This window comes from Cololabis saira, chromosome 18 (assembly GCF_033807715.1).
Source record: "Cololabis saira isolate AMF1-May2022 chromosome 18, fColSai1.1, whole genome shotgun sequence".
Lineage (NCBI taxonomy): Eukaryota > Metazoa > Chordata > Actinopteri > Beloniformes > Belonidae > Cololabis > Cololabis saira.
The window spans coordinates 27,103,773-27,247,951 of record NC_084604.1 but is presented as its reverse complement, the minus strand read 5'-3'; the positions used below and the strand labels follow the sequence as shown (position 1 = coordinate 27,247,951).

The following is a 144,179-nucleotide window of genomic DNA, read 5'->3' as shown; positions in this document are numbered from 1 at the left end:
TTTTTTCTTTTTTTCCTCTCTCTCTCACCGTCTGTCTGCTTCAAACACACGGTAATGTTGCCTCTTTGCTGTAACTGAAAGTTTAATTTTTTATGAAGAATTATATATCCTCTTTTTGGTTGTGCTGTACATTATCACTGCATGCTGACGTGGTTTCAAACTCTAGATACACGTGTATATTAGGCTATGTTCGCTCATTTTATTTTATTAAGCCGATTGTAGGCGGTAGTTTGTTTATTTTGTGACGCATTAGTTCTTATCTGCTCCTCTTATTAGTGGATCAGTTGAGCACCTAGTTCGCTCTTAATGTTACGAGGGGAAGCGCGCTGTCTCGTTCGGGGTGACAGTGATGGGATTAATTTAAGGGTCATAAATGTAAATTTTATTTTGTGTGGGACAGCGACATACGATCTAACTGCTTTAAGAATGGGGTTGCAATTTACAAACGTGTGTTTACTTTCAAGATGTCTATGGCATGGTTGATATATTTCATATTTGAATATAGTAGATATGGCTTCTAATGCAAATTTAAAGTTTACATCCTGGAATGTTAGAGGCATGGTTAAAATGGTAAAAATGAAGCAAGTAATCAACAGGCTTAAACAATTAAAATCATCAATTGTATATCTCCAAGAAACGCATCTATTGTCAGATGAAGTAATAAAGGTAAAAAGGAGATGGTCAGGGCAGGTGATATCAGCCTCTCACTTATCACACACCCGTGGAGTGATGATCCTGATTCACAGATCTGTACCTTTTGAAGTGAACAATGTAATTCGTGATACAGGGGGTAGATATCTTATTGTCCAGGGTACATTAATAAATGAAAAGATAAATATGATAAACATTTATGCCCCAAACGATGACAACCCTAAATTCTTTGAAAATTTGTTTTTGTTGATAGCCTCTCTCCCAGGAAAAGCTCTTATAGCAGGCGATTTCAACTGTACTTTGGATCCTAAATTAGACCGTTCATCTGGGGTGGACTCTTCTCACATTCAGAGTAGAAAGAAACTGTTACAATATGTAAATGATTTGGGCCTATGTGACCCCTGGAGGAGACTTAACCCTGGTAAATTAGAATTTTCCTGTTACTCGGCACGTTTTAACTCATACTCTCGTATAGACTATTTCCTCATTCCCAATTCTATGTTTTCCTCTGTGGTAGACTGTAATTATGATTGTATACTATTATCAGACCACTCTCCTACGTCACTTGTATGTAAAACACCGGGCCTAGTTAAAGCCACTCATAGATGGAAATTTCATCCCAGATGGTTGTCCGATTCAAATTTCCTGCTTTTCCTAGAGGCGCAAATTGAGTCGTTTTTTATCACAAATACAGATGAGACCTCTGCCACCATCAGATGGGAGGCCTTTAAGGCGTATATCAGAGGCATGATTATATCATATACTAGCTCAAAAACAAACAAACTCAAGCTGAAAATGAAGGAGTTAGAACACAAAATTAGACAACTGGAGAGAGAAGCAGTTTTGGATGACTCCACAAAAAATAAACAAGAATTAATGTCTCTTAAAGCCCAATATGAAGAATTGTCCACATCAAAAGTTGAAAATAGTATAATTCGGCTAAAACAGAGTTATTATGATCAGGGTGAAAAATCAGGGAGATTGTTAGCCTGGCGAATTAAAAAACTGAATGCAGACAGGGCAATTACTGCAATTCAAACAGGAAGCGGAACAACAACAACGGACCCTCAGGAAATTAACAACATTTTTACCTCTTATTACAAAACATTGTATACATCTGAGTCCGCGGGGAGATTGGGAACACAGACTGAGTTCCTAGACAGTATCCGTATTCCTTCCATAGATGATGATATGAAAGCACATATGGATGAGAAACTAGTTGCCTCAGAAATTAATGATGCTATTACCAATATGAGGGGAGGTAAAACTGCAGGTCCCGATGGACTGCCAGTTGATATCTATAAGATATTTAAAGACAAATTAATCAAACCTCTCTTAGCAATGTATGAAGAGGCGTTTCAACAAGGCTGTCTCCCAGACTCCCTGAGAAATGCACTAATAACACTTATACTGAAACCTAATAAGTCACCTACCAACTGCACATCATATAGACCCATTTCGTTACTCAACACCGATGCCAAGATTATTGCTAAGGTGATAGCTAGAAGATTAGAACCAGTGCTCCCATCAGTGATCAGTCTAGATCAGAATGGTTTTGTTAAAAACCGTCAGGCTTTCCATAATACCAGAAGGGTGTTGAATGTAATACATGCAAGTGAGGGGGCCCTTGACACTGCTATCCTGTCTTTGGATGCTGAAAAAGCATTTGACAGAGTGGAGTGGAGCTATTTATTTGATGTGCTGTTGCGCTTTGGTTTTGGTGATTACTTCCGAAAATGGATCAAGATACTTTATACTGACCCGTTGGCAGAGGTTTCCACCAACCATTTAATATCATCCCCTTTCAGACTTTCAAGAGGTACCCGTCAGGGATGCCCTCTCTCGCCAATGTTATTTGTTTTAGCAATGGAACCGTTTGCAATAGCGGTAAGATCACACCCCTCAATTTCAGGCATCAAAGTGTCAGAAACAGAGCATCGTATCATAATGTATGCTGATGACACTCTTTTGCTGTTAACTGACCTAAAAAATTCAATTTTTAATCTGTGCAACTTAATTGACACATTTGGAACATTTTCAGGCTTTAAAATAAATGAAACAAAATCCTCTATCATGTTTCTGAATAAGCAGGAACGATTAAATCCAGTGATAAATCACCCCTTCAACAATGCAGTGAACGGATTCAAATATCTTGGTATCACCATTACCCCAGACATCAAAGACTTAGTACCCTGTAATTATGAACCCATGATCTCTACAGTAACCGAATCCATAAACAATTGGTCATCTATGCCAATCTCCCTTATAGGACGTATAAATGTAATCAAGATGAGTATACTGCCAAAGTTTTTATATTTATTTCAAACTATCCCTTTACCTCCACCGCCACAGTTCTTTTCGAAAGTGAAGCAAATATTTACAACATTTATTTGGAATAACAGAAGGTCAAGGTTGCGACTTTCACTTCTTTATTTGCCATATGAGAGAGGAGGATTACAATTACCCAATTTACAGTGGTACTTTTGGGCTGCTCAACTTAGGGCTGCAATGTACTGGTTCTCAGCTGAGCCTTACTTACCATGGGTACAAATTGAAAGTTTCTGTACCAAAGGCCTGCGACTTGACACTTACTTATATTCTGCACCTGTCAAAAAACTAAAAAGACTCACCGATAACCCCTTTGTGAGAAACACAATTAATGTCTGGCATAGTGTACAATCATTTTTGGGTGAATCTTCTTCACTTTCTGGTTTTTCACCAATATGGGGGAATGATAGCTTCTCCCCTGGTAAAAAAGACCAAGGCTTTAAAATATGGACAACAAAGGGAATTTATAAAATCCTGGACCTATACAAGGAGAACAAATTAATGTCATTTGAGGAACTTGTAAATGAATATGGTATCTCCCGGACCCACTTCTTTAAATATTTACAGTTAAGGAGCTTCATTTATGCTAAAACACATTCTGTTACACAACCTCCTCTATCCATATTAGAAAATGTAGCTGTGAATAACTGCAATGGCAAAGGTCAAATATCCCTTTTCTATACTATACTAGCAGAAAACCATAAAGATTCTACTGAGCATAAGAGAACTCAATGGGTGAATGACATGCAGAAAGATATCTCAGATGAGGCCTGGAAAAAGATTTGCTCAGGAGTTCATCGTCTTACAATAAATACTCACCTGAATCTGATTCAGTACAATTGGATTATGAGGACCTATATCACTCCGGAGAGACTGAATAGGATGAATCCTAATATTCTTGATGTCTGTGTCAAATGCAATGTGGAAAAAGGTACTTTATTTCACTGCTTTTGGGGTTGCCCTGAGATACATAAGTTCTGGAATGAAGTTGTAAAATGCATTTCTCAAATGACCTTAAATCCAGTCCCTGATTGCCCTGAACTATGCATTCTCAATTTGTATCCGGAAGACTGTCTGCTGAACAACAAAGAGAGGAAAATGACTGACTTATGTCTTGTACAAGCTAGACGCTTGATCTCTCTATGTTGGAAGGATGTTAAGAGCCCTACGATTGGTCGCTGGCTGAAGGAGTTATCAACATGCCTTGTCCTTGAAAAACTGACGTACACGATGAAAAAGAAATCAGCCAAATTCCATGAGATCTGGAATCCCTTTCTTTCGTTCTTGGAGAACTGTGATCTTGGAGAATTTTTAGAAACTTGAAGGAGATATATTCATTTGGAAATATTGATGTAACCTCTGCATCATCTATCTGATATTTCAAACAAGTAATGTCGTTCCCTGTTTGTTTGTTTGTTTTTTTTTTCTGATTTGCCTTTGGGAGGGGGGAGGGTGGGGTTTTCGCTTAATTTTATGTGCAACTGTCTATGTGCAATACTGTTTTGTTTTGATTTAAAAGAAAATCAATAAACACATGTGTATAAAAAAAAAAAAACACCATTAAAACACTTTTAAAACAGCGTTAAAAACACGCTTTTACAAACTGACAGTAACAAACAGTAGCTTGCGTGTCAAAAACTCATAACTTAGCCCCTATAATAGAGAATAATATATACATAATAATAATAATAATAATAATATAATAATAATCTGTGTATATATCACGACAACAGAGCCCATTGACTTCGCATAGGTACAATATCCGTGGTGCTCACACGGAATTATACCATTTCCGTGTTGGTGCCACGGAAAATAGTGGTGAGAGGTCGTGGGCATTTCACGGATTTTTGTGAGATCAGGTTGGGGAAGATGCACAAGAGGTTGCTTTGCTTTTATGGAGACAGAATTATTAGTATAACTTATTTATTTTATGACAACTGACTTGATTATAAATGACTTTCAGTTGGAAGTTTCTTTCGTGTGTGCATCAAGATATGAAGTTTTTTTTATGGTGTCAGTTCAAGAACAGACACTGCCTTCTTCCTCTCTTCTTCAACCCTAAGTGGACTTTACCTCATCTTAAAAGTAAAACACGTCCTGCTGGTAATGTTGTCATGTTCTTGTACTCAAAAAAAAAAGAAGAGAACTGTATCAAGGATTGTAAATCAATAGATTGTGCTTCAGTTCCATGAATCATCAATGACTGTGAATTCATTAAGTCAAAAAGATGGTGGATAATTACCAGAGGTTGACTGACGCTGCGACATTCTGTTGCATATTCATCGTGCATCCCTTTTATTTGTGACATTTTATTAGATTATGACTCCTTGATATTGTCTATGTAGAGTGATGTAGAATGATTTCATGGGCTGTACTCTTTTTTCTTCTCTCCACTTTCTGTTTTTGAACCTTCTGAACCACTCCAGTTTGGCAAGAAGTACAGCAGGTAAGTTGCTCTGTTTGTCCAAAAAAGTAAAAGTAACATTATCTATGAGAATGCTGCATAGAGTGCATGAAATGAAATGGACAAACTCTCTGTGATGTTGGCTAGTTTTTCTGAAAGGGGTTTGAATTTTTTAGAGCTGCGGTTTCCATCGTTTTGGTACGAGCTGACTTCATCCAACTCTGGTTACTCATGGCAGCTGGTTAAAGTATTCCAACCTACCTCAGTACAGACAAATAAGCTATTTTTAACTTGGTTTAGCTCATGTTAATCAATAAGGATAACTGACATTAGGTTGAATTCATTGTGATTAAATCCATTACCACTTATTTCAGGTGTTTCTCCTGAAACATTTCAAACAAAGATTTTCAGATCTGAAGCCAGTCGTGACAGAGCTCTGACTGAACCCTGCCAGAGCTTGCAGTCCTTTGGTTGTCTAGCCATCCCAGGCTCATCTAACTCAGTACATTTACATGCACTAACAGAAAGTTGAATTGTTGCCTTAATCCGACTGATATTGAATCTTTGAAAGCCATGTATACACCTTAGTCGGGCTGTAGTCGAACCGAACTGAAGGTCTTGAGATCGAGCTATCAGTGTCAAAAATGGGTCCTAATTCGAGTTATTCCAGCATGTATACGCAACCCATGCGTAGCCGAGCTAGTGACTGCCCCCGGACAAGCCGCAGGAGCGGGAATAATAACAGTCACGGCATCACAACAACACGGTTGCAGAAGAAGAAGAGGGAGGCTTTGTGTGCATCCTACCTGCAACATATTCAGGATTAGTATGTACGAAATTTACAGAGCTGCTGCATTATTAGCGTCCATTTTTTCGCATGTTGTTGTCCTCCTTCGTGCTTGTTTACTAATTGTATCGGTAGAATTCCAACGCGAAAATGCATGTGGCGATACCGACCGTCACGGAGTCGAACGCATTCACTCAATAATCGATTGTCTTCTTGCGCATTTATACTTGGATTTCTCGGAAACAATTTAATCCATAGCTAGATTGTTGCCAATAGCTTGATCTATCTAGATGTGCATGTAACCGCACTGACTGTTGGTTAGTAGTCTGGTACAATACAATACAATACAACTTTATTTATAAAGCACTTTAAAAACACCAACATGGTCCAAAGTGCTGGACAGGCAAATAAAAGACAACACACCATATGACACAGGGCACATAAATAAAACAATAATGATAAGTTAAGTCAATAAAAAGGATAAAATAGAAGATAAAAGAATAAAATACTAAAAAGGATAAAATAAGCACAACTGTCTTGCTAGGTGTTAAAAGCCAAGGAGAAAAGGTGGGTTTTAAGAAGAGATTTAAAAACAGACAGAGAGGAGGCCTGTTTTATTTGCTGAGGCAGGTTGTTCCAAAGTTTTGGTAAGTCAACCTGGGAGGGTCCTGGAGTTGTCTGGGGGCAAAGGTTCCTTGACTGGATGACCAGGCTATTCTTGCTGCTGCATGAGGGAGCAACTGTTGAGTTTGAGGCTGTTAGTCAAAGTTGGACACTTTAACAAGACGGCCCATTAACTTGCCTTTGATGGTTTGATGGTATATTATTGTTATTTTATTAATTTGTATCAATTGGACTAATTTGGAATGGCTTAAACAGTATTGTTGAAGTGGCTTGAGATGACATTTGTCAGGATTTGGCGCTATTGAACTGAACTGAATTGGTGGCATTCAAGAGAGCCCAAACTCAAGTTTTCAACTCCCATGTTGATGCAATATTAGCAAGCCGGACATCCACCTATTGAAATCCACAGAAGTTAACAAGTAGACATGGGCATTTATGCACATTATGTTTGTCGTGTTTGCTGACATGTAGACAGATTTTATTTTCACCAAACTGATGATATATGTTAAGCTAACATATCCGCATCATTTTCAGAAATATCTGGTTCAGCTATTGGGTTTGAGAACAGGTATTAGTGGAAAAATGGCATTCTGGTCTGGATTGTGTATGAGTTGATGGACATGAACATTTAGCCACAGTTCCTGCCAAACACGTAAATATCATACATTTTCTTTGCATACGTTCCACACATACACCATCAGTCACACCACTTTATGAAACCCAGTACATTTACCACAGATGCATACACTTGTACAGATAAGTGTGCATGTGTGCTCACATTCCAGAGATCATTGCAGTCCAGCTCCCTCACACTGCAAGGACAAGACTTCGAAGGTCATTAACCTACACTGTGACAGAATATCTGTCTTATTCTAGAGAATCTCTTTCGCTTTCCCCGGATGTTCCTGTCACCGAATATCAAAGGACTGCAGTCGTTTTGAAACATAATGTGATATTTCCATTCCTGTCAACATGTTAATTATTCTCTCTTATTGCTCAGTTTGTCCGCCACATCCTTTAACTCTGGCTTTTTCCACTCCCCGTTGCGCCTCTGCACTCTCTGCAACCTCTCTTTTGGTTATTTTGCTTTGATTTTTCTATCTTTTTTTAGGGTACTTGAACTGAGGTGAAAAGCAATTTGTGCGTATGTGCGTGAGTGCATGTTGGGGGAGTATAACTGTGATAAAGGACAGGGAACTGGAGTGTTTAGACATAGATGGATGATGTTTTTCTCAGTCTAAGCCTCTCTTCAGAGTTTCAGTTCGCTTCTGGCTTTCATGGCTACCAACCAATTAATTTCTGTCCTTGAATTTTAACTTTTGTTTTTCATTTCTTTCTCAGTGACCAAAAATACATGTGGAATGTTTTTCTAGTAAATAAGCTATATTTTGTTTCATACCACGGTGTCTTTTTCTCGCATTAATCAGTTGTTCCACTCTAAAATGAATTGTCCCCTAGTGTGTTTGCATTTTAACCAAAATAAAAGAGCATGTTTTACAAAAACGATTTAGTTACTCTCCCCTTTCAAAAACAATCGCACACGGATCAAAATGAATCACTGGAGACAACTCTTGACTCGCCAGTGGCAGAGACAGTAGTTTCAAGTAGGGTTCCTTTAGTGCAGACAGTCCCAGTAAGATAAGAGGCCCAGTCCCAGTAAGACTGCTATCGCTGGACTCGGGACTGCTCTTAGATTTGCTTCTTTAGGACTCAAAGTTTGATGTCAATAGTCTTTAAGGCTGAAAAAACTGAACTGTGTATCTGAATTTCTGCAGATACTGTCTGCTACAGCCCACTTGTGATAAAGAAAAAAAAAAGCATAAAAGAGACCCCAATGTTTGTAGATGTATGATGTAACTAAAATCCTGAAACCAACAAACCAGCATGAGAGGTGCATTAAATTACAGGAAGTTATTTTTATAAGCTCCCCGTGATATGTGCCTAATTTAAGAAGCTGCACACCTATCTGTAGTTGTTTATATGGTAGTTCGGTCATTATGCCCTCACCTGTCATTGGTGCATTTTACGTTGTGCTCCTCCAGCATTGGCTATCTTTCTTGTACACTTGTTTATTTATATTTCAATTCAATTCAAAATATTTTATCAATCCCCAAAGGGAAGTGCTCCTATTAAACAGATTCATATAACTCAGCAGTTATAGAGCAGCACTGTTGCCGGGTTACAGTGAACCGCAGAGTTTGATGAGTCAGCGTCGGCTAGCCAACGCATAATTTACAGCTCAGCTTCCAAAACCTGTTTGTTTGTCCTTGGTTTATTCTGAGTTGAAATGATTGGGCCCTGGATGGTTTTGCCTTGAAGTAATCGTGAACATCGGACAATTGCACAATCACAAAGGCAGACATGGTTAGCAGCAGACACATAAGCCGCTAGCCACCGACCATTCACCCGGTTGACGAAAGTTGCAACAGGTATTCGGGGTAAATACAGCCCCCAAAATATATGCATCTGTTTTTAACATTATTGCAACTCATTTTTACATTGAAATGAGATGAGAAAAAGTAAATCAGTGTGGTTACATGCAAATCTAAATCACGTCATTGACAACAATCTAGCTAAGGATCAAACTGGAGTTTCCGAATTTATTGATTATTGAGTAGGCTAAGGATGTCGCCATTTTTTCCGGTTAGCTCTTTGTTGTTTGTCTTCTTCTTCTCCTACTGTGTTGTTATTCTGGCTTTCACGTTGTCGTCACTTCCGGAAGGGGGAGTCCAGGGGCAGTCGGAATAACTCGAATTAGGACCTCATTATCTGGCACTAACAGATCAATCTCAAGAGCTTCAGTTTGGTTCAACTACAGCCCGACCAAGGTGTATACATGGCTTTTAAAAATTCAATATCAGTCGGATTAAGGCAACATTTCGACGTTAGTGCATGTAAACGTACTGACTCTACATCTGTCTGCCGTGGTGAAGAAGAAGCTGAGCCTGTTAGTGCATGTAGACATACTGAAAAAGAGAACATTTTTAGAGTTGTTTTGGAAGTGTTTTTTCTCTGTTTTTTCTCACTTGCACTTGGATGTAGCAATCCACCTTCAGCAACTATGCTAAACTGGGCGATGGGGGCTGTCAGACTGGGTTACTGGAAGCACAATAACCCAGAGAGAAGAAAACAGCATTTACCCTTTTATCAAACTAACAGAATTTGCCTTCAAAAGTAGGATGGTGATGCAGCTTTTCAAATCAAAGATCCAGACACTTTTCATTGGTGGTCTTTTGAAATTCAAACTATTTGAGTCAGATTATGATAAAGATAATTTTTGCAGAAGCATTAGCTTCAGAAAATTACATAATCAGTCAAAGAAAGTAACTAAAGATACAAAAGAACAAAATTGTTTCCCACTTTTTCAACAGGGTAGCGATATTCATGGTGCAAGCCCATTATTTAAAAACATAACATGCTTGCTGGAGCATCTAAAATGGATTTACTGTTCTTAGAATTTGTATGATCACTTTTCTCTGCATTTGAACAGTCTGAACGGAATTTCAAACGACAGAAAGCAGTTCTTTGTCATTTTTCTTAATGTCATCTTTCTGTAAGCATATAACTGAGGTGCATCTGCGTATGAATGTAAATATGTCCGTGAGAGGGAGAAATAATAACGCCTGGGGGCATCAGGCATCCCCCTTTGTGCCCCCGTGAACGACATCTGGAACCCTTCCCTTCATGGTGACATCACACAACCAGCCTAACCTTTGGCCCCAAACCGGCTAATTAGCAGCATGTCCCTCCATGACTGCCGGGGTCCCCTCTTTTTTTCTCACTCCCCCCCGTCTTCACCTGTTGCCTTGTGTCACTCTAAGTGTGACCGAGGATTTGGGAGGGAAAAACGCTCACTTTATCATTCACATGAAAGGAAGTCGTGGAAAATACCCTCTCAAAAGAGTTATAAGTGTTCAGACTTGTATCTCTTTTATTAGGTTCCACTGCTGACTTTTCTTTATCTTTACCACATGAAAATAAAGCCATTCTGTGTACAAAACACTATTAAGGTTGTATTACATCATGTTTTATTGGAGCACAGGGGAAATGAAAAAGAGCTGCTCGAGTCTTTTTCATGAGCTATTTTGGTTCATCTCCCTCTCCCTGCTTCTCTCTGGTGGATCCCTGTATCTCAAAGGTGATCATCAATCTAACAGACTCTATTATTACTTTTCCACTAAGTGCTTTGATATTCAGCCCACCCAGAAAATAAAGTTGTCTCCTTGCCCTCTTTTCTTTCCCACTGTCCCTCTTCTATGCTTTGTCTAGAATTGGCTTACCGTACTCATTTTGTTGTCCACGTGAATTTCTTTACAAAATGTGTTGACTTCACTGAGTTGAAGTCTTTTCTGTCCTTTTAAAGACGTATCCACTTAAAAACATGCAGCTCAAAGAAAAAAAACGAGTAATTCATTGTGTGTTCCTAAGAGATAAATTAGATAAAGCCTGTTTGGATGTGCCGCAACACCGGAAGGAAAGGGGCAAAAGGTCAAATCCCTGGAGACACCTCTTATCCTCGCAGTCCTCAGCTGTGGAGGCCAAGGGGGCCAGGTTCACACTTAAATATCCTCAGACACCATCCAAACACAATCCTGCATCCCAGTGAGAAAGATCTTCGGTGCCACATTTGACCCATGATTAGTAAAAAAAAAAAACAATGGAACAGTGAATCCAAAGCTATGTGCCATAAATTGTATTCTCTTAATCGTTCCTTTTGTCTTTTTTCTTTTTTTTTGATAAGGCCTTGAGTTGGCCGGTGCATAGAGCATCAGTGTGGAATGATGTGGAAGGCCAAACAGAGGATTGTGGGTCCTGGGTATCCATTTCATCAGAGGGGGCCAAGGCGCCAGTTTGCCATTTGAGAAGTGACACCCCCTTGTCCTTGCACTTTACTCTGGTGAGATGTGCTCAAAAGTCATGTGGACAACTTTGGATTCTACAGAACCCGGCAAGGGCCAGTGGGTTAAAAACAAATAACGCTGATAAAAATCTGAGTGCACATTTGACTAAATTGCACTCTCAATTTTGCAATCTGTGCGTGCAGACTGCTCATGGACATCACTTGAGATGCCTGGCCCACACCTGCCAGGTAAGTGCAGTGGATCCGCTGTCATATGTTAACTTAATGCAGTGTCATCTTTCAATCAGCACACTTCACAGCTGTATAGATATGTTACACTGAGATCAGACATGTACATTTTCATGGCAAAAGCAGGTAACGTTAATTTAACCTTTTCTCAGTCTAACATGTCTATACAGTCGTCCTGCTGCCAAGTGTGCTGATTAAAGGAGGACTCCATTAAGTTTACATATGATAATGAATCCACTGCGATGACCTCGCAGGTGTGGGCCAGGCGAGGTAAGTGCAGTGGGGGAAAATACTCTAAAAGTGGTGAAGTTGGATGGAAAATAACTTTATAGTGCAAATCACTGGATAAATATAACATTTTACATTTTTTCTTTCCCTGATGACGGTCAAGGCACGGCCTCACCTGCCTCCCCTGACTGCACGTCACTGCACGTGCGTTTCAAGTGATGTCCATGAGAAATCTGCGAACACGGATTGCAAAAACTGAGAGCACAATTTAATAAACCGTGTACATGGATTTTTATCAGCTTTACTTTTTTTTTTTTTTTACCCAATGGCCCTTGATGGATTCACAACAACAGTCTCACTCCGGTTTCCTCCCACAGTCCATAAACATGCATGCATATACAGTATGTATGGTCTCTCTCTCTACATATGTGTATGTATATATATATATATATATATATATATATATATATATATATATATATATATATATATATATATATATATATATATATATATATATATATATATATATATATATATATATATATATATATATATATATATGTGTGTGTGTGTATACACATATATAACACGTGTTCAAGCCTTCAGACCTCAATTGGGTCTTTTTTCTGGTACTGTATAGTATATGTAATATAAGGAGTTTTTATCGCATAAATAAATTCAAAAATTGCTCTTTTGTTAGATTAAATCATATATCCAGTATCTTGTGAGAGTAACTCACAAAACGGGGTGACTTTATAGAAGCAAGTCGGATCATCAGCACCTCTGTCTCCTCCCAGCATGGGGTAACGCCCTCCTTGCTCATGAAGATAAAAAACTCTTCCTTTCCACTCTTTCACGCTCGGTTAGTCGTTCATGAACATCCAGGCGTGCTTTCTGCCCACCCCGGTCCACTTCTGTCCATCCTAAAAAAAAATTCAATGTTTTGAAGCCGCCAGGCCGCAGACGCACACGGGTCACCATGTCCACCGGGTCTCTGAGCGACGTCGACGACGAGCTTCTGGACGGCATCCTCAAGTTCGGTAAAGACTCCAACGACAGCACGGAGGAGGAGGAGAGCTCCAACTGCGAGGACGCCGGTGCCGGCGAGGACCGGAGAGACGCGCCGGGGAAGAAGCGCAAGAGCGCGTCCCGCGGCGGCGCGTCCCGCGGCGGCGCGCCGCAGGAGGGCAAGCAGGTGCAGAGAAACGCCGCCAACGCACGGGAGAGAGCCAGGATGCGCGTCCTGTCCAAAGCCTTCTCCCGGCTGAAGACGTCCCTGCCCTGGGTACCGTCGGACACCAAGCTCTCCAAGCTGGACACGCTGCGCCTGGCGTCCAGCTACATCGCGCATCTCCGGCAGATTCTGGCCAATGACAAATACGAGAACGGATTTATCCACCCCGTCAACCTGGTGAGAGGCGGCTGGAAGGCTGTTTTTGAAGGAGTGCTTGGCTGCAGATGTTTCATATTGTTAATGTTGCAGGTATTTGTGGAAATAGGTGCAATGTCTTTTGGAATTTAATTTCTTTAATATCACCAGCTACAATTATTACTATTTTAATCTGGCCTGCAAAAGGCCTCTGATGCTGCTGCGAGTGATAATCTTGTCAGACACGTGGTGGGAAGGATGGGGGGAAAAAAACGAAAAAACAAACTCCTTTACAGAAACTGGTCAAAAGTTGCAAAAGTTGAAAGTTTAGAAATAATGTCGATAGCCCTCATATTAATTGGTTATTTGCATCAAATTTTCTGCAACGGTAATATTTTAAGGCCATGAATAAATATCATGAGAATAAAATAATGTTTCAGTGAGGCCATCATCTCGTAATTTTTTTAAGTAGCCTATTTTTCACACTGAAACAAACAAAAATATTTGAAAATTGGACCAAAAAAAATGAAATACTAAAATAATCAATACCTTATATAATATCTCATTGTAAGGTACTGAATGTGTTGCAGTTAGGTCGACCCAACATGTTATAAATGTTAATAAGATTATTGTATAATTACAGGTAAAATAAGCTACAGGCTTAACAACATTTGCGTATGGTGTTTTTTTATGAAGAACAATTTTGTTAGACTTGGATTTACTTGATTGTACGATAATATCTTAATCGATCTTATTTTGCTCTGCAGACGTGGCCTTTCATGGTTGCAGGGAAACCGGAGAACGAATTGAAGGAGATGCTGAACACGACCCGGTTGTGCGGAACAACAGCGTCCTGATGCAAAGGAGTGGACACTTTTGTATATATATATATACATTTTCAAGGATTTTCCGAATAAGAAAAATGCTTTTGACTGACATGCAGGTCTCATCTCTGCAGACTTTGAGTGGGAATAATGGAGCGAGTTCATCCTCTCTCCTTCGTTCCTGTAATGGGAAAAAAAAATAATTTTATTTAAATACATTTTTCTCACATGCTGTCTTTGCTGGTTCAAAGATAATCTTTGTTCTTTAAACTGCTTTTTGTAGCATGCAGTTGCAATTTTTGCATTTTACCCCTGCAGGCCTGTTTGCGACTGCTTCTCGATGGATGGATATGCACATGAACATTACAACTGTCCAATCTCTCAACTTGCTGTACAGGTTGCATGTATATAAAATATATTTGTATGACTTTTATACCCTGTGTACTGAATGCTTTTTTTAAATTGAACTTTTTATAACACTTATTTTCCTGTGCGGGCCATGCTTTGACCCGGTAACCTCTGTTATCAGCCCTCTCCTTCAGGACACCAGAACCTGAGCACCAACAAAGCGTGAGTGCAGATAAGTCACTCTGTGTTGTTTGTGAAAGATAACAGCAAACTAGTTCCAGTTATATAAACAAACGTTTGGCTGCGAAGATTCTTCGGGGCCACAAATATATTTGGGGTTCGTGTAATTTAAACAAGTCAAATATAGTTGAATAATTTCAATGACAGCTAAATTCCAAATGAGTAACTTAAATATTGTCCTTTTTGTTCCTTTGAGACATTGCAACATTTGTAAAACTGACATTTTCATAAGATATTTGCTACTACAGCTGAGCTGTGTTATTAGCTACAGGATTTTCATTAGCTGTGGCTTGCCAAACGTCGCAGCGCACTCACATCCATGTCTTGATTGGACGGACTGCTTTGGTCCAGCCAATCAGAAGTGAGGGGCGGAGCAGAGGTCAGAGCAGAAGTACCATGGTAGGGAAGCAGTGCAGTGAGCGGCAGACCCACACAGACCCGTTGTTTCCATTTGCCCGGGTTATGACCGTTGTGTTTACATCATGCCGACAGTTATTTATGCGGTCTGACACACGGCCTCTCTCTCTCGCTTTTTCTCAAAGAAGGATGCTGTAAAAGAAGTGACCGCATACATCAACTTAGTTTTTTTTTTTTTTTTAAATACGTAATCCCTTAACTTTCTTCCCCCTTTGTCTGTTTTTATCGGTTTCTCACAGGGAGTCTCTCTTTCTCCAACAGCCTTAACCATTTTAAGAAAGACTTATTAAAATAGGTATAAATACTATTTTATGTTGCATTTAAATATCATTTTTCCACACTGTTTACCATCTACAATCGGATATATGTGTAGGTGATGTATGCTAGTATGAACAGGCCTGCATTCCCAATAATAATTAATTTCCAGTAAAACATTTAGGACTTTTCCTTGAATTGGTTATTTAGACTGAGATTACTTTATCCTTAAAGAACATCTGAAAAGGATCTCCCGTGGGTAAAAGAAAAAGGTCAAAAGATATTTTAGTGATTTTTCCTGTTTGATTTGGATCGCTTTTAATTTTCTGTGACATTTCAGCTGAACATGAGTTTTTTTTTCCAGCTCTAAGCACAATAAGCACCCACATATTTTCTCACTCGCTGTAACGATCTTTGTTATCACTGATACTTTATTATTTCTTCATTTGTCATTTAGACTCTGTCTGCCTGCCTGCAGAGATATGCCTCTCTGACTTTAATTATGCACTTGTTAACCCTCTTTGTGCACGCAGAAAGGACAGCGCCAATTAGCCAGCAACAGCAACAACAAGACAGAGTGTTTTTGCAATAAAAGAGTCCCAGCGACGGCTCATAAAGGATCCTCACCTAATACATCAGCGGCAGTGTGGCAGGGCCCTCACCGCCACCCCAAAGGGACCACCGTGGAGAAAATAAACTTGGCCGCCTCTCTCCCGGGGCCAGCTGCATGAGAGCCGGGAGAGGAGGAGAGATAGAGAAGGGAGGGAGGGGTTTGTTTGAGAGCAGGGCTGGGATTCCCATACTTGCTAATTGTTTTGTTGGACGGCTGCCCAAAACTGTGATGTGAACAAAGTGCTGTCACTGAGGGGAGGATAGAAATCTCATTTCTTTCCAGCTGATCCCTTCATGTTCCACATCCGTATGATCCCTGTTCTTCCTTCAAAGCACTGACTTTATATTAGTGTTTTGATCCACGCGTCTGCTGCAGTCCAACGGGTTTTAGGCTGTAATCAACAGATTACATTCCAACATTCCTTCATCTGTCCACATAACTGTCATTTGAAAAAGAAAGAACAACCTCTTTCGAATCTAGACATTTACATTTCAAGGGCTAATGTCTTAACATCAGACAAGTGCAACCTCAGATGAATCATATAACTCTACCAATGTGTACAAAATTAACAGGATCCAGTAAGTTAGAGAGCCACCATCAGCAGCAACAACTTGGCGTTATCATTTTCTGCATGACGTTATCTGCCTTTTCTTTCACATCACTGAGGAGGAATTTTAACCTCCCCTTTTTACAGCCTTGTTTAAGTTCATTGAGGTCTGCTGGCATCCATTCACAAACACATCTCCGAAGGGCTCACCACATCTTTTCAGTCAGGTCGAGGTGTGAACTTTGACAGGGTCATTTCAACGCCTTCGTCCTGTGTTTTATCAGTTGTTCTGCTGCAGATTTGCTTGTGTGCTCCGGATCGTTTTTTTCTGTTGCAATACATATTTTCATCCAGGCTTCAGCTGTCGAACAGATGGCCCCACACCTGAAGCTACAGTGCTTTTGTTTTACAGAAGAGTTCATCAGCAAATTAATGAGTGCAAGGTGCCAGGTCCTGTGGCCACAAACCGAGCCTCTGTTTTTATTTGCCAGACATCTCCACTAAAGCCTTGGACTCTTTTCAGTCACGCTGACTTATCAGGACTGCAACAGTAGGATCCATATGCAGGAGAAAAATCCACAACACTAATGGGTGGGAGGGATGGAGAAGAAGCAAATCAGCAAAAGAATGAAGAAATACGGGCACAAGGAAACACGATGACGGAGCAGCAGGGAAGGAAAGAAGGAAAGGACAGAATATACATGACAGTCGCGGAAGACAATGAGACACAAGAGACAATAATCTAGAAAGACACTAGGAGGAGGAGGCAGACAGGGAGAGATGGATTTGAACACAGAGCAGTAGCCAAAGAATAAGAAACCCTCCAAAAAACTTTCAAATACAAAATCAAAGAAGCATGAATCCTGAAACCACAACAATAAAACAACAGAACTTATAAAACGGAGAGAGCAGGTGAAGACCCACAGAAAGTCTGCATCTGCAACTCTGTGCTGTCATTAACTTTAAAATTTCCCATACTAAGTAAACTGTTAAAGTGTTCCTTTTTTTTCCTCACCAAGTACTCTGAGCATTGCACAACATGACCTTGAAGTGAACTTGCTTGGCCGTAAACTCTTGAGAAAATTGGCAACTTTCTTGAAAGTTATCCACTTGTGAATAATATTTTGCACTTTGGATTGATGGACTAAAATGATTTTTTTTTTTTTTTGATAACCCTTTCCATATCAATTTGCAGCAACAGTTGCTTATGTCTTTCCCCTTTGGCATTGTGCTAACACAAATCTGATTGCTCCTGACGAACAAAATGTCAAAAATGTGTTTACAGAGATCTACACACCTGCTGTTGATCAGTTCATCACAGAATCACCTGGTTGCAACTACTGTATGCCTCATAGATCCTGTGGAAGCTTGAACGGGGTACTTAGTATTGCCTGAATTATTTTTTCCTTTCTGCCTTTTGAAAAAGAATAAGTACGGTTATTTTACTGTGAAAAAGCTATATGTTGTTCTTCTTGAGGCTTCACACACACACACACACACACACACACACACACACACACACACACACACACACACACACACACACACACACACACACACACACACACACACACAAAGGGAAAAAAATCTGATTAATAGAAGAGATAGACATTTTTTGCACATGACTGTAGCTCTTGGGATTTTTGCAGTTTCTCCTGGCATTGTATGGTCTGCACATAGTTCTTCTCACTGGAGAATAAGGGGGCTGGAACAGTTTGGAAATGTCTTTATAATCCTTCTGAGATTGAAGAGCAGCAACAACTCTTTTTCTAAGATGATTGTTGGTGTCTTTCCTCATTGGCATTTCATTATAAATGCTGTAGTGTAGGTTTTTCTGATTATCATTTAATCAACCACATTTGATTAGCAATATGTGGCTGCAACTTATTCTCTTAATTCATATGGAAACAGAGAGGGTGTACTTAGTTTTTACTCTCTGCTTCTGCGTTTAGGCTTAGCTTTTGTTTACTGTAATAAATAATATAACCGTGTAGTATATCATGTACTGTTGTTCTTTTATGATTGTATTTGCATAAGTTCAAGAACTGGTGAGGACAAGATTCATTTTATATTGCCCTGATATATAAAATCAAATAACTGAAAGTGTTTCCTTTTCACATTATTCCATTTTTATCTTATATAATGACCAGCTGTAAGACATAAACACCCGCTTATTTCGTCTTTAAAACTTAATTTAAGCTGAATATGAGATCCTGAAGACACAGAGCCTTGCGAAAGTATTTGGCCCCCTTTAACTTTGTGACCTTTTGCCACATTTCAGGCTTCAAACATAAAGATGTAAAACTGTAATTTTTTGTGAAGAATCAACAACAAGTGGGACACAATCATGAAGTGGAACAAAATTTATTGGATATTTCAAACTTTTTTAACAAATAAAAAACTGAAAAATTGGGCGTGCAAAATTATTCAGCCCCCTTAAGTTAATACTTTTGCTGCGATTACAGCTGTAAGTCGCTTGGGGTTTGTCTCTATCAGTTTTGCACATCGAGAGACTGAATTTTTTGCCCATTCCTCCTTGCAAAACAGCTCGAGCTCAGTGAGGTTGGATGGAGAGTGTTTGTGAACAGCAGTTTTCAGTTCTTTCCACAAATTCTCGATTGGATTCAGGTCTGGACTTTGACTTGGCCATTCTAACACCTGGATATGTTTTTTTGTGAACCATTCCATTGTAGATTTTGCTTTATGTTTTGGATCATTGTCTTCTTGGAAGACAAATCTCCGTCCCAGTCTCAGGTCTTTTGCAGACTCCATCAGGTTTTCTTCCAGAAGGGTCCTGTATTTGGCTCCATCCATCTTCCCATCAATTTGAACCATCTTCCCTGTCCCTGCTGAAGAAAAGCAGGCCCAAACCACGATGCTGCCACCACCATGTTTGACAGTGGGGATGGTGTGTTGAGGGTGATGAGCTGTGTTGCTTTTACGCCAAACATTATGTCTTGTTGCCAAAAAGTTTGATTTTGACCAGAGCACCTTCTTCCACATGTTTGGTGTGTCTCCCAGGTGGCTTGTGGCAAACTTTAAACGACACTTCATATGGATATCTTTAAGAAATGGCTTTCTTCTTGCCACTCTTCCATAAAGGCCAGAATTGTGCAGTATACGACTGATTGTTGTCGTATGGACAGAGTCTCCCACCTCAGCTGCAGGTGACCTCTGACCTCTGACCTCTGCAGTTCATCCAGAGTGATCATGGGCCTCTTGGCTGCATCTCTGATCAGTCTTCTCCTTGTATGAGCTGAAAGTGTAGAGGGACGGCCAGGTCTTGGTAGATTTGCAGTGGTCTGATACTCCTTCCATTTCAATATTATCGTTTGCACAGTGCTCCTTGGGATGTTTGCTTCTGGAAAAAAGTGAATATAACAGTGTGACATGGATGTGTGGATCTATACTGCAAACATTTGCTTGTCAGAACTTCTTTTTTTGTTGTAGGATAAAGTCTCTGGATTTGATTATTCCTTATACAATAAAAAGCTTGGAGCTAAATGAACAGAATTTCAATTAAAATGTCAATTAACTGTTTTTTGTTTTATATCATTTATCAGTTTTATATTTAGATATTGACATTCACAGCAAATATGGCTCCATCAGCTGTTAATTATAGAGACAGATAAAGGTGGGTAGAATATTTCTCCCACTGTTTGATTATCCATCCATTCCAGCTTATAAAGTTGAACCCATTACAAACTAAAGTTAAATTCCAAATAAATAAAAAATTCGAAAAAAAAAAAGTCTCTAAACTTGAAAGATTTCTGGAAAACTTGCTGTTAATTGAAACGTTTATTTTTCAGTCTCTAAAGAAACATGAAATAAAAGCTATTTGAGAGGTTAACGTTTCTGCTTTTATTCAGAATTATAGACATTGTCCTGATGTTATTGTCAATTTTATTTAAAACATTTTTACACACATGTATTACACAATGAACAATGGGTTGATTATTCGTTAGTGTTGAACAAAAACCCACAACGATAATGATGAAGTCAGCTGAGCTGTGCTCGGAGGGAGGGAGACAAACACGTTCCTGGTTATTATTTAAGCAAAAAGAAAACTCTCGTTCTTTCTTTTTTAATTTGAGGATGGTAGCCAAAAGGTATGAGTGAATTACAACGTTTTAAGGTACCAGGATAAACCAAAAGAAAAAAAAAACAAAGAAAAAAAAAGGATAAGGTGTATCAGGTGAATTGTCGTCATCTTTGACCAGCCTCTCCCCAACCTCAGTCATTTACACTGTTAATTAATTTCCTGCTCACGGGAGCATGTCATTGCTGACCATTAGATGGCAGCAGTGGAGACCTTTTCATGAAACGTTTGGCTCACCAGAGCACTGCGAAGGCAAAAAGTAAAGTGAAAGGTGAAAAATGGACACAAAGAACTTAACTGATCATTTAAACATCTTTTGGTGTAGACTTGGGGTAGTGCAACAACGACAGTCCTAGGGGTCGGGACAGGCTGGAAAACGCAGACAAAAAACAAATGCCATGACGGCTGTGATTCGCTTGTACTTTTATTTCTTTGCAGACAATCTAAACTTGAAACACTTGGAACACTAAACCTCGTAGCATTTTGTAAAATTGTCAGTCCTTTTCACATCATTGAACATTCACTCTGACAATCAGTATGCCAAGCAATGAAGCGTTTCAGTGGCTTAGTTACTGCATTTTGAATGTTTTATTTCATTCTTATTTTTTATTACTCTACATCCTTGGGTGAGGTCCGACCAGTCCCTGTTCTCTGTTCTTCATTAGCCATGAATTTACAATGTGTGAGGAATGTAGTTTATTTTATTTCTTTGTTGAAAACCTAATAAATGACCCAGGAAAGAAGATGTCGTCATAAAGGAAGCCTATGTTGCTCTAAAACCCCAACATTTCTTTAAATTAGTTCTGCCATCAGGCGTGTAATTATCCTTTGCTAAGGGCACTGGTGCAACCCACATCTGCACAGCGCCTGCTACTGGACTTGTTGCTAGGAATATTCTAGGTGATCCATTTCATCTTTGTTGTGGAGCACATAGTGGGTGATGGTTAAAAAACAAACCTGAACTGTTTTACCCTGTGCATACTTCCACGGTGTGATGATCAATCCCAGACGTCTCAGAGCCCAGAGACGTCAGCCCTGCGTCTGGACCAGGTTAATGTAAGGCTTCTTTTTTGTAGTTTCAGGAGCAAATGTGGATGTAGCTCTCTGTTGTAGCGCTTCATTCATTTTTCAGCTTCATTCAAGTGAAACTTCTTGATTCTGTAACCTCTGAAGGATCTAAAGTGTCCATCTTGGATATCTGTAAAACTGTAAAATGAGAAATCTCCTCCAATCTTTCTAGTATTTAGAGTATTTCAATGTTTGGTCGAATTTTTCCTCACATTTGTTGACAGTGAGAAGATCCTCTGCCCGTCTTTGTTCCCCAATAAAACTCAGGCTTTCTTACACTTTTTAAAGTGTATTTAAGATCTTCTGTGTTCATTTTGTTTATTCACACATAACCCCAACGTTTTCAGATTTAGGGCTGAAAATAGAGTTCAGGAAACCAGGCAAGCTGAAGTTGTGCTTACCAATTTAATAAGCTTAATTTATTGTGGACATTTTTCTGAGATGAAGAGGTTGTCATAAGATCAAGATACCGTTAAAAACATTAATCAACCTCAAAAACATTATTGTATCATCAGTTGGTCAGTTTACAAGAATAAACAAATACTAAACAAGTACTAAATAAATCAGCTGTTATATCAAACGAAGTACAGATGGCAGTTATTTGCCTGAAAGAATGGCCGAAAATATTATATTTTGGATTATTGTGTCTGCATCCCAGACACAGCTCTGTGTACAGCTGGAGTTCGCTACTGTTAGTTTACTGTTAGTTATTTGAAACATGTCTGAATATTTGTCAAATTCTGAGGTTGTGGACGACGACTTTGAGTATGATGGACGTCCTTACCGTTTTGAGCCAGAGTATACGTTAGCAAAGTCTAGCAGTACCCGGGATGCGCGCACAGAGATGACGTTATGCAGGTCAGAGGTCTTGTTTACAAACTGATTTCTTTGTTACACACACAGCCCCGGATGTAGACAACAGGTCCGGGAAGATGCCCAGAAGCAGATCTAGTGATTCATAAAAGAAATGAACGAGTTTCGCGGCAGTAATGTGTTATTTAGACGCTGCATCATCTGTGTCCCGCTGTGCCCCGTTCACTACCATTATATGGAGAAGCGGCTCGCACAAAACTCCTAATATCTTCCGAAGGACTCCAAATGACACCAAACTTTTCTGGGTGAGTATACAACCATAAAAAATGCCAGAAATAAGGTCCAGGTTGTAAAAAACTGAACTTTCCCTTTAACTTCAGCTTTCAAGCACTCACAGATGCAATAAGGTGAAAGCAGGGCTCCATGTTTGAGCTGACAGACACATAATGTTGACCGTTAGGAAGAAACACCCCCTGTGGCTTTTTGCAGTGCAACGTTTTGTCCGAAGCTCCAGCTGAAGGTGCAGATGTGACCTCAGCGAGGGCAGGTTATGAGAGGTCGTCCCAGACGTTGAGTAATAAGTGAGGCCGTAGATGCCGATGTCCACTAGGTGCCAGTGACGGCCAGTGTTTCCACTCAGCTCACAGTCTCACAGTGAATGTGAAAGTTGTTAATGAATCCAACTGACCTGTCAGAATACCTCCAAAATATAGTCAGCACACAAAGCACACATTTATCAAAACTACTTTTTGTTATTTATCCTTGAGGTTGATAAAAACAGCGTCTACATTGTATTTATAACCATTTACTACCAGAGGTTTCTTCATTTTTGTATCTCACTAAAAACATTTCTTTACCTATCACAAATCATTTTGCTATTGGAGTGAATCAGTGCTGGATACTAATACTACAGTACTGTTGTGTGGTGCTGTACTAATACTACAGTATTGTTGTGTGGTGCTGTACTAATACTACAGTATTGTTGGGTGGTGCTGTACTAATACTACAGTATTGTTGTGTGGTGCTGTACTAATACTACAGTATTGTTGTGTGGTGCTGTACTAATACTACAGTATTGTTGGGGCGTGCTGTACTAATACTACAGTATTGTTGTGTGGTGCTGTACTAATACTACAGTATTGTTGGGTGGTGCTGTACTAATACTACAGTATTGTTGGGTGGTGCTGTACTAATACTACAGTATTGTTGGGTGGTGCTGTACTAATACTACAGTATTGTTGGGTGGTGCTGTACTAATACTACAGTATTGTTGGGTGGTGCTGTACTAATACTACAGTATTGTTGGGTGGTGCTGTACTAATACTACAGTACTGTTGGGTGGTGCTGTACTAATACTACAGTACTGTTGGGTGGTGCTGTACTAATACTACAGTACTGTTGGGTGGTGCTGTACTAATACAACGGTGAAGAAACACACTCCTCTCCGTCAAATAGAATAACTTTAAAAACGAGAATGAAGAGGCCCTACAACAAGAGGGGCAAAATAACGTAAGCTAATAATCTTGACAAAAACACACACAATAAGCTATCATATATAAATATAACTAATGAGTACACTTACAGCTAAGAAGTACAACAGCTATTTAAACTACCTTACATAACATCTGACCAGGAACGGTCTGACAGCTTCTCCCCATTCAGTTAAAGGAGCATGAGGCAGGATTGAGGCAGGATTTATGAAAAAAAATCGTGTACGTTTTAAGTTTTCTAGTAATAATGTCAGATGAAGCGTTCCAAACCCAAAAGAATGAGCCCTCTAGTGTATCTCTCCGTTGCCTTGAACAGGCTGTGTGCTGCAAAATGTGCTGCAATTCGGTCCCGAATTTCCCGCGCTGGGCTGCAGATGTGACGTCACATGACGCTGCATGCACGTTCTCCCCGTTCTCCCGTGCCGGCTTCGCTGTTGGCTGCAGTACCCCCAACGGCCGTCGTGGTGAAGGGTGGCGCTAGAGAGTCTCATTTCTTAAAAGGAGCCTCATGCTCCTTTAAGTAGAAATTTTGGTTATCTATACTTCACTGGAGTAATTATTTTTCAGATGACTTTTTACTTTTACTCCTTACATTTTCACGCAATTATCTGTACGTTTTACTCCTTACATTTTAAAAACAGCCTCGTTACTCTATTTCATTTCGGCCTTTAAAAAAAACTATCCAGTTAAATTGCTCCATCCTGATAGAGTGAATTTGGTTGTGGTTGTTTCAGATGTTCTTGTCCAGTTTTGTTCTTACATCCGTTCCCTCAGATTCCTGCAACTAAACTTGGACGTACATTCCAATAAAGGTTAGGATAAATGATAACATGCCTCTGAAGTTTGACTTTTTGCACCATTACAATACTTATAGGCAACTAGTCATCATATCTTCTGCTCTCTGAAACACTTAATGCTCAATAGTACACATAGATGGTTCTTTAATATATTTGCATTATACTAAGATGCATTCATTTTCAATGGCTTTTGTCCTTAATGGCTTTTTTCCCCTTTACATTACTTTTACTTTTATACTTTAAGTAGTTTTGAAACCAGTACTTTTATACTTTTACTTGAGTAAAAAACTTGAGTTAATACTTCAACTTCTACAGGAGTATTTTTAAACACTAGTATCTATACTTCTACCTGTGTAATGAATGTGAATACTTTTGACACCTCTGTGTGGTGCTGTACTAAACCAACAGTACTGTTGGGAGGTGTACTAATACTACAGTAGTGGTTGTATTACCATTATAAAGAAATGAAATAAGTCATTTCACCACTACTTTGGGGATTTTTGTATGAAGTCTGCAAAACAAGTTGTGACGTGCTGCTGAACAAACAGCTGAACTGAGCAGCTAGCACATTAGCTTGGAAGAGGACAGAAGCGCTTGCATTCAGAAGTTGGAAATATGCCAACTTCTTTAATGTTGTTGTGAAGAAACATGACGGGAAAGTTATTGTCTCATATTGTGCCATCGTTACTGATTAAGCTTTTTTTCTGTGTAGTGTTTGTCAAATTGAAGCTCGTCTACTTCTTGCATACTGCAGATCGTGCAACAGTTCAACTAGTGTATACTGTGTGCTATATTTGGGAAACGTATGCACTTGCAGAGATGTCTGTCAGTTTTATGGACAGTGGACATTCCTGCTTGGTGCATTAGTGCCACAGCCTACGAAAAAGTAATACAGCAAATTTATTTTGGTTTGAAGCAATAAATGAAAATATTATCTTACTTTTGTGAAGACTATTTTACGGTTTCTCTTTAACGTTGTTGACCAAAAATGCTTACTTTGGCACAAACATGTTAGATGATATATAAAGAAAATCATTGTGAGAAAGCCATCAACTGACATCCATACGTAACTACATGCAGCCCCCCCCCCCCTTTTTTTGTTGTTATTAAAGAAAAAATAAACTTTATGAAAGTTGGCTGATACTTTTAATTTAATGCATGACCCTTTAACTGCTTTAACTTTGTCAACAAGGCCACACAGGATTATATTCATATGCTCATCATATTTTGTGATTAATTACATTTTTCAGTGAGGAAATACAGCTGTGTTCCTGCACAAAAGCAGTGTTGTATCAGTTTGATTTTCTGGCAGATTCCGAATAGAGCTGGACCTCATCCATTAGATGTCCATTTAGCCCACAGAGAGGATTTGTTATGGGGTTCCAGATGTGGGGGGCTTTTTTTGTGTAAATGTTTTGGCTTAGGAACATTTGCTGCTGCGAATGCTTTGCTTCTCAGGGTTAGATGCGTTCTTGATGTCTACGCTGCGTTAAATTATGGGAAAGCTCCGTGCTGATCTTGCAATTAAAAGCCGGTCAGATGCACTAACATGTCCAAAGCCGCGCGACAGCTGGAAATGGTGTCAGATCATATCACGTGGCATCACTGCCCAGGCAGACTGGCACTGCAGCCACCACCACGGAGAGGAGATGCCAAAGATAGCTGGGGCCTGCCCAGTTCACCAACTGGTGTTTACTGGCATGCTCAGGGCCCACACATGTGTGTGTTTGTGTGTTATTGCTGGCATCATATTGGGATTATTTAAAGAAGCACAGCAGGTGTCTGCTGTCAGACTTGTGGCCTTTACGTCAATGCTCATCATGTATGAGTCATCTTTATATGTCTTTATTCCCTCCTCCCCCACCGCCACTCTTCATGCCTTGCCTGACATCTTCGCATGGAGTGTAAAAATTCACATAAACACATACTCCTGGTTTTGTATTTATTTATTTATTTTGCTTTGAATACGCCATGCCCTCCAGGAAGTTTGCTTTTACACATTACGCTTTCGTTTAAGCCGCTGTGTTACACCAACGTCGATTTCAGGAAGCCTTAATGGGCTCATGGAGATGAGAACCCATCACAAAAAAGAAAACATAAAGACTGCATTAAAATACTCAGGTGAAGTAAGCATTAGGGGTGTCAAATTAGCACGTTAATTGCGATTCATTAATTACAGTTATATTTAGCACGTTATGTTTTTTAATCGCTTAATCTATTTTTTAATCTCTAACTTTAATTTTTCTGTTTGCGAGTTGCCTTTATAGTGAAATCTGTGTTTGTGTGGTGGGCTTCTTGTGGTTGGGTTGTGGGTGGAAAACAACGGTCAGTCACACCTTGAGGTGGACATTGATTGGCTGTTACTGTGTGTGGGCGTGGTCAGCTACGCTGGTAGACTCCCATGGTGGCTGGACAGGACTGGACTGGTGAGTAGCGGAGAAGAGAAGTGAAAATGGAGGAGCATGTGAAAGTTGTCGATCCAGTAAATGGGGAATTTACATTTCTAAAATGCCCCGACGGCACCATTGATAAAGGTAGAGTAAAAAAGGAAAGGACTTTGCTCACTACCGAAGCAGCTCAAGTTAACCACATAAATGCAAAGCACCCGGTCGCGAGCGGAGCCACAGCTAACGTTAGCAGCAACGATGTTGCCAGAGCAACGATGTTGCCACAGCAACGCTCTTCCCCAAACTAGACTGGAGGAGAGCACATCGCATGCGCACGTCTGCGACCGAGAGGCTGGAGAATGTTCTTGCCAAGTGAATGTAAATGGCTAGGACTGCATCTGTTCTGTTAAAAAACTAAATAAAGCCACCTTTTTTGTTGTTATATATCAATGTTTTGATCTGCCACAATAATGTAATGAATTAAAAGGAAAATAGTTCAAGTTGAGGGCTTTTCTTAGCAATTTTTAGGTATGATTAAAAAAGCGATTAATTACATTAATTAATTACAGATCTTAATGAATCGCTACATTTTTTTAATCGCTTGACAGCACTAGTAAATATATTCATAAACTTTCCGTCTTTTTTAAAGACTGATCTTGATCAGGGAACAAATGGTTAAAGCAAATCGTTCACAGCTGGTTCCCTTTAAAAACATTTTCTAAAGCAATAGTCCAAAAAAAATATGAAAGAATGACACAATGCACAATGACAACAAAAACAATTTTTTTTCCAGAATCAAAGATAATACACAGAAACCGTTTTCTTCAGGGGGAAACATTATAACAGTGCATTGCCATACAGTTGAGATCATTACATTTGGTTGTATGTCCTTTTAAAAGATTAGAGCCATCCATCCATCCATCAATCCATCCATCCATCTAGACAATGATCTATAGTCACTTCTTCTTCGGGGTCATGGCTGTCTTCTGGAGTTTCTCCCACCTCCCAGCTGTTTTTGGCAAAAGTTGGGCCCCCCTTGACACGTCTCCGGTCCGTTGCAGGGCCAAACAACCACACACACCCACACTCAGTCCCATGACATTCACGTGTTTGGACTGTGGGAGGAAGGCAGAGCACCTGGAGTAAACCCACAACAGGCACAGAGGGATCAGGGAAAGTCCACTCAGTAAGACTCCAGGTGGGGCTTTTTTTAAATAATATAATAATAACATGAAATTATATTTTGAAAAGTAAAAAAAAAAATAAAAATACAGAAATACAATGAACAGGGTGCTATTTTTACACACACAAAAACAGCACATTAGAATATGTTATACACTATGACTAAACTTTATAAGGCCAATATTAACACAAAATACGATAAATGAAATACAGCTCATAAAAAGGATTAACTGTCTACCTGAAAAATAAATCTCCGTATTAAATGAATGTTACAGCTCAACATTGGTCCTTGGGGTTGGGCTATAGACTGTGAGTGATCCAACAGGAGACACACTGTATGGACCTACCTGAATGTGGCTTACCTGCACCCCAAACCGGAGCCAGGTCTGGGGAAGGAGCTTGTTGGCAAACACCTGCTGGCGGGACCTTCAGCCAAGGCTTGGGTTGGCCTGGAGAAGCAATGTAGATTTGATGTATTGTGGGCTTACCACATACAGGAGCTGTCCCATGGGACAAGTGGATAAAAACTGAAGGCTCAAGCATCAGTGCTCCAACCCTCCGTTGCTGAAACTAGCTCTTGGGATGAAACAGAAAGGGATGTCACTTGTCTTGGTTAAGTTTGCTTCTGGATGGGTGTTTCATTCATGTCCGACTGAGATGAGGCCTTGAGCAAGACCCAGGACATGGTGGAGAGATTATTATGTATCGCTGTTTTAGGATTTTTTTCTTTCTTTGCTCTCTCTCTCCATCTGTTTTTATCTGGACGTCTTCACCTCAGCAGCTATTTAGAGACAGGACCTGGCACACAGCGTCAGTTCATCTGCTAACTTCTGGCAGTACTCTCTCCAAGTCCAAGTCACGTCTAAGGATCTGCGTATTGCTAACCTACCTGCTGGCTGTCTTAACCTCCATGTCTCCTGTGTCCCAGAGCACGTACAAGGGCTACCCCCATCTTGGAACCTCAGAGACCAACCAGAAAAAGTCCCACCCTCACATTACAATTAACTGTTTACCGTCACCGCTGTTTCCATCTTGCAATTGGGCCCAGCTCTCCATAACCCCAACACTCTGGGTTGGCCCTGGAAACCACCTCAGCTTCCTCTTGGAGGCGCTAGAGGAGGGGGTCCGGGAGAGGGAAGTCTGGGCCTCTCGGGTAGGTTGCTGCCTGTACAACATTGCAAATCAGCCCCTCTAGAAATAAGATCAATATTCCATAAAGCTAGTCAATTTTCTTATTTTAGGCAAAAAAATCTTTGCCAATGGGGATTGACTACAATTCTTCAAGTAAGCAAAATAGTCTAAAAAAGTGTTCTGGAAGGGGGTTCACTCTGTAATCCAGGAGGTCATTGGTAAACAGCTCTTGCTGACTCCTTCTTTCTTTTTACTTAACCATGTTGCTCCAGACAATTTTTTGGACACGGACACCAAATCTCTGCTGATAATTCTTTTGTTCCTGGCTAAAAAATGTATCTTGCTGCGGTGGTCCACTCCCCAGGTCCCTACAGTCGACAAGTGGATGTCACAGATTTCTGCTCTTATTCCTCTCGAGAAGTTGACTCATGACCTTAATCGCAAATCGGATAAGTTTTGGAGCTGGGAACCATTGCACTCCTTCTTACAGAAGCCTTAACTCAGTTTCTGCCCCTGAAGGATGAGGACTGCCTCTTCTTTCTTTCACTTATCCCATGTACAGTATGTGCTCTTCATTTACCTGTCTCTTAATTTTCCTATTTTACTTATTCATTTTATGCATATGTGCTGTGCAGCGCTTTCTGTTGATATGGGTTGGGTTGTTTTTTTTCTTTTAATTTTATTTTTATGTTTTGTTGTATTTCATTTTGTTCTGTTCTAATGTTTGTACCTATACATTTGAAAAACCAATAAAAAGAGTATTAAAAAAAAAAAAGTGTTCTATTTTGCTTGAAAACATTTTTTTTTTTTACTTACTCAGAAATTAGTTTTTGCAGTGAAACCAAACCCAAATAAATAAAATAAAATAAATAAATGCTTCCCTTAGTACTCCCACAATGGGGAAATTCTTTCTCTGCATTTAACCCATTTTCTAGTTGAACTAGTAGCAGTGGTCTGCCATGCAATAGCACGGCGCCCGGGGAGCAGTAAGGGTTAAGGGCCTTGCTCAGGGGCCCAAGGTGGTTGACTTTTGGTTGCAATCCAGGGGCTTGAACCTTGGTCGTCCTGTAACCACTAGGCTGCCACTCCCAGTGCCATAGTTGATGGATGGATGGATGGATGGATGGATGGATGGATGGATGGATGGATGGATGGATGGATGGATGGATGGATGGATGGATGGATGGATGGATGGATGGATGGATGGATGGATGGATGGATGGATGGATGGATGGATGGATGGATGGATGGATTGATGGATGGATGGATGGATGGATGGATGGATGGATGGATGGATGGATGGATGGATGGATGGATTGATGGATGGATGACACACAAAAAATAATGGTACATTGCAATGTTATACCACTTGACTTGGCATGTTAATACTTTATTTCACAACACCACAATACAGTGTAAGAAGTTTGCAAAGCATCAGTAGATTTGTATTTCATCCCACACATTTTTCCATTGACTTTAACATGGGTGAGCTCAAGCTCACACTACTTCATGCCCTCATGTGAAAACACAGCTTAATTATGTCAATATCCATCCTTTCATGCGTTAGCACATCCTCTTCCTTTTGAACCCATAAAGAATTATAGATGTAAAATTATAAATCTCCCAATGAAAATAGCTTCTTGTGTCCCCTGTCTTGAAGTACATGTTTGCACACACAGATTTGTTGCCTTAAATAAGTCCCATTCAGTCGACTGTGAAGGAATTTGACCTAAACGTGGCAGCTGCCAGCTTGTACTTTGGTGATAATGTTACAATAACTGAAACGACTCCCATCGTGTCTCCTTGGTGGGAGAAAAGAAAACAATTACTTATTGTTCACTATTTAATTAGCATCCTTGCTTCCTTCCCTGCTTGTTGAGATCGAGTTAACCTGATTACTACACAGCCAGAGGACACACGATCAACTCAACCACAGCGAGCCTGGTTGTTCGCTGTGAAACCTTGAACTGCTGCTTTTTGAATGACTGCATTGTAATTGGATGGTTTAAGGCTTATGGAGTTTTGATAGTCAAATGTATGTTGGGATCAAAGAGCATGAAATGGATGGAAGGGGTCATGGATAGACACTCACACGTGCCCACGTACCCACACACACATCCACGGTGTAAGAGCAGTGTTAGTAGACGGAAGAGGCGCCTGACTAAATTATGTTTTCCCAGGTGGGCACAATTACCTGCATGTGTGTAACTCTGTGTGTGCGTGCACACAAGCCTCACTGTGCATAAAAATTATCCAAATGTTATTTTTAGAGGATTCAGGTCCATCACTATTAAGAAGACATGAATCAAAGCCCGACTTCGGCGGTTGTCTGCGACCACAGGCAGCGATCTGCCAGTAAAGCTATGCAGCGAACGCGATCTGTGCAGTGTCTCGACGCTTTTCTCATTCTTATTTCCACCAAGAATAGTGCCGAGCACCGAAACTTTCCTGCTCAAGGACCGTCCTGGCTTTATTTAACAAGTGGCCATTCATTTCTGATTAAAGCAGAGCCCTCACAAAAGCCAGAGGGAGCAGCATCGTGGGTCACTGCAGCCTGAAGGTGAACAAACGCTCTCACTGTTGAGTCATGAAGTTTATGAGAAGCTGAAGCTAATCCCCGCTGCCTGTTAGTGTGAGTCTGAGTATGTGGAAGTGTTTCTAGTGGTCGCATGCTGCTATGGAGGCATATTGTTGCAAAACCTCAAGGAAAAACCTAATTTAGTGTTTATCCGATGGAAGCATGGACATGTGAGGGAGCACGCAGTCTTGTGTGAGAATCTGAACACGTAAACGTGTGCCCAATTATGATCTGAAAACACTCTGATTGTGTTTATTTGGCCTCATCCAAGTTTCCTCCTCAACACACATGTAACGCTGTTACATCGAGAAAGGTTTATGGTACCTGAAAACCGTGAAGAGGAAGAAAAAGGAAGAAAAACATTGTTTATCAACGAGTGATCAGCTCGATGGCTTTAACCACGATCCATTTTTGTCCACACAGGAACACCGAGCACACATGGGTTCAATTATTATCCCGTGGAATTCTGCAAAAAAGTGAAGTCGGCAATAAGGAAAATATTCCTCTAATCTGAGGTCTTCCTCATGCTGGGTGTGAAGGAAATTTGGTGGGTCTCTGTTTAATTGGGTCCAGACTCGACCACCCCACTGAAACACAGCCAGGACAGTTATTTTGTTGAAAAGTCTGGAGGGGGGTGGAGGGGGGGGGGGGCACTATTTTGGTTGTACGTGAATAAATGTCTGATTTTGCAGAAGGCGTTGCTGCAAACCAGATTGGACAGCCCCAGTGTTATAAGAAGCAGATGGAAAGGGCCGAGGAAAGAAAACAGTCGGTCCCAGAGGAGAGACAGACGAGGTTCACGGTGAAATAAAGAAAGAGTTTGCGTGATAGACGACAGCCAGAAATATGAAAATGAGAAACGAAAATTCAGCCATACTGATCAAAAAACGTACAAATGCAACAATTAAACCGCGGTCCTTTGACATCCGCTCACCTGCTTTCTTAATGGATTTAGCACACCGGGCAACGACTCAGACCCCACGAGAGGACATAATTCTTCCTACTCTTACTCTCAAGAGCCGACACACTTTGACAGATTTATCTAGTGAGCAGAGTGACACAACTCCCAACATGATCTGCTCTGACAGCTCCGACAGGCCACAGAGGCAAGAAAAACTATCGTACACTTAAGACAAGAAGGCAGCTGTTTGAGAGACTGACAGACATGAGCCGGGAGGACATGACATTCATTCAAAATGCATGATGCAACAATAACAGATGAAAAGTGTAATTTTACATGAGTGCAGTTCAATTTAGTTCAATTTTGAGTTTCCTACTGACACGTTTGACTGCAAAATATAATCTTAAACAATGAGAAGTGCTGCTTTTAGACAGTTCTTCTTTAATAAATCAGTAAATGCAGAGGTTTAACTTCATTTTCACTCATTAATATCATGGATAAAAAAGCCAAACCAACACAACATGATTGAGAAGGTGAAGAGAATTAGACTGGGTTAGAAAATAGGAGCACAGCATGTTTATTCTGATAATAATGGCAGCTTCCACTTGTATTGAATTTGAGAGCCAGCTTTTTCATGTTTTCAACATCCCAGATAAAACATAAACTAAACAAATAAAGTGTACTTTCTATGAACTACAATAAAAAGCTAAAAAAAACTGTGACACTAAATAACAGTGAAGGAGGAGTCTTTAGAGCTCTGCTAAACTGATTTTATTGATTAAAAAAAAAACGGCAAACTTGCAGACATCCATCTTCCATCCATATTGTCACATGCCGTGTTCCCATCCATTTTTGTTTGATGCTTTGAATTTTCAGACTGTGATGGATTGAAGTTTAATCTGTGACATGCAGGATGGAAATATTTAGGTTTGAGCATCGTGTTTTATGAAATATGCATATATGCTTTGAGTTTTCTATTCAGTGTATATCTATAGCACCATTATAAAACATAAGTAATTTCAGGCATTTCACAGAAAAAGTAAGGATGTTCAATATAAGTTTAAGGAATTTCAGTATATACCAGTTCAGTTCAAATCAATCCAATTCAGTAGAATTTTATGCATAATAAGATAGTTAAAAAAAAGAAACCTAACCAATGAAACCCAAGGATCCACTAATTTCTTCAGATCAATTTCATCAGTAGATATGACAGATTAATTCATCTATTGGTTTTGAATATTTTCACATGTGCCTATTATGGATAGTAAAGAAAAGAAAGAATTGCTTTCAGTAGAACCCAAAGAGTGAACCTTATATCAGCATGTCAGGATTGAGCTGGTTGGGGGGAAAAAACACATCACCCACCCACCCATCCTTGCACTTCACTCTCTTTCTCCAGTCTTTCCTTTCTCTGTAGATGCCATTTGTCCACCGTGGTACTCCGATGCCCTTCCAGAGAGAGCCGACTATCGGTTTCCTTCCCCAGTGGCCCACAGCTCCCTCCTCCATGCATTTTTAATGGACACACTCGTGCAACGGACAAATGATTTTTATTTTTGACAGGGGAGGGCGGGCTCCGGTTACATAGGGATGGGGAGTCAGTGAGCAACTTCGCACTCGAGTGAGCGCGCACATGCAACGAGAAAGAAAATCAATTGAGAAAGAAATTCAAGATTGATTCTTTTATAGACTTGGTGCATTAAAAAAGAAAGAAATAAAGAAAGAAAATATTTGCAAAAACTAATGTAGAGACTTTTAACAGATGACACACACAGACGCACAAAAACAATTTTACTTGTATTGTACTAGTACTTGGACTGTTGTGGGATGATGAGAGAGGCAAACTGTCCGCTTAACCAACCTTCATTAAATCAGGATTAGAGTTGACTAAATGCATTAACTTTGGCTTAAACCCACTTTAATTTCAATTAAATCAGAATAAGAATTTACACTGTGAGACTAAGTGCATATTAAACATTATGACACCAGCTTGTTGTGTGTTTTATTGTTTAGCCTTCTGAGTGTGCTTGCTTTTGCCCTGAAATGTTATTCATTAAGGACAGACAACACATATTTTTGATAAATAAACTTGTATAAGTTAGAGGATAAGGAAAGAGCCAATGACAATAATGTTCTATATTATTTGCCCCCTACTGGCCATCAAACAGAATGCAGGAATGTCAGTATTGGCTTTATTTTTCAGTCTGGGAGAAACGTTTTTCAATTAATGTATATGGATAACACTAGGACTGCCACACTTCCAGATTATATGCAAATACAAAAACATTAATAGGCATATAATTTTTTCAAGTGTATGGTGCATTTACTGAGTGAACTGAGGAGGTATGGGATACGGCACCAATGGTGGAGGGTGCTGTCCCTGAGGGAAGGGGACTATGGTATGGTAGAATATTAAACAGATGATAATACAATTTGATTTCATTTTTACCTTTTCTTTTTTTTTCATGATTTGTCCTTTTCCATTACAAATTAATAAACCTCAAAATACTGGTGTGGAATTGTCTAAAGTATTAACTCTCACACCAAGAATCATTATGAAAATTATTTTTAAAAAAGTTAATAAACACTGTTTGAATTAAAGCCCCGTTGGAGCAGTTTGGGTGTATGACAAGTTTAATGACACCAATAGTGGCGATCTGTCATCGGGATCACTTTCAGAAAGATTTCGTAGGCGATAATAGTGGAGACAGCCAGTCAGAATATGCTGAAAATAAAATGCCATGGTGACTTTTGGTGTGGATGGGCTCTTTGGAGTTTGCTGTTATCATTGATCTCTCCTTTGACAATCGCCAGAACATCCCCGACCTTTCTCTGCACAACATGCAGCTTCAGCAGCACGACAAGTGCAGGGTGCTGTTAAATACTTAGCAAACAAAAAATTAGAACAGCTACGTATACTATGTTTAATATTGTGAATGCTTTTATTGTTATCCTCATACAGTATTTAAAGTTATTAGTCATAGTTGTTACGGTGTAGCAGTGTTTAAAAAAATCATAAACAGAATTAAACTTTATGGGGGATAAAAAGGAAAACAAGAGATCCACTAAGACAAAAAACTTTTTAGGAAAAACATTTGTGACACAATTTATTTATAATTGAGTATGCTAATAATTTAGAGAGGCTTCTGTGCTGTTCATGATCTTTTTCATTTTATTGCTTCAAACAGCATCAAAATATCTGAATGTCTGGCTTCTTTTCACTTTATTCATTCATTATAAATACAGCCATGGTCATATCGTTCTCTTTTTTTCAGATGGAAAACCATTGGATCAGCAGCGAGGGGGATTTTTCATGCACTGCCTGTTCATTTTAATCCTGCTCTTGTTCAATAAATCATGACAGTATGATATATAAAGTTGTTGCTCATCTGAGCTTATTTTCATCTAATTTAAAGACCAATTTAACTCGTCGATAGGTGACTTTATTGTCTTCTTTCATGATTTGCTTTCCAGTTGGGTTTGAAAAGGATTTGTTTTAATCCCATCAGAACATCTTATGAATATATTTTCAATTTATAAATTCCCCTCCAAGAAAACGTTGTAATTTCAAATGATATATCTCACTTTTATGCTGATTCGTACAACTTGGCCCTTCTTTAAAGTAGAAAAACAACATAAGTAAAGCAAATGTAATTTGTCACTTTCCCCTCAAAGAAAGAGAAAATGATGGGGAGGAAGAAAATGTTGGCCAGGTTAGTTGAAAGAGCATTCCCAGGTGTGACCACAGCATTCCCTCCATACACTTAAAAAGACCACTTTATGTGTGTGTTAGTGCGTGTGTGTGTGTCAGTCTGAGGTTTGCGGAGAGTCGCCAAACTGGAGCTGAACTTCAGCACCGCAGCCAGTACCAACAACTTTAAGCTGAAGTGCACACATATGCATAGAGACGTGAATTTACTTAAACGCATTTGCAATTTTTGAAGTGACTACAGAGGGAAAAAAATGAGTTTCATTTTCTTCTATATTTGATGAAAAAGCCACTTACACCTGGGATTAAAAAAAAAAAAAAAAAAAAAAGAAAAAAAATGACTGCGTCCTTGATTTTCCCTGGATTTCAGTATACATTTACCAGAGAGCGAACGTGCGCTTTGGTTCGTGTTAGTCGATGCGTAGCTGTGAATGTGAGCGAGGCCTCAAAGTTCAGGACATGTCAGGACATTAGCTCAGTTTCACTCCATGAAAGGACAAAAGCAGACCTCCGTTTCCTTCGCTAGACGCTTCTACTTAAAGGTGGCACTGAAAGAGGTCTGACATGATATCTGCGAGTGTATTTGCATTTGTGTTTCTGTCATAAGGAGGAAGAATATGGAGCGTATGCTTGTTTAGCTATTTGATTTTGTGTGTTTAATCATCTGAAGTAGTGCAAGTGTGTGTGTGTGTGTGTGGGTGTGTGTGTGTGTGTGTATGCGTGCGCGTATGTAACGTTAGCCTCTATGTGACACAGCACTTGGCAGATAGAGGAGACTGAGTTACCCAAGCTCCCTTGGGGCATCCACCTCGTGGAAGGCAGGCTATGGCACCGCAGTGCAACACATTAGTGTGTGTGGTTGTGTGAGGAAAGCTGGATTCCCAGTCTGAGGTAGAAAAAGACACTAAATAAAACCGAGGCCATGAAAGAGTAAATAAGTGATATGAAAGGAGGCAAAACCATTCAAAAAGAACAGGAAAGAGATGCAAGCACATAGAGAAACCCAAAACAAAACTCAAATCTAGAGGAGAAAAAGCGGAATAACACGTCTTGGTCTTTCTTTTCACGAGACAGGTTGTTTTTCTCCTGAGATGAGAACAATAGTTCCGCATAGGTTGTAATTTAAAGATTTAGTCCTCACACTGGTGGATCTTGATTGGCCAGTCCACCACTTTCACAAAAGCTTCTGAGGACTTCAATCAAAATAAGGAGAGGCCATTCACATTATTCACAGTGCAGGGAAAGTTTTATCCCTTTTTTATGACCTCTGTGTTTTCATATTCTTGTGTATTTATTCATTTAGTGAAATTATGCAAACCAAAGAGTAAGTCCAGTTCCAGTAAGATGAGTGAAACTCGTTATTAAAAGCATGCGATCGTGGTTAAGTGCCTGGAAAATTGATGCTGCAAACAACTTTATAGCAGTGTAATTACAGTGTTTATATTAACAATAAGATCAAATAACTTTGTAATGTGGAACTTGTTGCACATAGTGATGAACACGGAGAGAGTCATTAGCCGTCTGCGGTTTCCTCCAGCTGCATGTAGCGTTCAGCTGATTTGGTTTTATTGCCCACAACATTACTGTTGATCCACTGTCATTATACCCATCAAGCCCATTTCCCCCATTCTGGTTTCAAATAAACCTGTGAAACAGTTGGGAAATGTAATCTTTTTTTTTTTGTACGTGTGTGTGTTCCATTAAAGTATCCTTTAAACACTCAGCTTGACTTTTAAATGAACGTGTTTTGAACGGAAACATTTCTCATGCTGCGTTTGTTTCTACCCGGCCAGTATGGTAAGATGTGTGCGTTCGGTCTTACTCCACAGTTGGTGAAGAAATAGATTGAACAATTGCTAACTAAAAGATATAAATTAAATTCAGTACAACTGACGCTTCCTGACAATTTTTTTAAATTATTTATTTTGTAAATTATTATTTATTATTTATTTGTAATTATTTATTTTTATTTTATTTATACAATAAAATTATTCTGGAAATACAGGGAATTATGACACTGCCATTGCTCAGTAATTTGAGTGGTCTTCGTCCAGTAAGTAGTTTAATCCAGTTTCTTGCCATATGGCTATGGCATCATTATATTATTACACGTCATAATATTTTAAATAAACATTTTAGCATGAAATAAGTCCTTTGTGCTGCTTTAAGTCCATACTAGGCCCCTTTAAGGCACCAAAATTAACAAAATTGGTATTTTTTTCACCATCGAAATAACCATAACAAAAAGTACTTTATTTTTGTTAATGAAAAAAACAAACTAAAAAAACATGTCAATTCCAAAATTATTAACCATCTGCCAATTAATAACTAATAATGTTGCCTCTGTATCTTCCAACTGATAACAATCTATTATGGAAATTCCTGGGGGGTTTCCATCCATGGACATTAATCTTGAACTTTGTCCACACGGTTCTGAGAGGACCGCTCTAGCTCCAGATTTTGATGTCTTTCTTAAAGTTTTGGATGAATCAGATACATGTTTAAGGTTGTTTTCTTACTGGACGACCCTAAACTAAATGCAGACTGGCAGCAGATACGTTATTCACGAGAATATCAACCATTTTTTCATGGTGCCATGTAGCCAAATATGGTTCCTTTTGCCTGAAGCAGAAAAACAAACCCACATTATTATTCTCCCACCACCATGCTTCACTGTAGGAAATTTCTTTTTTGGCTTTAAGGCCTCTCCTTTCTTTCACCAAACAAAAGCAGCATCCAAGTGCATCATTAGACCAAAAGACAGACTTCCAAAACTCAAGGCCGTATTTCAGATGTTTACAGGAGTCTGGCTTTGATATTCCACTGTGTAAGCTGTGGAGCTTTTCTCGATTGGTGACCTCAAAGGCCACCACAATGGGGAACTTCCTATCTAGCTATCATTGTTCTATCCCATATGATTGTTTCTTTACTTTTTGGAATTTAAAATTGTTTTCAGTCAAGTTTTGACGAGCCCTACTTATGGAGTAAAATAAAAATCACTCACGGTTGTTTAAATTAATTGCTATTTTAATCTAAGTACAATCAATATCTCATTATTTCTAAATGAAGGCAAAGAGAGTGCAATGCGGCTTTTATGCAACACTAAAGCTGGGAACGGTAGCAGCTGCTGGACGCGACCAAGCAGATGGTACAGGTACAGTCTCATTGCGCTAACTCACGCTATCCTTTCACCTATTACACACGGCCACCTTATCTCCAGCATAAGGTATGATATGTAATGGCTACATACACATCATCTTTCCTCTCTTCCGTTCTTACTTTATCAGTGTCTCCCCTCTCATCGCCAGCCCCATTCAGCCTGAGCTTGTTATTTGAATGAGGAGTGGACCACCCTGGGGAGGAACAGGGGGAGATCACGTTACGCCTAAAAATGTAGAGGCCCTACAAAAGAGCCATGAGACATCGGAGGGAGGCAGAATGGGCAGCGGAGAGGAAGGGAAATAGGAGAGCACATGAAAGTGTGCATTAGAGTGGGGGAAGGAGAGATTGATTGGGATGGCGAGGTGAGGGAAGAGGTGGAAGTAAGAGAGAGGAAAGGTAGGATAGGGTAACTTTTTTTTTTTTTTTACATTAATGCTCTTAAGTATTCTTGTATTCAGCATTATTGTATTTCTAACAATTACACCTGAGCAAAATGACCGAATTTATGTTCAAGACTTATATATAGTAAATATCCATTGCAGTTTAGACTCAGCTTTTAATCTTTGTAAGCATTTACAAGAATGCAAGCAAAATATATCAAATAATTTTCAAAATAACATTAGTAGTGGAAATTTCAAAATTGTTTCAAATGGGAAGTTTATACTGGAATGCCATCTGAAGCTGGAATTCCAACTTCAATACTCAATGTGGCTATTGTTCTTATGAATTAAGTAAACGCCCAGTTGCTTTGCTATTTATTTATTTATTTATTTTTTTAAAGATTTTTTTGGGCTCTAGTGGCCCTTTATTGAAGATGCAGATAGAAAAGGGGTAGAGAGAGAGAATGGGGATGACATGCAGCAAAGGTGCGCAGGCCGGGATTCGAACCTGTGACCGCTGCAGGAGGAGGACTGTAGCCTCAGTATATGAGCCGCTGCTTAACCCACTGCGCCACCGGTTGGCCCAAAAAGAACTCTGGGCATAACTGTGGTTTTTATGCGCGAATGTGATCTCACTCCAGTAGGCTAGCATCGAAATCAGCTGGTTCAGCAGGTACAGCTGTCAGCAGATTAGACTGAAATTAACAGTAAACATGCTGGTACTTGTAAGTGCTGGCGCATACATATTTAGTATTGCTAACCAAATCTGACCCAAGATGGCCACGTTCCAACTTGAATGAATCATAAGCTAGCTATTTTAGCTTGGCTTTGTCAATACGTTTTTATTTACAGCTCAAATATCCGTACCTGAAAATGCTAAATGCTAAGGTGCTAAAGCAAGGACAGCTAGCCAAAGGTATCCTATGGACTGCAACATGGCTGTCACTTAAATAAATTTAAAAAAAACATACAAAAAACCCCACATGAAATGTTTTATTTGATAAAATTTACTAGGCAGCAAATGTTTATCTGCTTTAAATGTGGACATTTCAACATAGGGCTAAATGGAGGGGAACCTGGTTTAGGAATCTCTCATTAGTGGTAATTCAATGACCTTCATTTCTGTATTGGGACCAAATGTGAAAACCAGAGCTTGAACTTTGGTTTAACTTGAAGGAAAAAAAACCACCCCACATTATTTTACAATAGTTTTAACTGCAATGAGTGGAGCGAATTACTGAACCAAAATCGCCTGTGTCAACACTTATTCATGTCACCAATTTTTTTTTCTAACAGGGGCTGAAGTTATCAATCAGTACGTTTACATGCACTAACAGAAAGTCGAATTGTCGCCTTAATCCGACCAATATTGAATTTAAAAGCCATGTTTACACCTTAGCTGGGCTGTAGTCGAACCAAACTGAAGCTCTTCAGATCAAGCTTTTAGTGCCAGATAATGAGGTCTTAATTCGAGTTATTCTGGCATGTATAGGCAACTCACGCTAGTGAGCTAGTGACTGCCCTGGGACTCCCCCTTCCGGAAGTGACGACAACGTGAAAGCCAGAATATCAACACATAGGAGAAGAAGAAGATGAACAACAAAGAACTAACCGGAACAACCCCAATGCAAAAGTGGGTGTGGCGCCACATAGACTCGCGGAGTCGAATACACCTCACTCAGTAATCGATTGTCTTTTCGCGCATGTATACATGGATTTCTCGGAATCTCCAGTCTAATCCTAAACTAGATTGTTGCCAATAACTTAATTTAGATGTGCAAGTAACCGCACTGAATGAAGACTCTTGCTTTCCATTTACCTTCAATGACATTTAATGAAAATCATAACTGGGTCCCATCAGGGACAGTTGAAAGCACACACACGCTCAGTAACCACACACACACTGCCTGGTTAACAACATGAAGACATTAGCAGTAACTTGATGCTGAGTGAGTATTGATCTACTCTCGGGGGGGTGAAAGAGTGAGAGAACACCAGACAGCACTTTATCACAGCACTTGACCATGGAGGGCAACCAGAGCAAATGACAAAACATACACTTTGTAGAACTGACAGAAAAGTCTTGAGCTTTGAAATCCTTCTCAAGCTTAAACATTATCACTGAATTTCATGAATGATCAATAACCCTGGCCTTTTCCCTCTATTTTATAATTTCCCTGCGTCGGTCCTTAACCGTCTCTCCAAACATGCTCCTGTGAGGTCCTGACTGGCACATTCAATCTGCATCAATAACATTATACAGACCAGACTGAGTAGCAATCAGGCGTCTGTGTGCGTCCGTGTGCGCCTGTGTCCGATCAGTTGGAATTTCATGATTGTGATTACCGAGGACATGTGCTGCTCCAAAGCTTCAATGATTGTGTCTGAGCGAGACACAAATGCCAAACAAAACAATAAACTGTTCAAGAGGGAGAGGAATGACAGCATCATGCACTTGGACTGCCGTTTCTTGAAGATATCCAGACCACAATAACAAGAATAAAAAGTGACCAAAAGGGACCCGAAAACAAGGAGCAGATGGGAAATCAACCACATAAAAGTCCACATGTGTGTTTCCATGCATACGCTCATTTATCTCTATATTACATGATACAGTATGTTGAGCTCATATTTGATGACATTCTCAGAGCATTTCATGCTTGTTTTCTGTATATTTGAGTGCACGGTGATTCTTGATCCAGATGAAGATTAGTGAATTATTTCTGTTTTGTACAGTTTTAGACCTTAGATTATAAAAGAAAGGACACCATGCATGAGTTTAAGCAGTCCAAAGGCTTTTGATCACGACAGATACAGTCGCCCACTCCAGATCTACAGTATCTGCCTTCTCCATAGTCATCTTTAAAGCTTTATAAGTAGTCTTGATGATCATCATTTTGTTATGCTAATTCACATCTTCTCTCCTGATTCAGAACTCAGGATAATCCAATTCTGGAAATAAGCACTCAGGACACCAGAAGCCAACATTAAACAATCGTCTCTCATGAAACGGTGTGACATGTAAATCAACACTTCCACATTTCACACACAGTTTTCTTTAGATGGACTCAAAAGAGCGATCAAGCAGTCTTGGCTTACTTGTAAACGTATGTTTCTCACTCATTTCTCTCGCTCATACTCATCATGGGAAGCTAGTGTGCAAAGAAGAAATGCACTGATGGATTCAGGGAGACATTTCACATGATAAACAACCTCTTAATGACCCTTGATAAGCCTCCAATGACTTTAAAACAAGCTCAGCAACCAGAAGCCCTTCTAAACAGCAGCCTTGCAAAATGAAAAAAAGCAATATTTAATTCATACAAAGCAGCAGAAGTCAGTAAAAAGTTAGCACAGTGTTTCAAATTGTTATTCTCTCTATTTATTCTCTCTATAAAGGTATTTTCAGTTAGTTTTCAGTTATTTTCAGTTTATTTTCTGTTTTCACTTGTCTAGTATGACAGGTAAGCATGGATGACCACGTGATACGCATTTGCTGTGCAGCCACACCTGCACAAATATTATCTAAATTAAAGCGTCATCCGCATCATCACACAATTCACTCTATGAAGTCTGCAACTAACTTAAACTCGGTGCATTTTAGAAATAAGTTCAGTGGACCGGACAAGATACTTTTTTTCGTAGGAATGAAAATCCAGCAGAATTTCATGACCTGATATCGCCCCAACTATTATGCTTTGGCTGGAATTGCACCAAGTGTCTCGGGGAAGCTTTAGATGAAACAGTACTTCCAGTGAAATAGTACAAAATACTGGAACCACAATTAATTTCAATACATTTGCGTGATCTAGCATGGACTAGATCAGAGGTTTGTGTTTTTTGCCGTAGCCCATTTAGTGCTCACCCTAAAGATCATCCGATTCTGTAGATAAACCTTAACCGCACAGAGGACCCAAATATCTCTGAGCGCAAGCTTTTTATAAAAAGAATGGGACAAATGTCCTGAACATGTTGAAGACTGATAGTGGCCTTCAAAAAGCATTGACAAAAAGATTTTGAAACTGCAAAAAATGGGAATGAACAGATAATTTTTCTTTAAATATTGAAGAAATATCTGATCTTTAACTTCATGCCCTCACGCAAATCAAGTCATCACTTGGTTACTTAAATAATATCATAAATGTGTTCATGTTGTCTCAAACCTTTGCATGCTCTTGAAAAGTGTGCACTGCTCTCAAAAATCAATGTAATGACAAGTTTTACCTTTATAGAAAGTGAAAAAACAAAAACCCTAAATAACTGATGTTGCATGTAACCACCCTTTACCTTAGAAAGCATGCTTGTACAGTCCGTAGAGGTACTTTCCAGGTGCTATAGATGTGTGTGGAATGTGGAACTTCCACATTTCTCCAGTGGATTCAGACTATCTTAATCTTTTTAATCCCAGACTGACTCGATGACGTTGAGGTCAGAGCTCCTTGGCGGTCATGTCAGCTGTTGCAGGACTCCTTGTTCTTGTCAAAGGAAATGTTTACGACTCTGGCAACATGTCTGGAGAAGTCAAATGCTTCAGAGTATTTCTGGATGGGCAGAATCAGAACATTTAAAGCGCTTGAAACTTCTGCAGAGGACTGGAGATTTGCAATGTTTCCCCTGCCATCACATCTGCATGCACGGGCTGACATGCTGTCCTCGCCTCAGAAGCCTGGCCAAATGAGATCCAGACAGGCCGAGCTGCATTATGTCTTCTGTCTCAAACCTTGAGGCAAATTTATACAGCATTCTCCCCCCATTACTCGTGTGTTAGATTTTCTCTATTTGTCTCTTAACTTGATATCTGCTCACTGTTTTGGCTCGAGTTCAGAGGCAAGCTGTCAATCTGAACGCAAAGCTTTGATCTTTTTATCCGGATTCATTCACTTCTGCTTCTTCAACTCTCACCTGTGTAGTATGATTTACGACTGCGGCACTCACAGGAAGTACCTACATGTTTGACTTCCATGTACAGTACAGTCACTCTGATTAGGTTCCTCTGGCTTTTAGCTTATGAAAATAAATTCACCGATGTTAAATGTGATTGATTCTCCATGTGGTATTTTTGGGGCTAAACTAATTTCCACTGTTACAAAAACAATGCCCAGTGCTTTGAAATTCCCCAGATTAATGCGTTTCTTTCATCTGCTCGGAAGAGAAATTGCACATTCAGTAAAATAACATCTGACGTATTTTACTCAGCGGATCACTGGAGCGCTCTAGTTAAAGACAAATGATTGATCTTTTAAAGGAGAGTTTATGAAAAAAAGATGTCGGAAAATCCTCTGAATTTTTTCCCCTTTTTGCAGGGGTTGCCACAGCAGATTATCATGTTCCACATATTCATTTGGCATAAATGTAATGTCGGATGCTCTTCCTGATCCAAGCCTCTCAATTTAACCAAGCCTGGTAATCTGAGTGGCTGGGGCAATCGGGGGGTGGGGGGGGTTAGTATCCTGCACATGACTGGGGATCAATCTAGTGACCATCCAGATGGAGGGTAAATGACTAAACCCACTATGCCACGACATTGTATCTGTTTTAAAATGTATCAAAGGCAGTCGAACATCCTCACACTGAATTGTACGTAAAAACTAATAGAAATGTAGACTGCTTTCTCCCTCCATTTCATTTTTTGTCAGTATTTCCTCCTCACAGCCCCTTTCTCTCTTAATTTGGCCCGTCTGTTTGTTTTTCTTCATTCTTTCATTAGTTGAAAAAACACAGTGGACATTCCAGCTGTAATACCAGTGATATTCAGTATCAGTGTAACGACTCATGAATGTCAATTTCAGAATTGCCTCATAAATGATTCATCCCTGTGCTATGTGTGCAAGCAGGCAGACGGCGCAGCTACACTACAGAGACCTCGGATATTCTCTCTATCTAATATACTGTATAATATCAAGTTTTAAAAGACTCAACAATCTGAAATGTATTAATGTCTATTTAACTAATTTATTAGATGTGTCTTTGATATACCTGCTATTCCTTATTACCTCCCTCACTTCTAAATGTTCACTTCTTTAAGGTCCCAGCCAAAGTAATCATTTGCTTGTCGGATTTTTAACTGAATGAAGATAAAAAAAATACTCCTACCAATACTTTGTCCCATGTAACAAAAAATAATGTTCAGCAGTGGGATTTCAGTAATGTGTGAAACCACTGAACCAAAGCTGTGGTGAAACATGCCAAGGTGAGGGTTAATGGAGAAGACCTCAATGCATAGACAGTGATGGGTAGGGGTGGGTATTGGGAAGGACCTCACGATACGTTACGTATCACGATACTTGAGCCACGATACGATACAAATTGCGATATCCCGATTATGCGATATATCCCGATATATCGCGATATTCTACATAGTTCACCGAAAAATTTAAAAATGCATTACACATCTTAAAATCCAAGTTGTATATATGTACATCAGATGATAGTAATAATGCATTGGACAGACTGAGTCAAAACAATGTAATTCAAACTTTCCATTTTAATTATGCAACATATTTGCATGAAAAAACACACTGAAAGACAATGAAAAGTGCAGTGTTTGCATTATTCTTAGATACAAAATACTCAAAATAAAATGCAGTGTCTCACCCACACTGAAATTGAAATCACAAAAATACAGTACAGCTACTTGCCCCTGACTTAAAATGACAAAAATAAAATGCAGTGTCTCACCCACACTGAAATCACAAAATAAAGTGCAGCTAGGGGTGGGCAAAAATATTGATACGGCAATATATTGCGATACATACATTGAATATCGATATCGTATCGGGAGACTATGTATCGCAATATATTGCTGTATCAATATTTTTGCCCACCCCTAGTGATGGGTATTCCAGGTTTTATCAACATGTTTTATCAACTGGCTGATTAAAAAAAGTCAGAGTAAGCAGTAAACCTGTCTTTTTGGTTCCAAAAGCTAACCCTGTGTCAATCAACATGGAAACATACCATCTAAAGTTAATCTGATAAGTAGGTTCTGTTCAGGTGGTGTACAGTATTTAGGTCCATGGCTGGAGATTGGTCATCGTTACACAATGACATTCCCTTTTGAGGATAGACAAATTGATCAAGATGGGGAACTAATCTGTGCTTTTTGCTGTGAAAGAGGGATAAAATCACTAATGTGATATCTTACCCCAATGATTTTCTAGTAGAGGGCTTTTATTTCAAATATTTCATACAGCACTGTAGTTTACCTTGTACACATGCAACATTGAAGGAATGGCTCTGGGGTTGAGGTAAAAACGTTTTTTAAGAACAGAAGCGATCATATTGATCTTAAATGAGGCTACATTTTAGCCACCAATCTGCTGGTGTCTGGACAGGATGCTGGCTCAGAGGACGTGTCCCCAGGAATTCCATCCATAATGGTCCATCCTCTATTGATGCTTCTCTGGAAGGGAAAGGGGTTGTTGCTGGTCCAGCTCTCTAACGGACTTCTGCCTTTTTTCAACTGACTTTTAAAATGACTGATGTTAAACGAGGCTAAATGACTAATCCTTCTTTTTTTTTTGTTTAAACATTTAAAAAAAGGTAAACACTGTATAGGTTTAAGCTTGGGCATTTTTATCATTTTAATTCTATTTTAATTCTATTTTGATATTCCACTTTTATTTGTTGCCTCTTCTTCTTCTTAACATTGCAGATGCTGTGAGATCCACTTAACCAGCACTATAAAAGGGGATTCCAAAAGCATATGAATAATAATATGTTTTCACATTTTGTGTATTCCACGCTATCGAAAGGGAATGAAATAACTTATATTTTTATACAGTCACTAATCTTTTGCGCGACACCAGCTCCTGAGCCTTGGCAGACATACTGCTTATTCTATTCTTATAGCTTCAACATCTTTGTGAGCCTCTTATAGTACTTGCTGTTCTTGTGATATTCGAATTTCACCATTATTTTTGTTGTTTGACATTCTATAGATGGTGTCTGTATACATTTCAACCCTGGGTGAACTAACACTGAACTGACTGACAGTTACAGCAAACTGTGAGTTCAGAGCTTGTCTAATTGTGTTAAACCTGTTAACCCTTTCTGACCCCATGGTCTTGAAGAATTAATAAACCATGGCCATTATGGAACAGAAACACTGGCACAGCAGCATATCTGAAAAGAAACCAGAAATGCCTGAATGCAGACGTGAAGGGAAAAAACAATGGCCCGGGTGTTAAACACAGGGAGCACAAGAGATTATCACAACAGAAAAAAAACACACAAACTGGCAAATGAAGGAGTGACAGATGCACATGCGCATACTCAATGACCTGCAAGAAACAGATGGGGACGGAACAAACAAGATACACACAAGGGAAGTAAACTTTCAAAAACAAAACAGGAAATAAATTAGGCAAGGTAATACTAAGCAGAATATTAACAAAAACACAAAACACAAGAAACTGAGACTAAAACTAAACAAAATAGTGGAATTAAACAAATCTTATAGACCCAGAAATCTCCACCCCAAAACCACGACAAAACATGTTAAAGAATCAAGAGAAGTCCAGGTGCCTTCTGTTTAAGAACTTAAGATTGCTGTCCATGAAACTAGGGGAAACTGACTAATTGGTCAGACTACAAGCATGTCTTACAGACATAAAGACCAGGATGACTCAAAACTTTCTCCAGATAAATTTAGATACCGGTAGTTAGAAATCTGGGGGTTATTTTTGACTATAATATGTCCTTTAATTTGCATATGTAGCAGGTTTCTTGGACCACCTTTGTTCAACTTTATAATATTGCTCAAATTAGGAACTTCCTGTCTCAGACAAGTAGAAAAACCAATACATTAACTTACTTTACTTTAGTTACTTCAAGATTGGATCCAAAATTCTGCAGCCAGAGTTCTGATGAGAAAGCGCAGGAGAGATCATATTGCTCCAGTTTAAGCTTTTTTTTGTTGGCTCCCTGTGAAATCCAGAATATAATTTAAATTTCTTCCCCTCATATAAAAAGCCCCTTAATGACAAATATCCATCATCATTTAGCTCATAGTTTCCTATTTTCCAAGCAGGGCGCTTCGCTCTCAGTTGGCAGGTTTACAGTACTTGTTGGTTCCTGGAGTATCTAAAAGTAGATTGGGAGATGGATGGATTCAGTAATCAAGCCCCTCTCTGGAACCAGTTGCCAGTTTGTGTTCAGAAGGCAGACACCTTCTCCACCTTTAAGATTAAGCCTAAAACTTATGGTAAAACTTATAGTTAGGGATGGCTCAGGTGCCATGAACATCCCTTAGTTATGCTGCTATAGGCCTAGGCTGCTGGGGACCTCCCACAATACACCTCTCCTCACTCTGTTCTCTTCTACTCCAGCTCTATTAATGATATCATTGTTGTCGTTATTAACTCATGTTCCTTCTTCCCAGCAGGTGTTCCTGATCTATTGTTGCTGTTCCACTTTCCTGTCCTCTCAACCCCCGACGTGTCGAGGCAGATGGATGCCTTTCCTGAGTCTGGTTCTGTTAGAGGTTTATTCCTGTTAATGGGAACTTTTTTTTCCCTTCCACAGTCGCCTGGCCCTTGCTCAGGACGGGAGATTATATCGAAGAAAGGTTTTTGATGCAATCTGTTGGTCTCCTTAGCAAAGCAATAATGATTGTTTTTGTTATTTTATTGGCTTTAGAGTACTTTGACAAATTTGGAATGAGTTGAACTGTATTGTTGAAGTGCTTTGAGATGACATTTGTTGGGATTTGGCGATATTGAACTGAGTTACTTACAATTTTTTTTCCAAAATTAGAACTGCTAATTCCCAAAGTGTTTGGCTTTGTCAATCGACACTGCTGATGGAGTTTTCTGCTTTGGCAGCTTGAACTGGGATCTAAAAGAAATAAGTAGCCACAGTTTACCGACTGAATCTTTTTAAATCGGAAAAATTACCAAATCTATTTCGTGCATTCACATTATTAAACACAAAACCCAACTGCAATATATATTAAAGAAACGTCTTTGTGATGGAATCGCTGAGGCATATTCTGAATATTTTTCTCAAAACAGATGATAATCTAATTTGTAAATTAAATTAACGACAGATTAATAACTCAAAAGAATAACTTGTTCATGTAATGCAGAGATGAAAGTCCAGATTTGAACCAACATTTATATTTTGTGAGGGGATTGGAAATGTCTTTCAACTGAATGAGGCCAATGTCACAGGCCAGTGGAGAATGATGCAAATGATCCACAAACCGTTTATTGTGTTATAGAAGGCAATTCTAGCATCCTGACCCAATGGTACAATCACTTTTTCTGCAGGAGAATGTTGTATATATTGATATTTTTGTTGAGTAAGCAATCAAAAAAGTTCTCTGTGGTTGTGTGTCACCGTATGGATGCTTTGTTTTAAAGAGAATCAAAAGTTTGTTTGTCCAAATATGTCATAAAAGCCCCCAAAATGTGCATGGCATTCAAAAATAAGGCAATGAATTATATCAAGTTCATAACATCATTTCTTGGAAACGGTCTTACAGTAAGACGCGCGCCACATGTACCCTTTCCATCATCCTCTTTGTCGTGACTGCCGCCCCCGCCACTTTCTCTCAGGCCCAGTTTTCACATTAAACTGTGCCCGTGAGCTACATACATCAGATTCTCAGCAGTGAAATTCACAAGTGATTTGCCCCTTGACCGCTGCAGCAAAAGCAATCAACGGCTAACTGCTTTAACATGACAACACACACGACTAATGTGCCGACTGTGTCTTTTGTTCTCATGCAGTCGTTCGGTTGAAATATTAAAAATTGCAATCAAGTTCCGATCTTCTTGGCAGTGACATTTGTATATGAGTGTGTCTCTTTATGTAATGTGTGTGCAAAATCCTCCACCCGTTGGTGCTTCGGTGCTGGAATTAATTGTCAAGCCAACGACTTATCCATATCTCTCACAGAGGAAACACTGCCCAGCGCAAGCTCACTCACATAACTTCTCCCTCTTACCTCTCCGAGGATTGTGTAATTATTACGGCTGGGAATAGTGGTGAAGGACTCGGTTTTTGTGCGACTGTTTCTATACTTAAATATTATATCCATAACCATAAAACATTCAGTGCACATAAAGCCAACTGGTCTAGATCTGGCCACAGTAGCCTCCCCAGGGCAGTGCAGTAAAAGTGTCCCAAGCCAGCATTAGGTGGAGAGAACTGGAATAAATACTTGACAGAGGCTGGGACTGAGCGAGAGCAAGAGCACAGCTGATGGTAAACTAATTTTCTTGGGCTGATAGCCCAACACACACAAACCATCAAATACACACACATGCGTCTACACAAGTGAGAAGTCTGTTAAGATGTTGAATGTGAGACAAAAATCACACACTTGCTTGCTCAACCGCTCTCACACAGACTTGATCACCGTCCCAGAGAGTAAGACATCTGCTCTGTCATCTGCCTTCAGGGACGAAGGACTAGGAAGGAATTTGGCAAGAAACCGTTGTACTTCTCTGCAAACTGTATGACAAGTGTAGTGAAAGCTGTTTCAAATTAAGGCTATGTTCACACTGCAGCCCGGATCCGATTTTTTTGCATATCCGCTCAGAATCCGGGCTTTCCAGCTTACCGTTAACAATAAACGCTGCAAATGACCAGGTCCACTTTGTTTGCCCTTGCTGAGATCTTGTAATCCACACGGTTGCTATGGTGAAATGGCTTTGCTGCAAATTTTCCACAAGTTACATAAACACCAGAGATGGAGGACACGTCCAGCAGCCGTCTCCGCTGGACTATATCAATATGGCAAGATAAATGGTTCAGACAGGTTGGCTATCAGCTGACAGACAGCTAGCTTCCATCACTCTGGTATATGTCGTTGTTGTTTGTAGCAAGTTGCAAATGACACAAAATATGATAGAAATAAAAACAAAATTTGAAATCCTTTTTTAACAACCCGTTCAGTTTGAAATGGTTCAGTGCAAATCAAATAAAGTTGTATTTGACACCACTGGTGTATCTGTATCTGAGTCAGAAATATTCTGTTCATCGACTGACCACTGGGGTCTGTTTTCAAAAGCAATTTAATCTGTATTGATCACCCTGTTAAAATGTTCAACAGTTTTGGTCTCCTACATGGGGGATTTTTTATGCACCATCAAGTGAGATTATAAGGAGCCAAAATGTATGCAAAATTAAAGGCATAGTGTTTTGATTGATGGCTGGCATCGCCAATGGCTAACTGTTGTCACTTAATCTATTAAATTCTTAGCACTGTGTTGAGTTGATTTATGAGCTGTGAATAAAGAACTATCCGAGTTGTCATTTTAATTCAAAGCTAATATGGCTTCTGTGCTGTTAACAGTGCAGAGAGACAACTTTGAGCAGTTTTGGGTTGGCCTGGAAGGGTTTTGGGGTGAAGGTTAGCGAAGCAGCCCGTTTGAAGGCTGCTGGACAAGGCTAACAAGAAGGTCCTCCGATGATTTTGAAGACCCTTCCAAGTTGAATAACTGGACATCCAAAACGAGTGTTGTAGTTTAATTTACTGGGACCTCCAGTAACTCAGTCCAACCCACTCACAGGCCTGTCCTGGTGGGTTTCCCCATCCCAGAGGCAACTGCAACCAAGCTAACTTCGCAAGCAGCAGGGAGTGATGGCTACTCCCTGCGAAGCGCTGTTCGACCTCCTTTCACCTCTGACAACATTTGCTTTGAATATCGTTTCAGTATATTGACTTTTGAGATGAGGATGATTTGACAGAACTGGACAGAATGAATGTAATGTAACATTAGCTAACATCATAGCTTAGCAAAAGGGAACCAGCAAAGCTAAAATAGGGAACTTGCAGTGACTAGACTAAGGTGGGCAGGATCCAGCCTGCTCTTTTTGCCCGTTCAGAACACGGTACCTTGCAATTAGAGGAAAAAGACACTTCAAAAGCACCCTGGGGTTTGAATCTATCTGGGAAAAAAAATCAAGTGTTTTTTTTTGGGGGGGGCTGTTGAGACTTTCAAGAAGTTTATTTTATTACAAACTGGATAGCCAATGTTGAAAAATCTGATTTTGGGGTGGTAGTGTTAACATAACCTTAGTCGGCTGTTAACTCAGGTTGGATCTGAAAGAGGAGGAAGTACGTGTGAATACAAGCGGCGATTTTTAAAAGACCTGATATAAAAATGTTTAATTTAGAATATTTTGATATAAAATTGAAAAGAAAATTGACTTAATGACTAAATTACATTACAAAGAGATTAAAGAATGTTTAAAAAAAAAAAAAGAAATCATCACACATCACAACCTTTTGCATCCTGAAAAGGTCTAATTAACTGTGATGTTTTTGTTTTGTTTAATGTTTTACTTTTTTTTTTGAGGGGTGGTGTAACCAGAGCAGCAGCTCGCAGCAGAACATTACAGGAATTTACGATGTGTTACATGTCTCCTTTGTTCCTCTCCGTGGCAGCTTGCTCTGGCAGTTGTGGAAGGCGGCGACCTGTGGTGAGCTCATTACTGACAATACCTATGATGTCTTCAGCTACATTTTTGGACTGAATGATTTGATTGATACCTCTGTGAATGTATTGCTCCGTGACATTTCAGCTCATACCAGAACATGAATCTTAGGGAAACATAATGCGCCTCGGGGGCTAATTAACAGGAGAGTTTCATCTGATACCGTTGTTGCTGGGAGTTTTGTGATAAAATCGCGTAAGTCTAAAATGCCCCGGACTTGTTTCTATGCGATCAGCCCCTGAAATAAACCCCGTCCACCATACCATTTGGCAAACCAATTTGAGATGGATGATGAGTATGGGAAAAGGAGACGTATAAGTTCTCTGTAGTAATAATCATAAATCACCTCTGAAACCCTGCCATGTCACATGCCACACTGTGCCACTAATGACCGGGCCCATCTTTCACCGGGTATTTTTATCTGTGTGCCCTGACACTGGACTTCTGGAATCGTCCTCTCGTTTTACGTCGTCAGCACCTCGGCCCAGCCTGAGCACAAGTTCTTCACATATCTATAAATACCAGCCAGCTAAATGGCATTTTCTCTCACCCACCCCCCTGCTTGGCAAGAACCAGGAGCTCTGTGACTTGGCAAAGGGAATTGCAGTCCTACGCCACTAAACATCTTGGGGCTTAGGCACCCCCACCGCCGCCACCTCAGCGTCACCCTCTGGAGAACAGCTGGCCAAAAAAATAGATCCATCTGCCATTGCTTCTAGATTCCAGAGAGATTTCAGTTGAAGAAACTGCAATCGGTTTTAAAAAGATTAATTTAAATGCGTCAAACGGCAAACCACTCTCCTGTGTTGAGCATCACCTGTTCAGCTAGGCGTGCGTCTGGTTCAAGCACACACACACACATCAGTCCTCGCTGGCTCATTCACATATAGATAGAGAAATGTACCAACACCTGTACATGCTTCCTCCGGGCAGAATGTTCTGCCAACTTTTTTAAGCTTGCTGACATGAGGCACTAGAGACTGCAGGTCAGCGACAGCTTTCTGCTATTTTGGGCTAAGTCACAGCTTGAGGTTTTAATTTATTCTGCCTGTGTGTCAATCAGTTAGCAGCCAGATTCAGGCCTGGGACTGCGGCCGCACAACAAGGAAGGGAAGCACAGCAGGCGCGGCCTTATTCTTGAAAAACCCAATGAAAATAGAGCAGCGAGCAAAGTCTCACGGGAAAGCAGAGCCTCTGTTGAACACGAAATATGTCAAATGTTTTTGGTCAATTTACAAGTGAGTCAACAAGGAAATGTAACTTCTGTTACGCTGAAATGCAACCCAATCCCCAAAGAATATGTTTACCTTTTTCATTTTCAGGAAACCACAACTACTTACATCTTCTTTCCTTTCATACTTTTTTTTTGGCCCTCACACGTGTCTTCTTGTTATATGAACCATATCTGGATACATGCAAAACCCCAAACTGACTTTTATCAAGCAGGAAATTAGGTTTTATTAGGGCCTTGGCGGTTCAAACAAAACCACTGTCAAGGAGGAGAGAGGTCAAGTCCAAACACTTTCACTGCAAGTCCCGTCACAGGCCTCTTATTAAAGTTGCTCGGCGACCAGCACAAAAGATACTTGGATTGGTTTACAACAGTGAATATCTGGCTAGGGAAACAACATGGCAACGAACTACGTTTACAAAATGCATAACTGGCTCAACCTGATCCTTTTTTATTCTTTTGAGAAATAGATGTATAATTTTAACTCTAACTTTATTCCTGAAAACTATTACCTTTTTTCTTTTTTTGTAAATAGCTTGAAAGCGTATCTTTAAGACATAAAATGCATTGTTGTGTGGAGAAAAAAAAGCATTTTGAACACAGCGGCTCACATAAAATCTTATCTGATACCAGGAACACCTGGAATCATCTACTTTTGAAACTGGTTCTGAGAACGTTGAGAACTTCCTGAGGAACTACGTCACTTCAAAGATTTTGATGTTCGTTTCTTAGGACAAGAAGATTCATAAGCAAGTCAAAATGGAATTGCTCAGTAACGCCTGCGCTCGTCAGCGTGGCACACTCTTTACAGTTTTTTTTATTTATTTTTTTTTAACTTTTTACAAAGTTTTTTTTTTTTACCAATGTTTGCAGGTTCTTTAAAAGGTGGCAGTTGCCATCACTGAACAATAACCCCCTTTTAGTTACTGCTATTTAGCCAATACAGCAGGTTTAAAATAGTAATAATCTAAGTCCCATAATCATCCTTATTTCCTGCAGAGCATGCACACACCTACCTAGAACAGAAAGTTTCCTACAGTGTAAAAATATCTAATGGACCTCATACAAGTATCACTTGTGCAAACAGATGTTGCACACCAGAAATCTGGTTAGTCTTTTCCAAAAAAAAAAAAAGGTTCTGTAACCCCTCATGGCACACATTAAATACAATATCATCTGTGATGGTTGATCAGTAAGAGAAAAGTGCATGGATCAGAACAGAGGAGGGGTCAGAACCAGGTCATCGATGTGGTTGGGGCCTTAAGCAAAGGTACCATCTAGAAACATAGAAATTATCATAAATTCAGGACTTTTCAGCAGGGGCAAGGCAGAAGAAAAATGTTTAAAAAAGAACAGAATTGGAAGAAAACCAGTTGAAGAAATCTGACAAAAGACAACTGACAAACCCAGTGTTTCTCTAAAGGGTGAGCAGTGTCCGTCAGATCATTTGACCTACTTTAGATAGTTTTACTGGCCTGATTCCTTATGTTTAAATGGAAATCAAGAAATGAAGTGATAATAACTATTCTCTCCCAGCAACCGGCTACCGTTTTCCGTGTTACTGCCTGTTCACAGGACATGCCAAGGTTGAATTTGACCTTCGCAAGGCAGTGCCAAAACACACACATCAGTCATCATCAGGTCTCATGCTTCCAACGCATGGCATCATATGACTTTGCACTGCTCATCCTGCCCACTTCCATGCAGCAAAAGACTTCAAATCTCGGTCGTAAAGCGGCGCCACCTTGTAGGATGACATACCAGGGTATACGACGCTCCTCTGTGACCCCGGAGAATTTACATCTCCCCGAAGTTCACTTACTCCTGCGGTCTAAGGCAAATGTTCAACCCATTTCTACTTTCTGCTGCCATAAAAATGACTCAGTGGTGTCCTTTCTGCAATGACTGCTGCATGCTGACTGCCAAACAAACACTTGCTTTCATTTGAAGGTAATGAGAATTTCCAGCACTTAGGCAGGGAAAACGTCCCTTTTTTTGGTGTCCTCGCTTCTCTCTTGCTTCTCTTGTGCCATGGACTTTATTTGTCTCGGCCAGATTAATAGCCAACTAGTTTCACACAGATCTGCAGCCTGGAAATCTTGTTTCATCCTAAGAAACATCGTCAGTAAAGCCTTTTGAATCCTATAAACAAGTACTGAATCTGTGTCTCTCTGTTTTTTAAGCAAAAAAACACATAATCAGGAAGCTCTCCAAAACAAAATCAAGTGCCTGGTCAGAGAGGTTATAGACATAATGTTTTTGAAAGTTAGCGGGGTCCAACATTCACTGAATCACTGAATTTTTCCAATAAGCAGGACTTTGAATCATCTTGGAGCTCCTACGGACTTAACATTTGATGTATGCATCCACTGTATGTTTTCTGGCTTTTGTCATCATAATTGCTGTCCATTTCTCTAGAGTAACCAGCACCACGTTCTTTTGCTCTTAAGTCGATTCATAGGATTTAAAAAAGACAGCGAGTCCAAGATGATCATGAGAGCTGTGGGTGTGAATAGAGTTATGTTTATGATGCTCAAAGGACTGAAATAAAGAATTTAAATTAGAAGATAGTGCCAGATATTTCTACATTAATTCAAAAATTGGACAGTTAAAAAAACATGATAATTCTGAGATGACCAGACGTCATCGGTCAAGTTGTGTAAGTGGAAAAGCACATTTTCTTTTTCCCTCTCAGGTGAAATCTTTCGCCATCACCGTCTTTACTTGATTGGGTTACTTACTTGACACTGCAATACTCAGACTGGAGGCCTGAAAGACTTCATGTCAAAACTCACTTCTGTTAGAAAAAAAAAAAAAAAAAAAAAAAACTTCAGTTTTGGACAGTAGTGAAATAGAAAAAAAAAAAAAAAGTGCCCAGATAGATAAATTGACTGGCAGAGAAAATGGTCGGTGGGTACATGTTGTTTTTGCTCAGATGGGATATTTAAAACTGCGAGCACGTCATTTGGGCCACACTATTAATAAGAAGTCATTTTGGTGGCCACCCACCCCCAACCCCCTCCCTCCCGCTCTGAATGAACCCCATTACTCCTTTGGACGCGGGCCCAACACTGTCCGCATGGCAGCTGGACGCATGCGCAGAGACGCGGCTCTCTGGAGCGTCCAAAAACCCCTCTGAAGAGCCCGGTGCTCAAACTTGGACGCGGACTGAAAATAATGTCGTCTCCCGCGGAAGTGCGCGCTCCTGTCACCGAAACCGATCCCCGGAACTCCAGTCCGAGCGTGTAGATGTGTTTGACTTGGTCCGAATAGGTGTATTTATTTTTCCTTGTGTACTGCTGCCGGTAATGGGCAGCGTTGGCTGAGGTGTCTGCCCAGCCAGTGACAGCCTGCAGACAGCAGGGAGAGCTGTAGCGGCCGCTGCATCTGATTATGAGCGCTTCCGAGCACTGAGCGCAATCTGGAAGATAATTTATTGCGACAGGAACCTCGGCACAGGTAGGCTTGCTCATATTTGTTTATTCAAGCCACTTCTGGGCTTTGCTCTACCAGCTTTTGTACAGTTTTCTACTCTGGCATCTTTTATTGACAGTTGTTGACTTGATTAATATCTCGTTATCAGATAAAATCAGCCCAGTTTCATAATCTCTCGGGTCTTTATATTTTTCATATTATTATTATAAGGTCAATATTTATTATTATTCTTTGTTTTGTTTTGTTTTTTCATTTACTTTAAAGCATGTTGATGTCCATTTATAAAGCTGACGTGTTATGTGTTTTGCGTCCGTATTTTAAAGTTTGTGTGCTGTGATGGAGGTCTAACTTTATCCCTGATTCACAATGACGTTGATGTTTTTCATCATAACTGATCATAAATTAAGAGAATATTCTTCAATCCATACGCGTTCTCTGCCTCTCTGTCTGTCTCTTTATTTTCATCACACTTTTTTACATTTTAATTATTTGCCAAAGACGAATAAAGTAATCACACTAAATAAACCTGTTAACGTTTGTTTTGTATAAGTTTTAGGCTACAGCTGCAGTAAATCGATCTTGTGTGGACTTTCTTCTTAACCCGCTGCAGTTGGGCTAAATTGAGCGTTTTTGCACGTCTGTGTCATCTCTGCAGCTGTCTGGGGTTTCTCCATCATTTCATCCAGTGTTATTGAACACATACAGAGACAGTTTTCATTTCCCTGGTGTGTGTCTCCCCCCCCACCCATCCCCACCCCACCACTGCTCCATCCTGCCTTTGCGTGGACTTTTTTTTCCCTCTTTCCTTTTTTTTTTCTTTCTCCCACCTATCTCTCCTCTCATCCCACGTGGAGTTTGTGTTTATATTTGATATGTAGGAAATGGGAATCTTATACCACGGCCCGGCTCTCGGGGTCTGAATGGACCTGCCCCTAACAACATGACAAGTTACACGCCACGGCAAAATGTGATAGGGCCTGGTGCGCCGTGATCCGCGCCGGTTCCATTTCACGCTCAGGACTCGATATTATGCGGCGCGCATCAATGGGGAAAGAATCCAGTTTACAGAGAGATTTTGAGATGAATTATTATTCTTGTTTTGCACCTAATTTAAACATTTTGAGATTAGAAAAAACCAATAACTTTTCCTGAGATATGAAAATATTGATTATATTGGTTCATGATTCAAAAATATATATTTTAAATCACTTAAATTCGGTCCTCTTCAGCCTTCATATACGTTTTAATTGGTTATCCTGATATAAATTTATGTTTCTCGTCTATTTTATTTTACTCTCGTTGGATCATAATATCAGAACATTTCAGGTGAAAAACAGCTCCATAAAATTTGATCCTGCACGGAGAAGGATCCAAAAAACATGGTGCCAGTAATAAAGAAAACCCCTTTTCATCTGGCTCTGTCTTTAAAATGTGATATATTTATATTATATTTTGATCAAATGTCATAAATGGTACCTTTTTAGTTTTTGCAATTCAATAATTTCTTCAACATAAATGGCAAAGTGCTGCTGAATGCTGCCGTGACGCGCGGTGTCAGATAAAATAGGGGAAATAATGCAATGCTTTTTTTGTGATGATTTTTTTTTTTTTTTTTTTTTTTTTAATCTACGTGTCTTCTTAAGATCTAAAAATAATTTGTGAGCGTATGCTGCGCGACTTTTCCCTGCAGCCTCTCCTGCAGCCCGGCTGCGGTCGGTTCAACGCTGTCTCTCCTCCCGCGGTCCAGCCTCGCAGCGCTCTCTAATTCTTCCTCTGCCGTCCCATATGTGTTTCTTATGTCGCTGTCAATGGCCACGGTGAGAAATATAATTCTCTTCTGGGACGCTGAAGGAAATGGCAGGCATTATTGATCCCCTGTTTAGTGTCAGGTAACTAACTGGGTGGTTTGAGGGCCCTCTGATTCCACGCACTGCAGACTGGGACGCCACACACACACACACACACACACACACACACACACACACACACACACGCACACACACACACACACACACACACACACACACACACACACACACACACACACACACACTTCAATAACTTTTTGAAAACCTTCTAATTTGACAGAATAGTTTAAAAAAAAGAAAAAAAAAGAAAAACGACTTCCTATACAAAACTCCAAAGGGAGTATCAAATACTCTCTTATTATTCAAATTTGAAAAGCTAAAATACACCCTTCACGACTCCTGAAAAGTCAAGTCATCTTAACTGTGAATTTATGTCCCTATCCCACACAGTTATTCAAAAATAAAGCATAAGTTGTGGAAAGGAGGAGGAAAAAGTGACAAGAAAGAGGTCTGGTTATGTCCTCCAGGATGGGAAGATAGGGTGAGAGGCAGGGGGGGGAGTGAGGGGAAGGGGTGAGGCGCATAAATCAATTCACCTGAGAGATGCATTATTGTCTTCGGTTTCAGGCCAGGAGGAACTGAGCGCTATGAAAAATTAAAAGGATGCCAGTTAGTTTAAAGGATTGAGCCACAAAACTCCTCTGTGCACACACACAGACACACATACACACCCACACACACAGACATTCACAATCTGCAGGGAAAGCTTATGTTACCCTAATTTAATCTTTAAACTTTCTAGTGACTGATATTTTAGGATAAACTTTTTATTAGTCTGATATTTCAGATACCGGTCAGCTGGAGGAGCCCTCATATGCACATGTACACTTTTAAAGAGCACTATTAGTTTACCTGGATACACACAAAGTCTCAACCGCAGGATGCAGGAAGGGCAGCATTCCCAGCTTCTTATTGTGTAAGTGCACAAACATTTTCGGCTCAAGTGAAATCTCTCAAATGCATGAACATTTCTTTTTCATGAAGCTGGAAAAGGTTCAGTGGCGCTCCTTACAACACTGCTGGGAAGCACCGATCTGATGACAGGGGGGGGACTTTTGTGTTTGCATGTGACTCCTTTGTTCAGCCGTCAAACTTTTCTCTGCAAAAAAGAATCAGAGTGGAGTTGTTTTGAGCTCTTCTATCAGACCGATGGCATCGGCCGTCATTGTTTCCGCGGGACTTTAGTTGCGCATTAGCAACAACAGATGCAACAAGAAGAAGAAGAGAATGTAATTTCTGTCTTGGCCCCGCAACATCGCCGCATCTTATCTGGCTTCCAAACCCGTACGCCAACCTGTCTCCTGTATAAATAATGGGGTCACCCGCTGTCTTTATGCAGCAGCCAGCCACTGTGTCTGTGGTCCAGAGGCAGCCAAGCAGCCGTATCATTTACACTTCTCCATTTTCATTGTTGATATTTACTTCTGCAATTACTTCTCCACTTCACCCTCGGCCAAAGATGATATGCTGAAGTTAACACTGCCGCTTCCCTCGTCCGCTCTCCTGTTGCTCAAACATAAACACACCGACAGAAGGCCCCGAACCGACAGATGCACGCAGGCATTCAAAAAATGGGGTGGTTTCATCCCCAGTGTCAGGCAAAATCCCCACAGATCGGTTAAAGTGTAAAAGCTCTGGGCATCATTTACCTTTTTACCTACTGAATAAAAACCTGAATTAAGATTAATAAAACATTTTATTAATCCACTGATACATGCTGTTTTTAATTATTCTCATTCTTACTTCTGAAGTGTGTATCGGATCACAGCCAGGGAAGCCATGGAGGACTCACAGGACCTCAGCGAGCAGATGGTGAGTTAAATGCTACTGTATACATGCAAATGTATGTATGTGTGTGTGTGTGTGTGTGTGTGTTGTGTGGATGAGTATACCTTGTATCGGTCTCACAGCTTTGAAGTATGCATGTATCAGACAGACACTGGATGTGGCTGTGTGTGTGTGTGTGTGTGTGTGTGTGTGTGTGCTCACACACAGCAGATGCGGTCCAGGGGGCTGTACAGTAACCATATGGCAGCAGTCAGAGTGTTTGCACATGCAGTTTTTGTGCGGACGGCATTAAAAAAGAGGGTCTTTTTCCAGTCTTAGGATATTGTATCAGAAGGGCTTAAGGGCTCATATAAGCATATATGCAGACACACACGTAAGCACCGAGCCAGAGGCTTTGCAAGTGTCTCAGCCCTGCGGGTCATCCGTGCTTCACGTCGCCGCAGCGACCCAGTTCTGCTTGTTTAAAGATCAGGCCGTATTGTTGGGAAAATGATTTTGGCGGCGAGCGAGGGCCACTCGCATTTCAAAGTCGTTAGTCAGCGACCAGAACAGGTGTAATTTCATCTTCTCCTCCTCCTCCTCCTGCTCCATCAAGCCTCGTTCTCTCTCCCTCTGACCTGCCAGCCTCGACGGTAATAATAGCGCAAAGTGGGACAGAGCCCACGAAGTATGTTGTTTTTCCCCGACTTTTTGTGTTGCCCAGTCAGACTCGCTGCGGGTTGGATTACAGGCTGACCCCAGTGGAGCACATGTCACTCATGCATACAGTACCTGCGCAGAGACAGGGAGGAAGGGAGGAAGGGAGAAAGAAAGAAAGAAAGAAAGAAAGAAAGAAAGAAAGAAAGAAAGAAAGAAAGAAAGAAAGAAAGAAAGAAAGAAAGAAAGAAAGAAAGAAAGAAAGAAAGAAAGAAAGAAAGAAAGAAAGAAAGAAAGAAAGAGGAAGATGCATCCATCTTGTCCTATCTGAATATGAAATATTGATGTCCATACTCCTCATTTACCTCACCTGCTTTAAATAGGGCGGTGATATCATTTATAATGTGAATTTGAGCTGCGGCACAAAGACATTGATTAATTGTTCAAGTTGGAAATGAGATCTGAGAGCAAGCGCAGCAACTTTAATCAAACCACAGAGTTCGATAGTCTCGTAGATCTGAAACTTCTCACTTTCAGATGTTTAATCTTCAGGTGTTCTTGAGTTGCTGGAAACAGTCAAGTTTTCGTTGTAAAGCTGGCACTTGGTGAATGAGATAAAAGCAGTTTCGTGGCATTTGTTCAAAAGGCGTTTGTGTCAGTTTGAAATGTCCATCATTTGGCCGATTGTGTAAGAACAATTTGGCCCGCTGGGGCGCCTGGCCCGCATGGTTGAGCAGGGGGCCCATGTACGGAAGGTACAGTCCTCCTCCTCCTCCTCCTCCTCCTCCTCCTCCTCCTCCTCCTCCTCCTCCTCCTCCTCCACCTCTCTCTCTCTTCAGTGAAAGCCATAAGAGCCACAAAATCTTTCAAAGAGAAAAAAAAAGACCAGCAGGTTCAGTGTCGATCCAATAAAAATTTAATTTTACTTTCTAAAGTTATAACTGACACTACACAAAATAAATGTTAAAGTTTTGTTTTGATGGACAGTTAAAATGTGTTCTTAAGAAAATATTGTACAAAAAAAATCCTTTTACATGCTCTTTAAAAAAAAAAAAAGATAATAATAAATAAAATAAACACAATTCCATAATATTCCAGGGACTTCTGTTTTATTTATCAAAAATCTAAAAGTAAAGTCATCCAGGTCACTGGACTAATAATTTGTAAAAGTTTAGTCGCTCTGTTACAGTTCTGGGGCCTCATTTATAAAGCTTGCTTGCGCACAAAACAGGGCTTGAAAGATACGCACGCCACCTTCTACGCAAAGGTTGGGATTTAAAAAGAAAAAAACTAACCGAAAAATGTGTGTATCTCTACGCCAACCCTGACCCTCGCGCACGAACATTTTGAAGATATGGGGAACTGGCGACGCAGGTGGTGAGGTGGTGAAATGAAGCCAGATTCATGTCATACTTTTAATGTCATCACATATCAGACTTCATCCATGTTCCCAAGCCGGTGTTCTGCCGAGGTGTCTGCCGTGCAGGTGTCGTGCCAAAAAGAGATTGCCTGCCAGAATCTGATTTCTCCCCTGAAAATGGGTCTTTTCACCTGCCAAAAATTGATTGAAGGCCAAATACAGTTAATTAAAGGTTGTTTCTACCTAAATATGATTTGATCTCATTCTTGAGCTTCATAATCTGAAAATGTGACGTTTCAGCGCTATTGCTCAACGGGCTGCTGTGCGCGCTCCCGTGGCCAGAAATCAGATTCTGGCAAGCAACTCACTCGCTTTATTTTTGTTAGTGATTCCATTACTGTGACCACCAAATAATGTCGTTTTCCTGGCCTCCACCTCATCCACAACATCTCGATCTCAGTCTCCGTGAAATTTAGTGGCCGGCTCGAGACGTCTCATTCATCCTGACGCACAGCAGAAACAGGCTGCAGGAAGCCGCTGCGCATGCTCAGCAGGCTCATTTATATGCAAATACAGTCATCATGTAGTTTGCATTGCCCATTTATGGTAGAAAGTGGGCGTGTAGAGGGCGGGATATGAGGCGAATTCACCTGCACAACCTTCCAGCTGGAATGTGATTTATAAAGCGAACATTGCATGCACACGGTTTTATAAATCCAAATTTTTTTTTGTGCCTGCCATTTTCGGCTTTCGTGGACTTTTAGTATGGATCCTACACACTCTTTTATAAATGAGGCCCCTGTACAGTTCAGCCTTTAGATGTATGTCTTAAAACTGAACACATCAAATAATGCAACATGTGAGAAGAATTTCCAGCTTAGTATTTCGTATCTTTGTCTCAGATAATATATCACATTTCTGAACACCCTGCCCTTAGTTATGGATTCTCAAAGGATTCCTTTACTTTGTTGGGAGCTGATTCCACCGAAAAGATAGCAGAGGCTGCAGACTGTTCAAGCTCTCGTTTGCTTCTTAGCCCACACCGGTTTCCCAGATGCTACACACTGTGAACTTTAGGTCTTTCTGAAAAACTTCCCCAGTAAATGGATACTTCAAGTTTATGTGTGTTGCATTTAAGAGACTGACAGAACATATGAAATCTCTCTGAGCTTGATCTGCCAGTTGCAGCTGGTCAAGCCAAAATCAGTACATCCAACACCGCAACAATCAGTGAAGTATGATGGCAACAAAATACTGTGTCCGTGCTTTGGATACAACCCAGTTGTGATTTGCTTTGGACCAACATATACATGTTGTGGCAGACTCATCCTCTCACTCGGTTCTACGGTTTACAAAAAAAGCTGAAATCTGATTTTCAGTTTTCAGCGGCAGTCTCTCTGAGTGCACCTGCGCCCCCGGGTTTGAACTCGAATGGCAGGTTGAGCCTCCGTTCAAAATGAAGGCAAAATTCCCTCGCTACTTGAAATTTATGTCCTCGCTCGCTTTCTTTTCTTTTGAAATTCTAACTGAAAGTGGCTAATTCTTTCCCCACACCGCTTCATTGAAATAGGCGTGTCTCGGGTGACTGAGAAAGCAGCGCAGACCTCACACACAAAGTTTCGGGGAGTTGTCTGTTGATACCTGATACCCCCACTCCTCCTCTTTACCCTTTAAAGTACCCTGTCCTTTTTTTTTTTTCCCTTCCACCCCGCCCTTTTCCCACCACATCCATCGCACGTCATCTGGGTTATGGTTGGGCAGCGTCTCTGGCCGCCTGCCTGCCCAAGTCCAGCCTGCCGTCTGGGGTCCTCGGGGAGTGCTGCAAGGAGTCAGGGGGCAGGGCCAACGGCGGTTAGCTCCGTAATGCTACTTTTAGCTTGTTTAAGTGTCCCGCTCCACCTGTTGTTCCATACTTGTTGAGCTTTGGAGAAAAGGCGATAACAGTTTCCTGCGGAGGGATGCTCGATGAGATGTTGTTGAAGACTCAAACTGTACCATATGAAGCTGTTTGGATCCCATCAGTGTAGTTAAAGTTTAAGAATGAGCATGAAGACAGATTTTTAGTGGGGGTAGTTACATCTAAGCCCTTCACACAAACACCAGATGAAGTCTCTAGTCTGTTAAATAGTATGGGAAACAGACCAGCGGCATTTGTTGAGCCGCCAGGATTTAAATGCATGGCCACCTGAAGAAAAAACTGAACGAAAAAAAAAAGGGGGGGGGGGGTCTTTTAGCTGTACTCTTTTCCTCTGGTGCGCTGGGAGAGGCCCCTATGGCAGCTGTCCTAGCCTGCGCGTGCACGCGTGTGCACACGCAGAAGACGGAGACAGACGGATAGCAAGTACGAGGAGGAAAGGGGTCAAGTTGCACCCCTCTTTCACCCCTACAACCCCATACAGACACATTCAAACAAACTTGCATGTTGCAGCAGTAGCCTAATACGAGCGCAGCCCAACCCTGATAGTTAAGATTGCACTGGCGTCATACATGGTCATTTCCAAGTCTGCCCGGCAACAAGGCATGTGGACAGGTCACAGAAGTGTGGAGTGTAACAGCTACCCCCTGGCATCCCGCGAGTAGGTTGGCATCCTGGCTGGGGCACCGAGGCGCGCTTCAATTTCAGCTCTGTGTAGTGATCCTTATAAGATTTATGTCTGGCTGACAGCAGCTGAGCGCCGCTGCAGGAGTCTTAAAAGTCTGCAAGAAAAGCTCATTTTACTGGGTTTTTGAAAAAAAATATGTTTTCCATGTGCAGCACCCATTAATCAGATTACTATAAGGAAGCAAACCTTTCAAGGGGCGTTCAGAGGAAAGGGTTTCATTAGCTTCAGAAAGTACAATGAAATGACACGTAAAGTGGGTGTAGAAGGTGTGAGAGTCACCCAGTAGCAGCTGAGCAGGACTCAAAGGTCAAAGCAGTCACATAAGATACCCGTGACATGTGCGAAGCAATTAGTGCAAGACAATGTTGACATGAAAGCATAAAATCACATTTCATAACAAACACCACATGCATAAATTTTACATGGAATGGATCGCATGCATGCACCAGCTGGACAAAGACAGACAGGTACCTTGGTTGGTGACGTATGGAGGGAAGGGCAGCTCCTGACAATATCTAGAGATCATCAGTTTAATGGAGAAAGGAGCTTTGAAGGAACATTCTGGATTCATTCTGGGGAATTCATGTCCTCCACTTCTTACACTTGCCTATTTTATCACAAATATCTAAGTACCGATCCAGTTCTGTGGATGCAGATGCTATATCTGCTCCTCCCTTCGTGTCTTTTGCACAGACTTGGCGGCGACTGACAGAAGACGCCGGTCTTTTTTTACACTGTCTTGAGTCTTGTCAGAAGTTTAAATTAGCAGTTTATTTTGATGTATGTTGATTGTTTCCGTTCCAGAAAGCCGCTTTAAAGCACGTGCAGCTCGTTTCGTTTCTAAATGATGTCAGTGAGGAAGGAGCTCATTCATAAAGGGGTTATGGGACATGAAACACCACATTAAATAGATCTGATATAAATGTTCCCAGCAGAAGACACATCGATTTCTGTATTTAACATCTTCTGCAGACTTTGACAGCGCTTGACTGAATTATTGCAGTGGCAGTCCAGAATTTGAGTCCGTGTCACTCCATCCTGTCTCCTGATTTCACATCAGCTCACCTCCGCGTGCACTAAAATGAAGGACAAAAAAATAAATAAAAAGTTTGGAGAGAAAATCTGTCTAAAAAAAGAGTGAAATGCGCTGGATTTTAGAAGCTGGCTAAATTTCACGGACTGCAGATAAAAGACCTGCACAAAAAAAAAAAGGAAGAACTAAAACAGCCTCTTTGTTTGGACGTTACTTTTATTTAAGATGCGTGAAACAACCAAAACATCTGTTTTTCACCAAAAAAAATCCCTTCATTTCAGGTAATTTATAAGGCACATACGAGAGCGGAGTGAGAGTCTGGCCTGCGAGGGGAAGACAGCGAGGTGTGAGGTCAGCAGGTCACAGACGGCCTGTGAGCCAGTCGCAGCCCGACGGAGTCAAAACCCCCAAAACAGACTGGAGAATCCATCTAGAATCCCAGAGCAAGCAGCGTGGGCTTTCTAGAGGAACACACCAGACAGGAAACCACATGATATGTGCGTTTCAGAGTCTGCTATGTGTGTGTGAGAGAGAGAGTATGTGTGTGTAGGTGTTTCTTTCTCTGTTATACACATATACTTTGTGCGGTGTGGGACGGCTGAGGTCATCTGAGTGGAGTCTGTCTCATATTGTGGCCATGCTTGTTTAATGGAAGTCAATCAGGGCACTGCGTTTCTTGCCAGGATTCCTCACTTTATTGATTACTCAAAGAGTTTTCAGAAAAAACACATTACTGCCAGATGTTGCATTTCTTTGTCCATAGAGCGTTTTAATATAATAAAATCTATTATGAGGAAGTTTATACTTGCCGGTACCAGACAATTTGAGTTCTTTTAATTTGCTCAGTGGAGACAAATGAAAAGTCTCCAATGTAAGTAGATTAAATGAACAGAACTCTTGATGAAATTAGTACAACTATTCACTCTTTGTTCCCGGCAACTTTCAAGATAGAGCCTTTGAAAACATTGCCCACTTTTTGTTCAGACCAAACTCCTCCTGGCAAATTCTCTTCTGCCGTTGGTTATGACAAAAAAAAAAAAAAAAAGCATGTTTCCTCATTTTGCTGGGAAGGAGATGAAATTGCTACAATTGTGCTTTTGGTGACGGAGGAACCTGCCCGCAGCGAGAACTTCCTCTTCGGCTCTGTCGGGAGGCTGGATCTTTCTCTCCGCGGTGCAGAGTCAGCGAGGCGACGGAGACGGGTGTCGAGCCCAGATGGCGCGTAAGCCTGGGTCGATGTACGGATTTAAGCCCCGCTGCAGCTAATGTTTATTGTGATTATCTGTAAATGTATTTGCTTCATTTTGTTCACAGCTTTTGCTTATTTTTTTCATTTACACTGTTACCGCGATACTCGTCCGTGTGGTCATGTCACAGATGGCGGATTGCTGTTTTTCCTTGTCTGTTGAAAAGAAACTGGAGCCAAAAACATCTTGAATTTGAGCTTTAGACGTGAACCGTGCCTGGGTCAGAGCGGCTTAGAAGCACTATCTGCCAAAATCCAGTGATGTCTGCGGTCACCCGCAGGTTTTGGGTTTAAAAAAAGTAATTAACATCATTCTGATAATTTAAAATAGGATCGACATATATCACCATCAATTAAATAGAATTAAATGTATTTGTAAATTTATTTCTCTTTGGGAATTATTAAAGTATTTTTGAATTGAATATATTATTGATACCCATGTATTCGGGGTCATGGGGGGTCTGCTGCATCCTATCCCAGCTCTTTTGGCAAAGGCAGGGGTACATCCTAGACGTATCTCGCGTCCTGCAGGGCCACATATAGATAAACATGAACACTCCTAAAGGTAATTTAGAATAACCAGTTCACCTGGTACACTTTTTTGCACCGAGCACTTCAGGAAGCCGAGGATCCGGAGAAAATTCAAGCAAACATGGGGAGAACATGCCAAACAAAACGGGTCCTGAAAGGAGCTGAAGCAGGAACCTTCTTGTTGTGAAGTAGTAGTGCCACCAACCAAGTTACTGCACTGCCCAGTTGAAATTGCAAACGCAATGTTTATAAAAATTAAAGGCAGGATAAATAATTCTATGTGATTTCTAACCCAGAACACGTTTTGCCACATTCAGGTAGGGTTGCCACCCGTCCCGTAAAATACGGAATTGTCCTTTATTTGAGAACAAAATGTTGTGTCCCGTATTGAACTAATACGGGACACGATTTGTACCGTATTTTCATTTCATTATTGAAATAAATTAACTTTTACACCATATTCTAGTTGAATTATTGAAATAAATTAACTTTTACACCATATTATAGTTGAATTATTGAAATAAATTAACTTTTACACCATATTCTAGTTGAATTATTGAAATAAGTTAACTTTTACACTATATTCTAGTTGAATTATTGAAATAAATTAACTTTTACACCATATTCTTCACCTGTAGACTATATTCTACATCTGGGCTGATATGGACATACGTAGCATAGGAGGCTATTTCAGCTGCTATATGGTTGGCTGTCTGTACAGTCATGCAAGTTCAATGCTATTAAAGCACTTTAAACTTTAAATCAAAGCATTTTGTTTTTTCATATAAAATAAACACATTTTTATTCAGTTTAGAAGTTTTGGGGCTTTTTTTTGCTCCTGCGCTGCTGAAATCAGGGCGTCCCTTATTTCTATTTCTGAAAGGTGTCAACCCTACATTCAGGGTATGTCTCATCATCCACTAGCTGGCCATCGACAAGTACAGTTAAAAACTATTTAAAAAAAACCCATTTTCACAGAGAGCCCTGGCTCCGTAAACTGGACACAAACAGAGAGGCGGTAGCTTGTTTCCCAAACCATAACATACTTTCCTCCAGTCAATCACCAACAGGAAACGGGTTTGTGTTTTTGAGGGGAGTGGGTTGTGAGAATTCACGATGTGGCGTGTTTACTTGGAGAGCAGTGGCGTCCTTGTTTGAAACAAGTCTTATTTCAAATATCATGGGACAAGACGGTAATTGTTGACCCTGTCTTTAAATTTCACATAATTTAAAAAAGAAAAGTAAATCTTGGAAACTATTTGAAAAGGCTAACTCTGAAGCAGTGATGGTTATTTTATTTGCACTCATTTTTATTGTAGATTAATATTTGCAGAACAGACTTTAAATTAATAATGGTGAAATTAGTTTGCATTATTGAGAGCATGTTCTTCACAGCCGTGTCTAACTCTAACTCTGCCCTGCATTTCTTATACCAAAGCATGCAAATGATTTTGTCATACCAAATATTGTGATAGAGACATGCATTTTTTTTCCACATACTTTCGCAGATTGTGTATTTCTTTTTCTTTGTGGATTGTGTATTTCAATTTCTTTTGAAATATTCACAGTGTGGGCTAAAGCTGACTTATATTAAATGTCGGGTGAATTTGGTTTAAACTTTTCCAACATACGCATTTCCAGTAAATGCACCATGGGGTTTGTAGTTTCGAACAGCTGTGATAAAAATTTCAACTACTGTGAGAACAGGAAAAAAAATATTAGAGTGTGGAAAAAAAAAGAGAGGAGTAATATGCCTAAACTGAGCACCACAGGGAATTTTAGCTCTCGGATAACTTAAGTCTGTTCTCATTTTTCAGATGCTAAATTTTGCTATCTTTTTGAGCCCTCTGGTATATTGGTTTTTGAGGGACAGAAAAGTAGCTATAATCCAGCAATGAATTAGCCAGGATAACAACAGTGACATGAAACAGAATTTGATTATTTGATGCCTTTCCAACTGTTGAGCACGGCAGAGTATTGATCATAGTCTGGGGCAGTCTGGGGCTTACAGATCGAATTAACTTTTTACAAAAAGAACAAGCACAAAAACAAGAATAAACCTGAAAAGTCAGCTGTATTCAACATAATTAACAAACCAAAGATAATCATAGATTATTTAATGCTTGATTAACTATTACAACTATTCACAAAAATGTCTGTCTAAACATTTGCCTGCCATTGTAGTAACATGGTGTGAGCTTCAAAGTGTCCATGCTAGATTTGTGTATTTATTTCTTCTCGAACCATTTTTTTTTTCATCTGACAACATCACATTGGACCTGTCCAGGCCTTCTTTCACTCTCACGTCTCCTTGATTCCTTTTTTGTCTATCGTTCTGTCCCACCTCCTCTTTCCCCGCCGGCCTGCCCGCCTCTTCGTCTCTTCACTGTGTCTGTCTGGCAAGAGTGATGATTCAAGACCTATTGTGAAGTCAGCAATCCGATACAGAGCCAGCCCAAGAGCGAGGGTGGGGAGGTGGTGGTTGGCGGTTGGTGGGGTGGGGGGGGACCAGGGAGGGAATGAGAAACAGGAGGGATTGTGGGTATTCTGATCGCCGTGTCCGTGCTGTCTGGAGCCTGAGGCGCTTTGGCACGCAACCTGTCCTCTGGTTTACCTGTTGCTCTCATTCTCTGTTTTGGCCTGTGGTCCCTGCGTCTCTTCATCTTTGTCCTCCTTTATCTGTCTCGCTATCTCCAAGCTCTTTCTTCACTGTCTGTTTTTGGACTCCCTGCCCAGTTCTGTCTTTTCTTCTTCTCCCCGCGTTGGTGTATGTCCCCTCTCTCAGTTGATCCTCACAGACATATGGTATTGTGAGTGGTTTTATTAGGAAGATGATATGAAGTGTTTCAAGGCCTGGTATGACAGAACAGCTTGCAACTTCTGAGACATTCAACTCCCGTTCCCTCGCCGTGGTGCATAGGGCAGCAGTAACTTCTAATAATCGGCTGCATATTGAATCTAAGAGCAGATGGCGTGTGTGTGAGACCGTACCTTTTTCTCTCCTGAATGTCTCCCCTTGTATTTCTCTCTAAGGATACCTACCTTATGTTGCACTGCTCACAAGCACACCCACTGTGATGTCATGAGCAGCATTATTTAACAGGCAGCTTGGAGCCCATTCATCATTTAATTAAAAGCGTCTGAAAGGGATCTGAGGCCTAATGAGATTAGCTTTAATTATTGATACTGCTGCTGCCACAGACGCTCGCGGTCTAGCACACTCAAGCTGCGATCACTCTGGGTATTCAGACTTTTGTTGAAGCAGACTGTTTGTCTTTAGGCTTTCATTTGCATTTTGTTCTCCATAGTTGATTGCTGTATTACCTAATATCGCTCTAGACACACACATCTCATCTAGGTTGCTTCAAAGTATGGTAGGCAGATAGGACAGAGGACATATAAGCAGGGGGGGAGGTAGCTGCGGTCAGTTCGGGAGGGGTGAAGTTGGGGGGGTCACACTGTAAAAGTGTTGTATTTCTTTAGTTCTTACTGTCCTACTACACCCACTTCACGCTCCACTTTATCAAGTTTGTTTGGAAAAAAGTCTTGGACAGTTTATGGTTTCGTGGCTCATAATTAGCCCATATAAAACTCTGAAACATGTGAGACTTGAATTTAGTCCATGAAATTGCTTGGCCTTCAGCTGTTCATGCAATAAGCAGGAGCTCCGTCGCCTGGCCAGCCATCCAAATTCTTTTCCTCTTCAGTACAAACAATTAGTCTGGTGTGATACAAGCGGATGCAGAAGAAACTGTCCCTGGATGCCAAAGGCATACGACTGGCCAGCAAAAGGAACCGTGGGATGTAGGCAGAGCAGCAACCACACTGGTATCAACAAAAGACAGTTCAGTGCAGTGGGAACGCTGGTGAATGACTTTTGTCCGTTTTGCACTGAAAACTCGTTGGGCCAAGGTGTTATCAGCAATTCTGCAGAAACCGTGGTCGTGGTTTGGTATATTTAGAACTGCAAGAAATGGCTATAAATGTAATCTTTTGAGCATCTTATAGCTAATTGATGATTAATCTGTGGTTGAATTCAGGACATGTGTAGCTCTAGACTTGTAGTAACAAAGCTTCCACATGTTGAACCAGAGTGGGTTTGTCTGGGGTAGATTGTTGCTTACTTTCATGTTAGATTGTTGAAGCTGTGCTAAGGACAGATGACCATAACCTCCAGTGGTGAACAATATGTATTTAGGCGTGTGTCACTACTAGGAATGGGCGATATTTTACCGTTCACGATAAACCGTCAAAAAAATTCCCCACGGTAAGAATTTGTCATCTCGTGGTAAAAACGATAAATTCCCGTTGATGACGTTTTTGTGTAAAGCTGATTTATGGTTCTGTGTTAAATCCACGCACATACGTGTGGAGGAAGGAAGGAAGGAAGGAAGGAAGGAAGGAAGGAAGGAAGGAAGGAAGGAAGGAAGGAAGGAAGGAAGGAAGGAAGGAAGGAAGGAAGGAAGGAAGGAAGGAAGGAAGGAAGGAAGGAAGGAAGGAAGGAAGGAAGGAAGGAAGGAAGGAAGGAAGGAACGGGGAGAAGGAAGGGAAAAAACAAGGAAAGGAGGAAGGAAGGGAGAAAAGAGGAAGGGAAGAAGGAAGGAGAGAGCAGGAGGAAAGAAGGAAGGAAGGAAGGAAGGAAATGAGCCTGAAAGAAAGAAAGAAAGAAAGAAAGAAAGAAAGAAAGAAAGAAAGAAAGAAAGAAAGAAAGAAAGAAAGAAAGAAAGAAAGAAAGAAAGAAAGAAAGAAAGAAAGAAAGAAAGAAAGGATAAATTCCCGTTGATGACGTTTTTGTGTAACAAACATGGCGGATCTGAGAGCGAGATAGATTTATAGTTACAAAGGTGGAGTTGAATTGGTATTTTTTTTATCGTCATTTTTATCGTTATCGGGATAAATGCCAGAAATTATCGTGATACATTTTTTAGTCCATACCGCCCATCCTTAATCCTGCTTCACAATTTCTTCCATCCATCCATTCATTTGGGGGTAAACTAACTCAATGGTATCAGGGGAGAAGCGTGTACAACCTGGATGGGTCATCAGTCCATCACACACCACAATCTTGTATCCTCTCATTCACCCCCTACGCACAATTGAGAATCCCCAAACATGCAAATGTATTTTTTTTTTTTTTTTAACCGTGCAAAGAAGCTGGAGAATAGCGAATCCTTTCTTTGTTTTTTGTTTTTTTTCAAGGTTTGACTTGTGGTTGCTGTGTAAAAATGAGATTCCAGCTGTTGGAAAGTGGGCCTTTCGATGTGATGTGACAGACTTCACACGCTTGAGTTGCGACAGTCTCACTCAGTTTCCAGAATCCATAGTCGCGAAGCCAACGGACGTTAAAAATCAAATGTATCTTCAGTCGCAACGGTTTGTTCTGTGTCATTGTGTTTAGCTTCATGTTGTGTTAGTGAACCACCATGGCAACTCGGGGTTGCAGTGTCAGCAAAGACAGGTGTGTACCGTTGGCCTCAATGAAGCAAAGTCGTACTTTCCAAGTCTGAAAGATGAAGTGTCATAAACCTGCTTTTTTTTTTTTTCTCAAATGGTCAACAGGGGATGAATTAAATGACCGTACCATATTTTTCCGACCTCAGCAAATATTTTCTGATGCTAATTTGGATTCTTTTTTAAGAAGTGTTGCTGATTTTGTACATTTTGATTCCAGTGAGAATAAAGTAGGATATGAAGCATGATGTGTCTGACTATCAGCGTCTGACCTTAAATACTTGTGTAAAATGTTATAGTGATTAGAGTGATGGCCAGAGTGTGTTCATGTGTGTCCGTGCGTGTGTCTGCATGGTCAGCCATGGACCAGTTTAGGTTTCCTCCAGTTGTTTTTTTAATCACCCTCATCAGATTAGCTGAGCAGTGGCAGTCGAGGCCAAACGCACAATTAACAGCGCAGAACCAGTATGCACACACACACGCACGCACGCACGCACGCACACACACACACACACACACACACACACACACACACACACACATCCATCAATGTCTTTTCATTTGTCTCCATTGAGTAAAGCTGCACTAAATCGTGTCTGTGATTCCCTCACTCCCTGAGACAACGAGGAGCCGATATTAGGACCACCAGTGCAGCGAGGAGGACGGGCAAAAGCATGTTCTCCTCCATTGCTCCCCCCCTTCAAAAAAAGAAAGCATGTGGATTTACTGCAAATTGATGAAGTAACAATAACTTTAGGATCAACGAGGAATGAGCCTTGTGTGTCCATAAACACAAAGATGCTGATTTATTATTGAATAAAATGAGCAAAAATACTGACTATCACCAGAAAGTTGAATTTCTACCTGAAGGATTATTTCTATGCTGTCAGAAGATGGATGGAGGCTCAGTATTACTTTCTATCATGAAACCATTTTATACACTTTTTAAAGTTGAACGATAGAGATATTATGGGCTTTTCTTTAAAGCTGACGCTGTTGTTTTTGGTTGCAATTAAATGTTGGTGACATTTTTTGGTCAAAATACCCTTCAACCAAGTCTCTCAGGGTCTTTTCAGAATAGCTGATTAGAGTCATTTATTCCACTCCATGCTCACACCGCTCCTCCACAGGGTCGTTGTGAAATCGGTTTGATAACTTTACATCACTCAGTTCTGAGGTAAATGCAGCATCGTCTGAACTTGGATAGAGACAAACGTGGAACACGGTGGAAGCTGGACATTTCTGTCCTGATCTGGCCTGTGATGTCACCGCTAAAGACATATCGTGTTATATCAGACGCTTTGGCCGGGTAGTCACTTGAGACAGTCCTGTACATACAAGCAAAGACATGACTGATTTTTATTTATTTTCTTTTTCTTTTTTTTTTTCTCGACCATTTGTCAGCTTTCACTAGTGTCCAATGTCATGCTTGGTTCCACTGGGTCTTGTTTTCAAAACCAGTCCTATTATTTGTATTTAACTTATATGTTCATCCGTATTGTAGAAAAAATTAGACCAAAATAATGATGGCTTCTAGTTTTTGTTTTGTTCCCAAAAATTCAAATTTCAGTTTATTAATTATGGGAAAGTATTTCTTTCACTTGAAAATTTTAAAAATAGGAATTCTGATATTCATGACAATTTTTGCTTTAAAAAAATAAAAAATAATATGTATATATATATATATACATATTTTCTGTTTTTTTCCAAATTAAAGAGATGAGTTTTGATGTGGGCAAGAAAAAAAACAGTCTTGTTCCCATGAAACCAAAACAAGCTCTTCTTCTAAGCGTGAGGTCATTAGTGTCATACATTTTAGCTAAAAAAGTCTTTACTCTTCAAGTGTATCTATATAATGTAAAGACCAGCGAGTATCCCAACATCTTAACCCCCAAACAAAGTAAAAAGTGTAAAACAGCAACATTTTGAATATATATTTCTTAAGTGAATAGTTAATACAGTACAGAAGGGCCCAAAAGAAATGTTGGCCCTTGACTTTGACTGCATATCCAGAGTGATTGTGATGACTAGATAATAGTTAATTATCCTTTCTAACTCAGCTGTAGTGCTGTTTGTGTGGTGGATTGTATCGAAACTCTGTCTATATTCTTTTCATAACTGTTATTTCATCCCGATCCATCAGTAAAAACTAATTCAACTTCACCTCACTCGTGTTTGTTGATGAGCCATCTTCCACCACACACATAGAGACGTACACGAACCAAAGAAGGACAGAAAGAAAGACGTTTTTGGAGAGTACCTATTTTACCTGAACACCTCCTCCTCCTTTTCCCCTCGCCACAGACTCACCCTGTTCTTTCCTTTCACTTCGCTTCTTTTTTTTTTCTTTTATAGCTTCCTACTACACCTGAAAGAAGGGGACATTTTTGGAGGTATAAAGAGAGGGATAGATTTACACCTCCCAGGCTAGGGGGACCGGGGAGGTGAAGGAGGAGAGGAGGAGGGAGGGTTAGAGGGAGGAGGCTTAGCACAATGTATTTTACATGAAAGGAAGGAGATAAAGTTACCCCACCGATAACCACTCATACAAATGGGGACAGCAGAGAGCTTTGAGCAGGGGACCGGTAAACGAGTGAGATTTGTGTGTGTGTGTGTGTGTGTGTGTGTGTGTGTGTGTGTGTGTGTGTGTGTGTGTGTGTGTGTGTGTGTGTGTGTGTGTGTGTGTGTGTGTGTGTGTGTGTGTGTGTGTGTGTGTGTGAGGGACAGAGAATGTAGAGGATGAACATTGTGTTTATGTGATGAGTAACATCCTTCAGGAGTTTTGGGGCTGGCAATGACGCACAAAGACACGGTTGATGATCACGCTGCACAGGTGAATGCCGTATTGATGCACGTCGCCAGCACTCTTAGCTTTATGTCAGAAAACAACACTAATTAAAGTTAATGAAAATAAATTAAATTAATTCAAATTAATAATAAAGTGATGCTACAGAAATAGAAATTGTTACGGAGGCTACAGTTTTTGAAGTTCTGCATTTTTGCACGTAGAATTTCACCGTTTGTGACAGAATGACTGTTTTTTGTCGTTTTTTTTTTTTTGGGGGGGGGGGGGGGGGGGGGGGGGGGGGGGGGGGTGCTGAGATGCTAATTTTGACTAATGTTACACAGGATTCAACACAGTTTAAACCAAAACGCTCGGTTGCTTCACTTATTCTTGCAAGAAAAATTACAAAAGAAGAAAATTCTGTGACAGTATTGAGTTCTCTGGTGCCATTATTGAAGGTGTTGGTATTATTCTTGCTCCAACTGTTGGTTTTAATTGATTGGTGCCTGTTAGATTTCAAAATTCAACTACTACTTCAATTTTTTTCACCACCTTATAAATGAGCATTTATGACGATCATTCAATTTCAATTGCTTAGCTAATTGACATGTTTTATTTCATTAGATTAAACACTAAAATAACATTGCTGATATAAATCTACTTAAAGAAGCTCCTTTAACATTTTAAGTTAAGCATTACATTTCTTAACATTTTCTCTTATGGAAATTGCACAGATGTAAAATTGGAACGATCAAAAAAAAAAAGAAAAGAAAAAATTTTACTTCAAATTTCTGTCCGTTGGTTACACAATTAGGCTGGTGCTTTGAGACAATCCTGCCTCCACCACCGATTTCATTGGCTAGCTCCACCTGTGTAGCTACAGGCATGAAAGGTAAAGATTCCCCAACTTCTGACGGATGCAACGCTGCCACGAGGAACCCCCAAATAAGTTCAGCATCACTTGACATTGTCTTGATCAAAGTTACTGGACAACAGCATTGAGGACACTTCATGTTGAAGGGTTGGCGTGAAATGTTTTTGTTTGTTTGTTTGTTTTTGTTTTGTGATGTAACAAAGAATATAACATATGCTGAATGAGGTGATCACATGGGAACTATTTTTAACTTTGCACAGAGGATTTTTAGTTTATAGGCACGGCAGTCTTCTCAGCTACGCCTCACCAAAAAAAAAAGACTTGTAATTAGTCCTGTAATAAACATCTTTGCACATTTATAGATATGCAAAAAAAAAAAAGTTATTTTTATTGCTCATGAAAACAAATATCTCGCTTGAAATAAATAGATAAAAGACGTGAAGATGAGCAGAGTCTGTCTCCAGAATCTGTCTTCGTCGTCTGAGGAGAAGATAAACTGCTGCCGTTCCACTCGGAGAGCAAAGTTATTCTCGAGGGCCTTTTAAAAGAAGTGAGCCGCTTCATCCCTGTCAAGCTCTTTTAAAACACTCTAGAGTCAACAAAAACGTATACTAGCCTTTATAGAACCCTCGGTTCACCGCTCTGATGTGTCCATGTCACACTAGTGTTCTGTTTTTCCATTTGTTTTTCCTGACTTTTTTTTTTTCTACTTGGAAGGTGTGGATGCGTATTTCATCAGGCTTGTTTGGGGACACCTCCTCTGCTCCCTTCTCCACTTGCTGTGAAAATATTTCATCTGGATGTTTTTGGACGACCCCCTCCTAATGGGGTCTTGCCTGGCTAATAATAAAGTGCTTGAGTTGTCAAGCACTTCGGCAGCACCCTAATCTGTTCTGACAGCTAGTCCTCCACATAGACTCTCAAACGTCCAACACACACACACGCACGCACACACACACACACACACACACACGCATGCCTGCGTCCACGAATAACGCGCTCCGTCTACTCAACGGACATTTGTTCTGATGTATGCACACCGGTCCAGAGACACTCTATCAATCAAGGCGTTTGCCGGAGTTGGGGATAAACGCTGTGGGATAAGGCTGCGCGTTGTCCCCATGGCGACCGGGCTAAAGGTAGCTGGAGCCCAGTCGGAGACAGTGGCCCTGATCCAAATCGGTCTCTTGGCTGGTGTACATTCGCTTCCATTTCTCAGTTAGTTTCTGTCACTTCAAGCAAGTAAAGTAATATTAAAACTGTTGCGCATGCTGTTTCGAGGATCATTTCCTCCAAATGAACCATTTCTCTCATCAAAAGCACCATCTCTAGGTCCTGGAAATACCGGGACTGAATAATAACAACAATTTGTTGTAATGAAAACACACACCATGATTACTACCATATTCAAGGTGTATCACTGTCATAAAAAGAGAATTAATATCCTTTTATATATTGATTTATACTTCATATCTTGAAGAAATGAGCCTAGCCATTTACTACAGCAGAGTTTGTTAACAGACTTAATAAATGTGATGTTTTGACCAGCGAATTCCATCTTTTGGATTCAGAGGGAACCCGGATTTCCAGAGAGATATAGCACCTCTCTGTTGCTTCCCTGTACAGTCGGAAAAGCAAATAGTTTTCCCAGTCTTGTTTGCTAAAGGAGATCAGTTGTTCAACTGTTTGTTGCCTCCTTTGACATATTTTTCATAATATTTTTCAAGTGGTTTTATTACACCTTTTTTGCTCCTTAGTTCCTCTGTATTAATATGGAGGCTTTCATCGATGTAAGTTTGGCAGTACCATGTAAACTAATACGTTCCTGTAACGACACTGGCAGCGCCCTGAAAAAGCTGGATGGTCCGTCTCTCTTCTTCAGTCGGGAGGACTCAGAATTCAAGAATTCTAACCTTTATTCATCATCCCAGATAGCAGTTTTTCACCTTAACCCCTTCAGACCTGCGTTTTACTTGTAGGCCTGATGGATTGGGAGTGTTGGTCATGATTTTCAAAGCACAGAAAGATTTATTTTAGAAATATACTTTGATAAATAAAAGGGTGGATTACGTCCAATGAAAGCTGATTGTTTAAGCTCTCAAATGTTCTTCATTAAATTATTCTTGTGGATGACAAAAAAGAAAATGTTTTAGTGGTCAGTATGATGTCTTCCAGAAAAGCCTCAATTTTTTTCTTCTCTTTTTAATGAAGCCTTATGTCATAATGGCTTAAATGAGCTAAGTCTTAAATATGAAGCCACATTTCTGGATCTTGTTTAGATGTGAGTTTGTTTTTTCTTCGCGTGGTAGTATTTTAAATTGCATTTGTGGATGCAGCAACAAAGTGCACTCACTGACGATGGCGTTCAGATGAGTTCCTGACTCCACGCCGGGATTTCCAGCACTGAACTCTTCCTGAGGGCCAGAAGATCACAGCCATTCAGATTTACTCAAAACCTGATTCTCTGCTCTATAAATGATGAGGACCCTCTATTTTGTTATACATTTTAGTTGCCAAAAAATGATATGTCTTTTATTTTAAGCCTTCCTCACACTTTAGAGACTGTCCTTCCCAGCCTCTTTGAAACGCTTTATTTATCTTTATTTATAAAGCATCAAATCATGAAGAATGTCATCCCAAGGCACTTTTATAACACAGTTTAACTCATTCCAAATGAGTCCAATTAATATAAAGGCAATAAATTACCATTAATAATCATTGTTTCGCTGAGGAAACCAACAAATTGCATCAGAACTTTTCTTCGACACAACCACCCGTCCTTAGCAAGCATCAGGCGACAGTGGGAAGGATAGACGCCTCTTTAGCAGGAAGAAACTTCTGCCAGATCCAGACTCCGGTTATAAAAATAAAAGGAGCTCATATATGTTTAATATGCTGTCTGTGTTAAACATTTTCATTAAATTTAGGCTTTGAATGACTAGCAAATCATTGCATTCAGCTTTTATGCACATTTCCCAACATCATTGTCTTTGTGGAGAGAGTCACCAGTACCAATGATGACACCAGTTATTTACATGAGTGAACTGAACCTTTAAAACACTAATATTTTAGTAAAAAAATGTCTTACATGGGAATCTGTCTCGCTGTGCCATTCTCACTCCTGGTGTGTGTACTAGTGTGCGTTTCCCTTGACAACACCTTGATAACTGAAGTGAAAGAGTGCCATCTTCAGACCAAAGCAGCGGGAGGTCAGGTGCGTGCGTGCGTGCGTGCGTGCGTGCGTGCGTGCGTGCGTGCGTGCGTGCGTGCGTGCGTGCGTGCGTGCGTGCGTGCGTGCGTGCGTGCGTGCGTGCGTGCGTGCGTGCGTGCGTGCGTGCGTGCGTGCGTGCGTGCGTGCGCCTATCTGATGCTGCGCTCCCTGTCGTCCCTTTAGCTCTGCTTAACGTCACATGCGACACACATGTGCAGCCGGGTGGTTCCAATTAACACTGATTGAACGTGTGCTGGTGTGCTCAGGTGTGGATGTGAACCCCTGTGTGATGTGGTGGGGATGGGGGAGGGGTGGGAGTGTGTGTGTGTGTGTGTGTGTGTGTGTGTGTGTGTGTGGTGGATGAGGGGGGGCTGGAGGGGTCAATTGCATGGTGTGAAGTTTATGGTGTGGTCTGTACTTTCTACTGCACAGCAAGACGCTGACCTCCATCCAAACCACGTCTACTTGCTTTGATGTAACTTTTCGTTTGTTTCTGTAGGTTTGAGTTTATTTCAGTCTGAATTTAAGGGGAAGCTACGAAGAAGAAAAAAAAAACTGAAAAACTCTTCCAACATTTTCAAAGTGTTTTGGTTTTAAATGTAAGCTTTGGTGCGTTCATAATGAGTGACAGCTGAGAAAGAGAGGAGGAGGAGAAGAGAAAAAACGAGGGGGTGGAGGCAGAGGAGGAGGGAATCGGGACGAGTGAAATGTTCCCCATTACTAGAGTCGGGGAAGACAGGAGCTGCGTGTGGACTGACCTTAGAGCAGAGTGGAGGAGAGGAGTGTGGTTTACATTCAGTCTCTCCTTTTTCTAGCAACGGTCTGTGTTCAGGGTGAAAGAGGGAGGTTCTGAGAGAAAAGGGAAAAAAAATCATGCGTTTGCTCCTCAAACAGAGAGGAGGAGAAAAAGCGCGTGACACCTGAAGTGAGTGAGAGGCAGGTAAAAGAGAAGAGCAACGTCCGAGGAGCGAGCGTGTCCCTGTTTTTGTGTGTGAGGGAGCAGCGCGTCCACGTCCGAGGGGGAGCCGGGGGGTCGCCGTGCTCTGTAATGCTTTGTGGACGTATAGGACCGCTTAGTGACCCGATTCCACTCTGAGGTAAGAAAAGATCTCAGAGACAGAGAGGAAATGTGTTTCAGGCTCCAACTAAAGCAAACAGCTTCCTGTTGAGGTACAATCATAATATCCTTTTTATATTTTTAACCAAAAAAGGAAAAATATGTCTCTTTTTCAACTGAAAATGTGAAACATTCAGTGCACGACCTTCCTCGGTTAAGGTGACAACACCGTTGTTGCATTTCGTTAGTTTTAGATCATTTATGCTTGAACTAGACCTTCACAGGATATGAAATAAAATATATTTTTTTACTTTTATTACTGTGACATTCAGAGTTCGAATATGAAAAGGAGCCTTTTTTTTGTTTCCATGAAGAAAGAAAAACAGATCTTACATTATTCAGCCAGCCTTCATTATTTTTTTTTAAAGGTTGAAATTTAGGCAAGATATTACTTAAAATTTCTGCTTATTTGAACTTTTGCTGGATTTTTAGCATTAGCTTTTAACAGTTAAATAATTGTTTAACGTGTTTTCTTATAGGCTTCATATTCCAGTTCTCCGTGTGTCTGTTTGAAATCCTTCGCGTGGTATCGGATGTCCGTTTGCAAATGGATTTGGTTATTACCAGAGACGCGTATCACAATTCCTCTTTTTGTACCCAATTTTGTCCTTTTGCATGAGTTAAACCCAAAAAAAACTAATCCGTGCATCTTTTACATCAAATTAAAGATTGGGCTGTGAATTCTCTGAAAGAAATCTACTGCAGAAGTTATGAGAAGAGGGAGCGCAACTCGGATTACCTTCTGCTCCCGAGTGACATTGTCGGGGTTTAATAACGCCCGTTCAACCCCAAGTATTGCTGAAAACCCCTCAGCAGTGTAGAATTCCTTCAACAAAACTTTACTAGTGGTGCATGTATTCGTCCCTGAGGGAGTCTTTCTGCAGGCCAGGTAGTGTTTTAGACCGCTCACCTGGTCAACCAGGCTAAAGGTCACGGATTTAAGTAGCTCAGGTGACACAAATGGTTTATTCAAACAGACATCGTAGCCACCTCAGAGGGGCTTTGTTTCATTGTTCCAGACTGAATTTAGGGCATTTTATTGCAAGTCACCCAAAGGGGAAAGAATGATGCCAAATATCTGGATAAATGATAAATGACTCAAGCGCGACTTTTATACAGCTTTATTACTATTTGATTGGATCATTAGCAGCAATAATAAACTACAACTAAAAAAAGGAAAGGGTTAATTTAATATGTCTACGGTGAGTGCTAAATTGACAATTTGGAGAACTGACAAAAAGAAAAGAAAAGAAGGTTTGTAAATTGCTTTTGTAAATGAAGCACATGTGTCTTGATGGAGATAAAAGGGTTGGCTTGCTGAGGGAGGAGAGGGACTCGGAGAGGAAAGCGAGCGTGGATGAGGCACGATGATAAAAGCTTTTCACGATCAAAGCCTGCGTGTGCTTGGGTTTTTACAGATCGTGTTGAGACAGACACCAAGCCAAGCTTATGTATGGCCTTGTGTGTGTGTTTGCCCGTGTGTGTGTGTGCGTCCAGGCCCTGCATGTGCGTTACATGTGGACTGAAGTTTCTCACGGCCATGCTGTTGATGCCGTGACTGACAGCCTTGTTAAATTTCAGTAAAGCATGAAACGTGACATGAAAGTGGCCTGAGTGTGTGTGTGTGTGTGTGTGTGTGTGTGTGTGTGTGTGTGTGTGTGTGTGTGTGTGTGTGTGTGTGTGTGTGTGTGTGTGTGTGTGTGTGTGTGTGTGTGTGTGTGTGTGTGTAAAGTGATCCGTACGAGGAGACCGGCTAACCTTTGAACTCTGTCTTAAACAGCTAAGTGCTGCTTCTTATTCGCTCTCGGCAGGATCCTATAATCAGAACCATAACTCCACAACGGCGTCCTCTACACACACACACACACACACATGTGCATAGAAACGTCTTAGTTTTCACATACCTGGAGTTTAGCATCTGCTTAGTCAAACACTTTCTCTGTATACTTACCTGTGATTGCGATAATGTGGAAATGACTCGGATATGTGCTGCCTGGCTGAATTTGGCGGCGTGTGTGTGACTTGTTCACAGGTGTGTGTCTGTGTGTGTGCGTTTGGCACCCCTGCGCGTGCCCTACACCTCGCCAGTGTGTTGACACAGTGATTACAGGGCAGCTGGTACACATTGGCCCTTGCTCCGCCCTGCATTTACTGTTGTAATTAGTTCCTGTTCCAAATAAGAGAGAGGAATTTTAATAGATAACCACTGGTGTGCCACGGAGATCACACACAGAAACACACACAGAGCAGAAGGGGCTGGACGCTGTGGGGGGAAAGGCACTGAGGCTTAAACTTTATAGTACAAATTTTGAAGTAAGAGGTGGCAGTGTACAGTGACTGGCACGAGCACATGTCTTGCCCACCCCTCAAAGTCAAGGCTGAGTTTAGTTCTGGCAGTGATGCGCGTGACGGTGTAGCGTGAGCTCTCTGCTGTGACCTCACATGACCCAGCGGGACCTTTCAACTCTTAAAAGGGTCAAGAAGGACGATCGAACTCAGGATGGAGTCGGGTCACGGGTGAACAAGGGAGAGTTAATATCTGTCACTTACTGTAGACGCCAGTTAGCGCGTATGTCGTGGTTCAGCGGCAGACATCAGGGGAGGATTTATTATCAGTCGCATGTTATTAACGGTTAAAAAGGTCAATGCAAAGTCCTGTTCACGCTAATTTCAGAATAGAATTTTCTCATCTTTTGGAAGCGCTTAAGGCAGAAATTTATGTATAAATGTAACAGTTCACGGTGTGATGTGTCTGGCTCATTAACGCTGCTTTATGGGTCTCGTTTAAGACACACTTTTAGCTCTGCCTCTCGTGAAATGTGTGTGGCTACGTGCGAGTTGGGCAACTGACTTCCTGTGGTTTCTCCGCAGGTGAAGAAATCACACAGTGAATCTCATGTTCCAGACCCCTCAGACACCAGGTAAGCTCATATGTGTCTGTTTGCATTCTTCACATTAAAAAAAAAAAAGAAAAAATGTTGAGTTTCCAGCAGTCTTTGTGTGCAGTTGTGTATGTGGGTCCTACTTTTCTGGTCATGGTGCAGAGAGGTGAGGTTTCACTGCAGCTTGGGAGCTGTGGTGAGGTCATCAAGTGCTAACCCTAGACCTAAGGGTCCAAAAACCACACACACACACACACACACACACACACACACACACACACACACACACACACACACACACACACACACACACACACACACACACACACACACGCACACACGCACTCAGCCAGAAAAAAAACTGACAAGCAAACAGAAGATACCGATTACACAAGCATGTGAAAATTAATGTGTAGCCTATGTGTTTATGTGTGTAGGTTTTTTTTTTAGTACAACCAATTTATTAATTGCCAGTTAATAATTAGTTAAAACAAATAAATATATATATATATATATATATATATATATATATATATATATAAAAATAATGGTTTAGCTTTAAAAATGATACTTTTTGCTTCGAAAGGTTGGTTGGAAAGCAAGACATGTTGAGCTGTCAGCCTTTTCTCTGAGTCTTTATTAAAAAAAAACTAAAAGAAAAACTAAAACCATACTATAAAATATTGAATTAATTGAAAAATAATAACAGTCAAATCAATCCGGAATGAAAACAGCCCTCAGCTCCAGACCGATATCTATTTATTTAACTCGACACGCGGCACATTCCAGCAAAGTGCAGCATATTTTTTCAACAATCAGACATAATGTGAAAACCAGAAAAAGAGTTTATGAAACACCAACTCCTGCCATCGCCTCCCAAAAAGGAGCTAAATGGGGAGGGGGGCTGGTGGAGGGAGGGAGGGGGACAGAATCATTTCCTGCCGTTGAAAGACAAAAGAAAAGGATGAATGAAGCGTTTGAACACTCAGGAAAGGGAAAACATCCCTGAAACGTCTTGAAACTCTTGCCGCATATAGCAGATATGTGTTGTGTTTTTAGTTTTGAAGGTAGATGTAGAAGAGCAGAGGAGAAAAGGCAAAGAATTCATTTACACTGTTTATCTTTTGCACATTATCCTATTTGGCGACCGTCAGCAGGGTGTTTCTCATCTCTGTTTATACCTGTCAAGTCTGATGGTGGGTTGCAGTCATGTGTGGTGATGCTATCTGCCCACAGCGCTGGGATGGCCGGCTTCCACCCAGATGTGCGCTTTCTCACACAGCAGCCCGCATCTGTGTGATTCTGCTTCCATCTCTGCCATTTCTGGCTTTGATGTCTCTCACAAAAGCACAAGTGTGACCGAACCTGCGGGCAGCATGAGTCAAGGCTCACACACACACACACACACACACACACACACACACACACACACACACACACACACACACACACACACGGTTACAGGAGGTGCTGTCCACCCAGAGGCTGACTCAACAGTAAACTATGTCTTCCACCGAAGAACATGCCAAAGTGCGGGTTTGTGGCAACAGTGACGACGAGCCAAAAACGAGTATTTTATTTTGGTTTACTTACAGTGTGCATTTAGAAAAATTTACCCAAAAAAAAAAAAAAATCTTTGCATTTCTTAACCGGGGACTGTCGGACTTAGTATCAGAACATGTTGCCATGGTAACAAGCAACAGAGATTTAAATAAACAATGAATCCTGAAATATGGAAGGCAGACTTTTACTCTGCCATAAATGTGAATCTTTAATCTACTGTCTAATTTTCCTTTCGCTCTAGTCTAAACCATCCACACACACACACTTTCACTTTATCATCACCACCTTTTTGTGCGGGTTCATCCCACTCATGCATGTGGAACACATTGTAAAACTAAAGCATGCTGGCAGGCTGTGGGTTTGTATTGGAACCCACAAGGATACACACGCACACATTCACACACACACAATCACTCCATAAAAGAGCCAGCAGGCCCGCAGACAATACCTAGCGCCTCCGAGCACATGCTCGTGTGTGTGTTAGCTGGTGCTGAGCAGTTTAAAGTTTATGACTGTATGCGGTTCTTGTGTGCGCATACAGCGTGACACCCAATGTGCTCGGTGGGATACTAGCATAATACACCAAAAGGGTAGGACCCCGACCGCCAGAGCAAACTGCTGTCAATCTGCCATTCATTGAGAAGTTGCAGTTCATCTCACGTTCTCCCTCCCGTTGCTCCCCACCGTTAGGTCCATGGAAATGCAGGACCTAGCCAGTCCTCATAACCGAGCAGGAAGCGGCGATTCGACAGGCTCCAAGCTGGACAAGAACAACCTGGGCAGCCCCTCCATCACCACCAATGGAACAGGAGGGGAGAAGGCGGCTCAAGTTTGGTGCTTGATAAATGATAAATGGGCAGGTGACTATGACAGAAGAGCTAACTGTTGTCATGAATGTGTTTATTCTAATAGTAGTAGTTTTATTTGTTTTTTGTTCGATTTTCATGCTATACATTAGGTTTTTAATAGAGTTACAAATCCATTTAAGCAAATAAACTATTTACAAAGAGAACTGTACAGTTCAACTACATATAGTATTAAAAAATGGTGTTCATATCACTTTAAAGGAACATTACAACCCTTAGGGAGTTGGCTTAGCTCAGACTTAAAATGTTAGGAAAACAGCCAGCTTTACAAAATACATACCGCAGAGGAAGAATGTTTTAGGTTTTTTTTTTTCAACTGATGAATCATACTCTGAATAGATAAACATTGTGCATTTAGATCATTATTTCTTAATCATGCTGACCATTTAAAGTGGTTTATGTTGAAGGTTAGAAATCTGCTTGCCATTTATAACCAAGCACCAACCGTCTAACTTCAGCACTGATGCTCATGCGGAGACTAAGATGTGTTACAGTTCCTCAACTGGCCACTAGAGGCTGGCTACAAAAGCAAGTCAATCTCCATTGACTCCCATGTTAAAATATCCAACTTTAGAGCAGAAATAAACATATTTACAGCCTGGTTCAAAAACCTCTTTGCTCTCAATCGTTTGATTTCACACCCATGGCAACTCTGAGGGGGGGGAATTTTTTTTGTACCCCACCAGGAGAGTTTATATCAAGCAATACATTTATTTCTAAATGATTGATTGGCAGTCAGCTCAGCCAATCGCTAGCCGTTAGGGGTGTAACAATATATCGTGCCACGAAATTTCGCGATACAAAAACATCACGATACGTGTCGTGGAGGTGACAAACTGTAGCGCGATATTGGGTTATTAATATTAATATATTGTATTTATTAGTAACGCGCATCCTATTGGTGCAGCAGGATCACGTCCACGGACGAAAATCTTACTACGCTCAGAAGAAACTAGTACCGTTTTGCGGTCCTGATCACGGGACTCTTGCGAGGTTTTAAGCTCTGAACTTTTACTTATAAGGTAAGCATGAATCAATCTTTTTTTATGATGTAAAGATTGTGTCGTCCCCAAAGCTGGGAGCGGGATGAAACGATTACGGGGTTCACCTTACGGCCTCAGGCTGGGAGCATGTGGCTGAAGCTCTTAGCTTTATCATAAGCTAAATAAATAACAGTCATATAGCATTTTGAGTTTGGGACTTTTCATAGTTTTTTTATTTATTTTTATTTATTTATTTAATTTTAGTTGTAACATTTCTGGAAAAGAAAAAAGTCAAGTCATACATGAGAGAAACTATTCAGTTTGTGGCAAAATATTTTTACTTGTATGAAACTGAAGATGCGTAATGCAAACCTGACATTTACTTTTAGTTCAGTTTGTGAAAAATGGTTGGCCTGGCTTGCTCTTTAAAACTTAAACAGTTATAAAGCATTACAAACTGTAACAATAGGGCAAACACACAGCATTGTTTTGTATTTTGTGTCTTTCAAATAAAAGACCATTTTTTTCCAGTCATATGTTCCTCATTCAAGGTTGTTAAAAAAATACTGCTATAATATCGTCTCATATCGTTATTGTGACCTCAATATCGTACCATATCGTGAGATTAGTGTATCGTTACACCCCTACTAGCCGTTATCACTTCCTTATCCATAATTGAAAAAACCCAACGTCGGTTAAACGATCATTTTTGATTTCTCCATTGAGTCGGAAACGGTATGTTCCGCTGTAAAAGTCTGAATGCAGGTCTGCAGATATTTTGGCGGGATTCAGCTGAAGGAGCTTGGAACAAAGCTTACTTTGATTGACATGCGGTGGGAGTGTTCCCGCCGGCTTGCTGAGCAACATGGCTGCGCCTCGTGGGAAGACCGAATGCTTCTAACATTGTTATACAGTCTATGTTCATAACGCATGCGTGAATTCACATGGCTGCCATTCGTGTCGTGTGCGCTTAAAAAAAATAAACCTGTATGTGAACTGTAAAAGTTAATAAGGCACTACAGAAATAACTGGTCAGGGAACTACCTACGGTTAAGGCGCACTGCGTGTAGTATCCTGTTGAACTAGGGGAGTAAGGCGTCACAGAAAGCTATCAAACATCTTAGAGCAAGGGTGTCAAACTCATTTCACATCGGGGGCCACATACGGCCTCGGTAGATGTCAAGTGGGCCGGACCATTAAAATTATATCATACATGCTGTATTATAGCATGTATGGAAGTCGCACTCAAAATATCATGTCTTTCCTTTGTTTTGGTGTAAAAAAGTGCAAGAACATTAGGAAAATGTTGAAATCCAACTAACATTCCTTTTACAAAACATTTCATGGAACACCTCATATTTCCTTAGACAAATGTATTTATTTCAAATTGCAATTTACTTTTATCATTCACATATATGCATTGCAACTTGCAACCACTGATTGTGCAAAGGCACAAAACTTTAACAATTAATTGGTATTGAAAAATATAGTAATGCACTTTAAGATTAAATTAGATTTATAAAAAAGCAGATGGCGCATTGATACCGCTGTTGTCTTCTACTCTGATCAAAACAATGCGCCCCCTAGCGGATAATACATGAATTGCACCTTATTAAAAATTGGAATTCCCAGTCTTTTTTTTCTTTTGTGCATTTTTTCACTTTTAAATTATCCCGCGGGCCTGATCGAACCTCCTTGGGGGCCGCGGGCCGTATGTTTGACACCCCTGTCTTAGAGCAATTACAAAAGTTCTGTTGGTGTTTCTCATAATGAAAGAAATCAACTCCTAACCTGAGGGCATTGATTTAATGGTCTGACATCCATCACTGATGACGCCAGTCTTGCTTCCTCTTTTGTTGACAACAATAAAAGCAGAACAATAACTTCTTCAAGAGTGTCACCATGTTGTGTTTTCGTTGTATATCTATGTATGTCTGGCGCTGTATTCTGCCCCCAAGTGGACACAAAGGGTATCACATGTACTTCCTACATACTAAAGCTAGCAATAAATTGAGTTGTTTTTGTGCCCAAACAGACACATATGCTTGGTCAAACTGCATTATTAACTAGACCTTAGACTCCTATACACTACACAGCTTTCGCAGTAGAAGATCATTACATCTCACACTGCATGACTTTCATCTGCCTAATCTAGGGTACGATGTCAAAAATTGTAGATTATACAGTGATGAGACCTCCTTAATCACAAGCTCTAATGGATATGGAATAGCATCATCAGCATGCACTGATGGTAATCAATAAGTGAACCACACTTCAGTGTCAGCTTTTGTGTGTTGAAAGCCCTTTAGAAAACAAGCGGTAAAGGAGAACTTGTTTCTGGCCATATGTCCATGTTTTGTTTTGTTTTTTTTTTTTTTCTCTGGATTGACGCAAACTGGAATTGATTAATACGTCATTTAATTTTACATATTTATTGGCTAGTCTGTACATGAAATAGCAGGATTTCTGAAAGTGTTCTGAAAATGATCTCTGGCAAGATTTAGTGACGTGATCTTTTGAGGTGGTCGTGAAACTACACAACGAACCCCTGACGTGGAGCTACAGTGAAATATTTCACTCACTGTGGTTATTTTCCATCTGCATCAAATTGTGCAATGTAAAAGGGGCATAGTTTTCACATGGATAAGACTATGCAGTTCTTTTTTCTTTGTTAAACACATACTGTTCATTGGTTCCAAAGTTGGGATCACAGTCTCAACATCTGGACCAGAGAAGCACGGGACTGAAGCCCTGACCCTCTGACTGGTACATGACCTCTTATCTCCTGAGCCAGTGTCACCCATAGCTCCTTCTCTTATTACTAAATGTGAAGCTAAGCTAAACTAAAAAAGAAAATGTGCAAAAATGCCCTTGAGGATGGAAAATAATTGAGTACAAATTTTAGTGATAAACACACAGCTCACTGCAAAGCCCAAAGAAAGTTAATACATGTAAACTCATGCATTACTAACCTTTTTTAAAACGATATATATTTAAAGATTTAAATAAAGTTTGTATCTGATTTTTAGTTATAGAATCAAATAAAAGTGTTTTAAATGAAAAAGAGTAGTGTTATGGTCTATAACTTACAGTCCAGACTTTGAGGCAGAATTGGAACACCGCCATTAGGTACTACAGCTCAAAACCGCTTGATATCTAATTTCATAAACTAATTTAGAAAATAAACAAAGTCTGAGCACTTCCAATGACTGTCTAAACTCCCATACTTAAACTTGTTTGGGCAAAAGCATTTGATGGGTGTAATGTAATGAAATGCATTGCAAAAAGCCAATTGAGACTTTGGCCAAGCAGAGATGCCTACAGGATTTTGTGGATACAATAATACAGTTATAGGCATACATACATCTGGATGAACACACTCACATCCATACTGCATGACTATTTCAGTAAACCCCGAGCAAATGTGAGCAAACACACGGCAAAGTCATTTTGCTCCGCTAATCGCTTGGTAGAATGTGTTTGTGTGTGAGTGTTGGACTCTATGTGATTGAGTGTAAGCCCAAAATCCCAGTGGAAACTATTCCCTCTACTAGAAAATTAAAATGTCACTGCTCTCTTAGTTGTCAACACCAGCTTGCAGTTCTCTCTCTCTCCCTGTTTTTTCTTTTCTTTACCCTCTGTTGCTCTATCACTCTTCTCAGCTCTTTTCCACATGTCACCCATCGTCATCTGTCACCACTTTAGTCTGGGCTCTAAGATGTAACAGTGCTGGATATAGAGCTTTTGTTGAGGGCAATCCTTTGATCCATTGCTGATTTAACTGGCAGTGGAAAGCACTTTAAATAGTAATATAATGGAAAAAGTGAGATGTTGCATTTTGGTCATCTCGATGTGTCAAACGACACACAGTCACAGAAAAGATCGTCATCCGAGTGGAATAACGGCAAATTCAGACCATATTAGAGCTTATTAAATCATTTTTGATGAGCTCAGAGTTAATGGTTTTAGCAGAAAGGGCCGGGACTACACAGACAAAGCCAAAACAAACTACATACCCAGCATTCCCCTCACCTGACATCAGCCAACACTCTGACCCTCAGGCCATTTCCATAGCAACTCATTTGTCTTTATTACAGCTTGTCCAATGGGTGGTATTGCTCTCTTAGGGGATAAAGTTGTCCTGAATTAAACAGAGTTTAAGATGAGTTTTAAATGTGTTCAGAGAAAAGTAACCAAAAGACATTCTGTAGGATTTTAAGGTAGTTTAAGAGTGTAGTCCATGTTTTATAAACTGTTGCTCTGTTGTGTTCGATTTGCTGCTATTTAGAGGATTAGTTCACGTTTTGGATATGCTGGTTTTATTGACACAGACAGGATACTCCAAAAGTCTACTACAATAGTTATAGCTAACTCCTAAACAGCTGTCAGATTAAGTGACTAGACACAGACGAAATAGAAGCCTTAGACGTTCTCAGGGGGTTGGATGATGAAAAGCGAGAGAAGTTAAATGAACGCTAATGTTGCTCAGAAATGCAAGCTGCATAAACAGTCAACTGTCTGCTAAGAAGAGAGAAAAATCACAAATCTATTTTTCAGTTTCTTGAAGCGATGATAATAGGCTTGTGAGGAAATAAAAAATAAAAGTTGTAGGTTAAATGAAACCAGGAGACAGTTAGCTTAGCTTAGCACGAAGCTATCGCTGGACTGAACGGGAGGGGCAGCTAGCTTCTCACAAACATATCAGTCTACCAGCATCTCTTAAAGCATATTAAATATAACTTTTTTGCTTGTATCAAAATCTGTGTTTATGTTTCTAGTGTCTTGGCTAAATTTATGCCACCATGCTAGCTCTGCCTCTGACAGCGTGACATGCAACATGGAGCATAAATCTGTACGGAAAACCAACTATTTTATAGTGCAAGAATGGGCAGCGATGCCTGATTTGGACTTAATCCTTAAAAAGAGGGTGTTACAGAGAGAAACCAGCAAGTTGTGTTTTTCCGATCTCTTGGTCAAATATGAAATGTAAATTTTTCTGAATTCCTGGAAACTTTGCGGTTATGATTTTTTTTTCTTTTCATTCTTTCAGCCTCAGAAGTCCTTATTTGACCCGATAATTATAACAGTGCTAGGAGGCAAAGAGAGCCTATAAGACTCCTGAACTGCTCATACTGATATATATGATATAAATTGTTTAGATGTCAACGTGAACATGACTTTGTGGTTGTTTATAAGCTAGCTGGGCTCTCATGTGGCTCTCAGTGCTCTGTATCCTCACAGTCTTCAACCTTGCACCCCTATAGGTGAAAACATGACCGTTCTAAACACGGCTGATTGGCTGTTGGGCTGCAGCAGCCCGCCCCCCGCTTCAGCTTCCAAGGACTATGGTACAGAGGTGCATGTGTGTGTGAATACAAAACCGGAACTTATAAATTAAACGGAGATGGATTTGTGTAGTTTAAGATGATGAATTTTCATTTTTTCCTGCCAGAATTGCTCTAATTGGGTTTTTTTTATGTTTCATTTGCTGTGCAGTGTTCTCTACTTTTCACATCCCATTGAGAATTTGTTACAGTGTGTGTGGTCCTTTTACCACATGTACAGTATTTGCAGGGTTCCCACCTGTCAAAGTGGTAAATTTGACGATTTATTTATAGGTGGGAGTCAACATATATCAAAAGACATTTTCCAGAGGTTCACATGGCATGATTGCATTTTTAAATTTGATCACAACATTTGTTTTCCTACTTTTCCCTTAAAAAAGTGACATGAAAAATCCAGGGAGCTGTAAAACCTGAGGACTGTAGTGGTGCTCCGGCTCAGTTATGGTCATTTAAACCATGTGGACTTCAATCACAGTTGCAATGGGAACCCTGCACACATTTTCTTCACAAGCTGGAGCTGCATGGTAGTTTCCTGCTCTGCATCCAGCGAAACTTTCTTTGCGTGTGTGTGAGATTAAACATGTGCTGTCATATTTTAACACTGATTCTTTCCTTTTTGTCTATTAAGTGAAAACAGAGCCATTGAACAACAGCGACACAGTCACCACGACAGGCGACACAGCACTGGACACGTACGCAGGCTCAGGTAAAACACACTCTGGGACCCTCCGGAGCTGCACCATCCATTTTAGCTCAGTAGTACTCCCACCGAAAGCTTTAATCCACCGAAGTACTCCTCGGATTGCATCACCGGAGGCTGGCAGAGGGATGATTTTCTTTTTTAGACTCAGACACAACCCTGAGCTGCTTCAACAGGGCAAAACAAACGCACACACTGACGCAGAAAGCCATTACGAGGTTTCGAATCAGCGGGGTGTTTGTCAGTACTGAGCTCTGACATCCCAAAGACCATAAACAGACATTGTGTTTTACTATGAGGCCCAGCGTAAAGGATTTCATGGACTTTCTAAAAGAAAAAGAAAAAAAAAGAAATTGGCTCCTCTCCATTCAAAATGCTTCAGATTATGTTTACTGGAATGGCATTTCAAGTCCAATAAGCCAGAGGACTTGAATTGTGCTGTTGCGGAATGTGAAACGAAACAGAGGATTTGGGTTGACACCGTCCGTAACCTGTTCTTGCCATGTTGTTTTGGATCATTGTCCTGTTTCCAGTCATCACCAGCAGCGGGTACAGTCCTCGTTCAGCCCACCAGTACTCTCCTCCCCTCTATCCGTCAAAGTAAGTCTGACCGTTTTACGAAAAAGAGGCTGCGTTTGTAGAAACTGTAGACACTGTGAAGGAGGAATTAACATCACCCGTCTGTTCCCAGGCCCTACCCTCACATCTTATCCACGCCGGCAGCACCTCCCATGCCGTCATACGCTGGCCAACCTCAGTTCAGCAGCATGCAGCAGTCAACCGTGTATACAGCGTACTCACAGACAGGACAGGCCTACGGACTCTCCACCTACGGTAACACCAAACACACACGGAGCTTTGTTGGGCCTTTACTGCTGCAACATGCAGTTGTTGCTAATGTATGGGTCTTTTTGGGAGATACTCACACAATATGACAAAAAATAAAAAATAAACCACAAAGAATTGCTTACCCTACCTTTAAATTTCCTTAGTCATTGTCATCTTTATTGGGAAGCCGTGTCCTGTCAGGTTCACTGCGTTTGACCAAATCGGAGCAGAAAGCTTCGTTTTTCAGGTTTCAGAATTGACCCTGCTATATCTATCGAAACTAAAATAATCAATACACGCCAATAACTCACTTCAACTGGCAGCCTTACCTGCCCATCTCACCACACTGTCTCCACTAACATAAGCTCTGCCTTTTGTTTCATTATACTACTCTCTTTCCATAAATCTTGAATAAGTCTCTCCAAAGAATATTCTTTCTGGAGCTGGACTGGCTTTTTTTTTTTAATGTTTTCTAGGAAAGTCTAACATGGCATTTTTGAGGTGTAAAACTTGCGTACTTATCCAAATGTTGTGAGGTTGTATTCTTCAAGCAGTTCAGCTGTGATCAACACCTTAAATAGTTGTGCATAGTTATTGCATGAACGCCTCCTTAAAAGCATATTGATCAGTTAGGGCTGGGCGATTTTGGACAAAAATAAAATCCCGATTTTTTTCTCTGAAAACCCGATTTTCGATTTCGAAATTCGATTTTTTTGGTAAAACTACAAAAGACAATGGAATAAATAGTTTCAAATATTTTATCTTTATTTTTAAGGAAAAATAGCAAACAAATTTCCCTATTGGGAATGAAGTGCAATTGAAAGATACTGTAAATCCTCCTTGAGTTTAGTAAAGTGACAATATTTACAATTTTCTTGACCAAACAAAGATGACTAGACGAGCTCTGTCTGTAAAGCAGCCAGCTGCAAAAAAGGAAAATCGATTTTCCGATTTTCCTTTTTTTAACATCGATTGTGATTAATAAATCCGATTTAGATTTAAAATCGATTAATCGCACAGCCCTATGATCAGTTAATGTTTAAATTCAGTACTGTTAATGAACTATGACTTAATAGCGTTCTTAATTGTCACAAAAGGGACAAAAGTAGGTAGCATTAGATTAAGAGGTTATTTTCTAACCGACTGTTCAGCCTGTAAAAATGGTAAATCCGTATAAACAATGCCTGTAATGAGCTGGGATAGGCTCCAGCAGGCCCCTGTATAGGATGAAGCGGGTATAGAAAATAGATGAGATGGATGGATGATGGTATAACAGTCGTATAGTGACAAAGAGCCTTTTAAGTGGCCCTCGGTTCGAGCCAGAAGGATTTTACAATAATTAATGATGGCACTTTAGTTTGAATGTCGGTGTTAAACAATCCGGACTCTTTTCTCCTCCGTCTTCATCACAGACCTCGGTGTGATGCTTCCAGGGATCAAGACGGAGGGCGGTCTGACCCAGAGTCAGTCTCCGCTGCAGACAGGCCTCAGCTACAGCCCCGGCTTCACCACACCTCAGCCCGGACAGACTGCCTACTCACCATATCAGATGCCAGGTTAGTGCAAACTGCACATCTGTCTCTAACAATATCATCCTTTTCGGGGTCCTTTTGCAACTGGTTGAATTGTTTTTCCTCAAGGTTCCAGTTTCACTCCGTCCTCAGGCCTCTACTCCACCAACAACTCAGTGTCCAACCCCGCCAACTACACTGCCACACAGCAGGTAACTGTGTCCATGTGTCCATCCCTTTAAAGCTGTGAGCATTTGCTTTCCCACGGACATTAAGAGAGCCTACTCTCATGGGCCATGACATTATACCCACTTATCCTATACTGAGTGGGCCTGCGTCACGCTGCCAAGAGCTCTGACCAGTCACGGTGGGGACAAAGAACATCTGACTGTGGATTGGGCGTTCTTCCCACAAATGCCATCAGATCCCTTCAGATTGCTATCTGGGGAGTTTGGAGGCCGGACGAACACCTCCACCTCTTTGTCCCGCCGCTGTAGGATACGTGAGCAGCGTTACTCACTTTACCTGTCAGGGGTCCTAACGCTGACGGTGGTTGGCGTGTACGCTTTGGTAGCTGGTGGAAGAACGGATGACGCACCGCTAACATGTTTCTCGTTTGTTGTCAACCAAATTAAATTTTCCTCATTGCATTTGCAATCATATTCGAGCGCAGAAGTGGTTTCACAGTCATGCTCCCACGCAACTTTCTTCATTCAGGCTAGCTTTAAGGAATAAGGTCTTATTGCATTACGACCTTGCAACATGGGAAAACTGAGAAACAGAAAATTAGTCTTGGTGAAAGATTGTTGTGCTCTGGATATTCCTCTGCGTCCATATGATGAATAGTATTGCGGTAGTAAAATGCTTATAGGGGGGATTTTAATGCCGTGCTATGATAAATGTGGCTGTTTACAGGAAGAAAGTGAAGGTTGGGCCCGTGTGGGTGGATTAAGGGGAATATGGTGTGTGTGCGCGCTTGTGTTACTCATCTTGTGGGGACATAAATCAGCTTTAACAGTCAAAGGACAAAAGGGGAATTACAATAATGTAAATCACAATTTTTTTCTTAACCTAGTGAACATGTTTAAGGTTGGGTTTCATTTTAGGTTTAATGTAAAGTGGTAGTCATTGTTAGAGTAATGACTGCAAGTCTGCGCGGCGCCCTTTGAAGTGATGGAAATATGGTCGTCTGTTTATGAGTTCAGCAGAAACTGAGTCCCATAGAAAACAAGTGTGTGTGTGTGTGTGTGTGTGTGTGTGTGTGTGTGTGTGTGTGTGTGTGTGTGTGTGTGTGTGTGTGCGCGTGTGCGTGTGTGTGTGTGTGTGTGTGTGCGTGTGCGTGTGTGTGTGCATTCATGGAGTTTATAAGGGCTTCCAGAGATGGACGTACTGACAGGTTTAGAGAGCCAACTCATAAAAGAGCCCATCTCCACCGGCTCAGTAAAAAAGCAGCAGCACGTGGCTTTAATTGTCTGAGATATCAAATGCAGATTTTAAAGGGATAAAAGATTAAAGAAATGAGAGGGAACATTTGTACAAATCTGTCCTGAGGAGTCTACCTAGCCCTCTACAGAGAAGGGAAACTTTTTCCTTTTATTTTCCTTTCCTTGGCACTAACGATTATGTCGTCCTCTGCAGGATTATCCCTCATACACGACGTTCGGCCAAAACCAATACGCGCAGTATTACTCTGCTTCCTCTTATGGGACGTATATGACCTCCAACAGCGTGGATGGCACAGGCTCCTCGGCGGCCTACCAGCTGCAAGATCCCGCGCCTGCCATGACCGGACAGGCGGCCGAACTCCACCCAGGTTTGTGCTAACGAGAGCTGCGCGGCGTACGATCAGAACGCTCGAATTACCAACGCTCGAACCCCGCAGTGACTTCGTAAATATGCAAACAAATGTCAGCCTCTGATTGTGGTTCTGTAATCTTGTTTCCAGTTTGGAAAATACCGCAGTTTTGGGTAAATGAGTTCAAAAAGCCTTTTTTAGGCCATGATGAAGCACAGGAAGTAAGTGCAGACTGTAGCCATGGCTACCTGGCATCGAGGTCCTTAATTTAGAGAGTTGGCAAGACTTTGATTGGAAGGAAGTTATGTCAAATATTGCAGTTTTGTTGATAAGTTAAGAAAGAGAGGGAAACAAATTAAGAAAAGGCTAAAGAGCACTCGTGTGCAACAGAAACGTTCACGTTTGTCTTGGCTGTGATTCAAAACCCTGATTAAGGGAGCTTATCATTCTTCCTGTCACGGATTTTTCTCCTTTCAGCGCCTTTCTCACTTTTACTTATTCCTTCTTTTCTCCTACATTTCCACTTAATCTCTGTTGTTTTTTTTTTTCTGGTCAGTCACATGCTGTTTGTGTCGTCTTTATCCACCCCCACTCTGGCACCCCTCCCTCTGCTCTCTGATTGAGACATAACAATATGAGGGCCGAAGTTTCGGGTCTGGTTCTAGTTACCGAGCAGCAGTGGGAGCGTATGGCAGTGGGAGGCTGCGCTCGTGTGCAGGAATGTGTGTGTTTGCGCCTTTGTGCGTATTCTCATGCATGCTTCTGCAGACTGTGGTAATGTGCAATATATTTGCAAGAAGCATTAGATGAAATCATTTGCCTGATTTATTGAACAGTTTTATCTCTTCTACTGTTAAACCGTCATGAATCCATCAGAGTGCAGCCTGTCATGACAATTATAATGAATTATTAAAGCTGACAAGATATTTACTCTTTATACAGTGTGAGTTATTGTTCTTCCTGAAGTGGATAAAACTCCGGAGCACCTGTGGAATCGGTTCAAACCATGTCATTACTTTCCCTACAACACGGTGGATCTAGTAGTGTGACTGCTTTTGCATCACCTCTAAATGTTAAATGTTTCAAATGCCTTTTTCTGTGTGTTTGTATTTCCTCTCAGGCGACTTTGATACAGTGCAGAGCCCTTCCACGCCCATCAAAGAGTTGGATGACAGAGCCTGTCGGAGTGGGGGGTCCAAGTCCCGCGGCAGGGGCCGTAAAAACAACCCCTCTCCTCCCCCTGACAGTGACCTGGAGGTAAGGGACCAAAAACATGCTTTGACGGAGCACATGGAGAACCGGCTGCATATTCAGCTCAAATCTCGACGGATATGCGGTATTCCTTTTGATCTGTGTCCAGTCTGCTCACTAAAGTCTCAAAAATACAGTAGAGGACAACCGTGTGGAGGCGTTTATGCAGAACCGACATGGATGCATCTATAAATCTTAACATTTATAAAAGAAAAACTTCCTCTTGTCTTTTGTTCTTTCTGCAGAGGGTGTTTGTATGGGATCTGGATGAGACCATCATCGTCTTCCATTCTCTGCTCACGGGCTCCTACGCACAGAAATATGGCAAGGTAAGGACAGTTTCCACAGTCTGCCACAACTGGGAGGTCTTCTTAGTTCACTTTCTTATTAACGCTCTACTAACTCTTATTGGTTCAGTGGTGATGAACCCTGACACTAACTGGGTCTCCATTACAGTTTGGGCGCCAAACTGTTTCCATTTACATAATTCTTATGCAACAAAGTTATGTTTTCTCCCCTCTTAGTAGGTCCTTCCAAGAATGAAGGCGATGGATGTCCAGAACCTCTTTGGTTTTGGAAGGTTCATTTCTATTTCTGTAACCATTCTTGGCCTCATTTAGCTTGGCCAGCCACCCTAATTATTCCCCTCTTCCATTTCCTCATCACTGCACCGGTACAGAATGTACCAGACACATTTCACCAGAGAGATGTTTTGAAAATCAAAGGGTATGGCTGGTTGGGGCGAGGAGTCATTATTTTTCATGCCAAAGAGACGTGGAACCGGCCACGTCTGAGGGATTGCTGGAAGGTCACTGTCCACAGTTCCAAAGAGAACTTGTGTATTCAAAAGTTTGTGGTAGCATGTGCATCTTTCAGTGAATTATGGAAACGGGTCATTCTTCTTCTTGCACCTCCACCATCCTGCCTAAGTGAGCCAGTTCTTACCAAAAGTAGGTTAAAAAAGTATTTCTGTGTCGGCTGTGCAAAATATTCCTTTTCGTTTGGTGCATTTTTTCTATTTGCAATTTCATATTGAGCAACTTCAGGGATAATGGATAGTTTGAGAAAGAAATGCTGTTATTGCTCCTCCACTGAAGTATGACGATGTGATACATCATTCTGACTGACCAGACGGCACTCAAAAAGTATTTTTAAAAATATATTTTTTATAAGACATCCTCTGAACAATCACTCATATGCATCTTTCTTCTTTTGATACACTGTTTTTCAAGGACTGCCTTCAAAATTCTCCTAAGAGACAGAAAAAGGAAACACGAGGCTCTTATCTCAACAACTTCCAGCGAGCATGCATAGTTCATAAATGTCATTTCTCTCAGTTCATTACTTCTGTTACACCAAGCTCTCCAGGAATGTTCCAGTCAATTTATGATGACATCCATTATAAAATGAGTGTTTCACTGGAGCTATTAATAACTGTCAATTCTTTCATTAGCTTAATCATAACTTAATGTGCTAACGTCGGACTCGGACTGATGTTTATTCCACTTTTCCCTGTGAACTCATTCGGTGGTCTCGCTTTCTCACATAAGGCTGTTTATAGTTCCCTTTATTTTAATAGTTCCTGGCTCTGATCCGGGATGATTATACGTGGCCGAGGCTACAGATTTTTACGGGCTGATGTCGTTTCCTGTGGGCACCAGATTAGCCACCAGCCTCCTGCTCGAACGTGTTGTTTTTTTTCACCCCTGATCCGCTACGATGTTTCTGTTTGGCAGTGGAACAAAAGCTGGCACGGCACACGCACAATTTGGAGCCAGGCGTGCATGGAGCTTTAGGAGCCCAGGCGTTTTACAGATAGGGTTAGTGGGCACTCGGGTGCTTCCTATTTGCGCCGCAGTTGTGGAATTTAATGTTAGGCAGTTCGCTTTTAATGGGTACAAGAGAAGCTCTGGTGAGTTGTAAACCTCTGAGCGTGTGTGTGTGTGTGTGTGTGTGTGTGTGTGTGTGTGTGTGTGTGTGTGTGTGTGTGTGTGTGTGAGAGAGTGTAAGAGACAGAAAAAATACTCTTTCTTGCTGTTACAGGTTGGTTTGTTTATTGTAAGTTTGGCATTTGTCCTAACCTGCAAAAAAATTATAAATCACCATATTTTCATCACTGAAGTTGTTTAATGTGCCCTGTAACAGCATGCTGATTGACAAAGTGCACAATGAGTCCACCCACTCAATCTAATGAGAAACTGTTAACTGTGCCTAATGTGAAAAAAAGTATATTTCTTTTGCAGCAGACATGGTGAGAAGGTCCGTTTTTAAGGGAAACAATGCATGTTACTCACTCTAACCAACCAAGTTCAACACGCTACCTTTAGACTGTTTTGAGGCCTGTAGCATCAGCATTTAAAGTAATAAAAGTACACCTCTTGGTTTTTGCATAAACTATTTTTGGTAGCAGTTTTTCACCTCATTTTCTGCCGATGTAGAAATATGCGAACAGCTGTGTCTGTTCGCACCTTGCTCAAAATAGTATTTACAGTACTGGCAGAGAAACCACAAGACCAAGGCGCCCTTTCACATATGGCTTTGAGGATCTATCTGCACTGACAGGACGCACGTGCAGTGAAATAGTTTGTCGTCTGCAGGAGTTCTAATCGGACTAACTTTTACCTCTGCGTTGAGAAAACGATGTGTTCTGCAAGTGCACACGTATATTCACTCGCTCTTTGCTGCGTTGGAGGGTTGAAATGTCATGTGACATTTCAGTTTCTGTATTTATTGTATGGTAATCAGGGGTCGTGTTCGCATCAGCATGAAGTGCTGAGTTTCCAGAGATCAACTAATAAAAGCGGTGGTTGGTGGTGAGTGGGTGTGGATAGCTGTGTTGGCAAACGATCATGGTTTATTGAACTTGGCAGAGGAAAGAGCACCTTCAATCTTCATGAACAGACTGAAGTCTGCTTTGACTGGTAGCCAATATAATCAATAACTGAGAGGAAAATGTCTTCACTTTGACTGACAGCAAGCAAATACTGTCAAACCTCCTGCTATCAGTGTTGGGAGGCGTTTTATTTTGAAGGGCCCTGCACGTCTTTCAACTTTATTTTGCTCTTTTTCTTTTCTGTTTTTGTTTCAATGTTTTACACTCAGGAATTGTACGTGTGTGTGTGTACGCACGCACGCACGCACGCACGCACGCACGCACGCACGCACGCACACACACACACACGTACAATTCCTGAGTGTAAAACATCGAAACAAAAACAGAAAAGAAAAAGAGCAAAATAACACGCGTGTGTGTGTGTTTCTTTCTAACTAACTTTCACTGTCCTTCCGGTTAGTTTCTGTCTATTCTGGTCGTCTGACAGAGTCAGCGAATTGTGCGGCAAGCTGTCGACCCTCGCTGACCTATCACACATGATGGTTTTTGCAGCTGAGCCCCGGGTTGGCAGGGCAGGCCGCGTTCTCCCAAACACACACACACACACACACACACATGCATGCATGCACAAGCCATTCAAATACCACGCACACTTCAAGTGTTTCTCTTTGAGGATGCCTACCCTCTGCAATGATGAGATGCACTTTTCCTTTTGCCCAACCCCTTCCAACCCCCTCCCCTTCCAACGACCATGCAAACAGCAGGAATGTTGATGGGACACAGCAAGTGTAACCTGTCAGTCAGCGTCCGCCGCGATGACTGGAATGTACCAACTCTACAAATAGGGGTCGTGTGTAGAGGTGTGAATTAGGAAAGTGTGTCCAGCTCAAAATCGTTTTGAGGATGGGAGAATTTAATAACTCTGGGATATCGTAAGCAGCATTTATAGCAGCAGCTTGTTGTCTAGGTGATGTCATGATAATGTCATGTTCTTCTCGCGTCAGGACCCTCCCATGGCTGTGACGCTCGGCCTGAGGATGGAGGAGATGATCTTCAACTTGGCTGACACGCACTTATTTTTTAATGACTTAGAGGTGAGTCACGATGATAAAATAAACTTTTCAAAAAGCATTTTTTGTGCTTCGAGTGTTGCCATGATATTCAAATTCACAAAGTCTTCTTCAAGCCAGGAAATCCGTTAGTGAAATACAATTACTTCCATCTAGTGGTGAAAGTACACTGAGCACAGCTCATTTTAATGTCTTAATGAACGTACATGGGATCAAATGTGGTATTTATGTGTTTTGTATCTTAATGCAGGAATGTGATCAGGTACATATCGATGACGTGTCATCAGACGACAATGGCCAGGACTTAAGGTGATTATATAACATATCTCTATTTTGAAAAATGAGATACTGACAGTATTAATATAGTAACCAATTCACAACAAATGTCATGTCTTTACTGAGAGAACAAACAAGCTTAATTAACAGTCCCATTTGGTTATAATGCAGTAATAACATGTTGTTTTTTTCATATTTGATTCTTGAGATTTTAGATATGTACATAATATTTAGGCCCAATCCCATTTCTAAAGTGTCAGAACTATTGGTTCATTATTTTGATTCATTAAAAACACGTACAAATGCAAACACAGCTTAACAATCTTCATTTTTACTGAATTTCTTTTACGGAATACTGAATTGCATTGTCACAAATAAATGCTGGAATTTATTATCATGATGAATGACACTGATAAAAAAAGAAAATTGATAATTTTTTTTCTTTTTTTTTGACCCCCCACCAGAACAGACTTTTCAAATAAAACATATTATTATTATTGACAGTACTTACAGTTTTGCAACTGATGGCTTCCATGCAGCTGCAACCAGCGCCAACCTCTGTCTGGCTACGGGCGTCCGCGGCGGGGTCGACTGGATGAGGAAACTGGCCTTCCGCTACCGACGGGTCAAAGAGTTGTATAGCTCGTACAAAGACAATGTGGGGGGTAAGCCAATGAGCATGGAGTTAGGAGGAGAGACGCTGGAGGAGGAGTTTTTGTTGAATGAGTAAAACCTGCGAGATGGGGGTTTTTTTTAAACATTTTCAAACAACGATATTGAAATCGACGTGTTGCTGTAGCAGCAGAGGCTCGTATGAAAACATCCACATGGGGGAGAGACTTGAAAACCTCTGTTGAGTAAGTTGGTGCCACATTGCAGGTCTGCTCGGTCCTGCCAAGAGAGACGCCTGGCTGCAGCTCCGAGCGGAGGTGGAAGCCCTGACGGACTCCTGGCTCACCCACGCGCTCAAGTCCCTGTCCATCATCAGCTCCAGGTGCTCCCGTAAACTGCTCTTCATTCATTTAAATAATAATAATAATAATAATAATAAGCTTTATTTGTATAGCACCTTTCCAAACACAGTTACAAGGTTTTAAAGCAGAATTAAAAGGCAGAATCCAATAAAATGACAAAAATATAAAAACATAAGAACATAGAAATACAATAAAGCATTAGAAAATAATAACATTGGATATTATAGTACATTATTAAATGTTAAGTAAAAGCACATTTAAAAAAGTGTGTTTTTAAAAGAGATTTAAAAATGGACAGAGATGTGGCTCGCCTGATCTCATTCCAGAGCGATGCGGCCCTGATAGCAAAGGCCCGGTCGCCCTTAGTTTTTAGTCGAGATCTAGGAATCTCTAATAGGGACCCGCCGGAGGATCTCAGGCTACACCTTGGCTCGTATGGGACTAAGCAGTCTTTGATGTACTCAGGGGCCAGTCCCATCCGGGCCTTAAAAGTGATCATTAAAATCTTAAAATCAATTCTAAAACGCACAGGTAGCCAGTGTAATGAAGCTAAAATCGGGGTTATGTGTACTCTTTTATTTGAATTTGTGAGGAGTCTGGCAGCAGAATTTTGGATAAGCTGAAGTCTGGAGAGATTATGTTTACTTAGGCAGGAGTAGAGGGAGTTACAGTAATCTAAACGGGATGTGATGAATGCATGAATGACAATTTCCAGGTTCTTGGGAGACAGAAAGGACCGGATTTTGGAGATACTGCGTAGTTGAATGAAACAAGACTGTATAATTTTTTATTTTTTTTTATTTTTTTTTTTACCTTGTCTGCACACATATTATTGATTGATACCATGACGGTAGAAACCAAAAGTGTATATATGTGCATTATTACTATATTTAATATATATACATATATATACGCACACATATGCGTACACATACATAAATATACACATACAAACCCAGTGTTTTTTTTTTTTTTTTTTTTTTTGGGGGGGGGTGACGACATCCACTGCCAATCCAGGAAGCAGGAACACACGGAGACACACGTCAAGCACTGGAAATCTGCAACAAAAAAAAACCACAAACAAAGCACGAAACCGGCACGGAGCCAACCAAAACAATAACAGCAATCGATCTAAATCTTGAGATCTGATCGCAGTCTGAGCTAAGCTATCGCTACCGCTACCTAAACCCAAAAACTAGAGAGAGACAAGACTGTATAATAATGTACTATATGTATAACAAATAGTCATGACATAGCGCCGGAAGTGATCCACTTATCTTTTTAGCACCAAAGGACATAGACGAAGGGTCCGTTTATCCGTTCACTCATCCAGATCTGTTGTTGGGGTTTTGTTCTGTCCTGTTGTCTTGCAGAAATAACTGTGTAAATGTGTTGGTGACCACGACGCAGCTCATACCAGCGCTCGCTAAAGTTCTCCTGTACAGTCTCGGATCAGTTTTCCCCATCGAGAACATTTACAGTGCAACAAAAATAGGTAAGAGTAACACATGCATGAAGGGGAGTTTTTCCTTGCCATTGTTTCTGTTTATATAATAATTGCTCTGGGGTCATGTTCTGGGTCTCTGGAAAGTTGTAATAGATGCTATATAAATTAAATAAAATTGAATTGAATTGAATTGAACATGTGCCAACACACAATTTCCGTAACAATGCAGCTAAATCTGGAATGAGACAAAACGTTAACTGACCTTTTCAGTCTAGTGTTTGTATGTGTTTTTATTACTTCATTTCTCTCATATATTAAAAGTAACAGGCAAGAGGAAAAACTACATCTTTGAGTGGATGCATGCTCATGCTCTCTCAACACCACCTGCTGGAATAATACAGTATATAGATATTTATTTGTGCTCCATTATGCAGAGATTATAGTTATCTGACAACAGCTCTGATAACTGTCCTATTCTCTGACGACAGACTTTTTCATTTGAGTCTGCTTCTGAGCGGCAAAGCACGGAAACAAAAGCAAAACAAAAACAGCATTTTACTCAAGACAATGGTAGCTTGGTTGTTTTTATGGTTTTGTTGGGTTTTCTGATTGATCGTATGTCGCTGTTCACATTTGGACCTTCCTTGCTGGTAAGAGGATGACGTGATGCTCACAAAGAGCATCTTCATCGGCAGCCAGAAAAAAAGTGAATTTTGTCGGACTTTAAGGCTTAAATTGATATTCAAATTCACACAAACACTAAAAGTAGTAAAGTAGAAAAGCAACATTTACTTGATTATCAAGGGAAAACAGGACACAGGAAGAAGCAGGGAGGAATTCTGGCGGGGGAAACAGGCGAACAAAAGATCATAGAAGAGTTGGGACAATAAAACTTTTACCTACACACCCTAAAATCTCTAATATTAGGTTGTTTTATTGTTTTTAATTTCCTGACCAGTTTAAATGGTCAGGACTGGATGCGAGCCCATCAGTACCTCCTGTACCCTCTTCGCCCTCGTTCTCCTGAGCTAAGACTTTGTAATCTTTGCAGAACAAGGTTTTTTTTTTTAAATGCGTAGGGGTTCCAGATGTTGCCACGAAGGTTGCATAAGTTGCTCTAAAGTCTCACTGCTTTTTTGCATTAAAGCCGCCTTCACAGAATGGAAAACGTCTGTTGCCATGGCAACTGATACACTCCCATAGCATCACAGAGCCAGGTTTGTTGAGTCTGGATGGTCCTTTTTGTCTGGAGTCAGGAAAACATTGAGCTACAGTTGAGTGACGAGTGTCACTACTGATGAGTGACGGTTCTTGACACAGTGCCATCTGGGGGCATCAGAGACCATCGGTGTCCTTCTTGGACTTCAAGTGTTTCCCTTGACAGACCCCCATTACCCCCATGACCCTGAATAGGAAGAAGTAGGTGCTGCTAATGGATAGATGGATGTCTAAGCAGCAGAATTCCTCTCTGAGTCTCCAGACTGAGCGTACAAAGTACTTCACACAACCCATACTTCAAAAACAACGAAATAATGTTCCTTTTTTAAATGTATAACTTCAGATCTTCTGATATGCTTCATTGAACTGGAAATGCTGGAGTTGGATTTTAATTTAAGCAAACTAAACCCGATGAAACTTCAGTCTCTTCTCAAGCAGAATAACTGAAAGTCAACACTCAGTGCGGTTACATGCACATCTAAATCGAGCTATTGGCAATAATCGAGCTGGATTTAACTGGAGTTCTATTTCGTCCCTACTGACCGCCAGGCGGTGCTGTAAGCACTGGATATCTCCCCCTCGCGCATGCGCATGTCGAGTACAATACCAACAATGTCACGTCACCCGTGACCCCTGCATGACCCCCGGAAGGGTATATCTTCCGGCGTCAGCATGGGATCGGCTCCTTTTTTCTTCTCGCATCGCGCGTCTGAAGTACAGGACGGAAATAGGAGCTTTGTGAAGCTCCTTTTTTTCCTCCCTAAGAAACCCGCCGGCCCTGTGCAGCTTCGTGCCGTAAGGTAGGAGTAACGATTTTTTTTTTCGTCCTCCGAGGAGCTGTGGCCCACGCGGTATTGATGGTGTCGGGTGGCGGCGGCGTCTCCCCGCCCCGCCCCCCTGCCCAGCTGACAGAAGGTAAGCTGTCAAGCTGCGCCTGACACCTGATCACAATCTGCGCAGGGAGACAGCGTTTCGCTTGCTCTCCCCACTTATTAATGTGACGACATTATTTTTTCCTTGCAGATTATTTTTTTCTTTTGAAAAAAAAAAGAAAAAAAAAAAAAAAAAGACGGAAAAGGATTATTTTTTTCTTTTGAAAAAACAATACAAACACCTTTTTTGGTCTTGCTTACAGCCGTGGTGAAGGCCACGCCCCTCTCCCACCGGCTCATTTGTGGTGACGGCAGCGTTTCGCTCCCTCTCCCACTTTATTGTGGCAATGTGACAACATTATTTTTTCCTTGCAGATTATTTTTTTCTTTTGAAAAAGAAAAAAAGAAAAAGGAAAGAAACGAGAGAGGATTGTTCTCTTCTTTTTGAGTAAAGACGCCTATTTTTGCCTTTTCTCATAGCCGTGGTGACGGCAGCGTGGCCCTCCCCTCTCCCGCCTGCATATTGGCGGTGACGGCAGCGTGCTCGCTGTGGTGACGGCAGCGTTTCCGCTCCCCTCTCCCACTGACACACCTGTGTTGACGGTAGCGTGGCCCTCCCCTCTCCCGCCTTCATATTGGTGGTGACGGCAGCGTGCTCGCTGTGGTGACGGCAGCGTTTCCGCTCCCCTCTCCCACTGACACCTACGTGGTGATGGCGGCTCGTCCGCTCCCTCTCCCACCGGCACATCCGTGGTGACGGCAGCGTGACCGCTCCCCTCTCCCACCGACACATTCGTGTGGACGGCAGCGTGACCGCTCCCACCGACACATTCGTGTGGACGGCAGCGTGTCCGCTCGTCTCTCCTACCAGCACATCCGTGGTGACGGCAGCGTGTCCGCTCCCTCTCCCACTGACACATCCGTGCTGACGGTAGCGTGGCCGCTCCCCTCTCCCACCGGCATATTGGTGGTGACGGCAGCGTGCTCGCTGTGGTGACGGCAGCGTTTCCGCTCCCCTCTCCCACTTACACATCCGTATTGGCGGTAGCGTGGCCCTCCCCTCTCCCGCCGGCACATTGGCGGTGATGGCAGCGTGCTCGCTGTGGTGACGGCAGCGTTTCTGCTCCCCTCTCCCACTGACACATCCGTGCTGACGGTAGCGTGACCGCTCCCCTCTCCCGCCAGCATATTGGTGGTGACGGCAGCGTGCTCGCTGTGGTGACGGCAGCGTTTCCGCTCCCCTCTCCCACCGACACCTACGCGGTGACTGCAGCGCGTCCGCTCCCCTCTCCCACCGGCACATCCGTGGTGACGGCAGCGTGACCGCTCCCACCGACACATTCGTGTGAACGGCAGCGTGTCCGCTCCTCTTTCCTGCCAGCACATCCGTGGCGACGGCAGCGTGTCCGCTCCCTCTCCCACCGGTCGCTGTGATGGAGCGTTCATGCCCAGGGTGCATGGCCGCCCTGGACCCTGCGGATGACCAGGACCTCTGCGTGTCGTGCCTCGGCCCTGAGCAGCGGGGCCGTTGGCCAGCCTCCCCTCATCTCAGCCGGGGTCTTCTCTGAAGCGATCGGCAAGGAGAGTGGTGGGGGCCCCCAAACGACGGCGGATGACGAGCCAGCTCTCCTCGAAGGTAGATCGCTTGGCTGCCGACATGGAGCAGATGACGGCGCCCCTCCTCAATCTGCAACCTGGTACTGGCCAGGTGGAACCTGCCATGCCAGAGTTTGCTCTGGGGTCGCCACCGCCGCTGCCGGAGGACGCCATCTCCATTGCAGCCTCGGCGAGCCACTTCAACGTGTCATCAGGGGACCCGGCCTCACAGCGCTCGGGGTTCTCCTCGCACTCATCTGCCCAGAGCTCTCGGGAGGGGACGGTTTGTTCCTCCGTGCAGAGCATTATCCGCACTGCCCTGGCACACTTGCAGCCGAATGCACCGCGTGCGGAGGTGGCCTCTAGCGCCTTCCACAGGCGCAATCCTTCTCCGGTGGAATTCACATTCCGTCTTTGTCGGAGTTTTTTGAGGGCGCTGCACTCATGCTGGAGAGATGTCACAGCCGGCTGATGACCGTGCTCTGACGGCGATGGAGGACGCTGCTGTGGCTGGTCTCCACCACATGCCCCCCCCATCGAGCCCTCCATTGCAGCACTGATAGTGGCTCCTGATGAGGCTCTGAAGCCAGATCCCAAGTGCCCCTCTACCCAGAGTAGGGTTACTGATGGGCATATTTGTAAGGCTTATGAAACAGCGGCACGCATCGGCCGGCTGGGGAACACCCTTTTTTCATCTGCTACTGGCTCTCTCCACCTCCCTGCAGGATGCACAGGTGGATGATTCCACACAGGACATGTGTGACATATCCCTACAGGCTTTTTGCCTCCCAAACGAGGGAACTGGGGCGGCTGATGTCCACCCTGGTGCACACGCGCCGTCATGTCTGACTGGCGCAGTCACCCCTGACGGAGACTGCTCGTAGGGTTCTTCGTCAGGCACCGGCAGAGGCGGGGGAGCTGTTTGGGGCAACTGCCCTGGAAGCTCTGAACCGCACCGCCCTGGCTGATGAGACCAGGCAGCGGCTGGTGTACCTTCACAGGGGTGCGGCCGCCTCCTGTACACCGGGAGGCCCTTCACCGGCCCCCGGGCCTCGCCCCCGGCCACCTGCCCACGGCGGCCGGCGCGGCTTTCAGCGGTCTGTGAGTCAGCCTGCTGGTGACTTTCGCCCCCCCTGTGCGCGGACTGTCCCACCAGCGTCGGGGCGTTGATCCCGACCGTCGCCCCCCCGGGACGTCCGAAGCCCGGGGGAGACGGCGCTAAGGCCACGGAGCTGGTCGTCAGCTACTTTTCCGGCAGCAGCTCGGTTACTGGGCTGCCTGCTCATTGGGGCCCGGGTGGTTTCCACCCTAGCCCGGGGGTACGTATTGCGGTTCCGACACCGGCCTCCTATCTCCGGCCGGGTTGAGATGACCATCGTCAGAGACCCGGCAAACATTCCGGCTCGGGCTCAAGTGTTGCCCGCCCTACTGGCCAAGAGCGCCATCATGCCGGTGGACCCCCCGCCGCGGCCTGGGGGTTCTACTTGAGCTACTTTCTCGTCAGCAAGAGAGACGACGGACGTCGTCCCATCTTGGACTTGAGGGACCTCGACGAATACATGAAGGTCCTGCCCTTCCGGAGGCTTGACCACAGCAGATGCTCTGCGTTGGTCAGGAGGAAGTGGTTTGCAACTGTGGACCTACAGGGCGCTTGTTTCACGTGCCGGTCGCGGCACGTCACCGGTGGTTCCGGGGGCTCGCCTACCGGGGCCACCGTTGTCGGTTCAGGGTGCTCCTGTGCGGGCTCTCCCTGTCACCGAGGATTTTTTTCACCAGGTGCGTGATGGCAACCCTTGCCCCTCTTATACCTTTGGGCCTGCTGTCGCTACGCCCCCTGCAAAGTGGCTGGACAGCCTCGCCTGGATGCCAAGAGGCACGGGCGCAGGCTGGTCAGGGTTTCGCGGGTGTGTGTCTATACCCTTGCACCCTGGAAAGGCGGGACATTCCGGCTGAGGGGTGTGCCCTTCGGCGCTGTCCCCTCCCTGCCGGGAGGCTGTCATCAGTAGTCCTCCCGGGTCCGCACGCGCCACATCAACGTGCTGGAGCTCTGGGCTCTGCACTTCACACTAACATTTTTTGCAACTCCTGTGGGGGAGGCACGTGCCGGGTCGGTCGGACAGTGTGTCCACTGTTCCTTGATCGGCCACCAGAGGGGGCCCCGACTCTGCACAGCTGCTGCAGGTGTCCCGGGGCCTCCTAGCGTGGACGGCTCCTCGCCTGCCCGGCCTTCGGGCGATGTTCCTGCCTGGAGACAGGAACCGGGTGACGGACTTCCTCTCCCGGTGCAAGCCGCCTTTGCAGAGGGTCCTCCAGAGGGCTCACGGGCTCCTCTTGGTGGCCCCCTTCCGACCGGGGAAACATAGTTTCCACTGCTGCGGGGGCTCTGCTGCGACACAACATGACGCCCCCCAGAGGGACCGTCTTTTCCGGCCGGGGATTCAGGTTTTGCACCCCGACCCCGTCGCTTTTGGCTCTGAGTCTGGCCGCTGCGGCGCCCGACCCATTGTTGTCAAGCTGTCCTGAACCCGTCAGGGCTGGCATCTCGAATGCCCATGTGCCTCCCACCCGCCTCTGGTATGAGTGCGAGTGGGGGAGATTCTCTGCCTGGTGTGCAGACGGGGCAGAGGACCCTGTTCTTTGCCCCGTGGCCACGATCCTGGGGTCCCTTCGGTCCCTCCTGGATGGTGGCCGTGCTCAGTCCACTTTAAGGGTGTATGTGGCGGTCATTTCATCGCAACATGCCCTGGTTGAGAATGCCACCGTGGGGTGCCACCGGCTGGTTTCTCTTTCTCAGGGGGGCTCTGAGGCTGCCCCCCCCCGAGGAGCCCAAAGGCCCCAGTTTTCGATTCCATTCGATTTTATTTATATAGCGTCTAATACAACAGATGTTGTCTCTAGACGCTTTCCAGAGAACTAGAACATAAACATGAATATAAACCCCCGAGCAGTGTGGGACCTGCCCATGGTGCTAGGTGCCCTCTCTTCTCCACCCTTTTGGGCCCTTGGCCCGGGTGGGCCTGAAGTGGCTCTCTACGGAGATAGCTTTTCTCCTCGCCATGACATCGGCGAGTCGATGAGTTACATGCCCTGACAGTCAGCTCAGGGGCTACGTTGTGGCCGAACGTGGCGTTCCTGCCCTAGGTCCTGCAGAGAGTGGGCCAAGCCCTTTGTGCCCCGTACGGGCCCTTGCTGCTTATGCTACCGCGCCTGTGCGACGGTCGGAGCAGCTTGTTCTCTGCCATGGTGGCCCCAACAGGGGGCGTGCTGTTTCTGGACAGCGCCGTCCCACTGGGTGGTGGACACCGTCGAGCGCACCCACAGGGCCAGTGGCCGCCCCTTACCAGTGGGGGTGAGGTGCCACTCGACCAGAAGCGTCGCAGCTTCTTGGCTGCCCTGCAGGGGGTGCCTCTGGAGGACATCTGCACCGCGACTTCATGGACGTCGCCAGACACGTTCTCCAGGTTTTACCGGATCAATGTCGCCACTCCCAACCATTGGGCGTGGTTCTACTCCCGGGTCCTTCTGCCCCTGATCAGTGAGGTATGTGACCGGGATTCTATGTGACATTGTTGGTATTCGTCATCCAGTGCTTACAGCACCGCCTGGCGGTCAGTAGGGACGAAATAGAACGAAAGTTACGCCTGTAACTACGGTTCTATGAGTCCCGGATGACCGCCAGGCCTGCCGGTCACTCCGAATCCTCGTGCTCTCGCGAGAAGATTCTAGGAGCCGATCCCATGCTGACGCCGGAAGATATACCCTTCCGGGGGTCATGCAGGGGTCACGGGTGACGTGACATTGTTGGTATTGTACTCGACATGCGCATGCGCGAGGGGGAGATATCCAGTGCTTACAGCACCGCCTGGCGGTCATCCGGGACTCATAGAACCGTAGTTACAGGCGTAACTTTCGTTTCACAGAGATCTGAGTATTCATGCGTGGGAAGATAATCGAATTATTGAGGAAGGTGCTTTCCACTCCACGACACTACATGCCCTTTCGCTTTGGTATTCTTACAGTTAGTTAGAACAATTAGCAAACATGCGCAGCAGATTGGAAGCAGATGTAGGGGAGGACATCCACGCCAACGATGCAACAATGCTACTGTGTTGTTTTCATGCCGTGATTGTTATTGTTCCCGCTTCCGCGGTCTCGTCACTTCTGGAAGGGGGAGTCCCGGGCCAGTCAAAAGCTTGGCTAACCCTGGTTGGCGTACCGGTATACGTGCCGGAATAGCTTGATTTAGATCTGCATTATCTGGCTCTAATTGCTCGGTTTCAAGAACTCCAGTTGGGTTCAACTACAGCTCAACTAGTGCATGTAAACATACTGACTGTAACTTTAAATACCTGTTGTGTTTAAAAAAAGAAAAAAATCCATAGAAACAAAACATTCAGAAATAAATGCTCAAGTGTCCTTCTGAACTTTGCATGGTTTGCAGTACTTCTGTTGATCAATCTGGTAACCATGACAACAGCATGAGGTTTAAGGAATGTTTAAAGACAACAGAATTCATGTTCCCCAAGATGCCCAATATATGTATGTATGTATGTATGTATGTATGTATGTATGTATGTATGTATGTATGTATGTATGTATGTATGTATACATACATACATACATACATACATACATACATACATACATGTATGTATGCATGTGTGTGTATATATATGTATATATATATATATATATATATATATATATATATATAATGTGTGTATGTATTGGACCAATTATGAGTCTGAACTGAAATTATCTTTAAAACGGATCAAGCAAACTGCAGGACTGATCTTTTATGGAAAGATGTTGCGTGTTTTGACCTCACCCTGTCCCAGACAGCGCTGCCTCTTCCTGTGTTTTTTATTTGCATCTCAACAAAGAAAAACGTGTGAAAGCCATTTGTTTGTCTCCAGGCAAAGAGAGCTGTTTTGAGCGTATAGTCTCCCGCTTTGGCACTAACATTACATATGTTGTGATTGGCGATGGGAAGGATGAAGAGCATGCAGCTGGCCAGGTAAACAAACAACCTCTGAACTTTGACCCCTCTGACCATGTGACCCTCCTTCCTCCCCTTGTTTATTTGTTTTTTACAGGAAAAGAGAGTTGCTTTGAACGCATAATGCAAAGGTTTGGCAGGAAAGTAGTGTATGTTGTAATTGGGGACGGTGTGGAAGAGGAGCAGGCGGCCAAAAAGGTAATGGACCCACAACCTTACCCAGACCCCGCCTACTCCACGCAGTGTGAGCTCTGATTGGACGAAACCTGCCTTTCTTTGCTGCAGAAGTTTTGCGTTAGTCTTTGACTATCTCTCTGGATTACTGGCTTTTTTCCTTTTTTCATGGAGTGACGGGATACGAGTGAATATCTGAGAAGGGGGCTTGGCTTATTGTGTATGTTTACATACTGATGCATAAAGCTGAAATGTATATATCAAATTTGTGGGCCACCAGCAGATGTTGGCTAATTTTTATCTCAGGATTCCTTACTAGAATTAAATTCACAACAAATTAAATGAATGCGAAACGTACACAGTAACCAAGCCAGGGAAGAAATTTGTGTTTAGAACAATAATGCTGCTTTTTATCCAGTGATGCAATGTTTCTTTTGTTTTTTTACTTTATGGGAAAAGGTTGCATCACAGCAAAGCTTTGACACGCATTGTTTTACTTGAATTGGACTGAAATAGGACTGAATGGTCTCCTCTTCAGCTTTGGGTTCGGTTTATGATGCTGGTTCTGGGATTGGTTTGTAAAATACTTGGCATTTTTGGGATATATCTCATTCGCTTACTTGCTGAGAGTTAGAAGCTGTTTTTACAGCCACCTACCCGGTACGGTTCACAAGCAGTCATCTTTAATACCAAGTACGGCACCAGAAAAGCAGGTGTGCTGCAACATAAGTGGAAGCTGATCACATGACCACTGTGACAGGCTTCCTGTAGTTCCACTGTAAATTAATGAGAGCTCTTAAATGGTCATCTCAAGCAAGAAAATCCAAAGAAAAACTAAATTTAATCCTCATGTATGAAAAAATTTGTTAAAAAATACCTAAAGCCATTTTTTCATAAATTGATTTATGTTAATTAAAACTGTCCTATATTTGAAATGGACATTGAAAATGTCCTATTTGTAAAATGGAACAAGAAAAAGAGATTTATTTGTAATTTAATAACCAATGAATTCCTTCAGTTAACTGAAATATTATTTTCCAAAGGACTCTTTGGGAAAAACATTTTTTTTGCACATTAAATTCAAAGTTGAAAACAGCATAATTCAGTTCAGTTCAAACTGCTACAATCAGTCCCAGCATGTTTGAAAATAAAGCCTACTTTGAAATTTGATAAATACCTAAGTCATTGGCAACATTTATGTCAATAAATGCTAACTTCGCCACCCTTAAATGTATAAAAAGAGGGATAAAGACCATCATTCACTTCCTTCTTTAATGAGAAGCAATAAAACTACTACAAATAAGAATATACTATTAGTTTGCATCTCTGGTGACAAAGGCTGGTGGGTTATCAGGACTAAGCTTTGCTCAGCAGAGGAGTATCTTTTCAACTCTTTTGTGGGCATTAAACGTGTTAGTTATCTTTCAAGGTGTTTTTGGAGAATGATGCATTTCAGCAGTTAAAATGTAGCTCTCAGCACAGGGGTTAACATGCATATGTCCCAAAATGCCACATTTATTCTTTGTGTGTTAGAACTGCATGGATTTGGTTTGCAGTGCTGTTGCGAAGTGAGCAGCTACAAGCTACTGTAGTGTAGCTGGCATGCCTTTAGGTGGTGGTGATCAACTTGTGACAACAGTACATCTGGTTTTAATGCGTGTGTCCACTCCACAGCACAACATGCCTTTCTGGAGGATATCCAGTCACTCTGACCTGCTGGCATTACACCAAGCACTGGAGTTTGAATACCTGTAACTATCATAGCAATGCGGACTCTTGCAATGTAACCATGGAAGTGGTCAGCCAGGCAGCCCATTTTCTTTTCTATAACTATTTAAGAACAAAGACACACTACACTGCGACTGTTTGCAATTTCTTTTTTTTCCTGTTTTTTTTTTTTTTTTGAATGTCTGGATTTACAAACTCTTAACGGTCTTAAGCAAAGAGGTTAAAGGAGGTGAAGAAAAGGTCGATGGGATTCGTACACCTGGTCAGACCTCTGTGAAAACCCAGTCTACTGTCCATGCAGCTGAAGCAGAAACTGTGGAGGATAAAGAACTCCTGGGAGGACGTTCCTGCTCTCGGTGGAAGCCCCGACGGTTGAAAGGGGACTCGTCCGTCACTTGTAATCAACCATCCTCACCCTAATATTTGAAGGCTTCTCTGTACAGACTATAATGTATACTGGGATTTTTTAAAAGCATTTTCTTGAGTTATAATCACAACACAATGCACAACACAATGCAGTCTGTGGTAGAAATTTCTGTAAATTATTTCCAATAAACTTAAAACTGGATTTTTTTTTTGTCAAGAAACTAAAATTTTGGGGATGTCTTTTTTTTTTCCTCAGGATTTTTATATTGTTTTTCTTGTGAGGGGGTTAAAATGTATCATTTTGTGCCTTATTGTGGTTGAATGCATTTTTCTTTATTCAAAAATGTCTGTAGATATAAAGGAGAAAAACTATCCAAATGATCTATGCATCTTTTGTTTCCGACACCCCCCCGCAACACAACTCACACACAGAATCATCCACGGATAAGTGACCCACTAACAGCATTTTTAGAAAGACCAGCAGGAGCCCACATTCAACTCCCACTCATCAGTGCAGCTGGTCCTGGTAGCCTGGCATCGGCTCCCTGACCACACGGACCCGCTAACAGTATTGTGCATATGTCTTGGGCACCAAAGTCTTAGTTTATATTTAAACTTTATGCCTCTTTTGGATAAAATCTGGACACAGCAGCCCTAAGGTAGACAACCAAAGACTGAATATTTTTTTATCAGCATCAGTGACAAAAAAAACAAAAACCCAGTCTGTCTCAACACATTACAGTACCGTACAACTCTACCCAAGTACTGAGATTGATCTCCCTTCAGATCACTCGTTTTCAGGGTTTTTCTTTTTTGCAAATGTCAAGTCCATGTAGGTTTAATGACCAGTTTACTGATTTTTTTTTTTTTTATTTGTATACTGAAGAGACTACGTGATATGCATGGATGGAACATGATCTTTGATAAAAACAAGACTAATGGTGTAGGGCTGAAACGATTCCTCGAATAATTTGATTACAAAAAATGATCGAGGAATTTTCTCTGCCTCGAGGAATCGTTTAATTTTACCAGCTCAAAGCTTGGACTATGTTTAATGCAGCACAACGCGCTGACGCCACGCACATAAAGGTAGAAGAAAGAGGCGGCAAATATGTTTGGTTTTAACTAAAAGAAAAGGCAGAAAGTCAAGTGTGGGAGCATTTCAAGCTGGACACCAAGGTGAACACTGTTGCAACTGTTGTCAATTTTAGCTCTGTAGTCATTGATGGATAAAACGTCAAGTAGCACTGGTGCCTAATGTGCTCCAATACAGCAGGTCTCAATTTAATTTTGAATACTGCCAAAACTCAAAATCTTATCAAGACTTTAACTTAAAACTAAACTAGAACTTAAAATTTGCTTATTTATTTTTTCTAGTCACATTTCCTGAGATACCATTGCTGTTGGCTGTTTTAAACAATGTGCAACTAAAAATAAAGACATTGATTGTCTAAAAAAAGAAACCAGTTCATTAGGCGAAATGTCTTATTTTCTTATGTATATTTATAATTGCTCTTTAACTACACAAAAATGTTTTATCCGATTACTCAATGGAATTTTCAGTAGAATACTCGATTACTAAAATATTTGATAGCTGCAGCCCTAAAATGGTGGCTTTAAAGTGCTCGACTATCTGATTTTAAAGTTTCACAAATGAGGAAAAAGCACTTGAGGCAATTTTATTTCCACGTTTTATTGACTGCTCATTTCTTGGATTTGAAGTATTCTTCAATGACATCCTTGGCTTGAGACTCCTTTCCATAGTCCTGTAGGCAGTAAAACAGTTTAAGATGAATCAAAAGTGAAAGCTGTGTGTAAATTAACTGCAAATTGGCAGTATCATCACATAATTCTGCCAATGTGCATAAAACAGCAAAAATGAAATAAGCCTATAAATGGTCCTTGCCCGTGATATAACTGACCTTTTATTTTATTGAATTATAATTAACCAACAGAAATACACTTGGGGCAGTCCAGTGTACCTCCTAGGGATTTAGATTTTAAACCGGCAAACATATCAGCAGCTACAGCAGTTTGCCATTATTAAGATAAGAAAGCTTTGTTTCTATGGATCAACATTACAAGAATAATAGTATTTAAGATTATTAAAGTGTATCTGAATCATTTTTTTTCCCCCCAAATGAAAAAAGATGTGATCAAGTTTCCAAGTAAACTTGGGCGGTCACTGATTTACCGGGCCAGTCCACCCATGAATTTATACTGTGAGGGGAAACAAACTTCCAGGATTACTTTTTGATAAACTTCAAAGAACAAAAAGGCATCTGTGTGTGCCGTTTTAGCTGGGAGAAATATTTTTAACATTCTTTTAAATGAAAAATATCCAGCTATAGTTTTAATTTCTTGATCAGTTTTCTCCAAAAACATCACGATTTTAAAAACACCCAAAACAGTAGTTAAAGGAAACAAATGCACACAATGCCTGATGTTATGTTAAATGTAGCCATTTATAGGGACCCCAAATGTCACGTAGAGATCACGGGGCTCGTACCATGGCAATCATCTCGCCAGTAAATAAACAGCTGCAGCGCACGAGGGCACAGCACCTGCACTTGACTGGCAAATTTAAGCAATAACTACATAAATTGGAATTCATAATAACACATTGTTGAATTAGGCCTCAAGTACATTCAAGTGAAAGCCTTTAAGTCATTACTATACTGCAGACAGGATAGTAGACTCATATTCCTCACTAGTTGATAGAATTCAAACTGAACAGCGATGTTTACCTTGACAACGACACAGCTGCAGCCAACCACCTTGCGGGGTTTTCCTTCCCGGTCGATCTTGCACAGACCCACCCACTCACCGAGCTTCTTGTTGTCATCAACCTGGTGAGTTCAAAGAATCCACTTTAAAAACAATGCAATTATTAGATTAAATTACCAGTACTCTACAATTATGATATGAATAATATTCATAAAAAGGTCCAATCCAGACTAGTGTCAGGCAACTTTAATCTTCAAATAATAAGATGAAACGGTGTGTACTTGACTGCATCTCAGACAAACATTGGGTAACATTGGCAATCTCCTCATGGTGTTCAGTAGAGGGAGCCAAATTATCATCACTGATACAGCAGTACAACATGTGACTTAAGGCTCAGTTATGCTTCTGCGTCAAAATGACGCCGTGCCTACGGCGTGTGGTTTGGATCGACGCAGAGGACACGCCGTCACTGACGTGCACCTCCCAAAAATTGTAACTACGCGTCGAGGAGACGCCGTCCACTCGCAGACCGAGAGGGCTGTGATTGGTTCGTTTGAAAGCGAAGCATTTCCGGTTTCCGGTTTGAATCAGTAGTGAACTTCCAGGGCTCTTTTCTTCGTTTATGTGTGATTTTTTTTGTTTTTTGCACAATAGTTGTCCTTATTTCTTTGATTTACTGTGACCGGAAAAAGTCGGATAAACCATTCAGAAAAAGATCGCTAACTAGTGGCCGCGGGGGGTACTGCACCGCGACCAAATGGAGAGACGGAGAAGTCAAAAGGGTTCAGCACGGCGTCACGGCTGCGGCGTGTGCTCTGCGTCGGTGTGACGCAGAACCATACCTCAGCCTTAAGACGGTACCATCGGAGGATGCTGGAAAGAGCATCATTCATCTCTCAGAGTCCGGTCAAACAGACTTCCCTCATGGTAACTAACATTTTCAACAATTGTAACCCATATTCATGTCCTGATCAGTTACTGTGCTGCTCATTCAACTACTTATTAAACAGTATTATAGATCGATTAGGTGGTTTTTGCTTTAATAAATACGTTTTTTAGCAATAAAGAAATCAACGAGTGCTTAAAGATTAATATTGAAACACCAGTCATCTGCAGAAGAACAACCAACTAGAAAATAACAGCCAAGAATACCACATAAACCAATTCTAAATACACACCAAACTAGTTTTGCTTTCCATAGACATTAGCCATTTTAAACAAAATGCCATTAATGTGAATTGCGTAGATCCAAAGGACGGCACCACCATGGCATCTTTGGTGGAATGCAACAAGTTACTGACTGTTTCTCTACATCTTTCATCGCTACTTTACGTCAAAGTTAGACAAAAAGAGAAACCAAAAAAAAAAAAAACAAACATCACCGGAGACTTGCTTCAAAACAAACACGTTGGGTTCTGGTTGAAACATTAGCTACCATTAAAAAAAAAAAAAAAAAAAAAAAAAGAAGAAAAAATTGCCTTCATTCCATGTTGCAAAGGGAACAAAGCAACATCATCTCGAATGAGAATAGCCAAAAGACTTGTGATGCGTTCCAGATGTGTCACTGCAAAGCTGCTCTTCATGGCTGCACAATTAGTATGAATGCCAATGAAGCGACCAGTTTGCTGGTAAGTAAATAATTAAATAGCCTGTGACTTTACCCAAAAACAATAAATAAAAGACTCAATGCTGAAAGAAATGTCATGTGACCCATGAAACATGATTTTATCCAAGTCTTTCAGGTGTGATTCTGGAGTTTTTGATAGAACTGCATGAGAAGTAGTAGAGCACTATGATTGTAAACTTTTAAAATTCTTCTTTCTTTCGTAACTTCACAAGCAGCATCGGCTTTGTGGGAAACCCTCAGTGCCACAATGGATTTTACAACAAGGCATCATGACCTTCATGACTCCAAAACCTTGACCTAGACTACGTTAATCTGATCGAGCACATTTCTTTACCTTGATCAGGTTGATCTGGTGCTCGGCACAGAGGGCCTCCACCAGCTTGACGTACATGGGCTCGTCACAGTTGGCGGCGAGAACGCAGAGATGGGCCTGACGCCTGCAAAGTTAAAGGGAATTAACTGACAGTAGAGGCTTTACCGTACACAAACGCACTCAAATGATGTTAGATCTCAGACAGAAATTGGGTAACAATGGCAGACTTCCACACACAGTTCAGCAGAGGGAGCCAAAATATCATGGAAACATCCTACAAGTCAAGTCAACTTTATTTGTAAAGCACTTTAAAAACACCAACATGGTCCAAAGTGCTGGACAGGCGAATGGAAAACAAAGACAAAACACAAATAAAACAATCATACAAGGAGTAAGATAAATATTCAAAAACTATTCTTACTTGTCCAGGGCTTTGGCAGCCTCACGGATACCACGAGCAAGGCCATCGTGGATAAGTGCGGTCTTGAGCACTTCAGGGAGAGCCGTGTTTACATCCATCCCACCTCCAGCACCAGTGCTGTGAAACAAGTAATCAGAACTAGATTAACATTTCAAACCAAGTGAAATGAAGGCTGTTATATGTAATTATATTGAGCCTCTGGCGTGTCAGAAAGAGCGTCTCACTCATTGGAGAGTGAAGGGGTATCCGACAAAAGAATATAAATCATCATTCACGCAACAGAGAGCTCATTTCGGAATAAATGATAATCAAACTAAAGGCCTCAAAAAGATTACCTCTTTGTTGATATTTAAAGAAAAAGTAGAATTTAACAATCTTTTTATACTTAATAGGTTTAAGTTACATAATGTCAAATTCAGTTTTCATAAACGCAAAATAAGATAAGATAAGATAAACCTTTAACCACAGAGGGGAAATTTGCAGTTTACAGCAGCAAAGGGGATAGTGCAAAAACAAGAGGCATCAATAGAAAAATAACAGTAATAATAATAACACACTATAAACAGTAAACTGGTATACAATAATAATAATAATAATAAGAAAGATAAATAATAAGAAATACTAGTATATAAAAAGATAACACACGGATATTTACATAATTGCACGTTGCAGTGAGTGAAAGATATAGCACATTATTTCCCTTATGTACATTTATTGTCAGGTTGTATGTGGTCTAAAATTCAAGCAACAGTGCAAATAAACAATGACCACGTTTTCATTCATAAATATGAAGCTTAACAGAAGCTGTTCTACAAATGGCATGGCTTTGCACGTGTAATGCTTTACACCATAATTAGACATTTGATGAAAAAGACTGACATCTAAAACCTCACATGTAAGGTGTTTAACTGTCTCCAATATTTCATGTTCACTACTAGTGATTTTAGCAGGAGACTGCTATGGTTGGTTTCAACAAACTATAATTCCTTGATTCAGCTTTCAAAGTTAATTTTTCCCCATTTTAAATTTACAAAATCTTTGCAACCACGTGTTTTATCCCAGCTGAGACTTAAACCCCTATGTAGTTAAATGAGCTTAGCTCGCTGAAACACATAAATAAAGCCCTGAGTATTTCATCATAGACATCTTCCTACATCACTATCCTCTCCTCTCTGAAAAGCTGGGTCTTCCAGCACCACGTAGGTGGAGGTTTAGTGGAAACATGAACTTTATTCTGGCTTTAGTTGTGGAGTTGAAGCAGACAGAAACATCACGCTCACCCTTCCTCGGCCATTGTAGATTAATGATGGATGGCGGACTTAAAGTTCTGCAATAAAGAGAAGAAACGAAAGAGGGGTTATCATCCATCATAAATGACGCTTTGTGGCGACCTTATGAGGAAAGATGTTTGATAAATCGGGAGGATTGAGTCGGCGGGACAGAAACGCACCCTGAGCTCCTCTCGGGCAGCGGGTAAAGAGGACGTCACAAGGCCGCGACGGCGGTTTAACACCGCCAGGCCCCCTCAGCGCCAGCTAAGGTGTCCACAGCGATGCCTGCTGGAGTCTCCCCATCAACAGAGGTGTCAAAAGTATTCACATTCATTACTCAGGTACAAGTATAGATACTAGAGTTTAAAAATACTCCTGTAGAAGTTGAAGTATCAACTCAAGTTTTTTACTCAAGTAAAAGTATTGGTTTCAAAACTACTTAAAGTATAAAAGTAATGTAAGGGGGAAAAAAGCCATTAAGGACAAAAGCCATTGAAAATGAATGCATCTTAGTATAATGCAAATATATTAAAGAACCATATATGTGTACTATTGAGCATTAACATGTGTTTCAGAGAGCAGGAGATATGATGACTAGTTGCCTATAAGTATTGTAATGGTGCAAAAAGTCAAACTTCAGAGGCATGTTATCATTTATCCTAACCTTTATTGGAATGTACATCCAAGTTTAGTTGCAAGAATCTGAGGGCAACAGATGTAAGAACAAAACTGGACAAGAGCATCTGTGCCACAACCACAACCAAATTCACTCTATCCGGATGGAGCAATTTAACTGGATAGTTTATTTAAAAGGCCGAAATGAAATAGAGTGGCGAGGCTGTTTTTAAAATGTAAGGAGTAAAAAGTACAGATAATTGCGTGAAAATGTAAGGAGTGAAAGTAAAAAGTCGTCTGAAAAATAATTACTCCAGTGAAGTATAGATAACCAAAATTTCTACTTAAGTAAGGTAACAAAGTATTTGTACTTCATTACTTGACACCTCTGCCCATCAAGCTACATTGCATCAACTTCCCAATATGGAATAATAGGTGTATATTAATCAAGAGAAAATCCTTCTTTTACAAAGAATGGATGGAGAAAGGTATCTGGTCATTATGCATCTGTTGGATACTGGAGGTGATTTTTTAACATATGATGCTTTCATTGCAAAACACAACCTTGTTTGTACAAATAGACAATATAACACAGTAATTAAGGCAGTTCCACAAGCAATGATTCTCCAACTTAAAGGCATGATGACTTATTCTGTGGTTAGTCCACAAATGCCTTCTTTAGTTATAGATGGTTGTATCTTTTTAGATAAAAAAAATGCAATAATAAATTCTTGAGAACTAATTTTACTTTGGTGTGTTTCTCTTCACCTTTGAAGAGGAAACATATGTTTCAACATTATACTATTAGTTTTTTAATTAAGATGAGAACCAGTTACCCCTCCTTTCCACTTCCACCTAAGGCTAAAGAAGTTAATTTTAAAATAATGAATGAGATCTATCCATGTAATGATTTTTTACATAAAAGGTTTAATTAATATTTTGTACTTTTTGTAACGCAGACATTGAAACCTTAGAGCATCTTTTTTTCTCTTGTAGCCTAACTAGGACCTTTTGGGATGCTTTCCAACACTGGATAACCTATAATGATCAAACCATTCCTATTCTTACATTTGAAAGAATTACATTTGGTTTACAAGTGGAGGACAAAAAAATAGAATTTGGAATCAATAATTTAATTATATTGGCTAAAGTTTTTATTCATGAATGTCGCTTTTTGAAAATTAATCCAATCTATATTGCATATCTAAACGAAATAATTCAGTACAAAAAATAGTTAAAGTCTTGCATGATTCAAAAAGCCCAGCATCTTCATAAGTATCTTTGTACCGTAATTCCTGACTTATCACTTGGGTTTTTTATTTTTTTATTTTTTATTTTATTGTTTATTCCTTTTCTTTCCTTTTCGCTCTGTATCTTCTTTGTTTTGTTTTACTCATTGGTCGCTCAGTGTTCTTTGATGCAAATGTTCTTCTGGAATGTATAATGTGCCTTGTTTTTTTGTAAAATCAATAAAGAGGTTGGAAAAAAAAACATTGCATCAACTAAGAAAAAACACATACAACAACTACTATATAGGCTCAAGCAACAGGAAAAATAATGTTATTTTTACAATAACAACATGTGCAATATCAGTCTACCTCATAAACATCCTACCTGCTTTTTTTGCACTGTTTTTCTTTCTTTCCCGTACTGCACTACTTTTTATTTTTCATTCCAATACTGTTTATACTTTGTAATTATATATTTTTTACTTTTTTTTTTAACCTTTCCCTGCATGTGTGTGTTGGGTGTACTGCTGCTGCATAAAAGTACCTTTCCCCATTGAGGGAGAAATAAAGGACTATTTAATCTAATTGAAATACTGACAAAGCTACATGAAAAACAACACAAATCATACACATATAGAAAATTATTATACAAATTAAATAATTATAATGAATTAGAACATTAAATTTGATAACAAGAAATTTAAGTTTTACATTTTTTACCGTTCTTGTTTGGTGTTAGAATAGAATAGAATAATTATTTATATAGAACAAGACAGTTTTGATCAAAAAGACGAAGAGTGTTGCCCAAAAACAAAGAGCAATCAAATCTGAATGAAGAGCTATCGTTTGATCAAATAATTCAATTTATATCAAATATGCTTGTTGGTGGCATATAATTCTGAGACAAAATCTCCACTAATGTAGCAGCTTGTTGCAGTAAGCTAGTTCTGTAAAATTGCTCCTTTCTTTGCATCTAATTAAGGTTTTCTTTTAGTTGTTTGTTTGTTTGTTTTTGTTAATCTGCTTCATGAATTTTAACTATTTATTCTGGGACTTCAAAATGTGTTATGATGAGTTATTATGAAAACTAAAATGTGGGAACATCTGAGTGAACTCTTCAAAAATCAGTTTATATCAGCATATGGGATTTCTAGAGCTTTCAGTCAAGCAGGAATACTCCCTATACTGTTGAACAGTTTTTCAACAAATGTTTATCTTAATATTTACATTTTTGTTTTAATAATAATATAATAATATTGACTTTCATACATATTTTTCCTCAGAAATGTTATTTCCCTTTTGTGGATTAATATGCTCCATTCAATTCAGTTCATTAAGTGTTAATAACTAATTGAGACAATCAAATTTTGACCAACTGATTTGCTGGACTCATGTAAACACATGAAAGTATATGATGTTGCCAATGCTACTATATGTCAGCAACAAAAACACTATGCAAGTTCTTTTAATTAAAAAAAAAACATTTGAAAAGATATTTGCAATTTCTATCAGTACTAAAAAAATACTTCTGGGAGTTCGTCTTGGTCCAGGAAGAGGATAGACTGTATTCATACCTTACAATTAGTCGCCTGTGATGCTACTGTAGGATATTACTCCATTTAACTGTAGTATCTTACACTAGAAAAGGTAAGTACAAATTATTAAAAAAATAGTAAAAGGCTATTTCTAACTACAGATCAACTAAACCAAATCAATTGAGCAGATCTGTATTGTTAATGTTGTTGTTGCTAATTAAGACTATTGTGATTATTTTTGAGAATAAGCAAGTATTTATCCATTAAAGATAAACTGTTATGATCCCATAAAGTGCAGTGTAGTAAAATTAAAAGGAACAAAAACAATGTGGAATAAAGCGAAGACAAAATAATACAGAATATATACTGTTGTAAGGGATTTTATTTCCATTATATATATAGACTCTCATCCCCCTCACACACCAAGGCAGGGCAAGGCAACTAAGTTTGGCCTGGGGACAAAGTTTTTCATGACCAACTTTATTAGACTATTAGATCTTGTACAAATGCATAATTGAATAAATGTTTTAATTTAAAATCAATTGAACTTGTTATAATAATAATAATGACTTGGATTTATATAGCGCCCTTCTAGGCACCCAGAGCGCTTTACAGAAATCATTATTCATTCATACACATTCTCTCCGGTGGTGGTAAGCTACATTTGTAGACACAGCTGCCCTGGGGCAGACTGACGGAAGCGTGGCTGCCATATCGCGCCTAACGGCCCCTCCGACCACCAGCAACATTCATACACATTCACACGGGGCAAGGTGGGTAAGGTGTCTTGCCCAAGGACACTACGACAGCAAACTGGGACAGAGCGGGATTCGAACCGCCAACCTTCCGATCATTGGACGACCCGCTCTGCCACCTGAGCTACTGCCGCCCCTATTATGCCCCTATATGTTATTACTTTTATCTTTTATTTTCACATGATCAAGAAGATCCTAACGCCTGTTCAGTTAAACTTACAACACTTACACGTATTTTACGAGATCCTTTCCTTGTAAAAGTTAATTCAAATCACATTTTTATTTTCAAATAATATAAGAGATTTGTTGATAATGATTTTCTGGCTTTTAGAGCATCAAGGTAGAATTGAAATTTTGTTTATAAAAACTGAAAGTGAGGACAATTGTTTTTAGCTTGAAACAGTTAATATAAGTGTGATCATGGATCATTTAACCTTAAAAGCATATGATGACTTGTTTCTACTCTGGAAATGCAGACACACAAAAGAAAATAATGGAGAATGTTTTTCATTGGTTGATAGGGAACATTTTGCAGATTTGTTTATTGATTTCCAATCATAATTGATGGGGTTGTTAACCCGGGCCTTGACCAATCCCCATGGATCTTTCGTGATCTACATGTTTTAGGTCAGGGGCCTGTACTACGAAGCAAGTTCAACATACCCAGGATATCTTTTCCTTATCCAGATTCACTAACCCGGACAATTGCAATCACGCTAAGCGGTCACACGACGGTGGTTATCAACTCGGTATATCAACCCAGGTTTCTCCAATCTGGATATGAGCGCGTGCACATAAAAGGGGCGGTGTTTTCAGCGCATGACCAATCGCAAGCATGGAGAAGTCCGCTGTCAGAGCCGCTTATTTCAGTAGCGAAGAGCAAACAATAATTTTACGGAAATATGATGAGTATAGGCATATAATACAGGCAAAAAGCAACACAGTTGCAGCTGCAAAATGCAGGAAAGACAGCTGGCAAAAGATCGCTGACTGTATAAATGCGTAAGTTCATAGGGATATAAACATCACTGCCCCATCATTAGGGCATAAGTAGATCTGACTATAATTACAGTTGTCTATTCTGTTAAATGCATGTGTTGCTTAGATGTATTCGTTTGGCGTGTATGACAATTGTAGCCTCATTCCTTCAGCTGCAACCCCAGCGGAGTGAAACGCACATGGGAGCAAATAAAAAATAAATATAAAAACATAATTCAAAGCGGTAAGTAGGCTCACTTTCATATCTTAGAAGTACAACAAGTACAAGGCTTTAGTGTTTCTATCACTCTCTGTTTTAGGATGATATCAGTATACAAAAGCACAATGAAATAGCATTGACATTACTTGCAGCAAACAGAAAAAAAAATGACAAGAAGAAGATCGGAGGGATCCTCTCACGATCCGCGCACCAAGCTCCACTGGATTCTCTTCGAAAGGGCATGCCATTTTCCAAGAGAGCTGATTGGTCAGTGGGCGGTGCTTTTATACCCGGCGATCTGTATCTCGAACATAACCTGCTCCGGAGCAGGTTAGCTGTTCAGCATAAGTTACCATGGCGATGTACCCCGGTGAGAAGTGAACCACCGTCGTAGTCCTGAAAACCCAGGGTTAAACCTGAAGTTACTTCGCTAACCCCAAATCCCGCTTCGCAGTACAGGCCCCAGATGCCCTTTCTTCCCCTCTGCATTTATTTGGACTTGGGACCAGCTCAGAAAGACACGTGACCTGTGAACCCCTGAGGCTGCATTAGAAGGTTTTGTTTAGTTTTTTTTTTTATTTTATAATTTTTTTTTTATTTTGTTTGTTTTGTTTTATTGTTTGTTTTTTGTTGTAGTTTTTGTTGTTTTTTGATTTACTTTGTTTGTTTCTATTTTATTTATTGTTTGTTTTTTGATTGTTTTTTGTGTTTAATAATATTTAATAATAAGTTAATATTCATTGGATTTCCTGATTGGTTTTTAACTTTATAGCATTAGAAGGTTTTTTTTGTTTGTTTTAGTTTTGTATTTTTGTTGTTTTTTATTGTTTGTCTTTTGTTTTTCTTTTTTTGCGTCTTGTTTTTTGGTAGTTTCTTGTCTTTGTTTTATTGGATTTTTCTTGTTTTTTGCTTGATTTTTGTTTTGTTGATTTTTTTTCTTGTTTTTTTTTATGTTTGATCAAGTAAATATTTGTTGGATATCCTAATTGGTTTATAACTTATTGGAGAAAATTTTGATTTCCCAGTTGACCCTAACTAGTTGATGTTTTGGGGATGTGGGAGGAAACCGGAGTGTCCGGAAGAAACCCACTCAACATGGGGAGAACACCTGACTCTCACAGGTGGACTGTGAGGCTGCAGTGCTGATCACTGAAACCTCCATGCTGCCCTGGATTTATTTTCAAGTTTTTATTTTGGTGTGGGTTCTGGGAGGGTGGAGGGGATATATGTTGGATAAAAGAGGGAACTATTGGTCTGATCACTGGTGTATTTATGGCAGCTATTGCCTCTGATGCACTAGTACTAGCAGCAGCATCACTGCTACTGCTTTTAGTACATACAAGACGAGCAACAGTTGTTTTATTATACGTTGATAAACCCAGTTGGTATAAGGTAAGGTATTTACTAAAAATTGCTGGGAACACCGGTTAACAGATAAAAAAAAAAAAAAAAAGAAGAAAACAAACCAAGTAAGAGGGCCGGTGGGTGCTGTTTAAAACAAAAACAAAATATAACCGAAAGAGGACTCTCTTTGTTGACCCCATACAACAGATGGAATGTTTAATTGTGTTTGGTTGTATTGCATAATGTTCAGTAAGCAATTTGTGCTTAATTTGTCAGTAGTTGTCACATGGTAAAACTTCGTACTGGTGATCCGACCAGCCCTATGCGCATGCCAGTTGGTAGACTTCGATTGTTGCCGGGTAACTGACTCCAGCTTTTGACATTCATGAACTTTTAGTTTGGTTTTTAGTTCAAGAAACACTTCCTCACTTTCCAACAGTGTTTCTTGTGGTGATAGTGCTGTGTTTGCACTGCTGAATAAAGAAGTCAAGGGCTCCGGCATTCCCTGTTGTTCCTCATCATCGGTGTCCTCGGATGCAATGTCTGTGTCACTGTCCTCAAAGCTTGTGAGCACCGCAGCATTTGGGGCAATAACTTTCAGCTTACGGATGTCATCATCTGTCAGTGCTGATGACAGGACAAAAAAAAGAAATTATTATGTGGATTCTGAATATTTACGATCAATCAAATAGTCTACTGGTATATTGAAATGAATCATTGTTTAACTTACACTAACTTCATCTTCATACTTTTCATCTCTGTATTGTAAAGTAATGTCATTGTAGCTTACACTAACTACATCTTCACACTTTTCACCTCTGTGTGTAGTGTTGTAGTCTGTATACATATTATCGAAGATGCAGTAAAACATTTTTCAGATGAATCAAATGCACAGCAACAAAAGGAAACCTAGCCTCTGTTTAACTATTATTGCCTTTAGGTCTGACACTGTCCCTCCTTGCACATTTGGAAGCTTTTGGAGGCCTGCCTAGCCTCTTTGGATTGTGGAAGCTGATGTCCGTAAGAGGTGCTGGCTCTACTTCTTTCCTGCTCGGAGGTATCCATGAACATGCTTCCTCTGTAACTGCAGGCCTTTCTGTTCTCCCCATCCTGACACAGAGCTCAACTTAAATAAACTTAAATAAAATTGCTGCTGCATGGCTGCAACATGAAGCTAGTCTGAAATGTAAAAAAAGATAGAATAGATGATGGAATAGATGACACTTTACATTTTAAAACTCAGCTGACCTGGGAAAATTACCATGAACAACAAGCAACAAGACAAGCAGACAGGACATAATCAGAGATGACAAGTAACGAAGTACAAATACTCTGTTGTACTGTCATTTTTTACATAGATATTTTACTTCTGCTCAAGTAAGTAATCTGGGCACTTTTGCCATCTCTGGACATAATAACATAGTAGCAGACATACAGTAGTAGCTAAGTTACTCACCCTGCCATGCAAGTACAATTAGCTGTGAGGATGTAGTTCTCCTTTCTGTTGACGATGACCCAAGCGTCATACATTTCTGTTTTGTGTCCTTGTCTTTGGCTTGGCAAAACTTTGGACCTTAAAACACAGAACTCCGGATCGATGTCATGGTGTTGTATGCTTTGTACATGGCCACACATAACATAATTGTACGCTTCCAACGACTTGTAGGCTTGCAGCTTCTCCTGAGTGTAAACACTAGGTTTCTCAACCAAATACAGATGAATATCCGGCCATTGGACATCGGGCCACTTTGTGATATCTTCCTCCCACTCTGTAATCTTGTAAGGATCAGGAAGTTGCTTTCCATCCGCCAAAGTTAGTTTAGTAACGTAATTTCCACGATCTTTTTCCGTCAATCGGCTGGTGTAAACTGACATGAACTCCGCCATTCTGCCTCAACAATGCGCGCGCAGCTTGGCTACGTCATACTTGTATACAAACACGGAAAGGGGTCTATAGTGTGTGTGTGTTTTCTTTTTATGCTTGTTGCAGTAGCTGCTGGGACACAGCTGGGTCCCATCAGCAATCAGGAGGCTTCGCAGGTGTGACAATCAGGAGCTGCTATAAAGGAGAGTGGACTGGAGCTGCCGGGGGGCTGTCCTGTGTCCTGTGTCAGTGGATGCTTCAGTGCTCCCCAGAACCGCTGTCTCACCGGTTTTTTGGAGGATTGTTTTGTGTTTAACAGTTTGAGTCCTTGTTAATATACCTGAATTTCGTTTACACTCCCAGCTGTCATCCTTTTCCCTTCCCGGGTAATTTCTACTATTGTTACTCCTGAACCCCCTTGACTGTTCAGTGCGTAACATGCTCTTTTTTCAATGACTTAGTTATTGTTTTTTTGTTTTTTTTTAGGATATTTTTTTTTTTTATTCCTTTTCATACTTTTGTGTATATTTTGTAAAAATTCTCGAGTGTGTATGTTTGCTGCTGCACAAGTGAATTTCCCCTCTGGGGGATCAATAAAGTTTATTCTTTTCTAAATGCTCTGGGAAAAAATGATGCATGTTGCAGCATTAATTCTCTCTTTGTGAGCAGCTGATAGGTGGAGTGCAAATTGAAGTTTTGAGAAAAACATCCATTTATTTATTGAATTTTTTTTTTTTTTATTTTATTTTTTTATTTCCCTGAGCAGTTTGAAACTAAACTGTACAGAGGGGCGGGGCTTCACGTAGGGGGCGGGGCTTCACGTAGGTCCGGCAGACACCCCTCATTTGTCCTCAGTCTGTTAGATCAGTGTACAATTGTGCTTGTGACTTGAGAAACGCTCCCAGTGGGTAAAAAAACAGCAGACTATCAGTGGCGTGCGCAGACATTTTGGGGGGCAGGTGCTCAGTGCAAAATAAGGGCACACACGTGGCGTGTGGAACTGCTGGCTGTCTCTCTGCTATGTGTATGTCCCTCATCTTCCATGCTGGTAGATGGCCTATTGCAAGACAGCAGAGAGAATAGAATATGTTTATTTGAGTAAGACTGCTTGATGACAAGAGTTCATGCATTACAACGCTAAGACTCACCACCATGGCCTAACTTCAATTTCCTACTACAGAGCTGTATTCTGCAGACACATTTTAATAAGGTATTTATTTATCATTGTCAAAGTTTTAATAATAGCCTATTAATGTAAATACAAGATTACTGCAAACTTATGGTTGGTACAAAATAATATATTTTGCTAATACAGCTTCATGCCTGATTTTAGTTCCACCAAACCACTTTGTGTTGACAAAATAAATCAGGGACAGCTTTTAAGATATCTCAGTAAAATTAGTGGAAAAGGCCCTAAACAGTGAACATGACTCTGATGTTGACTCTGACCTTTCTGTCTCCTCATCATCCTTAGATGGCTGCTTTATCCAGGTGAGCAGAGAGCTGCTCCCCTGGGCTGCCTGCTGTAGCTCCCTTTCTCTCTCCTTCTTAAGTCTGTCACTTCTGGGCATGCTGCAATTGGTAAATGAAAAGAGACCGACAGTATGAAGACTGATTGTTGACATTAGGCTACGACAAGGCAGACAGCTACTTTTTTCTGTTTTATTTATTATTTATTTATTATTATTTAGCAAATAAATCACTGCAGGTGTTAAAGCAGCAAAATGTGGGCTAACTCTGGAGGAAAGATTGACTCCATGCGGTTCTCATTCCCAAGTAGTCAGATAATGACGCTTTGGTACCACCAACCCAAAGTGTTGATTATTATGGCTAGATTCTGTGTGTTTAATGTTTTATTTAAAAAAAACAACTAACGTTGAGGAGGGCACCTGCTTGGTCCAGAGGGCAACGGGCAAGTGCTCTACCACCACCTGGTGTCTATCTGTGCACGACACTGCAGACTATTCCCCATTTGACTGCACACATATATATATATATATATGAATGTTATATTAACTATTATTTGAGTTGTTAATCATTATATCACGGGTCGCTACGACCAGTTTGGTGGAGTTTTTACTGCTTCTTCCAACTCCTACAGCACTGACTGTAACTTGACTCCGGCTGCGTCTTGCCTCATTTGCAGACTCAGTGATTGGATGTTTGCGGAGGACAGCAGGCTGACAGCAGGCTGTGTGAGGACACACTGCACCGACATGAGAAGAGAGGGCTGATTAACGTGTGTTTCTATCAGCGGATTTTTTTACTTGTTAAAGTTTGATTTGAGGGGGCAGGACATCTGTTGACAGATGCAGGTGTTGACCCCCAGATGTGTTGACCCAGGTATATACGACCTTCATCAGACCAGTGCTGGAATATGCCTCACCTGTCTGGGCCGGCCTCCCAAAGCACTTGATCCAGGAACTGGAATGTCTGCAGAGAAGGTGCTGCCGCATCATAGGGATACCGACTAAATCCTTCCCCACTCTGGAGGTGAGGAGAGAGGAGGCCACCTTAAGGGAATTCCATCGGCTACTGAAAGAAGGGACCAGCCCAATGATCCAGAGCCTGTCTGCAAATACAAGTCGCTACACACTACGCAATGGAAGGACACTCACACAACCTATGAGTCACACAAAAAGGCACCAGATGTCGTTCCTCCCGAGAGTGTACAAGCTGTATCAGAAGTAAAATGAACTTTTTTAGGATTGTCTTACAGTTGATATTTATTTTTTATTTTTTTCTCAATAAGAGCGGCCCTCTTGTGTCAAAGTGTAAGAAACATCATTATTCATATTGTTATGCAATGATGTATCTCAAATAAACTTGAAATTGAACTTGAAACTTGAACTTGTTTGTTGCCCCTGCATAGAGCCGGCCCCGTTGGGAAATCCACCTGTCCAGGACATACCAGCTTAACGGCAGCAGCAAGCTTTTCCTATGTACTCACAAAACCTGGCAAGTCTTCCCTTCTTCTTTTTTCTGACTTCCACCTCACGTTGAAGAAAATTGATGACAGCCTGATCGAAAATGGGGTCGTCTGGTTTCATCACTACCCGCAGGAGATTTTCCGGGGTCACAAATATCCTGAGGAGGTCTCTTATCATGGCCTTGGCGATGTCGTTGATGTTTTCTTCAATAATCATGAAATCACGGTCGCCGATCACCACCTTGGCCATCACCAAGTGTGTCAGACGTCTCCAGACGGTACCAGTATGTCTTAAACACATGGTGTTTTTCTTATTGGAATATTTCAAAATTAAACGCAAAAGTAAAGCGTTGCAGAGCTTGTAGTTGAGAGTCTGAAATTGAGAGGACGAGCTGTCAATCCCCTCTGACATGGGCTTTTTGTTTTTCAAGAGGATGCGCGTAAGCTCCATTGTTCGACATATCTCCTCAATGTAAACACCTTCCTGTGTGGATTCTTTGTTTTTCCTTTGAAACAGTCTTTCCTGCAACCTTGCAACAGCATCTTCTGTGATGTCCTTCATTTCCTGAAGACAGAGATCCTGATTATGTTCAGCTTTGCTCCTACCGACAGAGCTCATTTTAAAGATATGAAAACTGCTTTGCATTATTCTTGATAGAGGATTTTCGTGTGTGTTTTCAGCCAGTCTGAATCAAACTGACTCAAGTTTTCTGTTTGCTCTTTTATAACCTTTGGAACGTTCATGACGTCAACTCCTCTACGTGTAGCCACGCCCCCATCTACGTCAGAGCAGTGACAACTTTTGATCTCGCCGCCAGAGCGGTCACGTGGTTCATGTCGGCCCCGAAAGTTCCAAAACAAAGCCGCGCTGTCATGTTGGTCTATGGGACAGAGAGCAGTGAGCTCGCTTTTGAACGGTAAATATTAAAGCCTCAACAGAGATGCCCATACGTCCTTCACCCCAGACACTTCCTCCAGCTCTGATCAGAAAAAAAAATATCAAAGCATATACAAAAAGATGTAAAAGACGCAGGCCCCCGGTCTCACACTCAGCAGGCACGCCGATTTTTCCCAGTGGCCAGCTGCGGTACTGCAACAAAAAATCCCATGGGGCCCAAAAAGCTTTTTTCCCATAGACCGCAATAGTAAAAGAGAAGCCTCTAAAACTGTTCACAGGACACCTCCAGCTGTAATCACCGTTAATTACTAATCTTTGTATTCTATATTTTTAAGTCATGGACTTTATATCCGTCAAAAATGTTTTCTAACGGCCAGAAAAGTCAAAGAAAAGTCTCTTTCTGGGTGTGACGTCGCGGCTGTGTCCGTGCACTCCATGGATGTATTATATTACAGTTTTTCTCAATCACTTTGGTACATTTTTCCAATCATTCTTGCAATTTGCAGAAGATCAAGTGCATTTCTCAAAACAATTTGAACAAATAGCAAAACACTGTGGATCACCTGCAAAAGCCAGTCTCTTGCTCAAAATCCTTAGTCCATCCCTCAAAAGCAAGTTTTTGTGTCAATATACTTGTCAGTGCCATCAGAATGTTTAATCATTGTGTCATTGTGTACAGATAAGACAGTCAAATTCATTAGTCATGTTGGCAATTGAAGGCACTTTGAAGGGACATGTTGATGTAAAATGTGGTTTAGGTGTGATGACAAGTGTTGTACATTTGACCTCATATAATGTATACGTGTAAGATTGATTGGAAAAGACAAGATTCACATTTACAGAATGACTTCTTCATTGGCAAACATTGACATTGCAGTCCGTAAACCAAAACAAATTTGAGGAAGACACAATGGCATTGTATAGGGCATCAGTGGAATAGGCTACTGTAATTTTGTATGGGGCATTACTGTATTGACATGTAAATACAGTAAACTCCATGTAATTCAGCACATACTGTTAGATTACACACCTGTTCTCTCTGCGGAAAGTTTGAATAATTGAGGACACAGTTGTTCTGCCAACATTTGGCTGCACCCTTCTCCCCGCTTCAGCCATAGTCAGCCCATGATTCAAAACATGGTCTACAAGTGTTGCTCTGATTTCATCAGGAACACGCATGTGTCCGCCTCTTCTGCCTCTTCCTCTTCCTACTCCTCCACCACGCAGCCTCACCCCTCTTCCTCTCCTTTTTCTTGGCTGTTGTCCTTCCATTGTCAGACATTGTAACTTTCTATTGGGCTCTGGTTACCTATATACTCCCCAGTAGATTGTTCATGAGATGCTCCCTTGAGCTCATTCAGAAAACTGTCGATCATTGGTTGATCAACTCTTTTCATTAGAGAAAGTCTAGATTCACCTGGGAGGAATTTACCAATTTAGATCATATTTACAGACAAATGTCTTATGGAAATGTATATATGCTTGACATGTTATGATGGCTTGGTAAATCATTTTGCATGTGAAGACTTATATGATGAACTATAGCCTAAATGTTTTGGGGAAAGAGACTATTTGATAGATTCCTATAACAAAGCATTTTGATTAGCATGACAAAAGCAATTGATAATGTACGAAAAAACTGAGAATTGTACACAATCCTTTGCATGGATGGACAAAAGCATTTGCAATTTGTTCAATGCAATGAGAAACTGCCTTTTTCATCTGCACAAATGGCATGATGATGTGAAAACTGAACAAGAACTTTTGAGAATTTCAATTCTGATGTGAGAAATGTACCAAACCAATTGAGAAAAACTGTAATACATGTTATATAATTATATTATATTAATACATTAATAATATATGTAATAATATACATGTAATAATATACATTAATTAATATATTATATTCATACATATTATATTAATACTTGTTCTCATTGCCCCAGGGCATGATGGGAGGCCCCAGAGCATCATCGAAGGTGACTCAACTGCGCATGCTCTATGGGCCCCATAACGCGGAAGTAAACCCGGAAGTCAGGAACTTTTTTCAGCGTATGCGACAGGCGAGCAACTTTCATTGAAATGAACGGCGGCCATTTTCCGGTCCGGTATCCAGGTTAATTAATACATCCATGAATATACGACACGGAAGAAGCCATTTCTAGAACAACTTCATTCTTCAACTGTCTCGATACCAACGCAGAAACAGAAGAGTACAGTCACAGTGCCGCCTAATGGTCACACAGAGTAATGCAGTTTTTAAATATATTACATCTCCCTTTCTCAAGTTGGTTTGTTTTCCTAATAATAGTTTCTATGCATTATATGGACATGACAGTTATGAAAACAGCATTACAGGATTTAACCAAGTTTACACTAAAGGCATTGTAAATAACATAATACGGTCCTGATGAGACTAAATTTACCATCCAAAATTGCCATCCAATATCACAGATCAGATTCCTTATTAAGTCTGCATATTTCTTTGAAGCAATTGGAAAAACAATTGACTTATGCATAACACTATAACTTTCAATTGCAACAATATATATTAATGCCTAAATCTTGTGACTGAATTTGAAAATATCACAATTAAGATAAGATAAGATAAGATGAATCTTTATTGTCTCCCTTAGGAGAAATTTGTCTTGGACACGAGAGGCACAGGCGACAGTCACACTCCAATAAACATAGAAACATAACCCCTCCCCTCAACCCCTCATAACAGCTCCATCGATAACATTTACATCATATTAGTTCCATTCTTTTTTTTTTTTTTCTGTTTTTTATTCCAGATAACGCCTTGGCACTCATGAGCATTCTTTGTAGTCTGGCTGGGGCACTGAGGAGTGATTTTTTTGAATATCACCTCCAGCAGCTTATGATCACTTTCTACATGGACATGTCTTCCATATTAAGTGAATTATATTTCATATTAATTGAAAGAGATGGAAGTGAAGCTGGTTGCTTCTTGTCATCCACTTACTTCCTACTTTTCATCGACATCACACCGTAGTCGTCAGAGCCCCTTATTTATTTTTCAGGGAGTTGGCAAAGCCTAACTTCAACTGAGGATATATTTTCACTTACCGGTATGACCAACCGGACGAATTTCAATTAGTCAAGTGCCTTACTACAACAACAACAACAACAACAATTCTTTGTCTCTGCGCGACATGTATATTGCTGTTAGTAATTAGTATCCATAAGTCGCTAGTTGACCGAGAGAGGGCTGGAAATGCAGCTGCTCGTCTCTCTAGGTCTTTTTACCCACCGTTTTAGAGATCATGTGATTTTAATTTAAAGTGATTTGAATTAAGTTGCAATCCCCCACTTGGCTGCGTGTCTGTGTGTCTGTGCGTGCGTGGGCGCATGTTTTATGTGCATCAGATTTAAATTTTATTCATCAGGATATTGTGCAGACATGCCTCGTAAGAAGAGGATGTGGAGAGAGAGGGAGGCAGTGGATCCATCACCAGCTGGGTAGCAAAGAGCACAGCAGGCAGCACATGTATCAGTTATTTATGTTGATTCAGATCTGTAATGTTTTTCTCTCATTACTTTAGTTTTGATTAGTGGGTATCCAGAGTTATTATAGTTTTGTATTTTTCCATTAGTTTTAGTATTGTAATGTAACAACGTAACAAATGTAACGAAGTCGGAAAGTGTTAAAGTCATGTTCCATGTGTCCCTTTTTAAATTTCAGCACCTGCCCCTCCAAAGGTCTCTGCATGTCCCTGTGTGTATATGTGCTCCATCACAAACCCACATAAGTTCAGGAAATAAAAATATTTACACTTGGGTGATTTTTTTTCTTAAAAATGTATTTTAACAAATATGAAAAAAGCATTTCTCATAACAAGAAAAGATGAATATATATTTTCTTTTCCAGCTTTGTTTGTGATGCGAATCCAGCACCACTGGTAAGTGTTCTTGTTAGACTCTCAGGAACTTCTCTAATTGCTCCATTTCAATTGCATTTTCAAATGCAGCAAAGTCCTGAAAGAAAGAACAAAAGTGTCCATCAGACATGTTTTGTACGTGTTAACATTAAATTGAAGACATTATGTTATTTTCTAACAGCTTGTATTTAAAAAACAGTTTACGTACGTGCAGTGTTCATTTGTTAAATGGTTCTGTTCCAAATTACATATACACATTATAATAATAATAATAATAATAATAATAATGATAATAATAATATTATTCATGTTGACTCTAAACTTCTGCACATCAGGATTAAAAAAAATAAGAACCAGCTGTTTGGAACTAAATACAACTACTACAACTACTAAGTAAGGGAACAATATGTGACATGCTATACTCAATTAATGAGAAACCAAAATAATTGTGTCTGCATGATGTTTTAAGCCCGCGTACAATGTTTTAAAATACGTTTATTAGATTTTGCTTTTATTTTCACCACAGCATTTCAATCAAGTTGAGTTTTGGGGTTTTTATATGAGAATTTATACCAGAAAGATCTGCTGGTGAGTTCAGTATCAGCATGCTTCACCATTACCCAAATTTTAACTGTGACACCAATAGTCTCACATTTGACTCCAGACTCTGGGACAGATGAGTTTATTGTCTACTCAATGAATGTAAGGGGTCCAGGTTCTGTAGCTGGAAAACAAATCCAAATCATGATAACTCCACCACCGTGCTTGACAGGTGCTATAAAGTGTTTGATTTTCTGTATTATTCAATGTGGCACCATGCATTATGGCAAAACATCTTTACTTTTTCATCTTTCATCTTTCATCTTTCATCTGTCCAAAACCCACTGCTCTAGATGTTTTTTTTATTTGTCATGTTCTTTTAAGAAACCAGAGACTTTTTCAGGCCAGTCCTTCCTATCAAATCATACGTGTAAAGAAAATCCTCTTATAACTCTTCCCAGCTTGATGGGTTTACTTAGTTTTGTATTTTCTCACAAACTGCAGCTGCAATTTAGTTGAGCATTTGTCAAATAAATCATGGCAAGGCATAATAGAATGACATTTTTTAATATGAGGTAGCATTTTCATAATTTTGAAATTGAAAAAGATGACAACAAGAAAATGTCCTCAGTTTATCTGATTTATCTTGAGAAATGACCAAAACTTTATCAAAGAAATGCATAAGTCTGCTGCCCACACTTCTAAATGTCATAACGTTTCGAGCGCATTTTGCTCTTCTTCAGACTGATTTGGATACAATAGATGCCCCATTTTAAGCCCTCCCCAGGGGGGTATATAACATACAGAGTACATGTATCCAGATATCCAAACATCTTATAACTATTTTATTCTACACCAGGTGCCTTGAATGAATTTTCTTTATCATGTGACCCCCTGGGGAGGGCTTAAAATGGGGCGTCAATTGTATCCAAATCAGTCTGAAGAAGAGCAAAATGCGCTCGAAACGTTACGACGTTTGATGTGCAAAATAAATCTGCACTAGGGACCAAAAGTGTGCGGTCTCTTGTTTTTTCCTGCATCTATGTTTTGAGACCAGCTCCTGTTGAGATATTGGATGTGCGCAACCTATTTTACCCTTTGTTCACACTTCTATATGTAACATACAAAACCTGAGCTAAACGATCTTGTGTGTGAAAGGTTAGTGACACCTGGAGGCACAGCTGCTGATTGCAACCAGCTTTATACCTCAACCTCAACTCCACTTCCAAGTATGTAGGAGAAACTTTGACAGTGTATAAATGCCAAAGACCCCCTATAAAACCAGTGCTTGGCTTGTTCTGATATAACATAAGCATTGAGTCAAGCCTGTTGATTACGGTATGTGGATATAAATGACACTTTCAGTGCTAAAATCATAATGGTTATTATTCCCATGTAATTCTAGAAGATTGAAACTACACTTATCAGTTTTCTTGGAATCTCCTTTTACCTACTCATAAATGCAGCACAATTAAACTGCAATATGCTCAATCAGTAGCTGGTCAGATCAGAACATGGGAAGAAATATTTATCTCTCCAAGGGTGTAAAAATGTGTATCTTGACTGACGGTATACATTTTCACATCCTTGGAGAGATAGATATGTCTAACCTAACAAATGGCCAGTATAAAGGTATTATCTTTATACGGGCCATTTGTTAGGATTGAAGAAGTACTTGTCAAACCACTAGAAGGGTGGTTCCTACAGTAAATATTTACCTAATCCCTATGTCCACACCCTAGACTACCACAGATTTCGTACTGTGTCACAGAGGCACCTAGCACGGAATTGATATAAAACTGTTCACCAAAATTTGATAAGGTGCATTTTATCCATATGACCACGTTCACTACACGAGACTTACTCCACAGTAGACGTCTCCATTGCATATTTGTGGAGGCAGTGCAGTCTTGTCGCCTGCCCTCTTCCTCATTAAGTCCTTGTCGTCCGAGTTCTGAGAAATGTCCACAGCTTCAAAGGGGATCTTCAGGGAAGTCAGGACAGACATGACCCTTTCTTGATTTTTTTTCAACTGGAAAAGAAAGCCGTTTCAGTGATTAAAGGTGGCTGAGCATATCAAATTCAAATGCAGGTATGTCTTCACAACTAGGCTCTGTTTTCCAATAAAACATGCTTCAATGTCCACATGGAGTTGTGTGATAGACTGTATTACAAAATGTTCAAACTAAACACACATTAATAACATATGATCTACAAGATTAAATGTACTTTACATTTGACATATGCAGCTACTATTACAAAAAGACTAGAAGGACTGCGCACTGTACCTCCAGAGAACCGCTCACACTTGTATAAAACACTATCACCGGCATATCTGCTGTCTTGAGAGTATCACTCCGATCCAGGTACAAATACAGGTCTCTAAAGAGACAGGCTGAAAGTGTGCGGGCGAGGAAGTTTTCTGTGGACTAAATGCAGGTATTTGGTGCTACTTTACTGCTGCAGCAGACAAGGTGAGCAGGTTTGGACAGAGCTCACCTGCTTGCATGGACACACCCACTTGTCTGACTGCCATTCCAGTCACAACTTGCCCGTGTGAATTGCGAGACACATATACACACACCAACACACACAAGCTCAGACATTTATCCTTATTAGGAATTGGATCGACATTCATTTTGTACAGTTTTACCTAAACCCTAATATATCCCTCCGACCATTAGTTTAA

At 41.0% G+C, this 144,179-nt stretch overlaps 4 protein-coding genes and 3 non-coding genes across 15 annotated transcripts; 2 read left to right on the top strand and 5 right to left on the bottom strand.

Annotated features, from left to right (window-relative positions):
* Window positions 1-12,958: 12,958 nt before the first annotated feature.
* On the top strand, window positions 12,959-15,619 carry tcf21 (transcription factor 21). The gene is made up of 2 exons (XM_061746847.1): window positions 12,959-13,525; window positions 14,251-15,619. The coding sequence occupies exons 1-2, from the start codon at window positions 13,094-13,096 to the stop codon at window positions 14,338-14,340; spliced, it is 522 nt and encodes a 173-aa protein (XP_061602831.1). The 5' UTR covers window positions 12,959-13,093; the 3' UTR covers window positions 14,341-15,619.
* Window positions 15,620-58,219: 42,600 nt separating this feature from the next.
* eya4 (EYA transcriptional coactivator and phosphatase 4) lies at window positions 58,220-118,686 on the top strand. 9 transcript variants are annotated; one of them, XR_009784480.1, is made up of 21 exons: window positions 58,220-58,563; window positions 62,159-62,219; window positions 85,914-85,963; window positions 88,178-88,347; window positions 94,601-94,684; window positions 95,310-95,387; window positions 95,915-95,981; window positions 96,073-96,215; window positions 97,622-97,765; window positions 97,850-97,932; window positions 99,359-99,533; window positions 100,636-100,772; window positions 101,012-101,095; window positions 104,604-104,693; window positions 104,920-104,978; window positions 105,450-105,610; window positions 105,825-105,939; window positions 107,293-107,414; window positions 115,969-116,069; window positions 116,149-116,249; window positions 117,900-118,686. XR_009784480.1 is itself a non-coding variant. In XM_061746327.1 (20 exons), the coding sequence occupies exons 2-20, from the start codon at window positions 62,187-62,189 to the stop codon at window positions 117,978-117,980; spliced, it is 1,977 nt and encodes a 658-aa protein (XP_061602311.1). In that variant the 5' UTR covers window positions 58,220-58,563; window positions 62,159-62,186; the 3' UTR covers window positions 117,981-118,686. The 9 variants fall into 9 exon arrangements, 8 of the variants coding, with proteins under 8 accessions (XP_061602311.1, XP_061602312.1, XP_061602308.1 ...); XM_061746327.1 differs by lacking the exon at window positions 115,969-116,069; XM_061746328.1 differs by lacking the exon at window positions 116,149-116,249.
* A 1,310-nt stretch (window positions 118,687-119,996) lies between these two features.
* Window positions 119,997-124,942, bottom strand: rps12 (ribosomal protein S12). Its single transcript, XM_061707153.1, has 6 exons — window positions 124,858-124,942; window positions 124,688-124,734; window positions 123,408-123,524; window positions 123,008-123,110; window positions 121,067-121,168; window positions 119,997-120,085 (listed from the first exon to the last, which is right to left on the bottom strand). The coding sequence occupies exons 2-6, from the start codon at window positions 124,699-124,701 to the stop codon at window positions 120,023-120,025; spliced, it is 399 nt and encodes a 132-aa protein (XP_061563137.1). The 5' UTR covers window positions 124,702-124,734; window positions 124,858-124,942; the 3' UTR covers window positions 119,997-120,022.
* Window positions 121,333-121,415, bottom strand: LOC133418728 (small nucleolar RNA SNORD100). The gene has a single exon (XR_009770482.1). It is a non-coding gene; the product is annotated as a small nucleolar RNA SNORD100 (small nucleolar RNA).
* LOC133418729 (small nucleolar RNA SNORD100) lies at window positions 123,173-123,260 on the bottom strand. Its single transcript, XR_009770483.1, has one exon. It is a non-coding gene; the product is annotated as a small nucleolar RNA SNORD100 (small nucleolar RNA).
* LOC133418724 (small nucleolar RNA SNORD101) lies at window positions 123,609-123,684 on the bottom strand. The gene has a single exon (XR_009770478.1). It is a non-coding gene; the product is annotated as a small nucleolar RNA SNORD101 (small nucleolar RNA).
* A 14,350-nt stretch (window positions 124,943-139,292) lies between the features above and the next one.
* zgc:153284 (uncharacterized protein LOC751696 homolog) lies at window positions 139,293-143,962 on the bottom strand. Its single transcript, XM_061746349.1, has 3 exons — window positions 143,779-143,962; window positions 143,355-143,522; window positions 139,293-141,047 (listed from the first exon to the last, which is right to left on the bottom strand). Exons 1-3 carry the CDS (start codon window positions 143,821-143,823, stop codon window positions 140,985-140,987), a joined length of 276 nt encoding a protein of 91 aa, XP_061602333.1. The 5' UTR covers window positions 143,824-143,962; the 3' UTR covers window positions 139,293-140,984.
* Window positions 143,963-144,179: the final 217 nt, after the last annotated feature.

Bases quoted from the DNA above. Each gene is read 5' to 3' on its own strand.
- rps12 (XM_061707153.1), bottom strand. The intron at 123,111-123,407 runs GTAAGAATAGTT...TTAACTTTGCAG, and splicing joins GCTGCCAAAGCCCTGGACAA to GCGTCAGGCCCATCTCTGCG. The intron at 120,086-121,066 runs GTAAACATCGCT...TACTGCCTACAG, and splicing joins GCAGCTGTGTCGTTGTCAAG to GACTATGGAAAGGAGTCTCA.
- eya4 (XM_061746324.1), top strand. From the start codon at position 62,187: ATGGAGGACTCACAGGACCTCAGCGAGCAGATG. The intron at 96,216-97,621 runs GTAACACCAAAC...TCTTCATCACAG, and splicing joins CTACGGACTCTCCACCTACG to ACCTCGGTGTGATGCTTCCA. The intron at 101,096-104,603 runs GTAAGGACAGTT...TTCTCGCGTCAG, and splicing joins ACGCACAGAAATATGGCAAG to GACCCTCCCATGGCTGTGAC.
- zgc:153284 (XM_061746349.1), bottom strand. From the start codon at position 143,823: ATGCCGGTGATAGTGTTTTATACAAGTGTGAGCGGTTCTCTGGAG. The intron at 143,523-143,778 runs GTACAGTGCGCA...TTTCTTTTCCAG, and splicing joins GTGTGAGCGGTTCTCTGGAG to TTGAAAAAAAATCAAGAAAG. The intron at 141,048-143,354 runs GTAAGTCTCGTG...TCTTTCTTTCAG, and splicing joins ATGGAGACGTCTACTGTGGA to GACTTTGCTGCATTTGAAAA.
- tcf21 (XM_061746847.1), top strand. From the start codon at position 13,094: ATGTCCACCGGGTCTCTGAGCGACGTCGACGACGAGCTTCTGGACGGC. The intron at 13,526-14,250 runs GTGAGAGGCGGC...TTTGCTCTGCAG, and splicing joins TTATCCACCCCGTCAACCTG to ACGTGGCCTTTCATGGTTGC.